This window comes from Dromiciops gliroides, chromosome 4 (genome assembly GCF_019393635.1).
Source record: "Dromiciops gliroides isolate mDroGli1 chromosome 4, mDroGli1.pri, whole genome shotgun sequence".
NCBI classification, from domain to species: Eukaryota; Metazoa; Chordata; class Mammalia; order Microbiotheria; family Microbiotheriidae; genus Dromiciops; species Dromiciops gliroides.
The window spans coordinates 226,754,998-226,899,176 of NC_057864.1; the positions used below are offsets into that span (position 1 = coordinate 226,754,998).

General features: G+C 36.7%; 2 protein-coding genes across 2 annotated transcripts; both read left to right on the plus strand.

The window, feature by feature from the left end:
* The first annotated feature begins 22,974 nt into the window (after window positions 1-22,974).
* On the plus strand, window positions 22,975-104,864 carry LOC122725854 (protoheme IX farnesyltransferase, mitochondrial). Its single transcript, XM_043963201.1, has 7 exons — window positions 22,975-23,099; window positions 28,616-28,749; window positions 32,926-33,247; window positions 57,576-57,700; window positions 81,269-81,339; window positions 88,508-88,740; window positions 101,327-104,864. Exons 1-7 carry the CDS (start codon window positions 23,057-23,059, stop codon window positions 101,734-101,736), a joined length of 1,338 nt encoding a protein of 445 aa, XP_043819136.1. The 5' UTR covers window positions 22,975-23,056; the 3' UTR covers window positions 101,737-104,864.
* A 6,160-nt stretch (window positions 104,865-111,024) lies between these two features.
* LOC122754872 (heterogeneous nuclear ribonucleoprotein H2-like) lies at window positions 111,025-119,942 on the plus strand. The gene is given in 3 exon segments (XM_044003312.1): window positions 111,025-111,093; window positions 119,120-119,786; window positions 119,836-119,942. Coding segments are annotated over 3 exon segments (843 nt in total).
* Window positions 119,943-144,179: the final 24,237 nt, after the last annotated feature.

Consider the following 144,179-nt stretch of genomic DNA (forward strand, 5'->3'; position numbering starts at 1 on the left):
AGTGAGGCAATTGGGGTTAAATGACTTGCCCAGGGTCACACAGTTAGTAAGTGTGAAGTGTCTGAGGCCAGATTTGAACTCAGGTACTCCTGACTCCAGGGCCAGTGCTCTATCCACTGTGCCACCTAGCTGCCCCAGTGTGCATATTTAATAGCCAATGGGCCCATCACAGGCCCCATACCTACTGCAAAATATTGTTTTGCTATTTCCTCTTGTAACTCATTTAACTTCTCTTCTAAGAATCTGGATCTTATACCACTTGGTGAATATATGTTTAGTATTGCTATTACTTCATTTCTATGGTATCTTTTAGCAAGATATAGTTTCCTTCCTTATCTCTTTTAATTAGTTCAATTTTTTATTTTGCTTTGTCTGAGATAAGGATTGCTACACCTGCTTTTTTTTACTTCAGCTGAAGCCTTTTGCCTTTACTCTGTGTGTATCTCTCTGCTTCAGATGTGTTTCTTGTAAACAACACATTGTAGGATTCTTGTTTTTAATCCACTCTGCTTTATAGGAGAGTTCATCCCATTCACATGCACAGTTATGATTACTAAATGTGTATTTCCCTGAATCCTATTTTTCCTTTTTTTGTATTTTTTCTCTTTCCTTTTTTCCTGTCCCATTTCACTAGTGTTTTGTTTCTGGCCCCCTCAGCCTACCGTCTCTTCTATCAGCTCCACCTCCTTTTGTCCTTTCCCCTTTCAGTTCCTAGTTTTGCCCTCCCTTCTATCAACCCCACACACACACACCTTTTTTGTCCTCTCTCTTTTCCTCTCCTAGTTTTCCCCTCCCTTCTATCAGTATCCCACCCTTTTCTTTCCTCTTTCCCCTTTTACTTTCCTGTAGGATAAGATAGAATTCTATACCCAATTAAGTGTCTTTGAGCCAAATCATATGACTGTAAGAGCAAAACAATGCTCATGTTGATAAAGCACTGGTCCTAGATTCAGAAGAACCTGAGTTCAAATCTGGCCTCAGACACTTGACACTTACTTTGAGACTCTGGGCAAGTCACTTAACCCTTATTGCCCTCCAAAAGAAAAAAAGAAGAAAGAAAAAATAATGCTTGCCCCTACCTTCTTTCCCTCTATTGTAATAGATCTTTTGTGCCTCTTCACTTGATATGATTTACTCCATTCTGCCTCTCCTTTCTCCTTCTCTCAGTATATTCCTTTTTGTTTTCCCTTAAGTTTTTTTTAAATAACTTCACATCAGAATCCACTTATACCCACACCTTCTGTCTGTCTTTACTCCTCCTATCTGCCTTAATAAGGATACAGTTCTCAAGAGTTACAAGTATCTTCTTCCCTTGTAGGGATGCAAACATTAACCTTATTGAATAACAGGGTTTCTCCACCCTCCCCCTTTTTTACCTTTTCATGTGTCTCTTGAGTTTTGTATTTGTAGATTGAATCTGTTCAGTTCTGGACTTTTCATTAGGAAAGTTTTAAATCTCCAATTTCATTGAATGTCCATCTTTTTCCCTGAAAGAGTATGATTAATTTTGCTGGATAGTACATTCTTGGTTGTAATCCCAGTTCCTTTGCCTTCCAGAATATCATAAATAATTTAATGTTCAAGCTTCCAGGTCCTGTGTAATTCTGATAGCTGTTCCTCGGTATTTAAATTGTTTCTTTCTGGCTGCTTACAGTATTTTCTCCTTCACCTGATGATTCTTGAGTTTGGCTACAATATTCTTTGGAGTTTTCCCTTGGGGGTCTCTTTCAGGAGGTGATCAGTGGATTCTTTCAATCACTATTTTATCCTCTGATTCTACAATATCAGGGCAGTTCTTCTTGATAATTTCCTGCAATATGGTATCTAGACTCTTTTTCTGATCATGGCTTTCAGGTAGTCCAATTATTCTCAAATTATCTCTCCTGGATCTATTTTCCAGGTCAGTTGTCCTTCTGATGAAGTATTCACATTTTCTTCTATTTTTTTCAGTCTTTAGATTCTGTTTGACTGATTTCTGGTGTCTCATGGATTCATTAGCTTCCATCTGCCCAATTCAAATTTTTAAGGCATTATTTTCTTAGGTAAACTTTTGCACCTCCTTTTCCATTTGACCAATTTTCCCCATTTGGCCAACTGTATTTTCTAGGGAATTTTTATCTTTGGTTAATTTTTGTGCTTCTTTCTCCAAGCTGTTGATTCTTTTTTCATAGTTTTCTTACATAATTCTCATTTTTCTCATTTATTTTCCCATTTTTTTCTTCTACCTCTCTCATTTGATTTTTTAAATCCTTTTTGAGCTCTTCCAGGAAGGCTTTTTCATCTTGAGGCCAATTCATCTTCCCCCTTGAGGCTTCACATGTAGTTATTTTGAGGGTATTGTCCTTATCTGAATTTGTGTTTTGGTCTTCCCTGTTGACACAGAAGCTCTCAATGGTAAGGGCCCTTTTCTGTTTCTTACTCATGTTGTGGCTTATTTTTTTTTTTACTTTTTTTTTTGGATGGTTAAGTGACTTGTCCAGGGTCACACAGCTAGTATCTATCAAGTGTCTGATGCTAGATTTGAACTCAGGTCCTCCTGAATCTAGGGCTGGTGCTTTATCCAATGAACTACCTAGCTGCACCCTATTTTTTTTTTTTTTACTTTTAAAGTAGAGGTCTGCTCCTGGGGCACAGGGGCCACTGTTGCAAGGTTCTTGTGCTGGTGGATAGGGGCCTGTTAACTGGCTTTCTGTTCTGATATCTCTGTGGCTTACAAATCCCTCACCACCCTAGATCTGCTCCCTGTGTTGGGATGGCTTGACCTAGTCGTGCCTGTCTTGTGGGTGGTTCTCTATCTGGCTGTTTGCCCTCTCAGCCAGTGCTAGCAGTTTTCCCAACTAGCCTGCTGTGCCACTAGCCTGCTGAGCCAGGGCCAAGGGGCCTCAGTTGCTGGTTTTTGCTGTGGCCAAGAGCCTCCAGCTGAATTGCCCAGACCTCCTACACACTGAGCTCCCCTTTTGCCCAAGTGAGACTGACCTTTCCTGATGTCTTCTAAATTATCTCAAGTTAGAAGATTGTGTCTCTCTGTGTTTTTGTAGGTTTTTTAGTTTCAGAATCCATTTAGAGGCTTGATTTAATGTTGTTTTGAGGGAAGCTCGGGAGAGCTCAGGCAACTTCCTGGATTCTCTCTGCCATCTTGGTTCCAGCCCCAAGCTCTCTCAAAGTTTTAAAAACAAGCATTAATAATTGTTTTCACATGTATTTGTGGAAAAATAAAACACTGAATAAATTCAAAAATAGCATCATAATGGGAAAACATTTCTTTCTCTTTCTCTTCTTTCCACTGGAGTACTTCTTTCTTTCCCTTAATCTCAAGATTCTCCAAATTTCTCCTTCCCTCTTTAGCCTTCTTCACAATTCCAAACCCTCCAGACCTCATTCAGAATTCCTTCTCCTTCATCAATTCCAATCCTGCTTCTTAAATTCCAAAACATTCTAACTTTTCTCCTTAAATTTGCTCCTCTGTTAGACTTCAGTTTTCATGTTAGTGTCATCACTATTCACCAAGTGTCCATAGTGTCTTGTTCTCAGTGCTTTTCTTATATCTAATAAATTACTAAGTATTATTAAGTATTGTTATTCTACCTCCAAAATACAACTCATATATCTTCCCTAATTTTTATCATCAGTACTACAAACTTCATGAAGAAGTGTGCATATTATAAGACAAATTATAATTTATACATCATTTAGCTTTCTGATGGCAGTGCTCACAATGCTATTGGCAATAAGCTTACTCACAACATCTAAATTTGACCAGATGAAATTGGATGGAGCTGATTTCCTCACATGTATTGAGTTCTCTGTTAGTGCTGAATTCCATATACAAGTTTTTCATTCTGTCTTCTGTTTTGTTTTTCAGTCTATGATTTTAAGACTGGATATTATTCCAAAGAAACACATAATACTTGTAGCTGTTAATTTTTACTGCCATTGGGCCCCAAAATCTTATTCCCATTAAGGGAATGATGAACTCTGAAAATACATTAACATGATAGCATAAAAGCCTAAAATATCTAACTCTGATGTTTAAAATCTAATGTGTGGTTGCCTGACCTGACCCCAGTGTGGGGAAGAAAGACTTTTTTTTTTTTTTAGTGAGGCAGTTGGGGTTAAGTGACTTGCCTAGGGTCACACAGCTAGTAAGTGTTAAGTGTCTGAGGCTGTATTTGAATTCAGGTACTCCTAACTCCAGGGCCGGTGCTCTATCTACTGCACCACCTAGCTGCCTCTGCTAGCTAAGATTTACTGATCAATTCAGCAAGAATTGCTATGGAAATGTAGTAATCCCTAAGGAAGAATACTCCAATATGGCCTTACACTATGCCATATGTCACAAAAATTGAGAACTATATATAAAAGATGGAGATAAATATGTTTGTTTGTTTGTTTTTCAGGGCAATGAGGGTTAAATGACTTGCCCAGGGTCACACAGCTAGTAAGTGTCAAGTGTCAGAGGTCGGATTTGAACTCAGGTCCTCCTGAATCCAGGGCCAGTGCTTTATCCACTGCGCCACTTAGCTCCACACCCCCACCCCCCACCCCCACCATAAATGTTTTAATGGCTTGAGAAATCACCTAATTCAAAGCCCATTAAAATGTGTGGTTTAAAATTAAGACTAGAATTTAATAAATTGACTGTTTATCAATTGGTATTTTTTTATTGGCACTAACATTTTTATTTTTCTTAATTTTTATTTTTAGTTCTGAATTTCCTTCCTCCTTCCCACTTACAGTGGGCTAAAATTCTAGCTATGATGTCCAAAATCTAATGAGTGGTCGCCCCAAATTAGAAGCTTTAGCAAGAGTTTAGACTTTTAAGAATTTATTAAAGAGCAATCAGAGGTAGGTAAGGAGAGCGGTAATAGATCTAACTATTTCTAAGAGACCCCATCATCCAACCCCAGGAAAACAAAAGACCCCAATACTTCCTTCCTCCTCCCAGAAACCTCCTCTCCAACAGGAAACAGGGCCATACACACACACACACACACACACACACACACACACCACTCCAAGATAATTGATTGGCAGCCCTGATTGACAGAACTAACAGGCAGCTCTACAGATGCCAAGTTCTGGACACTGGCCAGCTTCCAGACACTAAAGTCACATGGCTTGTCCTCACATGCCTTCTCCTCATGGCAGAGCTTCCCTAAAGTATCTCTCCAGCAGGGGTGCCATTCCAATTCTCACACCACCCCATTCACTACACATTGAGAAGGCAAGACATACAATATCCATTATACATATGAAGTCATGTAAAACATATTTTCATATTAGCCATGTTTTAAAAGGAGAGAAAAAGCAAGAAAATGAGGAAAGTGAAAAATAATATGCTTCAATCTGGACTCAGACATTTTCAATTCTCTCTCTCTGGAGGTGGATATATTTTTTGTCATGAGTCCTTTGCAATTGTCTTGTATCATTGTCATGATCAGAGTGGCTAAGTCTTAGACAATTGATCATTGTTTCAATATTGCTGTTCTCCTAGTTTTGCTCACTTTACTTTGCTCATGTAAGTCATCCCAGGTTTTTCTGAAACCATCCACTTTAACATTTCTTATATAACAATAGTATTCCATCACAAATATACAATTTATTCAGCCACCAGAAAAAAAGAACCACAATAAATATCTGTGGGTGCGTGTATAGTCTTTTCCCTACAACTTTGCTGAAGTTTTTTATTGCCTATAGTTAGGTCTTCAATTTCTTTTTCTTATTGTTATATTTCTAGTATAATACAAAATAGTAATGGGGATTATGAACATCCTTTCTTTACCTCTGATCTTCTAGGAAAAGCTTCTCATTTATCCCTTTACCAATAATGTTTGCTCTTGGTTTGAGATAGAAATTACTTATAATTTAAGAAAAGCTCCATTTATTCCTATGCTTTCTAGTGAGACTAGATGGAGAGACCAGATAGAGCTTCTCCTGCTCTCCCTCCCAGCTCTGAGAAATGAGCACGGGGTGGGGAGGGGAGGGGGAGCAAAGATGTATTGTTCTGTATTCTTTGTTCTTTTCAGTTTCAGGTGTTAGCTATTATTCTCAAAAGAACTGGTAATTTGAGCCTTGACAATCTTGGCGCAGGATTCCAGGTGGGGAAATGGTGCAGCCAGCCGGCATGACATGGAATCCAGGGCATCTGGGACTTGAGCTCTAGGTGGGTTTTAGACATGGAACTGGGGCTGTGCTTTATAGAAACTGAGCTAAACTATGAACCTAATCTCCTTCACATTCCCAGAAACTAAGTGATCTAAGGGGGTTAGGGATGGATTAAGTCTCCCAATGTGTTGGGGGAGTAAATTTGTATATTTGTGATTACACCTTTTGAAATAAATATTCCTTGTAAAAGCTAATCTGATTGTTAATGGCTAAATGCAACTGGAGTTCAGGGTTCCACCCCCTCTAAATGTAGTGTAAATCCTTGGTAGGGGATATAGAAATTTGTTGAGAGTCTAAGTACCCTCAATACATATTCTTTAAGGCACTGGAGAACCCTTGGACTTCTATGCAGGAGAGGGCCAAGGTAGGCAGTGCTACCCATATTATTCACTTGTATGCTTTGTATATTTATTTACGTTCATACATATAAAAATACATACATACATGTATGTATACAGTAGAATGTAAGCTCCTTGAGAGATTTTAATTTTTATTCATGTATCACCAACACTTGGAATAATGCCTTGAATAAAGGAAGTCTTTAATACTGTTTGAATTTAATTGAATATTCAAACAATGGAACAGATTTTAAACCTTAATAGTGCAGTCTTCTCATTCTTTTCAGAGTCTAAGTGCTTACACAGGAAAAAAGGTCTTCCCTTGTGCTTATTAGAGCTTACATTTCGAACCTCAGATGCACAATATAAATTTTTATTGACTAATGGCAGCACAAAAGGTCCTGTGCTTGTAATGATTCTTTCACTACCTGAGAACCTGTTGCTACAAGGCAAGGCAGCAGGATTTGATCTGGAATGGAGTATCTTACCAGCCTACTATTCTAGTTTAACAGTCATGAAGGTGTGAAATACTGATACAACAGCTGCCAGAAGCACTCACATCTGTTATTATAATGGTCTCTGAGGGCAATAATGGATATAGGAAAAATGAAGGTGTGGACATAAAGTGCTATTATTCATTACTGAAACTTTGCCTAACTTTCAGAGTAGTGCTAAGATGATAAAACCAGCCTCTTATGGACAACCCCTGTAACCTCTGTCACTGAAATAAAAGCTTTCTGAAGGTGAACAAAAGTGCAATAAATCTCAGAAGTGACCTTAAATATTTATCACTGAAAGATTTGAATTTTATTTTAATCCATTCTTAAAATTTATGATAAATAACTGTATGACTTAATCTCCACAAAAGAATTTCTTTTTTCACTGCAGATGGAAACAATAAATGATCTATAAAAAGTCATGGTCCTGATGATTGATAACTCTCAGCTGGGATGTAGTCTCTCCATCCAGTCTCAATGGGTGTGTTGTCCCTTTGCTTGGATATACTGATTATTACCTCAGTGACACTAAGTCCTGTAAATATTTTAGCATGATATTTTAAACTGTTCATTAATCTTCACCCACTATAGGTGAGGGAAGTAAATAATTTATTCTTATATTTCTCAGGGAATTATCCTTTTTGTAAGGTTTCATTTTTCAGGTTAAATATGCCTTTCATAAATAACTAGGCACTGGCATGACAGGGTAGAGATGAAACTCAAATGATGTTATAGCCAGACTGATTTGCTGATATACATATACATATGAAGAGCTCTTAGACCTCTCTAAGATATTAACAACAACATCATAATAACAGCTTGCATTTATATAGCACTTTAAGGCTTATAAAGCACTTTATATACACTATCTTATTTGATCATCAACATAACTCTGGCTTAGATTCTATAAGTATTATGATCTTATACAGCCCATTCAAATCCAGGTCTCTACTGGCATCAATTCAACTATGCATGCTGCTTACTATCCCTGGAATGTCTTTCATATATTTTCCAATTAGATTCCAAGCCTTTCTTCAAGTCTAACTCAAACACCACCTCCAAGAAACCTCTCCTACTTCTCTTATGATGTCATCTCCTTGGTTATGACCTTTTCATACTTGGTTTTGAATAACACTTTGGTTGAACACCTCTATATACTTATTTTGTATTATGTTATATAATATACCTTGTCTAGACTGCAAACTCCTTGAGGGTAGGGACCAGATCTCATTTAATCTTTTTTTTTTTTAAGTGAGGCAATTGGGGTTAAGTGACTTGCCCAGGGTCACACAGCTAGTAAGTGTTAAGTGTCTGAGGCCAGATTTGAACTCAGGTACTCCTGACTCCAGGGCTGGTGCTCTATCCACTGTGCCACCTAGCCACCCCTCATTTAATCTTTATATCTCTCCAGGACACAACATGGTTCTCTGAACATATTGGAGCTTAATTGTTTATTGAACTAAATTCCAAGGCTGAGATTTGAATCTAGGCCTCCTGACTCAGGTCCAGTGCCTATTCCAATACACTGTTCTACATGTATCCTTTATCCTTTATTCTAAATGACATTAAATTCTACACTATACAGAAGATGATTTTCACTCAAGTAAACTCGAAAAGTATGTCCAATGTCCCAAGGGGAAAATAGGGATCCTAGCCTTTTCAAAAGCTCTGTTTTATAGCTTATAAAAATTCAGGGCAAAAATTTGGTTGAATAATATAAACTGTTATCAACCCATCATTCTAGGATAAGCTTTTCTAGTAGGCTTACTAAGAAATACAAAGCAAAAGATTCATTTTCAAGGTCATCCTTGTTGCCAGAAATTCTGTACTTCAGGATTCAATCTTTTAGTTTAAAGCTAAAACTTTTCATTAAAATCCAAATACTATAGAGGAAATATTCCAAATGTTATTATCATATATACTTGAACGTGATAAATATTTATCAAGCATAGCATTATGGGAATGGGTGAAATTGTGACATGGAAGATGTTTGTGGGAAGATGGATACAGAACCTGGCCACTTCCCTGTCAGATTCTTTCTTTAAGAGCAAAGGGAAGGTGGAGAGAATATGAGGTATATGGGAGAATAAGGGAATGAAGTGCAATGGAGAAGGTAAAGCAATAAAGTATAGAGGCTGCCTGGGGATACTAAAAACCAACCCCTTTCATATAACAATTTTTTTAAGGGGCCAGTGCTGTCTACCTCAAGTACTGTCCCCACTGAACTCTAGTACTGTTTAGAAGTTTTTAAAATGTGCTTTAAAGGCAAGTAGATATTCAGCATACCACTATATCAATTATAGAATGACTAGCTTAGGCAACGTTGGAGTCTATATTGAGTACCTGCCAGCTCTAAATCTATAATCTATAAGATTCCCGAAGCTTATCACTCCAATTCTGTTATCTATACCATTCCCTCAAGGCCCTTATTTCATTGCTTATATCTTCAATCTCTCTTTCCTTGTTACTTACAAGTATATGCAAATGTCCCTCATAACACAATCTTTTCTCAGTACTATTAACCCCTGTAGCCACTGTCCTTTCTCTTCCTTCTTTTCACTACTAAAATATTAGAAAATCTACACTTACTGCATCCACTTGGGCACTTACTTTTCCTTACCTGCTTTGTAAGATAGATCCTACCACTACTACTTTATTGAAACTGATTTCTCAAATGATTTACTACTTTTATTTTCTCAGTCCTCATTTTTGTTTACCTGTCTTCTGCATTTCACAATGTTGAGTGCTTCCCTCCTTAAAATTTTAATCCCTTGGCTTCTATACAAAAATACTATACATTCCATCTTGGTTCTCTTATTACCAAGTCATTTTTTTTCTGTCTCTTTCAGAGGTTCCTTTCTTTCCTCCCTAGATTTAGATAGGTCTCAAGGTTTTGTTCTCTTTCTTTTCCTCTCTATACTTTCTTCCTTAGCAATTAACTTTATTTTCACAATTTCAATCATCACCTCTATAAAGATGACTCCCAATTCTATTTCTCTGGTGCCAAATTCTCTCCAGAGTTTCTGCACAGCAAGGGGTGAGGATGAAGGGAGATGAGGGATGAATGGAGTGGTAAAGGAGAGAAAAGCTCCAGGAGTTAGTATATCAAAGGAAAGGTTTCTCTTCTTCCAAAGAGATGGCAAATCTAAGTAAAAATAGAGAAGCTAGGAAGAAAGGCGATGATTAAGGTCTTAAAGAGGTGGCAATGGATGAGATCAAAGACACAAGTGGAGATGAATCAAAAAGTTTATTCAATATAATTGGATAAATTAGTACATTCATTAATTTTAATAGGTAAACTATACCACACCAAGTAGAAAAAAGCAAAGTTTTTCCTAAAGTACAAATGGCACATATTGATCCTTTTTTAAATAGCCACTGATTTCTCTTTGCTATTATATTGCATTGGCCTTCTACATTTAAACTTATGTTCATTTGATAAGTAGTTCAAGTCCAAGTGTTTAAATATGGAATTAAAACTACTCTGCTAGGAGTCACAATGTCTCACTCATCTGTCTAATACTTAACCCGTCTGGTAACCATACCTCAGTTCTACTCTTATGTTCCTTTTATCTTCTGGAAAAACTCATCCACAACTTTTCCTCAGTTTTTTTTTTTTTAAGTTAAGGCATGTGTGAGCACTATGTCTGCCCCAGCTGTTTTAAATTAACCCACTCAAGGCTCTCTGTAGATGAATGACTCAGCAACCTAACTTTTTAAAGGAGCCCGACTTTTATGGCACAATATTTATTAAAGATAATCCATCTTATTAAAAAAGAGAGAAATAAATTGCTACACAGTATGAATTCAGTTTTTAGGCCATAGTGATAATATACCGTCTTTCACAACAGAAGCAGTATGTAAAAAATAAAGGGAAGATGATGGTTAGTGTAATGTAGTCTCCAGGTCTAGTTAACCATACAGTGTGGTTTCAGTGTGAACTTACTGAAACCATTTAACTTCTATGTATCTCATTTAATACAGCTAATGATCATCTTTTCATTTAAAGAAAACTCATTTTTATTTGAAGTTAGTTTCATGGTATGGATCTATATCCATAGATCTCTATAAGTGAAAAGTATTTGCATTTAAAACATCCCTTTCCCCTACTGTAAATAAATGTACAGGAAATAAGATATTTCCTAAAAACAAATGTTTAAAAGAGTAATTTTACATTTGTATTTTTAATATCGCAGAAGGAGTCCTATAGAATGGATTGACTGGGCTACAAAGTTTTTATACCACAGATTGAAAGAACTTTGAAATTCAAGTCATTTCAGCGGGCTGAAGCAAGACAGTAAGTCTATTAATGGAAATATTGTCTCAGAGAAGTAGGGCTACCAAAAAGCTACACATGTGGTGCTGACTTTATTGATAAATAAGATTAAATGCAAGCTTTCTGTCAAGTGAATCCCTTGATGCCATTTAACTAACACAGCAGCTGCTTTTGGAAGATTACTTTCAGGCAAAGTAATCTGCCCAAGCAGAACAACATGAAATATTTTCCCATTCACCAGGGGATTCAACTAAATCTTATTTTGTTTGAACTCATTATGTTTTTGCAATGATTCTCTTATACAAACTTCCATTTATAGGGCCAAAACCCATAACCTGAGTTCAAGTCCTATTATGTAATACCTACATTATTCCAAGTCTCTTCATTAGTTTTTGTTGCCTGTCTGTCCCCTTCGTAATCCATACTTCACAATGTTACTCAAGGTAATCCTCCAAATTCTACTTGTGTTATTCTCCTGCTCAAAAACATTCAGTGACTCTCCAATGACCATAATAATCCTACTGATCTTCTGACACAGCTAAAAGGATACCTTCTTAATGATACCTTCCCTTATTCCCACCACTAAAATTGTCATATAAATGAAATGAAAGTGATATAAGAAAGCACTGGAAAAGATATGAAAGCCATGGAAGAGATATTTGGAAAGACATTTTACATCATGGAATAAAAGGAACAAACCATACCCATGTAAAGATTCAATGAAAATTAGAAAGGACCAAACAGAAGTTAATGACTCAATTAGACAAAAAGGAATATCAAACCAAGACAAAATATTGAAAAATCAGGACACAGAATAATAAAAACTAAACAGAAGGTAAAAATATAAAAACAAAATAAATATAGAATAGCAAAACAATGGACCTGGAAAAAGATTAAGGAGAAATAATTTGAGAATTGTTTAACTACCTGAAAGCTATCACTAAAAAACAAAAACAGGCCTAGATATTATATTTCAAGAAAACTCCCAATATCTTAGAACCAGAGGTCAAAGTAAAAATAGGAAGAATCAGTCTCCTGGGAGTCAGTGAGGTGGCACAGTGAATAATGCATTGGCCTTGTATTCAGGAGGACCTGAGTTCAAATCCAGCCTCAGACACTTGACACCTACTAGCTGTGTGACCCTGGGCAAGTCATTGTCCTGCAAAAATAAATAAATAAATAGATCTCCTGAAAGAGATTTGAAAATGAAAATTCCTAGGAATGTGATAGCTAAAATCTAGAGGCTCCAGATCAAAGAAATAATATTTCAAAAAGCCAGGAAAAAAAAAAGTACTGAGGAGCTACAGTTAGGATCACACAAGAATTAGTAATTACCACTAAAAAAGTATGATATGGAAACCAGAAGGCAAAAAATCTAAGCTTACAACCAAGAATAACTTATCCAACAAAAATGAGTATAATTGAAGAGGATGGAAAATGTATTTTTAATGATATAAAGGACTTGCAACAAAAAGGCCATCATAGTTTAGTAGAAACTTTGAAATACAAACACAGGAATAAAAAGAAACATAAAAGGGTAAATGCAAGCAATTAGGAATGATTTTATAAAGATTAAGTGTTTGTCTTCTAATAAGGGGGGGTAGGGAATGATACAAGCATCCCCTAAGAATTGTAATGTCAGCAGGAGTTACAGAGGGAATCAAATAAGATGGAGTTATTTTTGTTATGTTTAAATAATCATAAAAAGAGAAAGGAAAAGAAGGGAAAATGTTAGGAAAAAGAGGAATGGAGGAAGAACTCTAATTTGGAACACAAGTAGAAGTCTAAACAAAAAAGAAAGGGGTGGATAAGAAAGTATCACCTGAACATCACTTTGATATAATGCAGAGTGAAATGCGCAGAACCAAGAGATTAATTTATTATTTAACAACATTGTAAAGAAGAACATTTTGAAAGACTTAAGAACTCTGCTCAATACAATATTCAATGATGATTTCAGAGGACTGATAATTTACAATATTGCTTACCACTTGACACAGATGAACTAGATATGCACTGTGAGACATATTTTGGACATGACTAATGCCAGAATGTGTTTTACTTGACTATATATATTTGTTGTAGGTTTTTTTTCTTTTATTCCCAAGGAAGGGGGAGGGACTAAAAGCAGGTGCTTATTAATTGAAAAAATAAAATTGTGTATAAATGTGTAGAATGGATGAGTAGGGCATGGGAATAGGTTATGGGCTGGGAGGTTAGAGTATTTGAGAGTATCAACATATATGCTGGGGCAGCTAGGTGGCACAGTGGATAGAGCACCCACCCTGGAGTCAGGTGTACCTGAGTTCAAATCCAGCCTCAGACACTTAACACATACTTATTAGCTGTGTGACCCTGGGCAAGTCACTTAACCCCAATTGCCTCACTAAAAAATTTTTTTTAATTTTTAAATGAAAAAAAAAACCATATATGTTGAAGTCATCTTGTATGAAGGCAGGAATTGGGGAGGTAAGGAAACCCTTAAGCCAGGCACAGAACTCAGTGAGGAAGGAAGAAGGGTATCCTTGAGGTCAATAGACAACAGTTGCCAAAATCTTGAGTGACATGTATGGATTGAATGAACTTCAAAGGGTAAGAATTTATTAAATGATTGTGGTAGATGGATGCTGATATGACAGAAACTACAAAAAGACTGAGAGACATAATTTTCCAATTTAGAAGACTTCAGGAATGGTCAGTCTCACTTGGGCAAAGGGGGAGAGCAACACAGCTCAGAACAGCATAGCATGGAGTGGGTTAGGGCAAGTCAACAGGAGGCTCTTGGATATCACACAGCAATTGAGGTCCCTTGGTCCTAGCTCAGCAAGATGGTGGTGCAACAGGCCAGTTTTGAGACCCACCATCACCAGCTGAGAAGGCAAACTGTCAGTTAGAGAAACACCCACAGGACAGGCTCAACTAGGCCAAGCCATCCCAGCACAGGGAGCAAGTCTAGGGCTGTGAGGAATCTCCAAGCCACAGAAGCCTCAGAGCAAAACTCCAGTGACCTAGCTCCTAGCCCCCAGCACAAGAAGCTTGCAACAGTGGCCCTTGTGCCCCAGGAGCAGACCTCTACTTTAAAGATAAAAAATATAAGCAACAATATGAGTAAGAAATAGAAAAGGGCCCTTACCATTGAGACTTTCTGTGTCAACAGGGAAGACCAAAACACAAATTCAGATAAGGATAATGCCCTCAAAATAACTACATGTGAAGCCTCAAGGGGGGGAGATGAATTGGCCTCAAGATGAAAAAGCCTTCCTGGAAGAGCTCAAAAAGGATTTTAAAAAATCAAATGAGAGAGGTAGAAGAAAAAAATTGGAAGATAAATGAGAAAAACCAAAGTTACACAAGAAAATTATGAAAAAAGAATCAATAGCTTAGAAAAGGAAGCAGAAAAATGGACAGAAGAAAACAATTCCTTAAAAAATACAATTGGCCAAATGGAGAAAACAATTGGTCAAAGGGAAAAAGGAGATATAAAAGTTTACTGAAGAAAATAATGCCTTAAAAATTTTAATTGGGCAGATGGAAGCTAATGACTCCATGAGACACCAGGAATCAGTCAAACAGAATACAAAGAATGAAAAAATAGAAGAAAATGTGAATACCTCATCAGAAAGACAACTGACCTGAAAAATAGATCCAGGAGAGATAATTTGAGAATTATTGGACTACCTGAAAGCCATGATCAGAAAAAGAGTCTAGATATTGCATATTGCAGGAAATTATCAAGGAGAACTGCCTTGATATTGTAGAATCAGAGTATAAAATAGTGATTGAAAGAATCCACTGATCACCTCCTGAAAGAGACCCCCCAAGAGAAAACTCCAAGGAATATTGTAGCCAAATTCAAGAATCATCAGGTGAAGGAGAAAATACTGCAAGCAGCCAGAAAGAAACAATTTAAATATCATGGAGCCACAGTCAGGATTGAACAGGACCTGGCAGCTTCAACATCAAAGGATCACAAGGCTTGGAATATGATATTCTGGGGGCAGCTAGGTGGCACAGTGGATAGAGCACCGGCCCTGGAGTCAGGAGGACCTGAGTTCAAATCCTGCCTCAGACACTTAACACTTACTACTTGTGTGACCCTGGGCAAGTCACTTAACCCCAATTGCCTCACTAAAAAAAAATTTTTTTTTAAATTTTAAAAAAAGGAATATGATATTCTGGAAAGCAAAGGAGTTTGGATTACAACTAAGAATGAACTACCCACCAATGACCATTCTCTTTCAGGGGAAAAGATGGATATTCAATTAAATAGGGGAATTACAAGGTTTACTAAAGAAAAAAACAGAACTAAACAGAAAATTTGATCTTCAAATATGAGACAAGAGATGGCTAAAAAGGTAAACAAGGGGAAAAAATTATTCAATAAGGTTAAACTGTTTACATCCCTATGAGGGAAGATAATACTTTTAACACTTGAGATCTGCATCTCTATAAGGGTATGGTTACTAAATAGACTTTGATGTGGCAATATAAAGAAACTTAAGGGGCAGAATAAAAGGAGAATGGATGAGGAGAAGGAAGAGGAGATGGAATGGGGTTAATTACATCATATGAAGAGGCCCAAAAATCTATTACAATACAGAGAAAGAATGGAGGGGTGAGCAGTGTTTCAAACTTAATCTCATCAGATTTGGTTCAAAGAGGGAATAACATATACCCCATTTGGATAAAGAAACTTAGCTTATTCTTTTGTTTTGTTTTGTTTTTTGTTTTTGTTTTTGTTTTTGTTTTAACAACAAACATTTATTTTATTTTTTCCAGTTACATATAAGGGTAGTTTTCAACATTCATTTTCATAAGATTTAGAGTTCCAAATTTTTCTCCCTCCCTCCCTCCCTTTCCTCCCCCCTCCACAAGACAGCAACCAGGTTATATATGTACAATCCACAAGTGTTCTTTTTATCAGTTCTTTCTATGGGAATGGATAGTAAGCTTCCTTATTAGACCCTTGGGATTGTCTAGGATCGTTGCATTGCTGAGAGCAGTTAAGTCATTCATAATTGCTCATTGAATAATACTGCTGTCACTATGCACAATGTCCTCCCAGCTCTTCTCACTTCACTACACATCAGTTCATGAGTCTTTCCAGGTTTTTCTGGGATCATCCTGTTTGTCATTTCCTATAGTACAAGACCATTCCACCACAATCATATACCATAGCTTCTTCTGTCATTCCTCAATTTATGGACATTCCCTTGATTCCCAATTCTTAGCCTCCACCAAGAGTTGCTATAAATATTTTTTGTACAGTTTTCCCCCTTTTTCATGATTACTGTTGTTAACTGTTTCCCTTCCATCCTATTTCCTTCCCCATGATATTTATTCTATTATCCATCTTCTTTCATCCTATCACTCTTCAAAAGGGATTTGCTTCTGTCTGTCCCCTCCCCCACTCTGCCCTTCCTTCTTTTGCCCCTCTCTCTTTATCCCCTTCCCTTCCTATTTTCCTTCAGGGTTAGAGAGATTACTCCACCCCATTGAGTGTGTATGTTATTCCCTCCTTGAGAAAATTGTAATGAGATTGAGATGTTTGAGCCAATTCTGATGAGTGTTAGGTTCATTTACTGCCCAGATTAAGTAGATTACTCCACCCAGTTGTGTGTGTGTGTGTGTGTGTGTGTGTGTGTGTGTGTGTTAATTCCCTCCTTGAGGCAACTCTGATGAGTTTAAGGTCTTTGAGCCTTTTCTGATGAGTGTAAAATTCATTTACTGCCCTGCTCCTCTTCTATCTCTTCCCCCACTCCATAAGCCTTTTCCTATTTCTTTCATGTAGGATTTCACTTCTGCCCTTCACCCTCCCCCAGTGCATTCCCTTCACCCCTCAATTTAACCCTAAAGATGTCATCATGGGAAAGGTGGCTAGGTGGCGCAGTGGATAAAGCACTGGCCCTGGATTCAGGAGTACCTGAGTTCAAATCCAGCCTCAGACACTTGACACTAGATGTGTGACCCTGGGCAAGTCACTTAACCCTCATTGCCCCTCCCCCCAAAAACAAACAAACAAAAAAACCCCTCAAATAACAATTAATTCTTTACAGCAAGATGTAGTTTCCTAGGGGGCAGCTAGGTGGCACAGTGTATAAAGCACTGACCCTGGATTCAGGAGGGCCTGAGTTCAAATCCGGCCTCAGACACTTGACACAAGCTGTGAGAGCCTGGGCAAGTCAATTAACCCTTATTACTCTGCCCCACCTCCAAAAATGATGCAGTTTCCTTCCTCATCTCTTTTATTTAGTTCAATTTTTTATTTTTATTTTTCTGAGATAAGGATTGCTACCCCTGCTTTTTTTTACTTCAGCTGAAGCATAATATATTCTGCTCCAGCCTTTTACCTTTACTCTGTGTGTATCTCTCTGCTTCACATGTGTTTCTTGTAAACAACATATTGTAGGATTTTGGTTTTTTAATCCACTTGCTATTCTAATTGAATGGGAGAATTCATCCCATTCACATTCACAGTTATGATTACTGTCTATTTTCCTCCATCTTATTTTCCTCCTTTGTACTTTTGTTTTCTTCTTTCACCCCATTCATCCTCACCAGTGTTTTGCTTCTGACCCCTGCTTCCCCCAATCTGCCCTCCCTTTTATCAATGCCTCCCTTTTCTTTCCCCCTTTCCTTCCCTGCTTCTTCCCTCCTTTCTGTCAGTACCACACTTTTCCCCTTGCCCTTTTACTTCTTTAAAGAATAAGCTGAGAAGGAAGGAGGTGCTGTGCTGATACAGAAGTGGAGCCCAACCCCACAGTCACCCTGACACAGATCCAGTCCCAGGAAGGCCTCACCAGAGAAGGAGACCCTCAGAGCCTCTGAATCAGCTGAAGCACCAGTGTCATCTGGAACTAAGCTCACAGTCTGGTGAGTGGGCTGAGCCCTGGTCAGGGGGGAGATTACAGGGGTCTATGCTGGTGCTGAGACAGAACTTGGGTTTTTCACCTCTGCTGGGAACCAGGAGATAGGCTTGAGTAGCAGTGGCCCAGGTTGGGGAGGGGCACAGGCTCATCAGAACTGACAACCACAACATACAAAGCTGGTTGATTAGCAAGTTGGCCTGGGGTAATCTATGGACCAGGGAACAGGCCAGGTGAGTCAAGAACCTGATTCTCCTTTAATCATGCCACCTGGGACTTCTGAAGCTTGGGATACTGCAGCCTAGAAACAGTGCCCCACTTTAAGGAGCTAAAAGTCAAGTAAAAGAAAGGAAAGATGAGCAGACAAAGAAAGATGTGGACTATAGAAAGTTTCTTTAGTGACAAGGAAGATCAAGGAGCACCCTAAGAGGAAGATGTCAACATCAGGGCTCCTATATCTAAAGCTTCCAAGAAAAACATGAATTGGTCTCAGGCCATAGAGGCACTCAAAAAGGACTTTGAAGATAAAGTTAGAGAGGTAGAGGAAAAAATGGAAAGAGAAATGAGGGTGATGCAGGAATGACATGAGAAAAAAGTCAACAGCTTGAAAAGCCAAATGGAAAAGCTCTCTGATGAAAATAATTGCCTAAGAATTAGGATTGAACAAATGGAAGCCACTGACTTTATGAAACACCAAGACACAATAAAGCAAATCCAAATGAATAAAAACATAGAGGGCAATGTGAAATATCTTCTGGGAAAAACTGTTGACCTGGAAAATAGGTCCAGGAGAGATAATTTAAAATTATTGGTCTACCTGAAAACCATGATCAAGGAAAGAGCTTAAACACCATCTTCCAAGATATTCTCAGGGAAAATTGCCCTGAAATTCTATAAGAAGAAGCTAAAATAGAAATTGAAAGAATCCACCAATCACCTCCAGAAAGAGATCCCAAAAAGAAAACACCTAGGCATATTATAGTCAAATTCCAGAGCTCTCAGGTCAAGGAGAAAATATTGCAAGCTGCCAAAAAGAAACACCTTTTGATTTCCAGCTTTTGGAAAACCAAGCTGGAACTTTAAATTTGTGACCTTGGTGAATTGCATTTTCTGGAGAACTGCTGTATATAGCAGTATTCACCTTTACTGATTAAAACTAGGAGAGGAAATTCATTTAGAAAGATATTGGTGTCTGACTTACCTAATGTTATTATTTTTTGTTTGTTTGTTTTTTAGTGAGGCAATTGGGGTTAAGTGACTTGCCCAGTGTCACACAGCCAGTAAGTGTTAAGTGTCTGAGGCAGGATTTGAACTCAGGTACTCCTGACTCCAGGGCCCGTGCTCTACCCACTGTGCCACCTGACTGCCCCTATTTTTATTTCTTTTCCCAATTTTTCTTCTACTTCTCTAATTGATGTTTTTTGGGGGTGGGGCAAATTGGAGTTATGTGATAGTGTCAAGTGTCTGAGGCTGGATTTGAACTCAGGTCCTCCTGAATCCAGGACCAGTGCTCTATCCACTGCGCCACCTAGCTGCCCCACTAATGCTATTATTAACTTTGATCCCAGAGAAAACTTCATTTAGTTAAGCAAGAAGTAGTTTCCAAGTGCACATCTGATTAAAAGCACATAATGGTCAATTTTAAAATACAGATGTTTGTTTGCAATAAAATGAATTCATTTTACTTTTGTTTAGGAATTAAAGTGTGTATGCTTTCTGGACAATTCATTTATCTGCAAATAGAATATTTATGTGTAGTGGCAACTGATTTATATAGAAATATTGATGTATGTTATATACCCACCCTACCCCCTGAAAACTTTAAAGTGTTAGGAGGGGAAAGAGTATTACTATCTGGGAGAAGTTAATACTGTTTTATAATTCTATATTAAAATATGTTAAAATTGCTGTCCACAGTGCCATAAAAGGCATTTTTCACATATGTATCATAAAATCATCAAAATATAATAGTCATTTGAGGTTCATTCTCCAGGACAGCAGTACAGTTCATGTTCTCAATTTTCACCATTCCTTCTGTGAAAAGAACTATGAGTCCAAGTGGAATAGACCCAGTTCTCATAAAGAACTGATGTTGAGGCAATTCTTATTGTTTGGGGATGTCCAGGGTATAATCTTTTTCCTAATGCTCTATTACTTTTTTCCAATGCAATTCTTAGAATTCAACCTCTTCCACATCAGTTCTTTTATTTTTTATGTGTCCATGTAGACCAGTTGAAGCAAAGGATAGTTCTACTTCCCTAAATGTGTCTAGATAATATTGTTTTATATTTCTAGGTGTAATGGTTTTGTCTGAGATTCTATCAACAGATTTGGCAAGGGCTCCTGCTATCAAATCTGCACCTGTGGGGGAATCTCTTGCTTTCCTTTTACTTTGCTTGTCGAGGTTTTATCTTTCCAAGTTGAATTCCTTTTTGTAGGTGTACAGTTGCCCTCCATTATAAGTATTCTTTTCACCACCAGTGTGGACTGTGAGCAGCCTAGTGAAATTGAATTTCAAGAAATCAAGAAAAAGATATTGGAAAACAACAAATTTAGAAACTTGTTTTGCTTAGTCCTTGCTGGAACTGCATATCTTTCTATTACCAATAATAGTCATTATTACTGAATGGCCTCAGGGAAGGACCTTCTAGAATGAAGGAAAAGAAGCTTTAAGAGAGACATAGTTGTGTAACATGTTTGAAATTTCCAATAGGCAGTAGGTGCATATTGGAGCAGCTAGGTGGCGCAGTGGATAAAGCACTGGCCCTGGATTCAGGAGTACCTGAGTTCAAATCCGGCCTCAGACACTTGACACTTACTGGCTGTGTGACCCTGGGCAAGTCACTTAACCCCCCATAACCCTGCCAAAAAAAGAAGAAGAAGAAGATGCATATCATCTACAAAGAAATAATAGTTAAATTCTTGTGAGTTGATGAGATCTTCAAGAGAAAGAGTGTAGAAAGAGAAGACCGGAGGACCTAAGACAAAGAACCCAGGAAGTGGGGCATAGATGATGATCCTGAAAGAGTCTAAGTAGGAGCAATCAGTCAGATGCTAATTCACATATTATATTCCAAGCCCTTACTACCTCTCTCCCAACCTCCAGTGTTGCATCTCCAACTGTCTGTTGGATAGCTTGAACTGGATGTCAAGTAGATATTTTAAACCGTCCCAAACTGAACTTATTATCTTTCACCTCAAACCCTTCCCTCTTCTGGCTCTTCTACATAACTGTTAAGGTCCGCACCATCCTTCCAGGCATTTAGATGCAATATAATAAGATGTTCATCAACTGACTAAAATTCAGAGAGGAGAGTGTTCATGGGGAGGCAGTGTTTAACAGTGTCAAATGCTTTATTAGTCAAGTGGGTGATGATTAAGAAAAGGTCATTGGATTTGGCAATGAAGAGTTCATTGATGACTTTACAGGGGTCAGCTTTAGTGAAATGATGGGGGCAGAAGTCACATTGCAAGGAGTTAAGGAGTGGGAGGTGAGAAAGTGGAGGCAAAGAATGGAGACAGCTCCCTCCACTCCCAGAGTATGGCTTGAAAAAGATAAGTAATGTAGTTTGAAGGGATGGGTTAAACATGTGAAGGTTTTTTGAGGATAGGAGAAATCTATCTATTGGAGGAGACAACCCATAAAATGAAAGTTCAGCTTTAGGGGAGGAAGTACTAAGGGTGCATTTGTAGATAAGAAGATCCTGAAAATTAGGGAGAGGGGATGATCAAAGTACCAAGCTTCTGGAGATGGATAGGGATGGGATCAAGGGTACAAACAGAGGGGTTGGCATTGCCAAAAAGAGAAGAGCTGAAGCAAAAGAAGAGAATCTGGAGGATGATGCTAGTGGATGTGATTTCTGAAATTCAGGAGGAAGGATAGTTCCTTACAAATGGCCTCAATTTTATCATTTAAGTATGGGGCAAAGTCCTCTGTTGAAAGAGTTTGGGGAAGTGGTGTTGTAGACAACTTGAGAAGACTCAGAATAGCCATTTTAGGTAGTATGTTAAAGAGTTTATAAGAAAATGAGTGAAAGGATTAGCATGCAGCAGTGAGGATCCAATTGGGGCTGTTGGCTTTTTCTGGAAGTATAAAAGTAAGAGGAAAAGATGATGCGGTAAGCCAGGTTTGGGGTTTGGAGGATGACACATTACACAGCGGTTCAAAGGTTGAGTACAGAAACACGATCAGAAACAAGAGTGGGATAATCATAAAACTGATTAGATAAACTGATTAGATACCCAGTATTAACTGGACTGCTCACGCACTCTACTGGTATCTGTCCTATGTCAAGATATTCAGAAAAATTCAGAAATTCAGAAAAAGACCCCAGCATTGTGGGGTTTATGAAAAGAAATAGATATGAGACTTCACTTCTGCATCAGAGTGGGGAATGCCCATACTAATGAGATCTCAGATTAACCAATCAACAAACCGGTATCTTATCTAATGGGTTTACAAAGACAAGAATAAAACAATTCCCACCCTGGAGGAGTATACGTTTTATGGGGGAGCAGAAACTAAATAGTGAAAAGTGTAGGTAATAGTATTAGGCTCTGTTATTATGATCATTTCCTACATTTCTCTTTCATATGTTCCCAAGTGTAAGTGAATCGCAGGCTGCACAGGAAGCTGAGCCGCGCCACACCCCGCCTGCCCCACAGGGCGAGGACGAGTCCTCCTCCCAGGTGTCTGCCTGCGGCCACTTCCTATCTCGGAAACTGATCAGATTTGCTTCAGCCTGGCTCGGTCGGGTGTCACCCAAAACATGCTTTCGGAACAGAAGACCGGCTCCGGATGTGACGTAAAGGGCTGCTCACAGAGTGGGAGGGACAAGATGGCGGCGCCCAGCAGTTGGTGAGGGACGAGGAAGTCTAACTGACCCCGGCAAGTGGTCGGCAGCTTTTCGCGTTATGAATGTCGGCCCCCACACACGTTCCTCACTAGCCTTGACAGGTATCGAGTCGTTTAGGTCCCTATCACCCGAACCGTGCGGTCCCTAGTTCTGTTCGGAGACAACCTTGGTAGCCCTTGAGGGACTTGTTACCGGACAGGGGAGGAAAGATCCCGGGTGTGATTGGGGAGTGTCTCTGGTTATCGCCTTTCAGCCTCCTGAGTTCCCTTGTTATCTCGTCCTTAGGACTTCAGGTGCTGGGCTGTACGTAAGAATCCACCACTGCAGCTGTCCTGGTGCTGAGGGGCTGCATCTTTGGGTTTTGTGGGGATGGAATGTATGGAGCCGAGGGGTGCTTGTCCCGGGTGCTGTTGTGTTGCACCGATCTCCGCTTAGCCCTAACTGAGCAGCAGTTCTTAGTTCAGATAGCTTTCTTAGAGTTTATAGAATGTTAGAGCTGGAAGGGACTTAATTGATCATTTAGTTCTGTAGCCTCATTTTGCCAGAGGAGGAAACAAGTACAAAGGAGTTAACGTCTTGGCATGAGATCTTAAGTTTGGAACCAGAAGGGACAATCTAACACAACCCCCTCGTTTTATATATGAAGAAACTGAGTGCAGAGGAAAGCAAGTGATTTGCCAAGCTCGTCAAATTCTTATTCCAAGGTTCATTCCATTGTACTGTTAACCTCATTTGACAGATTGGGAAATTTAGTCCTAGACATGATTCGTTGACCCCACAAAGCAGTTTACTGCTAAATGCAAAAGATCGTCCTTAATTCCTTTATTTTGATCCAGTACCTACTATATACAAGGCACTGGGGATACAAAGACAAAAATGAAACAGTCCTTGTCCTAAAACTGATTTTCTAATAAGGCGATGTAACACACACACACACACACACACACCACAAGCGATTTGTGACAGGGAAGTGGAAGAGCACTAACAATTGGGTGGATCGGAAAAAAGGGTTCAGGACCTGTACTTGAGGCTGCCAGTTGAAAGGCTATAGGGATTCCAATAGGTGGTTTCACATTTTTTAAAAAATCTCTTAACTGTCCATTCATATCATGACCAGCCTAATTTAGGCTGTTATCACTTCTTTCTTAGACTATTGCAGTAGCCTCCTAATTGTTCTCTTTATATCCAGACTTTCCTCTTGCCTTTATATCTATCATAGGGCTGCCAAATTGTCTCTAGGATAAAATGCAGAATCTTTCACTTAAAGTGCCATATTTAGGGTTGATTACTCAATGATCTCTAGAGCAACTACCTCTTGATGTATGCCATGCATGGCATTCCATCTCCTGATTCCCTGCCTTTGTAAAGGCCCCAAACCTGTAATCTCCGTTCTCATCTTCTTTTGGATCCCCATCTTCCTTCAAGACTTAGCTCAAGTACCAGAGTTGCCTTATTTTTTGTCTTTTTTCACTTATCTTTTAAGGGCACTGCCATTCTAGGCACCCAGAATCATAGCCTTGGTGCTGTCCTTGACTCTGCATTCTCTCTAAGCATATATATCTAATCAGTAACTAAACCTTGTCATTTCTAACTGTACAATATTTTTTGCATCTGTTCACTTCTTATGGCCACCACCCAAGTTTGGGTCCTCATTGCCTCCTGCCTGGACTACTGAAAAAACCTAGCGGGTTGCATTGCCTCAAGTGCCTCTGATTTTCAGTCTATCTATATACCAGCCAGAGTGATCTTACTAAAGTGTATGTTTGACCATGTTGCTCTTCCTATTCAATAATTCCAATGAATAAACTCTTCTGTTTAGCCTTCAAGTGCTTCATAACATATCCCCAACATCTGTTTTCAACCTCATTAAACATTACTCGTATTCCTGCATTCTCTGGTTCAGTCAAACTGGTGTTCTTGCTATTCCTCACTCACAACAGTCTATTATCCCATCTTTGTACCCTTGCCACTGGCTGTTCCTCATGCCTTGAATGCACTCCTGCCTCACCTCTGTCACATAGAATCCCTTGCTTCCTTCAGAAATTTTCTCAAGTGATGATTTCTATATGAAGTCATTTCTGTTTCCCTAACTACTATTCCCCTTTAACCTGTGTAAAATTTTGCATATACTTATAAGTACATGTTGTTTCTCTTTATGGAATATAAGCTCCTGGAGGGTAAGAACTGCTCATTTTTTTTTTCTTATTTTCAGTCTCTAGCACAGTGCCTGAACAGAGTGAATGCTGTATAAATGCTAAGTGAATTGAACTGAGGTGAGAAAGGAGAATATTCCAGGCTTAGGAGAGAGAGCCTATGCAAAGCATGTAAGATGCCTAGTTTCTGCCTGACTACTTTCCAATTTCCCTAGCAGGTTTTGTCAAATAGTGAATTCTCTCCCAATAGCAATGTTAGGGGGTTTGTCAAATACTAGGTTACTGTGTTCATTTACTTCTATAAATTGTGTATCCAATCTGTGCCACTGATCAACCACTCTAGTATCTAGTATCTATTACCAAATTCTTTTGATGACTGTAGCTTTCATACTATCATTTTATGATCTTATGATTCCTTATGATCTTTATTATTTTAATATCATTTTAGATCTGGTACTTACAGGCTTTCTTACTTCTTTCCCCCCTTTCCCCTGATATTCTTTACCTTTTGTGCTTTTTTTAAAATGGAAATTAAATAGTATTAGCCTAAAGAATAAGTATGTCAAAGAACATATAAGAACAATAAATTAGCATATTAAAGAAAATTATGACAGTATAACCGACTGCATGGCATGTAGCATTCCTTAGGTGAAAATTAATATTCTTAAAGACTTATATTAATACATTTGAGAAAAAGGCCATCGAATTGTATTTGATCTTTTGTTCTTACAGATTCTCTAACCCATTCTCTAGTGTCAGCCAACCTCCCTTGTGTTTGCCTATGCTGACCTCTGCCAAGAAAGGTCTTTTTCTGAGAAAGAGACTTTTGGTGTTTTTTTTCAAGAAAGAGACTTCTGGGTTTCCCCCATCAAGATTCAGTCTAGTGCATTTTCTAGATGTAGTTAGAAAAGTTTTGTGGATAGGAGCTTGGCTACCTATTTTTCTTTTACTCTCTTGGCTCTGAAAACCCATAGTTCTTTTCATCTTATTTCTCCAATTAGACTGTTTACTCCTTGAGAACAGGGACTTTCTCTTGCCTTTCTTTGTATCCTCATCACTTAGCATAGTGCCTAGCACATGGTAGGCACTTAATAAATGCCAATTGACTTATTGACTTGACTGAATAATCCTATAAATTGTGACTAAAATGATTCATGACACAGTGGTATCCCAGGGCACAAGGAAACTTTGTTTGGACACTTTTTTATCTAAACAGAATGCGCTTAAGATCATAAATTAATAAAAATTGTTTGTCAAGTTTGTATCTGTGATGCAAAATACAGAATTTCTTTGACACCAGCAAATGTCTTTTCTTGAAGGCCTCTAATGAAGGGGAATCCAGTCCCACTTGGGGAAGCTGATTATATTTTTGTACAACCTTAATGGTTAGGTGGTGAAGTGGATAGAGTGTCACCTTCTTGAGTTCATATCTAGCCTCAGATACGTATTAGTTGTATGACCTTGGGCAAGTCACTTAACCCAGTGTGCCTAAGTTTCCTCATTTATAAAATGATTGGGAGAAGGAAATAGCAAACCACTCCAGTATCTCTGCCGAGAAAAGCCCAAATGGGGTCATGACTAAAAACGACTGAACAACAGAAAAATATTTAGGAAATTTTTCCTTATAGTAAGCACAAATTTGCTTCTCTTTAACTTCTGTCCTCTGCTTTTTGTTCTGGCCTATTGCCTCTCTAGACTAAATAGCCATTCTCACATGGCGTAATCTGAAAGCCTTTTACTATTCATACTGTCCTCCTTTATACAATCTCCTGCTCCTCAATATCTCTTCTGAAATGTGGTACCCAAAACTGAATTCTTTTTCAGACTTAGAGGGCAGGACTATCACCTCATTTAATCTTAAACTTGCTTCTTTTAATACATCTTAAAATCACATTTACTTTTTTGGCTGCCATATCACACTGTTGACTCATATTGGTCTTATCCATTAATACCCCAGATCTCTTTTCAGATAAACTTCTAAGGATATCTTCCCCATATTATACTTGTGAAGTTCATGTTTTTGTATTTGATTTTCCTTTGCTTTTATTTGTACGGTTTCCTCATCATCTAAATTTGTTTCCTGTGCACCTACACTAGTCTTTTTTAGGCAACTTTCCCTTGTCCTCTCCATTAGAATTTGTGCCCATCATTTATTCAAAATTCTATAATGCTTCCTTTCTTTCCTGGGTTAACTTTCCCTTTAGAATTTTAATTTTGGGAATCTTTGATTTCTCTGAAATCTTTTAAATATGTATTCCTAGACTCTAGGATGCATGTCAGATTATACTTTGCTTTCCGCATTAAAAATTCTAAGATGGGGCAACTAGGTGGTGCAGTGGATAAAGCATCAGTCCTGGATTCAGGAAAACCTGAGTTCAAATCTGGCCTCAGATACTTGACACTTACTAGCTGTGTGACCCTGGGTAAGTCACTTAACCTTCATTGCTCGGCCCAAAACCAAAACTAAACAAACAAAACAAAAAAATTCTAAGATAGAATAGTTATTTCCTGGGGGCAGTTAGGTGGAGCAGTAGATAGAGCTCCAGCCCTGGATTCCAGAGGACCTGAGTTCAAATGTGGCCTCAGGCACTTGATGCTTACTAGCTGTGTGACCCTGAGCAAGTCACTTATTTGCCCTGCAAAAAAAAAGAAGAAGAAGATTTATTTATTTATTTCCCTTTAGATATTCATGATTTCTATCTCATCAGGAAGTGATTATTTCTATCTCATCAGGAATGATATGATTACCACTTGGATCTGATGATCCAAAATAGTTTTTCTCCTGTTTAGTTCCTCTATATCTTGAAGGTTGAAATTAATATCAAGGCAAGTTGGAAAATTATTATATGTTCTACTTTTAATAAAGATAAATATTCAGCAGATATATAGATTATTGAAGTCCCCCTTTACTACTTTTTGTGTGTGTTTGTGTGAGACAGTTGGGGTTATGTGACTTGCTCAGGGTCACTTAGCTAGTAAGTATTAAGTGTCTGAGGCCACATTTGAACTCAGGTCCTCCTGAATCCAGGACCGGTGCTTTATCCACGGTGCCACCTAGCTGCCCCCCATTACTACTAACAGTATACTGACTGTCAAATGCTTTTCTAAAATCTAGGTAGACTCTCTCTCTCTCCTCTATATATCAAAAGCATTTTATTCTAGTAACTTTAATAAAATAGAAAATGAGGATAGTCTACCACAACATGATAATAATTTCAAATAATGGTTCTTTGTGGTGTTTGCCTTTTAATCTGCCTTAAAAGTTGGCACTGACTAAAACATTGATTGGGTTGATACCTTTTAGGGGAGGTAATTATTCAAAGCTATAAATTTTAAGTAGCTTTGAGGTCCTTATCAGCTCCATAATTCAGTATTAAGTGTTGTGATTAATTTTGATTACTGATTAGATTTAATCTTTCTTGTGGTGAATTGAACTATCCTTTTTTTTTTCCTTTACAATGTAGGCCAGGTAGGAGCATGTATCTGTCACCTAAAAAGAAGAAACATGCAGCAGACACCTCATAGACTTACGCATCTTTTAAAGAATGTTAATAAACGGTGGATTACATTTCAGCACCTTAATTTCCTCAAGCACATGGTAAGTTTAGAAGAATATCCCAATTCTGATTTATAGACTATGGAAAAGTCTTGTTAAGCTTTGTTATTTATTATTTCTTCAGTTTAGAAACTTTGATGTTATTGCTTTGGTGGTTTTTCCTGAAGTCTGAATCATAGAATTAAAAAGTATGGTCCTGGGGACAGCTAGGTGGTAAAGTGGATAAAGCATCAGCCTTGGATTCAGGAAGACCCGAGTTCAAATGCGACCTCAGACACTTGACACTTACTAGCTGTGTGACCCTGGGCAAGTCACTTAACCCTCATTGCCCTGCAAAAAAAAAAAAGAAAGAAAGAAAAAGAAAAAGAATGGTCCTGAATTTGCTAATTCATTTTGAAGAAATGTTAAACTGTCATAATTAGACTAAGCTAAAATAAGGAAAACCTGAGTTTGCTATTACATGAGACCTTAAGGAAATCACTAAGCCTCTTTGAACCCCAATTTCTATAGTTATTTAAATAACTATAATATAATAATATAACAATATAAATATAATAAAATAGTAATACTGGCACTATCTACTTTAAAGGTTTTTCTTTCTTTCTTTCTTTTATTACATTCATTTTTTTTTTTTTTAGTGAGGCAATTGGGGTTAAGTGACTTGCCCAGGGTCACACAGCTAGTAAGTGTTAAGTGTCTGAGGCCGGATTTGAACTCAGGTCCTCCTGAATCCAGGGCCGGTGCTCTATCCACTGCACCACCTAGCTGCCCCTACATTCATTTTTAAAATGTTGAATTCCATATTCTCTCCATGTCTGTAATCCCTCCTCTACCTATTGATAAGTCAAGCAATATGATACCCATTATACCTGTGAAGGCATGCAAAACATATTTCCTTATTATGCCCCCAACCACCAAAACCCAAGAAAAATTATACATCAATCTGCATTTAGAGTTCTTAAGTTCTCTCTCTGGAGGTGGATGTCATTTTTCATCATGAGTTCTCTAAAGTTGTTGTAGATCATTATATTGATCAGAGTAGCAAAATCTTTCACAGCTGGTCATGGTTACAATATTGCTGTTACTGTGTACAATGTTTTTCTGGTTCTGCTCATTTCACTTTGTATTAGTTCATGTAAATCTTCCCAGGTTTCTCTGAAGCTATCCATTCCCTTCATCATTTCTTATAGCACAATAGTATTCTGTCACATGGGGGCAGCAAGGTGGTACAGTGGATAGAGTACTGGGCCTTTAGTCAGGAAGACCTAAATTCATATGTGACCTCAGACAGTTACTAGCTGTGTGACCCTGGGCAAGTCACATAACCCTGTTTGCCTCAGTTTCTTCATCTTTAAAATGAATTAGGGAAGGAAATGGCAAATCACTCCAGTGTCTTTGCTAAGAAAACCTCAAATACAGTCATGAAGAGTCAAATGACTGATCAACAACAGATTCTATCATAATCATAAACCACAACTTATTCTGTCATTTCCCATCTTAGTTTCCAATTCTTTGCTACCACAAAAAGGGCTGCTGTAAATATTTGTGTACATATAGATCCTTTCCCTTGGGATCCTGTTTTTCTTTTCTTTTCTTTTCTTTTTTTAGTGAGGCAATTGGGGTTAAGTGACTTGCCCAGGGTCACACAGCTAGTAAGTGTTAAGTGTCTGAGGCCGGATTTGAACTCAAGTACTCCTGACTCCAGGGCCAGCGCTCCTGTTTTTCTTAAAGTGATAAGGTAGACCTTCTTAAAGCCTGTTGTTGGGAACATTTCTAAGTCTGATGAAGAACAAGAAACAGCGAAGTCTCCAAGCCATAGGGAAATAGGTTTATTGAGAGAGGGATCCTGTCTCACAATAAAGCCAATCTCAAGTCTAGGATCCAAAGACACCGAGTAGTGTCACTCAGCTGCTTTTTTTATACCCAGATTTTAGACAGACTCCTCCCAGAAATACCATTTAGACTACATGATTCAAGTGATATATGTACAACAAATCCTCATTGAATATTGGAAACCTCAGTCTTATGCAAAATTATGTAATCCAATTAGTGCATTCACTATAGTGGATTCTATATACAGTGCTGAAAACCACAGTTGAAAGAATTAGATAGTGAAATCCATCAACTCCATCCACTTCCAAAAGTAATTTTTCTCAAGTTCTGATTGGTCCAGAGTAACTATTTTTAGTAACCACATTGGATTAAACTAATGGTTTCAATTATGTGGTTTCTGCATCAATTTACCATATGGCATATACATAAACTCTACTAATATCTGCTTATTCTATTATCATTTGCTTAAACTACTAAAGAATATCTAAACATACTAAATCACAATTTGTAGTCTAAGTACTGATTATTACCATGGTTAAATCTCTTATATTTAAGGGTTGGGTAAAATCTCACACTGTCTTATTAGTTCTATTACATTTTCATAACTGTATGGGGGGTCGGAATTAAGGGGAAAAGAGGTATTTTTTTAGTTAAAAAATATGAGTATTCCCATTTTCTAAATGAGGAAATGCCTCAAGCTCAGTGAGACCAAATAATTTGCTCAAAGCCAAAAAGCCAGTAAGTCATGAACCTAAGATCTTTTACTCCCAAGGCCATTCATTGCTCTTTCCATTCTGTCTCATCCAGAGCTTTATTTCCCAGATTATAATGAGAACCTTCTTTATTACCTCTTTTCTTCCCATATCAATTTATACTATCCAAAATTGTTGGAATATTATTTTTCCAACACTTTTCATTGTGTCAATCACCTGTTTTAGAACCCATGGGGTCTCCTTTTGTGTCAGAGCCACACTAGATTCAGTCTAGCATTTGTTATAGGAGTTCAGTTCCTTCTTGCTGAACTGATATGTTTAGGTAAATACAATCTTAGCCTCTATTAAGAGAGACATACTGTACAGAATGAAGGACATAATAGTTCAACTGTTTTCTGTCCTGGTCAGAGCACATTTGGAGTATTTTCTTCAGTTCTCAGTGCTATGTTTCAGGAAAAACATTGATTGATAAACTGCATCACATCTGGAGACCAGGAGCTTCATGAGATTCTAGAGTTGAAAAGAAACTGAGAGGTCATTTTATCCATTTCTACATCATTTTATATAGTTGATGGCCACAAATAAAATTTTTTTGGAAGATCAGTTGGAAGAATTTTTCCTTGGGGGGGAGAGGATGTAGGGGAGCTATGATAGCTTTAAGTGTTTTGTAGAAATATATAAAACAGGGATTAGTTTTTTTGTTTGTTTGGTGGGGTTTTTTTTGCTTAACTGAGAAGACAAAACCCAAAGTAATATGTGAAAGTTGTGGAGAGGCAGATTTCAGATCAGTGTATAAAATTAAATTTTAAAACCCTTCCTAACAATTAGACCTATCCAAAAATTGTTTTGGAAGATACTGAGTTGTCCTTCCCCTACTACCCCCTCTACTACCCCCCATGGAAGTCTTCAAGCATAGCCTGGATGACTTTTTCTGGGATATTGTAGGGAAAACCTTTCTTTTCTCCCTTCCTTCCTTCCTTCCTTTCTTTTTTCCAGTTATATGTAAAGTTAGTTTTCAACATTCATTCTTTTTTTTTTTTTTTTTAGTGAGGCAATTGGGGTTAAGTGACTTGCCCAGAGTCACACAGCTAGTAAGTTCAGTTAAGTGTCTGAGGCCGGATTTGAACTCAGGTACTCCTGAATCCAGGGCCGGTGCTCTATCCACTGCGCCACCTAGCTGCCCCTTCAACATTCATTCTTATAAGATTTGGAGTTCTAAATTTTTCTTCCTCCCTCCCTTGCCTCCCCCCTCCCCAATACAGTAAGCAATCTGATACAGGTTATATATGTACAATCACATGAAAGTTATTTATAGGGAGAATTTCTAATCACAAATGGATTGAACTGTATGTCCTCCAAGACCCCTTTCAACTTTGAAGTCCTGTCTGATTGTGTGTCAGTGGGCCAAGAATTAAAAAACCAAGCCATTCAACAAATGGAATAGGCAGAAGCCAAATTACTAAATTGGAATTTGGATTAGGATCTGGGGTGAAATAATAGCCATACAAAAATGCATATTAAATGAATGAATTAAAATAGTTGTTATTGAAAGTAAAAGGAAATGCTCTTCATTGTTTGTTCTAATTAAAGATGTAATTTTGATTGCCTCAAATAACTTTACTTGAAAGTATTTTATGTATTAGTTTTATAGTAAAATATCTTTTTCATTCAGTATGTAATGCAGTTGAACAGAAACCTCAACCAGCAAATAAAACCCAAACCGGAGCCAAGGACACCTCTGTTCCTTGAGAAAACATCTTCAAGTCAAGCCAAAACAGTTGTTCATGAGATCAGATCAATTTCACTTCCCAACCTACCTTTGTCTGAAATTTCAAATCAGAAGGAGTTGAAGAAATTAGAAACTACATCAATAGTTGAAAGCCTAGGAGGAATGGGGAGAGAGTCCAAAGATGAAAAGCAGTGGAAAGAGATGAAACTACAGTTGGATGACTTACCAGGAATTTTGGCCCGGCTATCCAAAATCAAACTTACAGGTACATTTCTTATTTTTACTCTACTAGGTCACTTCTTTATTTTCATGTTCATCCCCAGTTATATAAAGAGATAATTTTGCTTAGTATATAGCAAAATAGTTCATTAAAATTGGTACTCTTTTAATAGTTTTTGTTTTTCATAGAACTTTGATATAAATCTGAATATGTCTTGAATTTTTTGATAGATTTCAAGGCCACTACCTAAAACTATATTCTCTTTTTTTTTTTTTTTTTTTTGGTGAGGCAATTGGGGTTAAGTGACTTGCCCAGGGTCACACAGCTAGTAAGTGTTAAGTGTCTGAGGCCAGATTTGAACTCAGGTACTCCTGAATCCAGGGCCGATGCTCTATCCACTACGCCACCTAGCTGCCCCTATTCTCTTCTATTTAATATAAAAATGTCAGCATGTTAATTCTTATCTCGGTTATATTTCTAGTTCAACTTTACATTAAGGAAGCATTTGAGATAGAGGCCTCTTATATTTGAGTTTCTGTATAATAATGGGAAAATAGTAAATTGTTGTAAATAGCACTTGCTACCCTCAATCCATATATCTGGTTCACTAAGTGTAGTTCTAGGTATGACAACTCGTTAAGAGACCTGTCTGTCTTGTTCTTGATATACCCTGAGGGGTCTTTTCTGCATTAACTTATAGCCTAAATGTCTATTTATTGTCCCCTTTTTGGATTCTAGTCCAAAACAGATTGAGAAGAGGGGAAGAATAAAATGGGAGAAAGACAAGTTTGAATCTAGGTATTCTTGGGGACAGAATGGTAGATAATGAGAACATCTGAGTCAGTATTTCACAGTTGTGAAGCTTCCTAGAGCTTCTTCAAGTACAATTGGCCTGAATGCAAGGCAATATCTAATGAACCAACCAAACAGATCTTGTTTCCTCTGTGTACTTAGAATGGATTCTGGCTTATTTTGAATAGAGCCCTTGACCTGAGAGGTTAACAGAAAGCCAAACTTGCTGAGTGGTGTAAGGGCTATGAGCATCAAGGATCCAGTCAAGGCGGTCATGGATGACAAAAAAATGTGAGGAGAAACCTCTCAGTTAGATTCAGAAAGCCAGTTAAAAGAGGAATAAGGAAATGATCTCTTTGCAAGGGGATTTTCTGAGTTCAGGGAATAAGCAATCAAGTTTGGAATTTAATTAATGCTATAGATCAATAGCATCAGATACTAGAATGAGGATAGATACTAGAATGAGGATAGATCAGATACTAAAATGAGGAGAAAAAAGAAATATAAGGGATGCCAGTCCTGAGAAGCAAGGAGTTAGGTAAAGAAAGATGTCAAATTAACTACAAAGGACTTATGAAGGAAGATACTATCTGTACCCACCCAGAGAATCTTTTTTTTTCCTATTCTGTGTTAAGGAAATGCTTGTTTTATTTCTTAAGTTCAGAATAAAATAAATATAAAAAAGAAAACAATAAAATAATAAAAAAGGAAGATGAGTAACAAGTTATATACAATCTTTGAGCAGAAAGATTAGTCACACAGCTGGCTAGGGACCTTTAAGAGGTTTGGCCTGAAAGTGATGATGTTGATGACTCACTGTTGAGAAGACAGGCCATCATATCAAAAATTTCACCCCACAAAAAGGTGTCCCAAACCCTGGACTTAAGAAATATCCAAAATAGTGCCCCTTCAGTTTTCCCACCTTTCTTTCAGTGTCCTGAAATGGAAACTTTGGAATCATACTTGACTTAACTCTTCCCTTTTCTTATCTCTTTCATTAGAAAGAGCATAGATAGAATCTCATGGGCTAAAATTTTGTTGGGGATATAGAAGTATGGGTAACTATCAAAAAATGAAATTCTGAAAGAATTTTGAGGAAGAAGAAAGGCTGTCTAAGAAGAGGCTGAAGCAGATGCATAGGAAGCTCACCAAACAGCTTAAATTTTTAAAAGGCAGGTAAAGGTGGGTATAGAGTTAGGTGAAAGAATGAATCCAAAGTGTTTTGTATGTACCTCTAAGAATAACCTCAGGAGGATGAAACTTCAGAATGAGCTGAAGGTGATAAGGAAAACTAAGGACAACAGAAGGCAGAGCTATTGTACTCTTATTTTGCTACTCTTCCAAGGAAAATAATTTTTAAGACTAAAAGAACAGAAGAAAGAGGGCAAATAGGGAGCTGAGACCTAACATAAGTAAGGAAATAGTAAGAGAGCACCTATTCAAGTCACCTGGTCCAGGTGAATTACTTCATTGGATACTGAAATAATTGGTAGATAATGACTCCATAGTGATCTTCAAAGATCATGGAGGATTGGAGAACTAATGACCTGATTTTTGAAAATGGAAAGAGAATAACATCTGCAAACTATAAGCCATAGAGCTTGATCAATTCAATTTTAGAGTATATTAGTAAAACTATGATTAGTAAATATCTTGAAAAGGAGACTGTTTACAAAGAACCAGCATGTAAAATCAATAACAATCATTGGCAGACTAATTACATTTCTTTTTTTAATGGGGTTACTGTTCTAGATACTGTTACTCTAGATTTTAACGAAGCATTTGATAAAGTCACTCACAAGGTTCTTGAGGACAAAATGAAAAGATATTATTTAAATTATAATACATTTAGATACATTCAGAACGGGTTGACTGGCCAGACCTAATGAGTCATTATAGTTGAGTCAGTTTTTAAGGTGTTCTTCATTAGAATTGTCTAGGGTTCTATGCTTGGTCTTGTGTTGTTTGACGTTTTGATAAATGATTTGGACAAAGATGTAAATGGTATACTTATTATTTTTATTTTTTTATTTTTTTTTTTAGGCAATGGGGGTTAAGTGACTTGCCCATGGTCACACAGCTAGTAAGTGTCAAGTGTCTGAGGCCAGATTTGAACTCAGGTCCTCCTGAATCCAGGGCCGGTGCTTTAACCACTGCACCATCTAGCTGCCCCCTTATTATTTTTATAAATGACAAAAATTTAGACACACTGGACAAAGTTAGAATTTTAAAAGATCTTTATAGGTTAGACTATTGGTGTGGATCTAATAAAGTAAAACTTAATAGGGACAAGTATAAGTTTTATACTTGGGTTCAAAACATCTACATCACAAGAATAAGATTGGCAAGGCAAAACTACATAGAATTTTCTCTGTAAAAGATTTGGAGATGTTAGTGGACCATAAGAGCTATGTGAGTCATTAGGGTGATATGGCTGTCAAAAAAAGGATTATAGAAGTATTAAGTCAGACATGTCATCCAAGAATTAAAGAGGTAATAGCCCTGCTGAACTCTGCCCTACTGAGACTATATATGCCCTAGTAAAACCAATTGATTCTCTCTTCAGCCACTGAAGTAATTTTTCCAAAGTATGGGTTTGCCCAATCATGTAATCTCCCTATTCAGTAGACTTCATTGTCTCCCCATTGTCTAAAATGTTCTGTTTGACCTTCAAAGTCCTTCATAACCTAGCTTCCTCCTACCTTACCCCCCACCATATACTCTTCAATCCAGTGACAATGGCCTCTTAGCTATTCCATGAACAATACACTCTGTCTCTTAGCTCTGAGCATTTTTTCTGGCCATCTCCCATTCCTGGAGCTTTCTCCCTCCTCCACTCTGACAACTAAAGTTTCTGTCTCCCTTTAAGTTACTGGATGCCTTCCTTGTTAGTTTTTTCCTATTCTGAATAAAAGACTGCTAGCTGGTAGAGTGCCTGACCTGGGGTGAAGAAGACTTATCTTCCTGAGTTCAAATCCTACTGGTTTGTATAATGATGGGCAAGTCACTTCATCCTGTTTGCCTTACTTTACTCATCTGTAAAATTAGCTGCAAAAGGAGATGTCCAACCACTCTAGTATCTTAAGAAAACCCCAAATGGGGTCACGAAGAATTGGACAAAACTGAAAAATGACTGAACGACAACAAAAAATATATAGCTTGCTATGTGTATACTTGTTTGCATATTGTCTCCCTCACTAGATTATAAGCTCCTTGAGGGCAGGGACTGTCTTTTGCCTCTTTTGCATCCCATTTAGCACAATGTCTGGCACATAGTAGGTACTTATTAAGTGTTTATGAAATTGAGAGTTTTCAGAGGATGGCAGCCATGATATTGAAGAGTTGAGATTATGCCATGTGAAGACCATTCCAAAGAACTGGGGATAGTTAGGCTGGAGAAGAGAAGATTTTATAGAGCACATGATGATTGTTTTTCAGCATATGAAGGCCTTTTGGGTAAAAGGGAGATTTGACTTTTTCTACCCTGCTTAAGAATGTAGAACTAAGAGCACAGTACATTGAAGTGTTAAAGAGATTTGTCAATTTAGATTTGATTTAAGGAAAGTCTTCCAAGTAAGGAAAGTTATCCAAAAATGAAACTACCTGCCATTGAAGGATACAGCTTCACTCTCATTAGAAGTCCTTGTATTTTAGTTTTTTCAATTTATATACATTTATTTCCTTCTCTTCCCCCTCACCTTCCTCACTGTACAAAAGAAAAAAGAAAAAAAAAAGCAAACTGTTATAATAAGTATGCACGGTCAGACAAAAAAATTTCTACCTTGGCAGTGTCCAAAAATATGCCCCGTTCTGCTCCTTGAGTCCATCACCTCTCAGGCAGTAAATAGGGAGCCTGCATCATCATTGGTTCCTTGGAATCATGGTTGGTCATTGCATTGAATAGGGTTCTTAAGTCTTTTAAAGAAATTGTTCTCTTGGTTTTGATCACTTCATTCTGAATCATTTCATATAAATATTCCCAGGTTTCCCTACAACTGTCCATTTTATCATTTCTTATAATATAATAGTATTCCATTACATTCACATGCAATAATTTATTCACTTACCACATAAAGAGATGCTATAAATATTTTTTATACATATGGGCCCTTCTTTCTTTGATTTCTAGAGTATAGGCCTAGTAGTGAGTGTTATTATTGGGTCAAAGGGTATGCACAGTTTAATAGCTTTTTGAGTCTTTTTCATATTTATATATGCACATGTATATACATACGTAAATATTTCATATAAATGTAAAAAAGTTCAAATTATGTTAAAGAGTCTTAATTATTAATACCCCATTGACCCAGCAATCACACATAAGTGGCAAGAATATCAGTAACAGAAGTTTTATAACTTTTTTTATAACAAATTCAGATCTTCACCAATAATTCATTTATATTCCTAACTTCCTACAGCCCTTGCAACATAATTTATTTCCATTTTTACCGTCTTTACTAATTTGATTGATGAGATGAAATCTCTGAGTTGATTTAGTGATTTGGAACAGTCTTTCATATGAAAATTGATAGTTTCCAATTATTCTAAAAACTGCTTATAAAGGCAACAAAGTAATGTTATCTCTGCTGTGAAATGAATGAGAACCTGAGAGACAGAGTTTCTTGGCAATTAATAATCAATTTATTAATGAATCTAGCCAACAATCAATAAATTGGTAGTTAGTAGTTTCTTTCAGTAACCAAAGACACCAAGGGAGACCTGAAACACCTTAAATCCCTTCTGAAAGGGAACTTGCCTGACATGTGAAAATCAACCCTGATTGGTGGACATTTAAATGAGGAAGTGGGCTAAAAGTCTTCAGCTCCTTCTGCTGAAAATATGTCTTGGTCATGAGACTTATTTGCCTCAAAGCAAAGGGCAAAGGGAGCCATCTCCATCCAAACCACTCTAGCTAGTTTTCTCCTTCATGAGCTGGGTTGCCCTGAACTCTAATGGAGGGGACTAAAAATTGGGGGTTCCTATTCCACACAAAGGCTTGATCAGACTGGATTCTGTTTATACTCTAAATAGACATTGTTCTGGCAGTTGGGAGGAGTCCTGCACAATTTCTAAGCATGTGCCTTGAGGGGTAGGAGCAAATTGCATCATTCAGCCATGCCCTTCAGAGGCTGACTGACCTTTTCAGGGGATGGGTTTTAATAGGAATAAGAGGAAAAAGGGTGTAATCCAAATTAATAATTAGTTATTAATATCATAGTGTAATAGTAATTTCTCTAATTATAATGAATAATAAATAATGAATTTATAATGAATGAATGCTCAATTGAGCACTTACTTTGTACAAAGTCCTATGGAAAAGCTGAGGATACAAGTAGAAAGTAAAGCAGTCCGTGCTTTCAAGAAACTCACATTTTAATGGGTGAGAAAACACATGGAAAGTTTCAGTTAGAAACTGTCAGAGTAAAAAGGTGCAGTTGTTTTTAGGCTGTATCAAGCATATGTTAAAACCTCTCCTTTAATGTCTTTGCCACTGAAAAAATTATATCAATTTCTGATATTGAACCATTTGGCAATGCCAAGGATTATGGTAATAATTTTCTTTTCTGGGTCTTCAATAGTTTGGCTATAGCACCTATAGGAGCTGTTGCTAGGCTGCATCTCCAAAGGACTTCCTTTCTAGGATGAAGGCTGAGCTAGAAACATAATCATTCCCAAGGTTCTTGGGCTCAGGGACATGGGAGCCATTAGGATCTGAGGGAGGGATGATACTTGTCAGGGTATTAGTGGCAGCACATGCTGTTGTCCTGTCTCTCTTTGAGGATGCCTTACTACTTGAGGTAAGTTGGCTTGCCTACCCTTTGTGTGGCAGTTGACTGGCAGCTAGTTGGGAAGGCTGCCCCCTTCTCCATCAGAAGCTGCTTCCAGAGAAGAGAATAAAGAGATCTGGGCTGGAAGAAGTACTAGTAGCCTGCAGTGGGCTCCTTTTTTTATCTGACTATTGGTGGCATCTGGTCAATAGTTGTTAATGAGCATGGTGGGTATTCTCTCAGCCTCTGGGAGGCTAAGCTAGAAGCAGGTCTGTTGGCTTTGGGAGATGCTTATACTCCCACAAGCTCTTGGGCTTAGGTTCCTGAGCCATCTCCATCTGGGTCTGAGGGGAGACAGTGTTCAAGGTAGTGGGGGTGGCCTGATAGTCCCTACATATGTTGCCACCTGTCTCCCTTGCCTTGCTGCTTTTGCTAAGCTGGCTTGCCTGCCCTGTGTGTGGCAGTTGATGGGGATGACTGGCCTCATTTCCACAGGAAGAGTTTCCTTGAATGATGGCTATGAAGATTTAGCTGAAAGCAGGACTGGTGGCCTAGAGCATGGCTTCTTAAACTTTTTCTACTCACACCCCTTTTTGCCCAAGAAATTTTTATGCAACCCTGGGTTTGGTTTATACATAGGGTTGCATAATTTTTATGTGACCTATAAAATAGGCATATGTTACCTTTTACTGTTGCCAGTTTTTTTGCAACTTCCACATTCAGTTACGTGACCCTTTATGGGGTCACAACCCACAGTTTAAGAAGATAAGGTCTTGCTGCCACTCTTGAAAAACTAAGTTCAAATCTCACTTATGATAATTATAACCTCCTTGATCTCACAAGGCATTTAGCCTACTGGGGTCTATGTTTCCTCATTTATAAAATGAGATAAATCACTTTTAAGGTCCTTTGTGACTCTGGATCTATAATGCTGTGTTCTAAATAATATGGCTATTATTGGGGAAGAGTGGATCTTCATCCTATATATATCCTATATATCTGGGTAAGTTCTCATTAGATCATGTCATATATCTCTTTGTAAGATTTTTTTAGAGAACTTTGATGCCAAGATTCTTTCCTCCTTAGATAGGTTCTCTTATTCTAGTATTATTAATTTTTTTGTGCAAAAGGTTTTAAAGGAGGAGGCAGAGTCAAGATGGTGGAGTGAGAGGTCACAATTTCCCAAACTCCCCCCAAATCTCTTCCACAACAACCACAGAAAATGCAACAAACTGAATTCTGGTCTGGAAATCCAAGAAAAAGTCACAGTGAGTCATTTTTGTAGCACAGGGTAGCTTAGGAAAATAGACAGGTCTAAGGAAACTGAGGTGGGGCCTGTCCAGGAGCACACCATAGAGGAAGGAGCGCTGGGTGATGGTGTTGGCATTACTGGAAGGGAGCACAGCAGAATTGCTCAAATGGTAAAAAGGGATATAAAACCTCATTAAGGAACTCCTTAAAACTTAGAATTGTTCAAGCAGAAACTAATGATTTCATGGTTCATCAAGAAATAATGAAACAAAGGAGAAAATGTGAAATATCTCAAAAGAAAAACAACTGACCTAGAACATAGATCAACAAGAGATAATTTAAGAATTATCAGACTACCTGAAAGCCACAAGCAAAAAAAAAGTCTTGACATCATATTTCAAGAAATTATAATGGAACACTGCAGATATCTTAGAACCAGAGGGCAAAGAAGAAATTGAAAGATTCCACTGGTTACCTCTTAAAAGAAATTCAAAAATGAAAACTCCTAGGAATATTATAGCTAAAATCCAGAACTTTCAGGTCAAGGAGAAAAGACTGCAAACATCCAGAAAGAAATAATTCAAATACCATGAAGGCTTATAATTTGATATTCTGGAAGGCAAAAGAGTTAGGATTACAAAAGAACTTACCCAGCAAAACTGAGTGTAATCCTATGGGGGGGAATGTGGACCTTTAATGAAATGAGGACTTCCAAGAGGGCTTTTCCTGATGAAAATAGCAGAGCTCAATAGAAAAACTGACATTCAAACACAAGACACAAGAGAAGCAGGTTAAATTGTTTATATTTTTTTTTTTTTTTTTTTTTTTTTTTTTTACGGGGCAATGGGGTTAAGTGACTTGCCCAGGGTCACACAGCCAGTAAGTGTCAAGTGTCTGAGGCCGGATTTGAACTCAGGAACTCCTGAATCCAGGGCCGGTGCTTTATCCACTGCGCCATCTAGCCGCCCCTGTTTATATTTCTATATGCAAAGATATAATATAACATATAATCCCTAAGAACTGTATCATCATTAGGGCAGTTAGGAGTCTACTTAGAAGTCATGGATGTGATTCTGTTATGTTGGGATGATCTCAAAAGAAGAATTGTAGGATAAGAAAGAGGGATGTATTGGGAGAAGGGGGAAGGGAGAGAACAAATGGAGAAAATTATCTCACAGATGGCTGTTTGTTCTTCGTTTTCAAAGAGGACCAATGATGTCACAGGTGGTGTCTTGACATGCATGTGAATTGGATTTAAGTGAGGCAGAGTTGCACACTCTTTCTGAGTCATCAAAGTCCAGTGGCAAGACAAAAGTCAAGACAACTGGCAATGGCCCAAGATTCAGTGAATGATCCTGGCATTTTTGATCCTGACCAAGCACCTGCTTTAGCTACCTTCATGGCCTTTATAACTAATTGTTCTCATCATTGTTCCATTAGAAAAAGTCTTCACAAGCTTGGGGTAGACATCCCCTAACTCATCAACAGGTTAAAGGACTGTCAGTTACACTCAACCTGGGTTAGCCTGTCTTGCCAAGACGGTTTACCAGGTTGTGACCACTGTGCAAGCCACAGCTTCTTAGAGGTAAGAGTTGGGTGAAGGTGGATACCAAAAGTGGATGAGCAACCCTGAAAAGGACTCAGCAAACCCTCAAACTAGAGATACAACTCTTCCCTGAATACTCCATATACCCCTATCTCACATGAAAGAAAAGAACAAGGAAGAGTTTATATAATGAAGGGGGAAATGTACGGAAGAGTGGTTATTGCTTGAACTTCACTCTCATCTGAACTGGTTCAAAAAATGAAGAATATGTATGTGCATATGTATATTATGTATGTATTATAGATATAGGTATAGATTTAGATCTAGATATACATACAAAGTTGGGTACAGAAATTCATCTTATCCAACAGGGAAGTAGGAAGAGAAGTAGGAAGAAAAAGGGATGGGGATAACATGGAGGATGGATTAAGGGAAGGCAGTGGTCAGAACCAAAACAGGTTTTTGAGGACATAGGGTGAAACAGAGAAAAATAACTAAAATAAAATAGAATGGAGGGAAAACACACAGCAAACATAACTGTAAATTTGAATGGGATGGACTTACCTTGAAAACTGAAGAGGACAGCAGAATGGATTAGAGCTCCAAATCCAGCAATATGTTGTCTACAGGAAATGTACTTGAAGAAGAAAGTTGCAAACAGAAATTAAAATAAGGATCTGGGACAATCTATTATGCTTTTGCTGAAGTGAAAAAGGTAGGGGTAGCAATTATGAAAGAAAACAGACAAAAAAAGGTGTTTTGTTTCTGACTGCCCCCTCCCTGAATCTGTCCTCCCTTCTATCACCTCCTCCTCTCCCTTTTGCTCTTCCCCTCCTACTTTCCTGCAGGGTAAGATAGATTACTATACACAATTGAGTGTGTATGTTATTCCCTCTTTGAGCTAATTGTGGTGAGAGTAAGGTTCACTCATTCCCCAGCACTCATTTCCCCCCCACTGTATAAGCTTTTTCTTGCTTCTTTTATGTGAGATATTTTACCCCATTGTACTTCTCTCTTTCCCTTTCTCCCTTAATTTTATTTTATTTCTTAAAATTTTATTTAATTTTAATTTTATTAAAGATATCATCCCTTTACATTCAACTCATATCTGTGTCCTCTGTCTAAATATACTCCATCCACCTGCCCTAATAATGAGAAAATTCTTATGAGTTACAACTATCATCCACCCATGTAGGAATATAAACAGTTTAACCTTTTTTTTTTTTTTGGTGAGGCAATTGGGATTACGTGACTTGCCCAGGGTCACACAGCTAGTAATTGTTAAGTGTCTGAGGCTGGATTTGAACTCAGGTCCTCCTGAATCCAGGGCTGGTGCTCTATCCACTATGCCACCTAGCTGCCCCAGTTTAACCTTTTAATAGCATTTATTATTTCTTTTTCTGTTTACTTTTTTATACTTCTCTAGAGTCTTGTATTTGAAAGTCAAATTTTCTATTCAGCTCAGGTCTTTTCATCAAGAATGCCTGAATGTCCTCTCTTTCATTGAAATCCCATCTTTTTCCCTGAAGGATTATGATCACTTTAGCTTGGTAGGTGATTCTTGGTTGTAATCCCAGTTCCTTTGCCCTCCAGAATATCATATTCCAAGCCCTTCAATCCTTTAATGTAGAAACTGCTAAATCTTGTGTTATCCTGACTGTGGCTCCACAATACTTTGTTTCTTTCTGGCTGTTTGCAATATTTTCTCCTTGACCTGGGAGCTCTGGAATTTGGCTATAATATTCTTGGGAGTTTTCATTTGGGGATCTCTTTCAGGAGCTGATCAGTGGATTCTTTCAATTTCTATTTTAGCTTCTGGTTCTAGAATATCAGGGAAATTTTCCCTGACAATTTCTTGGAAGATGATGTCTGGGCCCTTTTTTTTTATCATGGATTTCAGGTAGTCTATTTTCCAGTGAGATATTTCACATTGCCTTCTAGGCCTCCAATTTTTATATCAACACTGACTTATGAGGTTTGCCTCATGGTTTCTCTTTTTCATTATGCCTCAGTCCCAAACAATGCAAATTATTGCAGGTATAAGAGAGACTAGAATATTAGGGAAACTGATGGTCCTTAAGAAATTGGATCCAATTGTACTATATCAGATTGCTTTCTGTCAGGGAGGGAGAAAATTTTGGAACTAAAAATCTTATGAAAACAGATGTTGAAAACTATCTTTACATATAACTGGAAAATAATAAAATACTTTTATTATTTAAAAAAAAGAAATTGGATCTAGGACTCACATTTGTAATCATGGATCCCTTCTACCCAAGGACTGCAAATATTTATAGAAAATGAGAGAGCATTAAAAACAGAACGAGGTAGTACAGTTCTTGATTGGTCAATTCCCAAAGTGGGAAATGCACATGATTGGCCAAAGGGAAATGTCTATCAATCACCCAAGTTTAGTCATCAGGCTTTCTACATGCCTTCAGTTATGAGTGTTTAGTCAGTGGTTAGTCAACAGGATTCTGGGACTTTCTACCAGCATGTTATTAATATTAGGCACAAAAGAACAAAGTAAAACAGGAAACTTTTTCTGGAATACAGTAGCTCTCTGAGTATAACAAATCTCCATGTCTATCCTTAACACACATTAATACTGTCCTATAAAGTTATATAGTATAAATATATTTTATAAGTAATTTAAAAGCAATATAATCATCAATACATGGATTCTCATCAATACATAATAGGTTAAAGAATTCTGACGTACATAATTCTTATTCTAACAATGAAACTTAATTGTATCCTATTTATATAACTGATAGACAATCACTGATACCTGTCAGTAACAATGAACTAAATCTATACTGATCAGATTGAGTAGGGGTATCAAAATTATTCTCAAAAAATAGGTACTACTTATATTTCTAAAATGAATCTAAAAAATTGGAAAAGAAATAACCCTACCAGAATTCTTTTATGAGACAAATATAATTCCCAATTCCTAAAGCTGGGCCGGTGGGGGGGTGGGGTAGGCAAAGAAAGAAAACTATCAGCCAGAGTCACTAACGAATAATGAATAATTTTAACAAAATTCTATCAAACAGGCTAAAGTAACTTGTCCAAAAAAATCATTCATTATGATCAACTGGGATTTGTACCAGGGATGCGAGAATGGTTCAACATGAGTCAATCAATAATCATAATTAATCATTAAGAAAAATCCTAGGGGCAGCTAGGTGGCGCAGTGGATGGAGCACAGGCCCTGGAGTCAGGAGTACCTGAGTTCAAATCCAGCCTCAGACACTTAACACTTACTAGCTGTGTGACCCTGGGCAAGTCACTTAACCCCAATTGCCTCACCAAAAAAAAAAGAAAGAAAGAAAGAAAGAAAAATCCTAAAACACAAGATCATCTCAGTAGTTTCAGAAAAAGCCTCTCTATCTGAAATCAAAAGCAAGTGTGATAAGCAGTATGGATATTCTAGAAACTTTTCTGATGAATACAAGAATGAAGTAAGCATGCCCAATCTCTCCACTATTATTTCATATAGTTTTACAAATATTAGCAATAAGACGACAAAGAAATCAAAGGAATAAAGATAGGAAAAGAGGAAATAAAACTATCCTTTTTTCTGTTGATATTATGATTTACTTAGAAAGACCTAGAGAATCAGCAGGTATGCTAATTGAGACAGTCAATACATTCAGCAAAGTTGCAGGTTACAAAATAAATCTTCAAAACTTTATAGCATTTCTGAATAATAACAAAACCTAGTAAGAAATAATAGAAAAGGAAATCCCATTCTAAATAACTGCAAAATGCATAAAGTATCTGGAAATTTACCTCTCAAACACACACAAAAACTTCTATAAATTTGATTAAAAAGTGCTTCTTAGGGGCAGCTAGGTGGTGCAGTGAATAAAGCACCGGCCCTGAATTCAGGAGGACCTGAGTTCAAATCTGGTCTCAGACACTTGACACTTACTAGCTGTGTGACCCTGGGCAAGTCACTTAACCTTCATTGCCCTGCACCCACCCACCCCCCCCCAAAAAAAAAAAAGATTTTGGGGCGGCTAGGTGGTACAGTGGATAGAGCACCAGCCCTGGAGTCAGGAGTACCTGAGTTCAAATCCAGCCTCAGACACTTAACACTTACTAGTTGTGTGACCCTAGGCAAGTCACTTAACCCCAATTGCCTCACTAAAAAAAAAAAGTGCTTCTTAATGAAATAAAGAAAAATCTAAATAACTGGAGGAATATTTAATGCTCATGGCTAGGTAATATCAATATTATAAAAATAATATTACTATCAATATTAATTTATACTTTTAATGCTCTGCCAATCAAATTACCAAGGAGATACTTTACAAAACTCAAAATATAAAATTCATTTGGAAAAACAAAAAAATCTAGAATATCAAGGGAAATGATGAAAAGAATTAGAGACAAAGGGGGACATAACACTTTGAGCCCTTTAAGTATTATAAAACAACAGCCATCAAAACCATCCAGTGCTGATTAAAGAACAGAGAGATATATCAATACAATAAACTAGATGAGAGATTCTGAAACAATGGAACTCATTTGGCCAGTATTAGATAAAGTGAAAAATAAATTACCTAGGAAAAACCTCACTATTTGATAAAAATTTCTGGGAAAATGGGAAAGCAGTCTGGCAGAAATAAAGCTTATAACAAAACCTTATACTATATTCCATAATACATCTTAAATAGATACACTGATTAAAGATCATACTATAAAAAATTATAAGGCAAACAGATCATAGCTATGGAAAAGTGTTCTCTTCCTAACAAAGAGGTAGAGCAATTGCAAATGATAAAATAGATCACTTTAATTGAAACTGAAAAACTTTTACATCGTCAAAATTAATACATTTAGAATGAGGAGAGACAAAAAGCCAAGAAGGCAAAGGCAGGGACTCACATGAGCTCTCCCAAATTCCCCTCCATATAACATTAACATAATGCATACAAATTGAATTCTTGAGCAGAAGAACCATAAGAAGTTGGAACAAAACAATTTTCTAGCCTAGGACAACTTAGGTAGGAAAAATCTTTTTCATCAAGGTTGTGATCTGACTTGAAACTCAGCACAGGCTATACTGGGGTGCCAGGAGCAGGCCATGGAAGCAGTTTATCAGTGACAGAAACTTTGGGAGCTCTCATTGGTAAGAAGGGTCATTCACGGACCAGAACACAGTGCCAGGAAAGCAGTGACCAAAGCTCTCCTTAAAGTACTTCAGAAGAACCAAAAACCTACACCCCCCCCACCCCCCGAGCTACCTCTGAAAACAACAGCAAGAAAGGGTCCCTCCACCCCAGGAGTAGAGCCCAACTTTAACAAAGTTGTAAGTTAAGAAATAGGCTAGAAAAATGAGCAAGACATAAACTTAGAATACAACAAAGCCAAAGTACATGAAAAGCTTCAAATTAAAGTATGAATTGATTACAGCCCCCCCCCCCCAAAGTTCCTGGAAAAGCTCAAAAAGCATTTTAAAAATCAAATAAGAGAGAGAAAAGAAGAATTGGGAAAAGAAATGAGTGATGCAAGAAAATTAAGAAAAGATTCAATGGTGTGATAAAAGAGGCACAACAAAAACTGAAGAAAATAATTCCTTAAAAATTAGAATTAAACAAGTGAAAGCTTCATGAAACATCAAGAAACAATAAAACAAAATCAAATGGAAGAAATAGAAGAAACTGTGAAATACCTCATTAAAAAAGCAACTGACTTAGCAAATAGATCAAGGAGAGATAATTTAAGAATTATTGGATTACCTGAAAACCATGATTAAAAAAAAAAAAAGGCCTAGACATCATCTTTCAACACATTATCAAGGACAACTGCCTGGATATCTTTGAACCAGAGGGTAAAATAGATATCAAAATAACCCATTGATAAGCTTCTGAAAGAGATCCCAAAGTGAAAACTCCCAGAAATATTAGAGCCAAATCACAAAGCTCTCAGATTAAGGAGAATATATTGCAAACAGCCAGAAAGAAAGAGTTCAAAGATCATGGAGCCACAGTCGGGATAACAAACAACTTCTACATTAAAGGATCACAGGGCTTGGAATATGATTTTTCCCCAGGGCAAAGGAGCTAGGATTAAAACCAAGAATCACCTGCCCAACAACATTGAGTATAATCTTTATGGGGGGAAAGTGGATATTCAATGAAATAGAGGACTTTCAAGCTTTCCTGATGAAAAAACCAAAGCTGACTAGAAAAATGGAAATAAAAGACTCAAGAGAATTATGGAAAGACCAACAGGAAAGAGAAATCATAAAGAATTCTATAAGATTAAACTATTCTGACATGGGAAGATACTTGTAAATCCTAAGAACTTTCCCATGATTAGGGTAGTTAGACATATACATAGGCAGGGGGCAGAGGTTTGAGTTGATTATGATGGGATGATTTTTTAAAAATAAAATTAAGGGATGGCAAAGAGGAATGCACTGGGAGAAGGGGAAAATGAGAGGTAGAATGAGGTAAGTTATTTCACATAAGAGTCATGAAAGAAAGAACTTAAAGTGGAGGGAAAGTTAGGAGGATGGTGGATATTGCTTGAACCTTACTCTTACCAGAATTGGCTCAGAGTGGGAATAACATACTGAGTGTGGTTATAGTGAGTGAGTATAATGGGTATAGAAATTTATCTTGAACTACAGGAGAGTAAGAGGAAAGGGAAAAAAAGGAAGGGGGTGGCTAATAGAAAGGAGAGTGAGGGAAGGCAAAAAGCCAGACTTTTGAGGAATGACAGGGTAAAAGAAGTGGGAGGGAGGGGGGAAGTAAGGGGGAGGGGAGAGAGAAAGAGAGAGAGAGAGAAGGATAAATGGGGGCGGGGAGAGGAGGAGATAGGATGAAGTTAGTGATCACAACTATGAATGTGATTGGGATGAACTAACCCATAAAACAGAAGTGGATAGCAGAGTGGATTAAAAGCCAGAATCCAACAATATGTTGCTTAAAAGAAATACACTTGAAGCAGATCAGCACACACACAGTAGAAATAAGGGGCTGCAGCAGAATCTATAATGAGGTAAAAACAAACCAAAAAATGGGTAGCAGCCATGATCTCAGACAAAACAAAGGCAAAACCATATCTAAAGAGATAAAGCAAAGAAATTACATTGTGCTAAAGGGTACCATAGAAAGTTAAGCAATACCAAAATAAACATTCCCCAAATGCCATAGCATCCAGATTCTTAAAGGAAAAGTTAAAGGAGTAATTAGTAAAATTAAACTACTGGAGGACCTCAACTTTCACCTAGAATTAGATAAATCTAATCAAAAAATTAAAAAAGAAAGAAATTGAGATGAATAGAATTTTATAAAAGTTAGATATGATAGACATTTTATGAAAATCTAATGAGAGTAAAAAGGAATATACATTTTTCTCAGTGGTACATGGCACCTAAACAAAGACTGACCATGTATTCAGGCATAAAAACCTCACAACCAAATTCAGAAAAGCAAAAATGTCAAATGCATCTTTTTCGGATCATAATGCAATAAAAATTACATTCAATAAAGGGCTGTAAACATAGATTAATGATTCACCTGAAAATAAATAATCAATTCCTAAAGAATGAGTGGGTCAAAGAACAAATCATAGAAACAATTGATAATTTCATTCAAGAGAGTGACAACAATGAGACATCTAACAAAATTTATGGGATGCAGCCAAAGAAGTTGGGTAAAATTTTTATCTCTAAACTCTAAATCTCTAAACACCAATAAAATAGAGAAAAAGCAGATCAATAATTTGGACATGCAATTAAAAACAAAGCTAAAAAAAGAACAAATTAAAAATCCTCAAACACCAAATTAGAAATCCTGAAACTCAACCATTGAACAAATAAAAGTAGGAGATGGTTTTATGAAAAAGACAATAAAATAGAAAATCCAGTAGTTAATTTGATTGTAAAAGCAGGACTGAGGGAACCAAATTATCAATATAAAAAATGAAAAGGGTGAATTCACCACCAATGATAATGAATTTAAAGCAATTATTTGGAGCTATTTTGCTGAATTATATCCTAATCTAACAACCTAAGTGAAATGGATGAATATTTACAAACAATATAAGTTGCCCAGAATAACAGAAGAGGAAGTTGAATGTTTCAATAACCCTGTTTTAGAAGAAATATAACAAACCATCAATAAACTCCCTAAGAAAAAAATCCACAAGACCAAAGAGATTCACAAATGAATGATACCAAGCATTAAAAAAAAAATTCATTCCAATGTTATATAAACTATTGAGGAAAACAGGCAAAGAAGGATTCCTACCAAATTCTTTAATGACACAAATATGGTGCTGATCCCTAAATTAGGAAGAACAAAAAGAAAAAGAGATCTCTAGACCAATTTCCCTAATGAATATTGATAAATATTTAAGTAAAATACTAGCAAGGCAATTACAACAATATATCACAAGGATCATACACTATGACCAGGTGGGCTTTATACCAGGAATGCAGAACTGGTTTAATATTAGGAAAATGATCAGCATAATTGACCATATCAGTAACAAAAACAACAAAAATCATATCTCAATGGATGCAAAAAAAGCTTTTGATAAAATACAATATTAATTTTTATTAGAGATGCCAGAAAACAAATAAATAAATGGAGCTTTCCTTAAAATAAGTAGTATCTATCTACTGGACAAGCCAGAAGCATTCCCAGTAAGATGAAGAGTGAAACAAGGATATCCATTACCACCACTATTATTCAATATTGCATTTGTAATGTTAGCTATAACAATTAAAGTGGAAAAAGTATTTTGAGGAAACAAAATTATCACTCTTTGCAAGTGATATGATGGTATATTTAGAGAATCAACTATAAAACTAATTGAAATAATTACCATCAGCAAAATTGCAGAATATAAAATATATTCACATAAATCATCAGCATTTCTGTGTATTCCCAATAAATTCCAGCTAAGAGAGATAGAGAAATTCCATTTAAAATAACTGTAGATATTATAAAATACTTGGAAGTCTATCTTCCATGACAAACCGAGGAACAATATGAACTCAATTACAAAATACTTTTTACCCAAATAAAATCAGATCTAAACAATTAGAGAAATATTGTTTTTGGGTGAGCTGAGCCAATATAATAAAAATGGCAATTCTGTCTAAATTAATTTACTTATTCAGTGCAATGAAACTCTGAAACATATTTTATAAAGCTAGAAAAAAATACAAAATTCATCTGTAAGAAAAAAAAGAAAGATCAAGAATATCAAGGGAATCACTGGCTTTGCAATACCAGATCTCAGACTATATTACAAAATAGTAATCATGTAAATAATTAGTTACTGGCTAAGAAATAGAGTGATGGACTAGTGGAATAGATTAGATACAAAATACTCAGTAGTAAATTCCTATTTGACAAAAATTGCAGGAAAAACTTGAAAACAATTTATCAGAAAATAGGTATAGACCAACATCTCACTGTGTGCCAAGATCAAAATGGGTATATGATGTAGACATAAAATATGATATAAGTAAATTGGGGGAGCATGGAATATTTTGCCCATCAAATATACGGATAAGGGAAGAATTTGTGACAAAACAAGAGATAACATAATGGAAAGTAAAAATGGATAATTTGGATTTCATTAAGTTGAAATCAAATATAGCCAACATTAGAAAAAAAGCAAAAAAACTGGGGGAAAATTCATAGCAAGTTTCTCTGATAAAGACCTTGTTTCTCATATATGTAGATAACCAAGTGAGATTTATAAGAATATGAATTATTTCAGAATTGATAAATGGTCAAAGGATATGAAAATGTAGTTTGCAGATGAGGAAATCAAAGCTATCTAGTCATGAAAAATACTGTAAATCACTATTGATTAGAGAAACGCAAATTAAAATAACTGAGGTACAACTTCACATCTATCAAATTGGCTAATATGAGAGAAAATGTTGGAGGGGATGTAGAAGAATTGGGATACTAATATGTTGGTAGAGTTGTGACCTGATCCAGCCATTCTGGAGAGCAATTTGGAACTGTGCCCAAAGGGCTATAAAATTGTACATACCTGAGCGGGACTTCTGGGGTGGAGCCAAGATGGCAGAGGAAAGGCAGTGAGCTTCCGAATTCATGACACAATCACTCCAAAAAACATCCAAATAAGGCCATAGGAAAATGCCCGGAGCAGCAAAACTCACAGAAGAATGTACTGAAATCATCTTCTAACCAAGAATAGCTTGGAAGGTCAGAAGGAGGGAGCTGCTGTGCTGATACCGGAGTCGGACCCAACCCCACAGTCACCCTGACACAGATCCAGTCTCAGGAAGTCCTCACCAGAGAAGGAGACCCCCAGAGCCTCTGAATCAACTGAAGCACCAGTATTGTCCGGAACTAAGCTCACAGTCTGGTGAGTGGGCTGAGCCCTGAGCAGGGGAGAGACTATAGGGGTCTATGCTGGTGCTAAGGCAGAACTTAGATTTTATACCCCTACTGAGAACCAGGAGGTAGGCTTGAGTAGAAGTGGCCCAGGTGGGGGAGGGGCACAGGCTCATCAGAACTGACAACCACAACACACAAAGCTGGTTGATTAGCAAGTTGGCCTGGGGTAATCTATGGACCAGGGAACAGGCCAGGTGAGTCAAGAACCTGATCCTTCACAAATGAATGATACCAAGCATTAAAAAAAAATTTCATTCCAATGTTATATAAACTATATAATGGTAATGGATATTCTGAAGCTTGGGATACTGCAGCCTGGAAACAGTGCCGCACTTTAAGGGGCTAAAAGTCTAGTAAAAGAAAGGCAAGATGAGCAGACAGAGAAAGGTGAGGACCATAGAAAGTTTCTTCAGTAACAAGGAAGACCAAGGGGCAGCCTCAGAGGAAGATGTCAACATCAGGGCCCCTATATCTAAAGCTTCCAAGAAAAATATGAATTGGTCTCAGGCCATAGAGTTGCTCAAAAAGGACTTTGAGGATAAAATTAGAGAAGTAGAGGAAAAAATGGAAAGAGAAATGAGGGTGATACAGGAAAGACATGAGAAAAAAGTCAACAGCTTGAAAAGTCAAATGGAAAAGGAAGTACAAAAGCTCTCTGATGAAAATAATTGCCTAAGAATTAGGATTGAACAAATGGAAGCCAGTGACTTTATGAAAAACCAAGACACAATAAAGCAAATCCAAATGAATAAAAACATAGAGGGCAATGTGAAATATCTTCTGGGAAAAACTGCTGACCTGGAAAATAGGTCCAGGAGAGATAATTTGAAAATTATTGGTCTACCTGAAAACCTTGATCAAGGAAAGAGCTTAAACACCATCTTCCACGATATTCTTAGGGAAAATTGCCCTGAAATTCTAGAAGCAGAAGGTAAAATAGAAATGGAAAGAATCCACCAATCACCTCCAGAAAGAGATCTCAAAAAGAAACTCCTAGGTATATTATAGCCAAATTCCAGAGCTCTCAGGTCAAGGAGAAAATATTGCAAGCTGCCAAAAAGAAAGAATTCAAGTACTGTGGAGCCCCAGTCAGGATAGCACAAGATCTAGCAGCTTCTACATTAAAGGACTGGAGGGCATGGAATATGATATTCCAAAGGGCGAAGGAAATGGAATTACAACCAAGAATCACCTACCCTGCAAAACTCAGCATTATCTTTCAGGGGAAAAAATGGGACTTTAATGAAAAAGAAGACTTTCAGATATTTGTGATGAAAAGACCTGAACTGAATGGCAAATTTGACTTTCAAATACAAGACCCTAGAGAACCATAAAAAAAATTGGAGCTGGGGGACATACCTGGGGTCGTACAATGGGTCTTGTGTCTGAGGCCAGGTTTTGGCTGGGATCCCCCTGGGTCCAGGGGTGATGATTTGTCCACTGTGTCACTTAGCTAGATGATAACATCTTTAGGGTTAAATTGAGGGGTGAAGGGAATTCACTTGGGGAGGGGGAAGGGCAGAAGTGAAATCCTACATGAAAGTAACAGGAAAAGGCTTATGGAGTGGGGGAAGAGATGGGAGAGGAGCAGGGCAGTAAATGAATTTTATACTCATCAGAAAAGGCTCAAAGATCTTAAACTCATCAAAGCTGCCTCAAGGAGGGACTAGCAGACACACCCAACTGGGTGGAGTAATCTATTTGATCTGGGCAGTAAATGAGCCTAACACTCATCAAAATTGGCTCAAAGACCTCAATCTCATTAGAATTGGCTCAAGGAGGGAATAATGTACACACTCAATTGGGTGGAGTAATCTCTCTAACCCTGCAATAAAATAGGAGGGGAAGGGGATAAAGAGAGAGGGGCAAAAGAAGGAAGGGCAGAGTGGGGGAGGGGACAGACAGAAGCAAATCCCTTTTGAAGAGTGATAGGATGAAAGAGGATGGATAATAGAATAAATATCATGGGGAAGGAAATAGGATGGAAGGGAAACAGATAACAACAGTAATCATGAAAAAGAGAGAAGGGGGAAAAATTGTACAAAAAATATTTATAGCAACTCTTGGTGGAGGCTAAGAATTGAGAATCAAGGGAATGTCCATCAATTGAGGAACGATGGAAAAAGCTGTGTTATATGATTGTAGTGGAATGGACTTGTGCTACAGGAAATGACAAACAAGATGATCCCCAAAAAACCTGGAAAGCCTAATGAACATCTATGTATACTGAAGTGAGCAGAGCTGAGAGGACCTTGTGCATAGTGACAGCAGTATTGTTCAATGAGTAATTGTGAATGACTTAACTACTCTCAGCAGTGCAATGATCCAAGACAATCCCAAGGAACTAATGAGGAAGCTTACTATGCACCCCTATAGAAAGAACTGATAAAAAGAACACTTGTGGATTGTACATATATAACCTGATTGTGATCTTGTGGAGGGGGGAGGAAAAGGAGGGAGGGAGGGAGAAAAATTTGGAACTCTAAATCTTATGAAAATGAATGTTGAAAACTACCCTTACATGTAAATGGAAAATAAAATAAATGTTTGTTGAAAAAAAAAGTTGTGCATACCCTTTGAACCAGCAATACCACTACTAGGTCTGTATCCCAAAGAGATTAAAAAAGAAAAAGTACCTATATATACAAAAATATTTATAGCAGCTCTTTTTTTTATCTTTGGTGGTGGCAAAGAATTGGAAATTGAAAGGATGCCCAGCAACTGGGAAATGGATAAACAAGTTGGGCTATATGACTAATGGAATATTATTGTGCTATATACATAACCAGCAGGAGGGTTTTTAGAAAAACCTGGAAAGAAAGTGAAACGACCATAATCAGCAGAACATTGTACACAGTAAGCTCTTAATGATTTAGTTTATTCTTAGCAATACTACGATCCAACATAATTTCAAAGGACTTATGATGAAAACTGCTATCCACCTCCAGAGAATGAATTGACAGAGTCTGAATGAGATCTAGGCATACTTTTTTAGACTTTTATATTTTGGTCTGTTTATAACATTTGAAACGTAGCTAATATGGAAATTTTTTCATGACAGCATATGTATAATCTATATTAACTTGTTTGCCTTTTCAAGGAGGTGATAGAGAAGAGAGGGAAAAAGATAATTTGGAAGTCAAAATTTTAAAAAATGAATGTTAAAATTGTTTTTATATGTAATTGGAGAAATAAAATACCAAAATATTTTTTAAAAGAAAAAAATAGGGGGCAGCTAGATGGCGCAGTGGTTAAAGCACCGGCCCTGGATTCAGGAGTACCTGAGTTCAAATCCGGCCTCAGACACTTGACACTTACTAGCTGTGTGACTGTGGGCAAGTCACTTAACCCCCATTGCCTAAAAAAAAAAAAAGAAAAAAATAAATACAAGGGAAACTTTTTTAGAGATGTTGGCATTTATAGCTTGCAGAGAGCAAGCTAGTAGATATGGAGAAATCAAAGATTAGATAGACAGTGGAGACAAATAGGAGGAGCAATTTGCTGGAAAAGATGGGATTGGATTAAGGTTGCAGTTAGATTTAGTCACCTTGATAAGGAGAAGTGCTCTTTCTTTGTCAGAGAAAGGGGTTAAGGAGAGATAGTGGGGCAGGATGTCTGAGTATTGTGAGAAGAGAGAGTTTTCATCCAATGGCTTCCATTTTCTTCAGTCAAATATTAGATGTTTCTCAACTGAGACTGTAGTAGGATGGATATGTCCTGGAAGGTTTGAGGAGGGATAAAAATGTTTAGAACAACTGCTGTGGTGAGTGGAATAGTGACTAAGGGGGTATATAAAAGGACTACTTTGCTCCAGAGAAGGCCCAGTTGAGATCATGTAACAATTGTGTAGTGCACCCATTCAGCACTGTTCTATGATTTTCTCCAATACTATTCAGCATTGCAGGTATAGGAGTAAAGGCATCTAATAATGGGAATAATCCAGAGTTGGGGTTGGGCCAGGTATGATCAGCCAAAAGAGAACATGTCAAGGGAATTTGAGCATAGACAGCTGTGTAGAGTTGAATTGATTGACCAGGCAATCTGGATTGGGAAGAAAAGAAAGTTTAGCTGGTGTAGGGTTGGTACCTTGGAAAAGAACTGGGAAGTAGGTCAATTGGATGAACACAGTAGGGCTTGGCTTATAAGGTAGAGTGAAATTTGAAATGATTAAAGGCTAAGACCAGATGAAGGCATTTCAGAGTAAATGAACATAGAAGTTAAACATTTGTTGTAATAGTAGGTCATGGGGGTTAAATAGATTGAGGAACTGAGATATTTAGGTGTTTGAGCCAATATGTATGTTTAAAGGCCACAACCTGCAGCTTGAAGCTAGGGCTAGGTAGTGTGGAAGTCTTGGGTTGTGGGGAATTTTGTGACACACTTAGGGAAGCATACCCTTTGAGAGCCACTGTATAAATGTTTGTTAGCAGAATAAACTCAAACCTCCAACCTTTCTATGCACTTAAAAAATTAACATGTAATAACAATATATAGATATAACAGAATTTTAAGAATTGAATTTTTACTCCTAGTGTTGGTCCTTTTAGGTTTGGGAAGTTGCTTTAGTAATCATACTAGGTCTTCTTTCTGTTTTTCTGTTGCAGCATTAGTTGTAAGTACAGCTTCAGCTGGATTTGTGTTGGCTCCAGTACCTTTTGACTTAAACTGTTTCCTGCTTGCCTCTGTTGGAACAGGCCTTGCATCTTGTGCGGCTAACTCCATTAATCAGGTTAGTTTCTTATCTTTTTTTTGGTTTGTAAAAAGTTTCTCTTCTTGGCTATACTAGTGTTTTTTAACTTATAGCTAGAGGTGTTGATATAGAAACAGGTGTTTTCTGAAAGAATAGGGAGGAGATTTATTTTTAGTAATAAATATGCATAAGTATATGTGTGAGAAAAATATCAGTTTGGCTTTTTTATATAGGTTATAATCACAATTATAGTACAAATGGCATTTACTGACTTGTGTAAACTTAAACACTTAAACCCTAACCTTAAATTTCATCTTCTTGATTTGTATTTGGTGTTTTGTGTCATACCTACTTAATTCATAAAAATAGTGTTAAGCTTGCTGAGAAAGTATTTTGTGGTCACCTAAGAAATACAGAGTTAGCAACTGTATAGTTTAATAGGCAGTGTTAGAATTGTGTGGAAGCTAGAAACAGGTATAATCATTTAAAGGCCTGATCTTAGGACTTGTTAATTAATTCAGTTTTAAATCAGAAAACTTTATGTCTAGACCCTTTCTTTCAGCTTTGAAACACAAAGATTACCTTATGTGTTTTTTTAATTTTTTAAAATAAAAAATAAGAAAATCCTGTATGTGAAACCATTCTAATGGGGAAAGTTTATCATAGATTAGATCTAAACATGTGACTCTGGGCTTTACCCCTACATTATTTACCTTAAATGACCTAGAACCTATGGGTGAAAAATCAGTTGTGTGACCTAACTTTCTACTCCAAGAATATTTTGGTTTTTGTTTCTCACTTTCTTTTCTCTTGCAAAGTCATTTTGAACCAGAATTCAGTCTTCTACGTTTCTTTCCTTGTGTATTTATGTCCTCAACAAACATTGAGTTCACTCTCTCTTTTATTATCCATGCCATTAATATTAAATCTAAATTCTAGGTTCTTAAGGAATGTGGTTCTCTATTTAATATTTCAATCCTCTAGCCAAGTGTAGAAGCACTACTAAACTGTGTTGCATAGAGTCAAAACACAAAATTTATAAAAATGATCCAGGACAGCTAGGTGGCGCAGTAGATAAAGCACCAGCCCTGGATTCAGGAGGACCTGAGTTCAAATGTGGCCTTAGACACTTGACACTTAATAGCTGTGTGACCCTGGGCAAGTCACTTAACCCTCATTGCCCTGCAATAACAAAAACAAACAAACAAACAAAAAGAATGATATACAAAAGAGAATTTAAAACTTTACTGCAAATAAAACAAGTTCTGGCTTTGAATTAGAAATTTTTTTTATTATAATGGAAATCAATCTCATCACTTTAAAAGTTCAATAGATATATGTTATCTACCATCCTTCTACATATGGTCAGAGCACATTAAATTAATATATTAAGACTTGGTTTTATGAACTAGTTTAACTGGTGGTTAGCTAATATCTGGTTCTTATCAGGGTATATAAATAGAATCCCATTTTAGTGACCAAAATTTTTTAAAAGAGACAGAAATTACAAGAAGTTGTCAAGTTCTTTAAGTTACATAATACAAAAATTAAGTTTGCACTGTTAGCAAACAACAAATTTGGTTAGTAGGTGGTAATAAACCAAAGGAAGTATTTTGCATACCCAGTTTTCACCAAATGCTCAATCTCTTGTCTTAGTCGTTGTATGGGACATCTGGGTCCTTAGTCTCTTTCTCTACAACAGGATAACTAAACAATGTAGATAAAAGAATAAAAATTTTGTAGACTCAGACGTCTGTGACATCTTACAGGGAGACAGTAATGATTGGCTAGCAAGGCATCGGTCATGCAAACATTGGATGTGGAAGTTTCCCCCAAAAAAAGGAGGAGCTTGTAGCTGCAAAGAAAGAACAGACTCCTTCCTATCTTTTTTGTTTTTTAATATATTATTCTCCTCATGTTTTGTACAATCTAAAACTGTACTGATCTACTTACTGTTCTGCATATTCAACTTCTCTGTTCTACATGTATCTGTCCTGGCTGTTTCTCATGCCTAGAATGCACTGCCTTCTCAGCTCCACCTCTCAAAATCTCTAGTTTCCTTCAATATGAAGCCCTTTCTCATCACCCCAGGAGCAAATACGCTTCCTTCAAAAACTGCCCTGCATTGATTTTTTAAAAAATAAAAGTATTTTATTATTTTCCAGTTATATGTAGAGATAGTTTTCAACATTTGTTTTCATAAGATTTCTAATTTCAAATTTTTCTCCCTCCCCAAGACAGCAGGTAATCTGATATAGGTTATATATGTATAATAACATTAAACATATTTCTGCATTAGTCATGTTACAAGAGAAGAATCAGAGCAAAAAGGAAAAACCTCAAAAAAGAAAAACAACAGCACCAAAACCAAAAGAAACAGTATAGTTCAGTCTGCATCCATATTCCACATTTCTTTTTTTTTCTGGATTTGGAGAGCACTTTCCATCATGAGTCCTCTGGAACTTTCTTGTACCATTGTATTAGTGAGAAGAATCTAGTCTATCACAATTGATCAACACATAATGTTGATGATACTATGTACAATGTTCTGCTGGTTCTGCTCATCTCACTCATCATTAGTTCATGCAAGTCCTTCCAGGTTTTTCTGAACTCCTCCTGCTCATCGTTTCTTACAGCACAGTAGAATTCCATTACATTCATATACCACAACCTGCTCAGCCATTCCCCAATTGATGGGCAGCCCCTCAACTTCCAATTCCCTGCCACCACAAAAAAGAGCAGCTATAAATATTTTTGTACATGTGGGTCCTTTTCCCTTTTTTATGATCTCTTTGGGAAAAAGACCCAAAAGTGGTACTGCTGGGTCCCCTTGGGCATAATTCCAAACTGCTCTCCAGAATGGCTGGATCAGTTCACAGCTCCACCAACAACCTTGCATTGATTTTTATATATTCTCTATGCATAGACACAAAATTTGTATATACATGTCATATGAAAAGTTTATCATAACATGTAACAGCATGTGCATATGCACACATATCTCATGCATGTGTGCCTAGGTACACCTGCATGTGTGTAATCTATTAGTAAATGTTATTCATTTATGTTATCATGCATATTAAAGTTGTACAAAATATTTCAGCTAGTGATCATCCAACATTTTCTTGATGGGAATACACTATGGATTCTTAAGGTAATCCACTCCACTTTTGAAGAGTTCTGATTGTTAAGAAGTTTGTTCTTATTTCTTGTTTAAATCTGCCTCTTTGCAATTTCCACCCATGCTCCTGGTTCTGCCCTTGTTCTAATCTCTTATATGTGACTGCCCTTGAAAACAGCCATTATGTTTGTTCCCCTTTTCCCCCAACACCTCAGGTTTAAATTCCTAGTTCCTTTAATCAATCATCATGCAACATGAATTCAGTCAAGGTCTTTTGCTAATGGGGCTTTCCCTCTTCTGATTACCTTCCCAAATGGCCTTCCTAAAATTATATCCCAGAACTAAACACAACATTTTATATGTGATCTGACCAGGGCAGATCCTACCAAGAGTTTATGCAAAGCAACCTTTTAATTCATGGTGATAATTTAGTCAAATTTTCTCATTTTTTAGATGAGGAAACTGATTATAGCATTAGTAATCAGAAGGAGACTAAATATAAAGTACCCTTCTCCACATCCAATGTTTATATACCACAACTAACAAGTAATGAAATTGAGTCTTTTTGACTGATATTTTAAATGCACTCTTCTTAGTTAATTTTAATTATTTAAATCAGGATGATTTAAATATAGTTTAAATTACATGTTAAATGCAATTTAGTTACACATTGGTAATGCATTTAAGCAAGCCATAATTTGTTTTGCTCCTTTTATCAAGTTGTTGATCTCTTTTTATTATTTTCATTCATCATTCTTATTTTTCTTCTACCACTCTTTTTTGTTTTTTAAAACCTTTTTTTTTTTTGCTTCTTTGTTAGCCCTTTTTATTTTATTTTATTTTTTAGCTCTTCTTGGAATTCTTCTTCCTCTTTTTTTCCAATCTGCATTTTTCTCTGAGGTTTTTCTTGTTGCTGTTTTCATGTCTTCTTCTGAGTTTGTGTCTTTAGCTTCCTTAACAGCATAGGAGCTTTTTATGTTCAGGTTTTTGTTGTCTGCTCATTTTTCCAGCCCATTCCTTAACTTTGTAGTTTTTCATAGAAATTGGCTCTGCTTACTTGTAAGAGTTTAGGGATGGGTATTAAATCCCTTTACTATCTGTGGCTACTGAATTGTCCCAGTACCACTGTTGCTACTGTTATTGCTAGTGCTTCTGCTGCTACAGCTGCTTCTGTTGCCTCTGAGGCTGACAGCTGGTGTCATTTCCACTGAAGGTACCTGTCTAGCTCTCATCCTAGTGTCTGCTAACTTCTCTGCTTTTCTAAGCTGCCCTTGGCTAGAAAAATCACTCACTGTGAGGGTTTTTGTTGTTGTTGTTGTTGTTGTTTTTTGGTGAGGCACTTGGGGTTAAGTGACTTGCCCAGGGTCACACAGCTAGTAAGTGTCAAGTGTCTGAGTCCAGATTTGAACTCAGGTCCTCCTGAATCCAGGGCCTGTGCTCTATCCACTGTGCCACCTAGCTGCCGCTACTGTGAGGTTTTTGTTGGTTATCTGGCTTAAAATTTGATTCAGCATGCTTTTTAAAAGTTGTCTAGAAGAGAATATTGGCTAAGCTCAGCAAAAATGCTTACTCTGTTATCTTGGCTCACACTTCCCTCCTTAACCCCACCTATTTTTTAAAATTATATTTAATTTATAAATCTATAGCAGTGGGGCAGCTAAGTGGCGCAGTAGATAAAGCACTGTCCCTGGATTCAGGAGGACCTGAGTTCAAATCCGACCTCAGACACTTGATACTTACTTAGCTGTGTGACCCTGGACAAGTCACTTAACCCTCATTGTCCTGCAAAAAATAAAATAAAATAAAATAAATAAATCTATAGCAGTAAAAAGCTGTTCTGCTTATCTGTTCTCTTTTCTGACTTTTTTCCATCTTTTCTGTAACTAAAACAAATTCTTCAATGATCCTTTTTCCTTTCTCCCTTCTTTCTTTTCTTCCATTGTCCTTTTCTCTCGCCTTTCATCTTTCCATCTTCCCATTGAGGACACAAGAAACAAATAAACCATATGACCAGTATGCATAATTTTTTTTTTTTAATTCTCACTTTGTATCAGAAAATATATCTCATTCTGCATTTTGAATCTATCAACACTCATTCAAGTGCTGGCTAGCATGTTATGCCATCAATCTTCTCAAATTATAGTTGTTCATCGCATTGATCAGAGTCTTTCAAAGTTGCAAAATAGTGTTCTATTATGATTTTTTACAATTCTTTGACAACTTTACATTGTTTATTGTCCCTTTTTTATTTTTATTATTAGATCCCCTTGTGATGACTTTATTTAGATATTTTAACAAGCTTCCTTTCAAGTGGGGTTTACTCTCTATTACTTCTCTATGTTTTATGAGATGATACTGCTCATAATTTGGCTTTTTTGTAAGATTTTGCAAATGAAATTATATTCTATTTGGTTATTTTGCCTTGGCAGCCAAAACTCTGCATGACAAGTCAGGTTTTTGCTTATTAAGGTACTTTCTGTGTTCCTTTGGTTTTCTTAAGGTATTTAATTAAAGTTAGTGTTAATGTTATTTCTGTTAATTTTCCATGTTTTAAAATCTTACAAAATTTTCACATTTTATTTTCCTATCTTAAAAATAAGGACATATAAATAATGTTATATTTATATTTTGGAACTTTAATTTTTTTTTCAACTTTATTTTTTTCAATATCCATTTTCAGTGATCTTTTTAAACCAGTAGGTTCTGAATTAAGTATGGAATTTTATAAAAAGGGAATTGTATTTACGATACATTCTTTCAAGGTGTCTCATTGAAAGTATATTTTTCTAAGTTTTTCACCTCTGCAAGAAATGTATAAAATTGTCTTAAGATTATAGTTAGAATTAATACCAATCACATGATACTTTGATTTTTAGCCTCATGTTGCTATACACATCCCTAAGGAGAAGCAACTGGAACATTTATACCAGTTTAGGGCAGAGAAAAATGTAGTTGATATATGTAAGGGACAGTAGACAACACTGTTTAAATTCAAGGAATAGCAGATGTCACTTCCTTGTGTTCAATAGATTTTGTCTGCGCTTTCTCTCATTCTCCTTCCCATTGTATCATGCTCATGTAAAATCCCCTGGCCCCAAAGTGCTTTTAAAAAGTCCTCATTTGAATCTCTCATCCAAACACTAGACTCTCCTGGTTTTCTTCCTACCCGTGTGACCAACTCCTCAGTCTTTTTTGCTTGGTCTTCATCCAGGTTACTACCACTAACCATGAGTGTGCCATATGGCTCTGTCTTGCTCCTTTTTTTTTTTTTTTTTTTTGGTGGGGCAATGAGGTTTAAGTGACTTGCCCAGGGTCACATAGCTATGTAAGGGTCAAGCATCTGAGGCCGGATTTGAACTCAGGTCTGTCTTGCTCCTTTTATTCTGCCCCTGTAGTATGTCATTTGGTGATCTCAGTACCCTTAATGAATTCAATTATCTTCTTCATACTCATGATTCTTAAATCTTCTTACTCAGCCCTAACATCTCTGCTGACCTCTAAATTCATATCTCTGATTGCTTATTAGAAAGCTTAAACTATATATTTAAACAACATGCTCAAAACTGAACTCATTATCTTTCCCCACCAAAGCCTCCTCCTTTCCAGACTTTGCTATTATTGTCGATGGCACCACTATCCTACCAGTCACCTATGCTTTTCACCTATATATCATCCTTGACTCTTTACAATCTCTCCCCCTCCCCACCTCCACATTTAATCTATTGCCAAGGCCTGTCAGTTTCATCTTTGGAACATCTCATCTCTCATATATGCCCTTTTTTTCCCCATCCCTGGCATCTATTCCCCCATTGTGTTGCAGACCCCCATTAACTTCAGATTGGATTATTACAATAGCGTTCTGGTTGGGCTCCCTGCTACAAGCCTCCCCATTCCAGTCCTTCCTCCATTCATCCATCAAAGTGTTCTTCCTAAAGGGCATATCTTAACTATGTCATCCCCTTACTCAATACACTTCAAGGATCAAAACTAAAATCCTCTCTTTGGCATCCAAAGCTCTTTATAATCTTCACCCCTCCCCCACCTTGGTGAAGAGAAAGCACCATTTTCATCACTATAAAATTAAAATCAACAGTAGCAAACTGATGAAAATGCATAACAATAGATTGTATGTTCCTTCAATGCAGGGATTGTTTTGTTTTTGTCTTTGAATTCCCCATTTATACCAGGTGCATATTAGGTACTTAATAATAAATATTTTTTATGTAATTAATGAAGTTCTCTTTCTGTTTAAAGTGGGTTGCATGTTTTTACTTAGAACTTTTATTTATTCTATACATACACACACACACACACACACACACACACACACATATTTAACTAAATTGAGGTAAACTTAATCTGATCCAGTAAGGCATAAAAATGTAGGTTCCATGTTTAAATTTTTTGTTATTTGCCTATTCCCTTAATTACTTTATTATATCTTATATTTCTGGAAATATATAAAATAATACTTTACCTTTATCTTATTAGGAAAGCCTCCTTCTGTTTGTATTGCTAATGATGCTAGGTCTTGATCTTGGGGAGATATTATTTATCAGATTTAGGAAAGGCCTATTTATACTTTTGCTTTTCTTTTATCATAAATGGGTGGTTTTTTTAATCAAAAACTTTATCTGTGTCCATTGAGATGTTGTGATTTTGTTTTGTTATAAATATGATCTAATATTGTTTTGCCCTTGCATTTCTGATATAAATCCAATTAGATCATAATGTTTGATATTTGTACTATGTTACTGTGGCCTCATTGTTCATTTTTTACATCAGTATTCATTAGAGCCATTGTTCTGTCTATAATTTTCTTTATATTTTACTTTACCTTTTTTTTTTTTTTGCGGGACAATGAGGGTTAAGTAACTTGCCCAAAGTCACACAGCTGGTAAGTGTCAAGTGTCTGAGGCCAGATTTGAACTCAGGTCCTCCTGAATCAGTGCTTTATCCACTGCACCACCTAGCTGCCCTGAATATCAGGATTTTTGTCTCACAGTAAGGAGTTTCTTAGAATGTTTTCTTTCTCATTTATTGCTACACATTTATGTAGTATTGGAGTTAATTATTTTTTGAATGTTTAATAAAATTCATTTATAAATCCATTTGGGACTAGGGCCCTACCCCTGCCTACTTTGGGAGTTCATTTCTACCTTATTCAGTTTCTTTTTCTGTTATTGGGATATTTATTTAAATTTTCTCTTGTTCTCTTAATCTATGTATTTTAAGGTTTTTGTACATTTTCTTCTACTTCATTTAAATAAACAATTTTGTCATATAATTGGAAAAACAAATTCTAATAATTTACTTTATTTGCATATGGCAAGTTTTCCCTCTTTTTTTAGGTCCTATTTATCTACTTCTTTATCTGTTTTATTAGTTTCTTCCCCTAATTCAACCTCTAGTATTATCAGTTTAATGCTTTTATTTTTCATTTTTTATTTTGTTTATTTCTTCTTTGATTTTCAGAATTTCTACTTTGGTGGTTACTTTTCAGGTTGTTTTGGGGGTTTTTTTAGTTACATGTCTAATCTGTTTCTTTAGTTGATGAAAGTGTTTAGAAAGATAAATTTTCTCCTGTAGACTTTGAGGGGCAGCATTGTATATTTGAGTGATAGATTTAGGGTCAAGAAGACCTAGGTTTGAATTCTGCCTTAGATACTTAATAGCCCTGAGACTGTAGGCAAGTAATTTATCCTCTTTGCACTTCAGTTCTTAAAGGTAATTTCAAGAAACACTTGAAAGTTATAAATGTATTTTCAACTATTTCTCTTTACTATTGGCATTATATTTTAGGCTATTAACTTCAATAAAGTAACATATGACAGTGAAATTTAAATCCATTTAACATCAGCACCTTCAAAGACAATAAAAATTCCATTTTTCATTTAACTATTCCCTTGTGAAGAGTTACTACAAGTGTATATTGTATCATGTGAAAATCTTGAGCTTAATAATATCATTTATACACTGTTGCCTGAGATTAGTTTTCCATTTTGCAGTTGTCAAACATCTGTGAACTTAAAAGACCAGATCAAAGTTAATTTACATTTTATACCATTCTATATTGGTCTTTTTCATATCTAAATATATTTAATAATTTCCCTACATAGCTTAATTCTCTTTCTTCCCCTCTCTAATCATCATTCTTCCTTAACTACATACTCTGAAATTATTTCATTTAAATTATATACAAATAAATTCTAGTGTGGTTTTATTAAAGTGAATTAAAACACAAAAAATAATTTATATCTTAGGTCTTTTTGCAGAGATGGGGAAATAAGTCACATTCCCCCAAAGTATTTTTTAATTTACTCAAATAAGATATTCAGTAGAGTAGTTTTTAGTTTTGTTCTGGAGTGAGTATGTGTGTATAAAATATATATAAGTGAATATGCTAGGTAATTAATGAATTTTCATTTTCAAAGTTTAATGGTCCAAAGGAATGTTTCTGGATTTGCTATTGATGTTATACTAAAAAAACAGTTCACATTGCTTCATAGTTACTATAATATTGAAAGAATTTCTGTGTGGTTGGTAGGACCTTTAGGTGTGGAATGTATCCTTTTTAACATAGTCATTGAAGTATAATTTAATAGATAACATTTACTTAATGCTTTAAGTGTTTGTAGGATTGCACAGAAAATGACAACTATTATTACAAACACTAACAATTCTTGGTAATATTGCAGGCAATATTATATCAGAAAGGACAGAGGATTTGTTATCAAATCCATGTTGCATAAGTTCCTTAACCTCTCTAAAGCTCAATTTTTTCACCTGTAAAATGAGAGGTTGATTGAGGTTTGCTCTCTAAAGTCCTTTCCAATTCTAAGTCTTCTTATTCTATGAAATACAAAACAATTTGAAATACTACCTTTTTTCTGTGAATATATGATCTCATCAATGTTGTTACTCCTTCCTGTGCTGCAGGTTCAAACCTTATTATATGGCTAGACCATGTCCTGCAAATTCTCCACAAGCACTCTACCAAATGTGTTTGGTGGTCTCTTGATATTGAGTATACATAGAACCTACTATGTGCCAGGCAGTGTGCCGAGTATTTTATAAATATTATTTCATTTTATCTTCACAACAACCCTGTGAGGTAAATATTATTATCCCCACTTTATGTATAAGGAAACTGAGGCAAACAGATATTAAGTGATTTGCCTAAGGACACTCAGCTAGTCCCTGTCTGAACTCAACTCCTGGCCTGGTACTCCTGTCCAATGCACCACCTAGCTGCCCCCTAAGTAAGGTAATAGACCACATTGGAAGAAAATACTTCCAATAGCTAGAAAGAATAATTAGGCAAGATACAACTTCATTGTGTTCTGGGGCGGCTGCCCTCACTTCTCAGTATCATAGGATTTAGATCTTGAAAAATCCTTAGAGATTTTCTCCAATTCCTAGATAAGGAAAGGTTAAATAAACTGTCTAAACATATTAAAATTGATTTTTCTCTTTCTCCTTTTTCTCCCTCTCCTTTCTCTCCATCTCTTCCCTCTTCCCTCTAACATTGTCCTTATTCTCAGAATATGGATATTACTCCCACCAGGACTTGCTTGCAAAGCTATGCCTTGACTACTGCTTTTACTACCCTGTCCTGGGACTCACCAAAGGTGTCAAACTCATGGCAGAGAGCCCCCAAAACTAAGTACAGCCTGAACCAGATTAAAATGTAATAGAGAAATGTTTAACAAAATAGGTAAAAATACAATAGAACATAGATAATGTTAACATATGGTTTTCCAAGTCATCTTACAGCTGGCAATGATCCTTTCTATTTCATTTTGATACCACCTATTGAGACCATTCCTTTACTCTAGCCTTTATTCTCAACCTTGCCTTTAATTCTGCTTGTTGCTGATACTATTGATGATAGTTGTCAGCTCCAAAAAATTCTCAAAAGCAGTTAATGCCTGCTCTAATTTCTCTTTAAGTAGTTGTCTACGATTTTGAAATATACAACAATCTTTTATTGGTCATTCATGTACTTCCGTTACTGAAAAAAAAATATTTGATTATATAAAATTACGTAAAAATATTTTAATGCTTTCCATCACTGAAAAATAAGAGACCAGAAAAAACAAATTTAAGACCAAAAGGAGAATATACATTCTTTTTGTTGTTGTTGTTGTTTTTTGTGGGGGTTTTGAACTCAGGTACTCCTGAATCCTGGGCCAATGCTTTATCCACTGCACCACCTAGCTGCCCCAAATATACATTCTTTTAACATCCCCATTTTAATAATATTTATTTGGTGCTTTGTTTAAAGAGTCCTTTCTTTTCAATAAATATGTAAGATAAATAGAACAAGTACTATTGTGAAGCAATATGGTCTTATAAGTATGAGGTGTTGTAGTTGAGGTTTGAGTACAAGCCTTGTAGCCTCTACGTGTCTCTTAATCTTCTAATGAACAAACCTTAATTTTGACCTTGTTGCAAACTTCTTTCGTGCATGCAGTCTACCCAAGTCAGGAAAGAAGTTGGCAGACAGACCTGTAACAAACCAATTTAAAGACAGAGCATATGAGAGTGAGTGGAGGAAATATGAAATTTTTACAAAAGATTACAAACATTTTTGAAGTGATCTTTTTTTCTCCAGAAAGTTACTTTTAAAAACTTCAGGTAAACAATCCACTTGAAAACATGAATGTTATAGTATATTTTTAAGTAACATTAATGCCTTAGTCTTAAAACTTGAATGAAATTGAATTGCCCAGATTACATTATTAAGGTTTAATCATAGATATACAGTAATTAAAATTTTATTTTTGCAGGGCATGAGTAATTAATTTTGCCTTCAAAAAGATTTGAAAATAATTTTAATGATTAAAAGGGAAATTTTCCCTTGTCATAAGATTACTAAAGTTAGTTTGTAATCAAATCACAGAAATAATGTAACATTTCTGTGATCTCTGGTAGTAGTATTACAATATAACTAATATATTCTCCACCACCACCCCCACCCCCCCAAAACTGAAATTGATGAATAAATCCACACTATTCAGAACAAAGTGTGTGAAATGTAGTCAGCATGGTTTTATATATATAGTGTAACATTCTCATGCTTTTCAGAGGAGTATAGGTGCTACTAATGGGGGCACAACAGGTGCCTGCAATTTAAGTTCAAGACTTACATCTTTAATCGGTCAATTTTAAGTCAAACCATATGATGTTCTGATTTAGATGTTTTCCCTTTTTCTTGGTATGCTTATCTCAGTAGTAATATCCAGTTGTGAAACTAGTTCATTCCTCTTCATTTGAATTTTTCTTTAAAATAACAGCTGTAAGTGGTTACATAATGGTCTATTTCTTCACATCCCTTTTCTACTAACATTTTAGTAAACCCCTAATTCATGAAATTTTGTAACTTCAGCCCTGGTTCTTTACTGAATTCAAAAACTGATAGTCTGTTACTTCAAAACATTAAAAATACCTTAGAGGGGGCAGCTAGGTGGTACTTTAGATAGAGCACCGACCCTGGAGTCAGGAGGACCTGAGTTCAAATCCGGTCTCAGACACTTGACATTTACTAGCTGTGTGACCTGGGTAAGTCACTTAACCCCAACTGCCTCACACACACACACACACACAAAATGTCTTAGAATTAAAATTCACAAAACCCTCCTGAGGTTACAAAAAACTCCTTTGTTTTTTAATTTTACTAAATCTGACAAAACAGTATGAATTATGAGTTTCACAGACAATACTATGAAACAACATTTGTAACCATACTGTTAAGGGCTAAAATTCTAGCTAGTCTGTCTAAAATATCTAATGAGTGTTCGCCAATAAATTATAAGCTTTAGCAAGAGTTAGGCTTTTAAGCATTTATTAAGGAGAATAAGAATTTGGTAAAGAGAGAGAGTAAGGCCTACATTCATCTGTCTATTAAAGGGAGAGAGCATTCCTAGCTCCGCTCTCCACCAGAGTCCAAAGGAAAGAGCAAGAGACAGAGCGCCCGGCTCCCCCTTCTTCCTCCCACAAGCAAACATCACTTCCTGATGCCAAAGAAAAGACTCCTGGTCTTGCCCTCAAAGACCTTCACTTCATGGCAGAACTTTCCTATAGTAAGTCTCCAGTAGGTGGCATCATTCCAATCATTACAATACTAAGTTTCTGCACATCACTTGATATTGTAACAGAACAACTAAATACAATCATTTTGGTGTTAACCTTGTAGATACCATTCACAACTCTGGGAGGTAGGGTTCATTATTATGCATATACTAGAGATTAAATGATTTATCCAGGGCACACATGCAGGCAAGAGTCTGGGATAGTTTTGAACTCAGTTCTTCCTGACTCCAGGAACAGCACCACTTAGCTGCCTCCTGGCAGTATATGCATACATAAATACATAATGCAAACACACAATGTAAAGTACATGCATAGATACCCACATATATAGTGCATACATTTTTATATATTATATTTAGAGAAAAGATGTGAGCACCATCTCTCTATATAAGATGCTCTCGTTTCTCACCTAAACTAGGCTGCCTCCTATATAATATATAAAGATATATAGAGAGATATACATACATACAAAGGGCATTATATCGATAAAGTGACTTGCACAAAAATCATCTAGGTAATAAATGGTAATGGCCAAGGATTTAAATTCAGATCCTCTGACTTCAAAATTCCAGAGCACGTTTTTATCTGAGGGAAGATTTTTTTTTTTTAGTTACAGCAGAGACAGTCTCCCACAAAGTATATTTCCCCAAAACACTTAAGCAGAACCACCCTTGTTGTCCTGATTGAGTGCCTCACATAGCCCATTTTGTCTGGCTGAGTCTAGCTATGCTTTATACCATGGTCATCTTCTTGCCTGTTGCCTACCCTCCTTAGCCTCCTTTCTATATTTGGAAACCATAATGAAATCAGTCATGCCCTTGCTACTAGAAAGGGTATGCCAATCTACTTTTCTTTGGCTACACTCCCGATCCATGTCACTTTCCATACCAAAATTCTCTTCCCCAAACTCCAGTATACACAGTGTAAGATCTTTGAAGTCCAGGATTATCTTGCTCTTATATTTAAATCCCTATTGCTGGACACAGTGCTTGGTGCATAGTACATGCTTAATAAATGTGTTTATATTCCTTCATAATACATGCTTCCATTGTTCTATCACTCCAGCATGTTGCTTCCATGTTTTGTTTTGTAAGAATTTTCTGCATCAATACTATATGAACTATATTTAGAACCAAATATAGAAACAAAAGGAAAAAATACAAAAGAAGTATTCTTTCCTTTTTGTAACCACAACTTTAATATTTTGTTTTTGTTTTTTGCCACTGGCTTGCTCATTTTTTATGGCCAGAAAAAAAAATAGCAAATCAATGTCATAAAATACTTGGTGAAATTCTTTGAGGGTAGAGAGTGGAATGAGATCCTAGAAAGTCAAGAATAAATGTAAAACAATCTAGGGAAAGGCTAGGGAAAGGGAAAGTATGTGTTCAAGTTATCACAAATATGTTACTTACACATATTAGGTGCTTAATAAATTCTGTTGAAAATTGTCTCAGCCTTTTGTTATCATGCCACTACTGGAAGAAAAGTTATTAGGACAATAGTTCTTAAAAATTAGAAGATCTCAGCATCATTATGTACAGAAAGTACCATAGTGATTTGGGACATTATTATAATATATTAATAAAAATGTAATAGAAGATCTTAAGACTACCATGAATGACTTTAATGGAATTTTGCACATATAGTACAGTAGAAACAGTACATGTAAAATGTGCTGTGTGTGGTGCTGTGCCTGGAGTCTGGAAGACCCAAATTCAAACTGGCCTCACATGTACTAGCTGTGTCACCCTGCATAAGTCACTTAATCCTGTTTGCCTCTGTTTCCTTATCTGTAAAATGACCAGGTAAAGGAAATGACAAACTACTCCAGTATCTTTGCTAATAACAACAACAACAATAATCCTTTTTTGCCATAGAGAAATGTCAGCATTTAGATCATGCATTTGAAGCTACTGAAATGATGGCAGTCTTTACTAGAAATTTTTTTAACCAGTTTTTACTAGAAATATCTTTAACCAGTTTTTACTATCACCAAATTGCATTTTTAAAGTATAATGTGGTTGGTTTTCTTTTTTGAGGTTTTTCCTTTTTGCTCTGATTCTTCTCTTATAACATGACTAATGCAGAAATATGTTTAATGTTATATATATGTGTGTGTGTGTGTGTGTATATATATATATATATATACACATATACATATACACACATACACACACACACACATAACCTATATCAAATTGCCTGCTGTCTGGGGGAGGGAGGGGAGGGAGGGAGAAAAATTTGAAATTGGAAATCTTATATAAACAAATGTTGAAAACTATCTCTACATGTAACTGGAAAATAATAAAATACTTTTATTTTTTTAAAAAAGTAGAATGTGGAGGAAAAAAAATAATGAAATACCCTCATATAGGGAAGCCATAAAAATGAAGGTAGCTTTTTGAAAACTTACATATGAGATTTTTTTGTTTTGTTTTTTGCAGGGCAGTGAGGGTTAAGTGACTTGCCCAGGGTCACACAGCTAGTAAGTGTCAAGTGTCTGAGGCTGGATTTGAACTCAGGTCTTCCTGATAGACTGGTGCTCTATCCACTATGCCACCTAGCTGCCTCTACTTTACTTTTTAATCTTTATTTTAAAGTGTACATAATGTTTGCTTCTTCACTTAATTTTTACTTATATGAGTCCCATTCATTTGAATTTAAGGCAAACAATTGAATAAAAGGTTCACTATAAATTATTGGAAGTAGTATTCAAACATGCTTTGTAATTTTTTTGTTCCATATCTTTTACAGCTTCCAACATTTAAAATGTAGTATGTTTTAAAAATACATCCAGTATGCCATTATAATGCACCCATTATTTTTTTATATAACAATTTAAGTAATTTTCTTATATCTTTAAGACTTTTATAAGCTGTATCTAAATTTAATATTGTGTTAGAAGTCTTTACTTGCATTATTTTAATTTAAAATTTGGGTCATTCTGGTTCTTTTGGTGATAAAGCAGACTCCATAGTTAAATGAAGTATACAAGCATCTATTAAGTACTTACAATTCCAGGCACTGTGCTAAGCACTGGGAATAAAGAAAAATAAAAATAAAAACAAGCAGAAAGACAGTCCTTGCTCTCATGGAACTTTCTAATGGAGGGACAGACATATAAAAAGATGATGAAAAGCAGGGATGGAGAAGGTACCTGCACAGGCATGGTCAAGAAATTCCAGAGAGTCAGGAGAGGAACAGGAAGAAGAATGAAAACATGGCAGGCCTGCACAATTACCTTAAAGTGAAGTCCCTTTTAGAAAAATACCCAAATGTACAAAGTAGGTCAGGTATTGGATAATTATTTATACCCACCCCTATGAAAAAAAAAAGTTAAAACATGACTCCTAAGTATACATTTAAAATATGAAAAACTGTCTATAAGTTTTATCATACTTTCCCAGGAAATCGATGTTTAAAACATTATAATGTGAAATACATTATGGGATTCATGAGCAGGGATTTCACTTTCACCTCAGATCTCCAGTCTTTCTTACTTATTCCACTCAATCAAGGTCTTTATCTGGTGGGAAACTTAGGGTCAATACTCATTCTGGTGATCATCTCTAGAATCCATTATAGTAGCTTCGGGGAGCACCTTGCACTTCTGTTACCCATTTCATTTTCATTTCAGACTTCTCAGTGACATGGAGCAGCTACTAACAATGGAAAAGCCCATTTCACTACTTCTATAGGGATTTTTTCACTTATTGTGTTTGTATCCCCAGCCCCCAGGACAATGTTTGGAAAAAATACAAAGCTGGAAGGAGCTTCAGAGATCATCATTATCATCATAGCTAGCATTTATTTATATAGTACTATAAGTACTAGTGGTATTTATTAGAATTATTTTCTCTATGTTATTTAAAACCAAAGTACACGAATCTCTAGAGATTCTGTAAATGTGTAATTGTTGGTAAATAGACAAAAAAGAAAAGAAAAATTTCCCTTCACACTTGAAAATCAATCCCCTCTTCTTTTCTTTGCCATATAAAGAAGTAATACATTTGCAGATGATTAAGCCAACAGGTGCCTGGGGTGCAGAAGAAGCAAATTCTTTCTGCCTCTGTGCTTACAGTGGATATATTATGTCACTCTGTGTTTTGTTGTGGTTTTGAGCCCTTAAGAGGGGAGGGATAACCCAATTGAAATGCATACTGAAACTCCTCTGGGATTAAGTGTATTTCCTGGGGGTTCTCAGATTGCTTAATGATTTTCCCTGTTTTGCTTAAATATGAATAATAGAGACTTTTATTTGTTTCATTGCCTGCTTTAAATGTTGATTTTTGAAACACTGTAGACTTAGACATTTAATTTTTACATAATGCAAGGCAACAAGCTTTAAATTTTAAACTACTGTCTAATTTTTTAATATTGTTACTGTTATTAATAAGCATTGTGTTAATAGTTGCCTAGATTGTAATCATATTAATCTATAATAATTTCTCATTGTTAACTAGAATTGTATTAGTGTAGGGTTATTCTGAGCTTGTAGTATAGTACCACTTGCTCCAGAGCCCCCTTTCTTCTTCTGGTGTGACTGGAAGATAGATGGTGGAGAGCTCCCAAATCCTTCATTTAAGGAGGGAATTCAGGATAGCCATCTCTTCATTTCCCACCCTGCTGCACTTCTCTGGGCTTCTTCATGCCTGGCAAGTTCCCTCCTTTCATCTTTTTTTCTTTAATGTTTTGTCTTTATTAGATTGTGAGCTCTTAGGGGGGCAAGGATTGTCTTTTGCCTTTCTTTGTATCCCCAGCATTTAGCATGGTGCCTAGAATATAAATATAAAGTAATATATCCCTTTTCAGTATTAGATAAATTTTTATACCTGAATCTAAAAAAGTTGTTTTATTGTTTTATATGGAATGTAGAAAAGAATTAGGTTATGCTGTTTGTCCCTATTCACATTAATTTAATGGAAGCATGAGACCTTTGTTTTCACCACTCAGTATTTTGAGGGTTCTGTAGTTCCATTGATATAGTTACTACCTACTGTGTAGATTTCAATCACTTTATGCTTTCTTATCTATGTATTTCTTGACTGTGTTTTGCACAGACCTTCAACAGAGATGTTCAGCATGTTGAAGATCTTTAATCATTCTATCCAATTTTATATCTGTTGTCTAACATGGCTGGCCAGCCTCCTTTTTCAGTCATCTATCACCTCAAAAACATCTTTATGTCACTCATTACACACAAAGTTGTAACATTCTGCAAACTTATTTCCTTGTATATAAATTGAGTACATTGTGCTACATAATCTCTCTTGTCCCATCTATATCACTTGTCCTTATATTTTGGGTTTTTTTATAAATCTTTATTCATCTGAGCTCATGTCATTGATTCTCAGCCACATAAAATGAATCACCTGGAAGAAATTGGTATTAAAATATTGGACTTTTGTCATGTCAGGAAATTTAGGGTTCCTGAAGGGACTCTAAGATTTCCTAAGTGTAATATGGTAAGATTCTATCCTCCTACTCAGTTCTGGGCCATATTTATTATTCATCTGTTGCAATTGTCCAAGAGTCACATATTGATGTGACCATGGGCAAGTCTCTTAATCTCTCTGGTCCTTTCATCTATAAGATGAAGGGGTTAGACTAGGTAAATACCTAACACCTCTTCCAGCTGTAGACCTATCATTCTGTGATGTACTGATCTGATAGACTGCTTAGTTAAAATGTTGTATTTGTTTATGTTTGCTTATACATCGATAACTTTCAGAGGAATTAAAATTTAATGCACAAATAAACAGCTACTTTATTTCAGTTTTTTATTCGTTTGGCTTTTGGTGGTTAATTTCTAAAACTGATGGCCATATTGAAGGATACATTTTAATAGGTAACATTGAAATTTGTCAAGTCAGTAGATAAGTATAAAGACATATGATTATATAGAATAAGAGCTACAGTTAACATACTACTACTTTACAAATGTTCTTTAAAGTAGTGTTTTAATTTGTAGCCAACATGAAATTGACCATAATTGTAGAAATAAGGAATGTCGTAAATTCAGTACTACACTGTTCAAACAGTGACAAAAATCTATATGGTTGTTTTAAGGTTATGATTTTCAGTTTAGTCAGAGTTGTCTTTTTACTGCCATTGTCTTACTCCTAGATGGTACTTTTTAAAAAAGTGTTTAAATGTTTATGAAAAGTTAAAATGGTAATATCTCAATACCAGTAGCTGAATATTCATGGCATGACATTGGTTTACAAAAAAAAAATTTCTATAATATACTGGACAACGTTCATCTAACCTTTCTTTAAATAAAAATGGGGAACCCACCATATCCTAGGAAGACCATTATGACAATAGACAAAATCTGCCTCTTAGCAACTACCATCTACTGCTCCTACTTTTGCTTTCTAGATCCAAGAAGAACAAGTCTAATCAAGAGAATTGGGCTCAAATCTTATCTCTAACACTTATTTTGTGATTATGAGCAAGTCAGTTAACCTCTCTGGCCTCAGTTTCCTAATATGGCAAAACTTGTATTACCTATTACATATGTAGATTGTGGGAAAAGGGTTTTGTAAAACTCATAGTGTCTATAGAACTGTGTTATTATTAATTTACCTCGAATGTCTTGTTAAACATGCAACATAAATAGTAGGTGCCATGGAAGCTGATGAAAGCAGTTTAAAGGCAGAAGATGGTTCAGAACAGAGGCCTACGGGACACCTGCAGTTAAAAGGCATGATCTAGATGAAGATCCAGTAAATAAAACTGAGAAGTAGTCTGATAAGTGGGAGGAGAACCAGGAGAGAGTTATATCCTGAAAATCTAGAGAGAAAAGAGTATCAAGGAGAAGAGAGTAACAAACAGTGTCAAAGGCTGCAGAGAGGTTGAGAAGAACGAGAACTGAAACAAGACCATTAGATTTGGCAATTTTAAGAGATTGTTTGTAACTTTGGAGAGAACAGTTTCAGTGGTATGGTAAGGTATGCAGCCAGATTATAGAGGATTAAGAAGAGAGTGAGAGCAGAGAAAGTGGAGACACTTATTATAGATGATCTTCTCAAGGAGTTTAGCTACAAAGAAGAGGAGAGATTTAAGATGATACTTAGCTGGAATGGAAGGAGAATTTTTTAAGGATGGTGGAGACATAGGCATGTTTGAAGATGGTAGTGAAAGAGCCAGTAGACAGGGGAAAACTAAAGATAAGTGATAGAGTGAGGAGGATAGAGGAAGCAATCTGATGGAGGAGATGGGGTAGAATGGGGTCATTTATTTAGGTAGAGGAGTTTGCCCTAGTACTACTTCTTTGTGTGAAACAGGCATGAAGGAAGGGAGATAGTGGCAGAAGACATCTGAGTGATACAAGATGAGAGAGCACACATTGCAAATGGCCTTTAAGTTTTTCCGTAAATATATAAGGGACAAGAGAGTGGGGGAAAGGGGATCCATGAGAGACTTGAAAGGGTTGAAAAGGTTTGGAATAGGGTTAGGAAGAAAGGGGAGTGACCTGGAGGTCTGTAGACAATAGCTACCAAGATTTTGATTATGAGATGAATAGCATGAACTTCACAGGAGAAGTTACTGAGTATTGTGGGTATTAGGAGATCCTAGAAGTAACAGAGGGAACAAGGGATAGCAGATGGTGTACTGGTAATTTAAAGATCAGAAATGACAGGTCACAAAGGTTCTTGTAGTTTAATTCTAGTCCCAAACCCCTAATAGAAGGAAAGCTCTTCTTAGTTCCTTCATGTCTCAACTTTTTGGTCTTGTCCTTATAGCTGTTTCATCCTATGAATTTGGCTGGTTATAGTGACTGTACGTCACCCCTCTAATCTTTTACTTCATCTCTAGGGCCAAGGTAGTATGTTTCTTCTAAGTCCAAGAAAACCCACAATTCCCAAAGACATTTTCCTTCACATAAGAGACCTTGATACTCCCTCACTCTCAACAGGGAATATTTATGTGTTAGTCCTTAGAAGCAGTTTTTTTCACTTCAGCCTACTTTTCAATGATGAAACACTCTTTCAGTGAATTTTATCTTTATCTCTTCTGTTTCTACATCCAAAAAACAAACACCAAGGTTTGGTTTTTTTCCTCCATCATAGTCTCAGCATATTCTATCATTTGCTTTCTAATTTTGAACCTTATCCCCTTGGGGTCTTTTTCTACCTCCCCACAATTGCCTGAGACAAATTTTAGGGACATTTGAAAAATGAATATTTTCATTACATAGGTGCTAACAACTTCTCTGCCTTAGGTTTATGTTAGCCAATGCTTGTATCTAGCCCTCCTCGGAACCATTCCCCCAAAGACTTCATGTTTTTTCCTCAGTTATATATCAATAAAATACCTGAATCCATCACATACTAATGAATAGAATTGAAACAATCACAAAGCTAACTGTTTAGTTTTTTGTTGTTTGTTTAGTTATTTTCAGTTATGTCCAATTCTTCCCAAGGCCAACCCTTCCACATTCACCCTTGATTCATTGTCATTCACTCTCGATCTCATTTTCCAATAGATAGATTGTCCCCACTGTAACTCCCACTTTCTATCTTCATCTCTCTGCCTACTGACCCCTTACCACCTACCTCTAACTAGTTACATTTCCTCCATCCTTTAAAAATAAAACTGAACTTACAGTCCTTCCATCCCCACTGCTAATCATTCCGTTATCTCTCCCTAACTCAAAAGTCTAAAAGTCCCACTTGGAGCCTTTATTCTCATTGCTTATTATTATTATTATTATTATTTTTTGGTGAGGCAATTGGGGTTAAGTGGCTTGCCCAGGGTCACACAGCTAGTAACTATTAAGTGTCTGAGACCAGATTTTAACTCAGGTCCTCCTGACTCCAGAGCTGGTGCTCTATTCACTGTGCCACCTAGCTGCCCCACTTATTCTTTTTTAAATCCTCTGCAATCTACCCTTTGACCTCATCATTCTTCTTTTAAGGAATGCCAGTTGTCAGCATCTTGTAGTTGATAGAGTGCTGGAGATGGAGATGGAGTGCCTAGATTCAAATCCCAGCCTCCTATAGGCTAGGTGTGTGACCATGGGCAAAATAACTTTAATTTTTTTAGCCCCAGTTTCCTGACTTCAAAAACAGGGATAACAGGACCTGTAGTGTCTACCTAACATATTTGTTGTGAGGTTCAAATGATAGATAGAAAGTACATTGCAGATGTTAAAGTGCTATTAAAATGTCAGTTGTTTTTATTTAGTTTATCAAATTTAAACTGAAATGAAATTTATTATGCAATATTTTGATGTTTCAGGGACTTGTAACTTCATCATTGTGAGTATTCATAGAATTTAAGAGTTAGAGGGACCTTTAGTATCCTTCAGGTCTAACACATGCACAAAGAGGATCCGTACTATAACACAAGTATTTATCCAGCTTCTTAAACTATGATGCCCAAAACTGAACATAATACTCCAGATACAATCTGACATAGGTAGAGCACAGTGGTATAGCTACCTCACTGTTCTGAGGAACCACATCTTTTTTGGGGGTGGCCAATGAGGGTTAAGTGACTTGCCCAGGGTCACACAGCTAGTAAGTGTCAAGTGTCTGAGGCTGGATTTGAACTCAGGTCCTCCTGAATCCAGGGATCCTGAATCCTGAATCCACTGCACCACCTAGCTGCCCCCTGGAACCACATCTCTTAATGTAACCTCAGTTACCTGTAGCTAAAATATTCACTCTACTATATGAACCTCTACCCTTCTATGAATAGTAGACATTCTTTGAGAGTTGCCATAGCCAAAAATGTCATTACCCTTTAGCCAGTCTGGTGATGGGGCCCTTATATAGTTTGGTCCTCAAATGACAATCCTCTATTAAAGCCTTTTGGGCTTGAATTTGCCATGAAGAGTCACTTCTATGGCATAATGAAGCATCAGAGTAGTATTTCAATAAAAGTTACTTTCCAAAGTCTATAATATTAAGAGAAAAGTAATTCTTCTCAGCAACACAGTGATCCAAGAAAATACCAAAATACTTATGATGGAAAATGCTCTCCATATCCAGAAAAAGAACTATGGAATCAGAACGCAGATTGAAACATACTATTTTCACTTATGTCGTTGTTTCTTCTTTCTTGTGGTTTTTTTTTCCTTTTTTGATTCTTCTCTCACAACATGATTAATGTGGAAATATGTTTAACATACATATAATATATAACTTGTATCAGATTGCTTGCTGGCTTCGGGAGAGGGAAGGGAAGGGAGGGTAGGGAAAAAATTAGGAACTTGAAATCTTACTAAAACGAATGTTGAAAACTATCTTTACATGTAACTGGAAAAAACAAAATAAAGTATGAAGAAGAAAAAAGAATAAAGTAACTAGAAAGATAATCATTCTTGTAAAAATAATTTTAATACTTTTTTGTCTCATCTATCATTTTATTCTTCACTGCAGTTCTTTGAGGTTCCATTTGATTCAAATATGAGCAGAACAAAGAACAGACCTCTGGTTCGAGGACAGATCAGGTAAGGTAATACATATCCCATGGGAGTAATACATTAATCCTATTCTCTTTATGCCCTGTCTTTTCCGTTGATTTTGAGGTAACTAGGTGGTACAGTGGATAGAATGCTGGGCCTGGAGTCAGGAAGGTCTGAATTCAAATACAGTCTCAGACACTTAATAGCTTTGTATCCCTGAGCAAGTCACTTAACCTCTGCTGCCTCAGTTTTTTCAACCATAAAATAGTGATATTAGTAGCACCTACCTTACAAGGTTGTTGTGAAAATTAAGTGTGATAATATTTATAAAGCACTTAACACAGTGCCTAGTATGTAGTAGGTACTATATAAATGCTTATACCCATTTCATTTCCCTATACAGTTAGACTAGCATTCCCATGAGAGACTAAAAGTAGACACACCACTAAAAAGTCATATGACTAATAAAATACTCTTCACTAGAAACCAAAATACCACACAATGCATTTAAATTCTCATGATGTTTATCATGTGTTGGGGAGACAAAGTGATATGATACGATGTAGTTTCTTCTTGAATACAATATTGAGCATAGTGGTAGAAATCCAGGAGCAGCGCTCTTAGTATAAATGACTTTCAAAAAAATCCATACTTCAATTAGAAGAAACATTTAAGTGTTAAGGAATCTGACAGCTGATAAGGCCATGTATTCAGAATTAAACTGCTGCTACCTCTCTACTTCTTTCTCGCAAATTCAATACATTAGAATTTAAAAGGCATACCAAAATTTATGAAATGCAGCTAAGGAAGTACTAAGGGTATATTTATACTTCTAAACTATTACATCAATAAAAAAGAGAAAGAGCAGATCAATGAATTGGGCATGCAATTTTTTTTAAAAACCTAGAAAAGGAACAAATTTAAAATCCCCAATTCAATAACAAATTGAAAACTCTGAAAATCAAAGGAGAAATGAATAAAACTGAAAGAAACCATTGAACTAATTAAAAAACAACAACCTAGAAACTGGTTTTATTTGGGGGAGGGGGATAAAGTAGATGAGCCCTTGGTTAAAAGAAGAAAACCAAATTACCAGCATCAAAAATCAAATAGGTAAATTCACCACTAGTAAAGAAGAAAGTAAAGCAATTAATTATTAGTAACTATGTTGCCCAATTATGTGTCAATAAATCTGACAATTTGAGTGAAATGAATGAATCTTTACCAAAAATATAAATTGCCCAGAATAATGGAAGAGGAACAAGAATCCTTGAGCAAGGCTATCTTACAAAAAAGAAATTGAACAAGCCATCAATCAGCACAGTTTTATTTCTATGAAGGATTTTTTGTAATTGTATTCATATAGTTCCTGTGTGTGTCTGGGCAGGGAGACTCCCAAGTATTTTATGCTGTCTTCAGTTACTTTTATTTTACTTTATTTTTTTTTATTTTATTTTTTTTAGTGAGGCAGTAGGGGTTAAGTGACTTGCCCAGGGTCACACAGCTAGTAAGTGTTAAGTGTCTGAGGCCGGATTTGAACTCAGGTACTCCTGACTCCAGGGCCGGTGCTCTATCCACTGTACCACCTAGCTGCCTCCTTCAGTTACTTTTAAGTGGAATTTCTCCTTCTATCTCTTCCTACTGGGTTTTGTTGATAACATACAGTCATCCTTTCCGCATCATGGGAGTTAGAGGTACAGTGCCCCTACAGTTTGGAAAATCTATAAAAAATTTTGGCCATCACTTCATACCACAGAAAGAGTTCGAATTATCATGGTATTAAAAATAAAATATGTTGATATTATACATATATATGCATTTCTGAGTTTCTAAACTTTTTCTATCATCTTCTGGCCTCCGCATGTCATGTGTGTCTTCTGCAAAACTCCCCAAAAATTCCCATTTAATTTCTTTCATTGACCCACAATATATTGAAACCATAATGGGGAAAGTTGTGATGTATAGAAATGCCGATGATTTATATGTGTTTATTTTGCTAAAGTTCTTTTCAGTTCATTCTCTAGGATTCTCTAATTATATCATCATATCATATGGAAAAAGTGATATTTTATTTCCTTATTGCCTATTCTTATTCTTTCCATATCTTTTTCTTATCTATACTATAGCTGGCATTTCTTTCTTTTTTTTTATTTTGTCAATCATTTCTTCCATTACATTTTATTTTCTCAAATTACGTGTAAATACAAATTTTGACATCAAATTTCTTTTTAAAACTTTGTGTTCCAAATTCTCTTCCTCTCTCCTTCCCCGCCCCCGCCCCCAAATAGCTAGCATTTCTAGTACAACACTGAGTAATAATAGACATCTTTGCTTCAACCTTGATCTTATTGGAAAGGCTTCTAGTTTATTCCCATTACAGATCATGCTTATTTTTGGTTTTAAATAAATATTACTTACATTTTAAGAAAAGCTTCATTTATTCCTGTGCTTTTTTAGTGCTTTTAATGAGTGGATGTTTTATTTTTGTCGAAAGCTTTTTCTGTATCTATTGATACAATCTTTTGTTTTATTTGTTGATATGGTCAGTATTGAACCAGCCCTGCATTTCTGGTATAAATCTAGCCTGATCAGTGTGATCTTTGTGATATATTTTTATAATCTCCTTGCTAGTATTTCATTTAAAAATGTTTGTATTCAATATTCATTATGGAAATTTATCTATAATTTTTTTCTCCTTTTTTGCTCTTTCTGATTTACTTATCATAATCACATTCATGTCACAAAAGAATTTGGTAGAACGCCTCCTTACCTCTTTTTTGAGACAATTTATGTAATATTGGAATTAATAATTCTTCAATTGTTTGGTAAAATTAGCTTGTAAATCTATCTGGTCCTGGCAGTTTTTTTATAGGGAAGTTATTGATCACTTGTTTGATTTTTTTTATACTTTATTGTTAAAGGGTTACCAAGAAAAAAATAACTTCTAATTATTGCTTCAAATCATCTTTATTGATTGTGCATTTACCCTTTTCATTTTTGATATTTGATTTTCTTCCATTTTAAATGAAATTAGTATGTGGTTTATCTTTTTTCATAAAACCATCTTAGTTTATACATCAATTAAATGTTTTGATTTTTTGAACTTCAAATTTCATTAATTTCTTCTTTAATTTCCAGGGTTTCTATTTTGGTGTTTAATTGGGTATTTTTAATTTGTTCTTTTTCTACTTTTTTAGGTGCATTCCCAATTCTTTGATCTGCTCTTTCTCTAAGAATCGCTTAGGCTGCATCCCACAAATTGTGATATGTTGTCTCATTGTTCTCATTATCTTCAATGAAATTATGAGGGTTTTTTCCTTTGATTTCTTCTTTGACCCACTCATTCTTTTAGATTAGATTATTTAGTTTCTAGTTAATTTTTAATCTATGTTTCCAAGGCTCTTTATTGAATATAATTTTTATTGCATTATGGTCTGTGCAAAGGGTACATTTTATAGTTCTGATTTTCTGCATTTGTGAAATTTTTTTGCCCTAATAAATGGTCATTTTTGGTGAAGGTGCCATGTACATGTATATCTGAGAAACAGCTATACTCCTTTCTATTCCCAGTCAGTTTTCTATAACTCTTCTAAAATTCTGCTCATCTCCTTAACTTCTTTCTTGGATTTTTTTATAGTTAAATTTTTTTTTCTTATTTATTTATTTAAAACATTCATTACATTTTTTTTGAATTCTGAATTCTCTTCTTCCCTCTTTCCCTTTCCCCAACCATTGAGAAAGCAAGAAATATGATACCGATTATACATATGAAATAATGCAGAACATATTTCTAGTTAAATTTATTTATGCCTAAGAGCGGGTAAATTGAGGTCCCTTATTAGTATAGTTTCTACTATTTTTTCCTATAACTTGTTTATTAACTTATCCTTCAAGAATTTGGGTGCTATGCCATTTGGTGCCTATATGTTTAGTATTGATTGATATTATTTCATTGTCTGTGGTACCTTTTAACAAAATGTAGTTTCTTTAATCATCTCTTATCAGTAGGTCTGTTTTTGTTTCTACTTTGTCTGATATTGTTATTGCTAATCTTGCCTTTTAAACTTGTGCTAATAAATAAGAGATTCTGCTCTAGCCCCTTTAACTCAGTGTGTCTCTGTTTCAAGTGTGTCTCTTGTAAATCATTTGAGGGGTAGCTAGGTGGTGCAGTGGATAGAGCACTGGCCCAGAAGTTGGGAGAACCTGAGTTCAAATCTTACCTTAGACACTTATTAGCTGTGTAACCCTGGGCAAGTCACTTAACCCCAATTACATTAAAACACCTGGGGCTTCAATCATCCGGATATATATCTTGCCACTGGACCCAGATGGCTCTGGAGGAGAGAGTGAGGTTGGTGACTTTTCACAGCCCTCCCTCACTTAAATCTACTTCACTACAAGTCATGACATCATGCTGATGTCATGGTCCTCTTTGAGAACAAAGGACAAACAACAATAGTGTAAAAACCCTAGGCAAGTCACTCAACCCCAATTGCCTCGCCAAAAAAACCCCATTGTTTGATCCTGGTTTCTGATCCATTGTGTTATCCTCTTCTGTTTTATTAGTGAGTTCATCCCATTCACATTCACAATTATAATTGCATGTACATATACATATATTTCCCTCCGCCCTGTTCTTGTCTATTTATCCTTCTCTTTTTTGCTGGGACCCTTCCTCAAAAATCTGTTTTGCTTCCAGCCCCTTCTTTTAATCTACCTTCTTTTTTCCTCTCCTACTTCCCTGTTAAGTAAGATTATACCCAACCCTGTGTGTGTGCGTGTGTGTGTGTGTGTGTGTGTGTGTGTGTGTGTGTGTACACATTCTTCCTTTTTGAACCAGTTCACATGAGAGTAAGGTTCAAGAGTTCTACCCTCCCCCCCAACCCTGTTTTCCCTTCCATTGTAAAAACTCTTCTTTGTATCCCTCATTTCTGTGAGATAATTTCCCCATTCTTTCTTTCTTTTCCTCCTCCCCTTGCATCCTTCTTTCTCACCATCCCATTCTTCTATGGAGATTGTCCCAGTATAATAGACTCACACTCATGTATTCTAAGTAGACATCTTCTAATTTTCCTAATGATAATGATGTTCTTAGCGGTTACATGTATCATATTCTCATATTGGAGTATAAACAGTTTAACCTTGTTAAGTCCTTTATGATTTCTCAGTCATATTTACCTTTTTTTTTTTCTTTCTTTTTTTTAGTGAGGCAATTGGGGTTAAGTGACTTGCCCAGGGTCACACAGCTAGTAAGTGTTAAGTGTCTGAGGCCGGATTTGAACTCAGGTCCTCCTGACTCCAGGGCTGGTGCTCTATCCACTGCGCCACATAGCTGCCCCATATTTACCTTTTTATGCTTCTTTTGAATATTATGTTTAGATGTCAGATTTTGCATTCACGTTTGCATACATGTCCTCTAATTCATGAAATATCCAATTTCTTTTTCCCTAGTAGGATTGTGCTCAATTTTACTGGGTAGGTTATTCCTGGTTGTGATCTTAGCAACATGATCTTTACAAAACATAATGTGTCAAGCCCTCCATTCCTTTGTCATTGTAGCTGCTAAATCTTGAATGATCTTGGCTGTGGCTCCATAGTTTTAGAATTCTTTTTTTTTTTTTTTTTGGCTGCTCACAGTATTTTCTCCTTTACCTGGAAGTGACTTTGGGATATCTTTTAAGAGGTGACTTTCAGGAAGTGGATTCTTTCCATTTTTTTTTACCTTCTGGTTCTTGAAATATGTTGTCTAGGCTATTGTTGTTGTTGCTTCTTTCAGGTAGTCTAATACTTCTTAAATGATCTCTTCTCTATCCAGTTTCCAGGTCAGTTGTTTTTCTGTGAGATATTTCACATTTATTCTATTTTTTCATTCTTTTGACTTTGTCTTATTGTTTCTTCTTCTTTTTTTTTTTTCTTTTTTTTTTTTAGTGAGGCAATTGGGGTTAAGTGCCCAGGGTCACACAGCTAGTAAGTGTTAAGTGTCTGAGGATTTGAATTCAGGTACTCCTGACTCCAGGGCCTGTGCTCTATCCATTGCACCATCTAGCTGCCCCTTTGTCTTATTGTTTCTTGAGTCTCATGGAATCATTAGCTTCTATTTGATCAATTATAATTTTTATGCAGCTGTTTTCTTCAGTGAGATTTTGTACCTTTTTGCATTTGCCAATTCTGATTTTTAAGGAGTAATTTTCTTTAGTATTTTTTTAATCTCTTGTCAGACTATTAATTCTCTCTTCATTCTTTCTTTACATTATACTCATTTTTATCTATTTTTCCTCAACTGCTCTCATTTGATTTTTTTTTTTTACTTTTTTATATTTTTTCTTTAGTTTTTCTAAAAATTCTTATTGGGCTTCTGTCCAAACTGTATTTTACTTTGAGGCTTTGCTTGTAGATGTTTTTAAGTTATTGTCTTCTTCTAAGTTTGTGTTTTATAGTTCCCTATCACCAGAGTAACTTTATGGTTAGGTTCTTTTTTTTTTATTTGCTCTTTTTTCCTAGCCTATTTCTCAACTTTGTACCTTTTTTAGAGTTGGTTTCTGCTTACGTCTGGGGATTAGAAGGAATGTCTGGCCTGAGCTTCTATCTTTTATGAGCTTTTATTGCTTTTACAACAAAGTGGATGCCTGTAAGTTTTGTGGTACTTCCAGAGTAGTGTGATATCAGCAAATTCTTTCCACCCTGGAACTACAACCCTATTCTGAGTAATGGGTGACAGAGTTGCTAAATGGCTCCAAATCCTACTCCCAATGCTAGAACAAAGATCCCCTGGGATCTCTTAACAGACATGCAGTCCCCTTACCCTTCCAAGGCACTTGGCTGCTGATGCTACTGCTACCCCAGAACTGGTGCCACTTATGCCATACCATACTTCTACCTCAGTTGTCCATAGGCCTCTCTTTCTAAGTTTCCCTGGCCTGGACAAATGATTCAATATGACTAAATGTTCTTTTTTCCACCTAGAATTTGGTTTAACACATTTCTTTAAGTTGTTATAGAGGTATGTTGAGAGAACTCAGTAAAAATGCTGAGTTCACTTTACCATCTTCACTCTGCCCCCAAGGTGTCTATTTCCTATAATATATAAGAAATCAAATTAATATCTCTAGTGTAGAGAAAGGATTATTTTAAATACAAGGATAGATTATTCCCTGCTTATAAAATTTTAAGTTCTAAGCAATAATTAATATTTCTGTTCTTTGCTCTCTTACAGTCCTCTGCTAGCTGTTTCTTTTGCTACATGCTGTGCTATTCCAGGAATTGCACTCCTGACATGGGGGGTAAATCCACTCACAGGAGTTCTGGGTGCTTTCAACATTTTCCTGTACACCTGCTGTTATACACCTATGAAAAGAATTAGTATTGCCAACACGTGGGTGGGAGCCCTTGTTGGAGCCATCCCACCAGTCATGGGCTGGACTGCAGCTACTGGTAGCCTTGATGCTGGTGAGTAGCTAAGTGATATAAAATCTTCTTTCTATCAATGGATAACTGAAACAGATGCCAAGAAACTATGCTTCTCTTCTGTGCTCATATTAGTACATACTAATAAAATGGATATTTTTTCCCTAGCACTGAAAACTTGTTTTACATTCTTCCATATTCATTACCAATGTTATTAACAGATGTACTGCTGACACTTTAAATTACTGAGAATTTGGAACCATGAAGAAATTGTATATTTTCTAGTTCGATCCTATGCTATCAGAGCAAATATGACATACATTTCCATTTTGGAGGAATATGAAAGGAAAGGGGAAGTAAGAAAGAGTACTACATTAGTACACTAACAATATAACAAAAAGAAGTGAATGTAAAATTCCTAATACAAACACAATCACAAACGCATTTGTGCTGACAAATTGGTGGTCAGAGCCCACTGCTTAAAGAGAGAAGTTAGCCAGTAGGTATCCTTCATTTAACATTACAATATGGTTTTACTTTATTAACAGATCACCTAATTGTCTTTTGTAATGTAAAGTTTGTTTTTCTTCCATACAGATAAAAGAGCCTTTTGTTGTTATTGTTGTTAGCAACTGGATTATTTTGATATTTCTATTTAAAATATTGATACAATGGGCACCTAAAGCACTGAGAAATTAGGAGATCTTGGTCTTCCAGAGTTTAAATTTTACACATCAAAATATAATTTTTAGGAAATATTCATAATTCATAAAGTGGTTGCCATGTGTAACTTAGGAGAAGGAAAGGAACTGTTAGACAACAGTTTTGCAAAGTTTTTAAGATGTTTGCATCTTCTATAATACATGCAAGTATATGTTTTTTACATGGAAGATCAAAAAAGCTTGCCATTTTGTATCTCTCTACCTGCCACATTTCTGAAGCTTTTCATAAAATCACTAGCAATAAGAAAAAGGATTGATCCACCTTGAAAAATCATAGTATCATAGATCTATACCTGGAATGGTCTTCAAAGGCCCCCTCATCCAACCTTTTTATTCTACAGATGAGGAAACTGAGGCCCAGGGAATTTAAGGTCACCTAGGTTGCAAGTATCAGAGGAATTACTTCTACCCTCATTTTTCTTCCCTGATATGACTATTAATATCTTTGTTGAACAACAATATGACTTGTCCACACATACACACAGTATTTTTGGCAATATTCTTTCTTATTTGAATTTTCATTTTTTAATATATTTTTCTCCACAGATGAGTATCTGTCTTTTTCTGTGAGCTCCCTATGAAACCTTTTCTCATTGCCTCATCTAAAAGTCTTCATTTCCTCCTTGAAATTTGCTTAGACACATTGACTGGACCTCTCTTGGGTTCCCTTCACACTCTTCCTTGTATGAGTATGTCAGTATATGTGTATGCATGTATGGACCACAAAGTGAAAAAACTAACAAAAATGGCATCTGATTTATTACTATACTATTTATTCTTTCTCTTATTTTTTTCTTTCTCTTATCTTTCAAGATGTTGTTCCTTAATCTTTTCCTTTAAATGCTTAAATGCTGTGTCATTTGGGATGTGTGTATTTGTGGATACACACACACACACACACACACACACACACACATGCATATACACATGGTACTTTTCACTGCGATGTAGTTTTTCTCTTTATCTTTCTTTTCTTATATTCCCTGTATTAATTACTAGTTTCACTGTTTTTGTTTATAAATGTTTAATATTTTTACCTTTTTACATTTATTTTTTTATTTATTTCTGCCCAAACATGACCAATTTTATAATTTTGTAAAGATACCATGTGATACTGAGAAACATATACATTCTTCAGTATCCCCATTCAGAAGTTTCTGTAAGTCTTTCTTTAAAAATGGAATTTTTTCATCATTCTGTTTAGCTTGTTTATCTTTTCTGTGGGGTTTTTTTTGGTTATGTTTTGTTAACTATGAAAAAGGAACATTAAAGTCTCCTGCAATTATTGTCTTACTATCTGTATTTTTTTCAATTCAGTTAGCTTTTCCTCTAAAAACTCAGATATCATGGCCTTTATTACATATATATTTAATGATATTATATTTAACCACAGTGTAGTTCCCCCTCTTTGTTTCTCTGAACATTCTTAATTTTTATTATTGCCTTTTTTGAGACTATAAGTTTAGCTCCTGCCAAAAACATAAAAATTTTATTCTAGCCCTCACCTTTGTCTGTTATTTTCTGTCTATTCTACCATATCCTTTCATTTTATTGTTGTGTTAAACACATTCACATTTAAGGTTATAATAGTCCTGAGTTTTCTAAAGCTAATTTTTTGGGGGTGGGGGAGCAGGGCAATGAGGGTTAAGTGACATGCCCAGGGTCACACAGCTAATAAGTGTCAAGTGTCTGAGGCCAGATTTGAACTCAGGTCCTCCTGAATCCAGGGCCAGTGCTTTATCCACTGTGCCACCTAGCTGCACCCCCTAAAGCTAATTTAATATTTATCTACCTCCTCCTTTCTTCTTCCATTTGAAAACCAGAACTTGGCCCCTAAGGTGAGTTTTGCTTATACTAATTGGATTCCAGTAATTTCACACAGACTCCCTATCCCTTCTCAATAGTGAAGCCCTTTCTTGATCTGAAACAGAGTGCTGGGAAGCTCAACTACTGCTCAGAAAAGGGGTGCCCACTTCTTCCAAAGGAAAGCTGTTACAAGGTCCCCTTTCCTCCCTCCTTTGCCTCCAAGAGAATATCCCTTGATATCCCCACTTTACTTCCTCTGATAGGACTAAATTCTGACTTCTCCTTTACAGACTCCCTCCCATAAGCATCACTACTCTTTCCATACCTCCAGCTTGGTCCCAAGCAAAGCTAGAGATTTTTTTAAAAACCCTACTTCCTTTATTTTCTCTCTGAGGCCAAGCACCAACATCTATGGCTTCATTCTGTCTCTTATCTCACTTTTCCCTACCTAAGAGATCTCCTCTATGTCTCTCTGTCTTTTTGTCTCTCGTCTTTTGTTTCTCTTTCTAATTTCTCTTTCTTTTTATTTTTCTGATAATGTTTAAATATTAAATACCCTTTTTAGCCTTGGTTTCTTTTGGAGGGTAATTCATTTCTACATTTTATTGAAAAGCCAATTTTTGCTTTGGTCTCAACTTTGTGATATGTATTATGTATGAAGCCATGTCTCCTTTGCTTTTTGGAACATCATATTTCAATCTCTTCTTTGATTTCTCCTAGATAAAGTTATTCTCTTGCTATTCAAATTTGTTTTTCTTGACAGTTGAATCTTTTTCTTGGCTGCCTTCCAACACTTGTTGTTTGACAGAAATTTTGAAGCTTAAAACTTAGAATTTCTCTCTTTTTTTTTTTTGGCAACCTTTGTTGCCAATGTGCCTAAGCTAGTATGCATTAATTCTTGTAGCATGGTCTTTTAATTCATCATGTTTCACTGGGACACGTGTGTTCCATTACTATCTCAAAAATCAACTATGTTCTCACATGGTAGGGGCAAGGAGTTGAGGCAGGGAGTTTGTTATTTCGTTGCCATGTGAAAACTTCAGAAAAAGACGACCACAACTTGGTTTACCCTCTCTTTTCCTTAGAGTAGTCCTCCCTATTCAATATGGCTTAATACTCCTGGATCTCTTCTCTCTCTCACCTCATTCCCACTTTTATCTCTTTCTTTAAATCTTCTAGCAATTCTTAATTTTTTTTTTTTTGGCAGGGCAATGAGGGTTAAGTGACTTGCCCAGAGTCACACAGCTAGTTAAGTGCCAAGTTTCTGAGGCTGGATTTGAACTCAGGTCCTCCTGAATCCAAGGCCAGTGCTTTATCCACTGCGCCACCTAGCTGCCCCCTTCTAGCAATTCTTGTTGGGCTTGTATCCAATTTGTATATTTTCTTCGAGGTTTTGCTTGTAACTGTTTTTTACATCATTGTCTTCTGGGTTTGTCTTGATCTTTCCTATCACCAAAATCTTTGTGGTCAGGTTCCTTTTTTCTTTTTTACTTATTTTTCCAGACTATTTCCTGACTTTGAACTTTATGTTAAAGTTAAGCTCAGCTCACTCTGAGGGAGTGGGTTGGGAGAGAGGCATTTTGCCAAGCTTCAGGCTTTTTTCGAATTAATGTTTTCACAGTAAGTTTTCATTGCTTCCAAGGTGGTGTTTTTCAGTGAGAAGTGTAATCACCACTCTCCTGGAGTGTGCTCTGGTCCTTACCCAGGAAGGGCCCCAGCTTCCTTGTAACAAGCATTCCTCTTGGCAGTGCAGTTGCCAAACAGTGCCCAACCTTGTGCCAGTTGCCAGCACAGGGGGATACCCTGTAATCTCTTTCTGATCAATTGTCAATTCCCCTTACCATTTCTGGGCTTAGTTCCCAAAGCTTGCTGCTACTGCTGCTGCTGTCATAGCTGCTTCAAGTCCAAAGCTGATGAAGTTTTCCTGTGTACTCTGGGCCAGCCCCTACCTCATTATCACAGACCCCTCCTTCAAACTTCCTGTCTTAGGCTGGTATAATAGCTCACTTTGACCTCTTATTGGCTATGTCGCCCCAGAATTTGATTTCAGGTGTTATTTTTAAGTTGTTTGGGGGACAGTGTTGAAAGAGATCAGTTGTAATGCTTCCTCTATGCCACCATCTTGGCATCTCCAATTATCTATTAGACATTTTTCAATTTCAAAATCAGTCAGTAAACATTTAGTAAGTGTCTTCCATGTGCTTAGCACTGTTTACAAAATAAAAGAAAGATATATAAAAGATAAATAAAAATAAAATATTATCCTTATCCTCAAGGAGTTCACAATCTAATGGGGGAGAAAAAATGAAGGTAAGCTATAAGTTTTGTTTGTACATAGTTTCATGTTGTCTCACCCATGAGACAGTGAGCTCCTTGAGAGGAGGGACTATTTTTTGCCTTCCTTTGTATCCCTGGGACTTGGCACAGAGCCTGGAACATAGTAGATGCTTTATAAATACTTATTGACTGACTGATTGGTATATGACTAACAAGAGGTCTTTGGAAAACCTTGATTCTTAGAACTAATTGATGACTAACAGACAAGCATATATTGCCCAGTTATGGTATAGATAGCAGAAATATGGGTTTGAAGTAGAGATTATTCATCTCACCAAAAGACCCTTAAATGGAACAGAACTGAGCTGAACTGAACTTAAAATTTAAGAGAAATTCCCTTTGAATCTTACCTCAGCCTGCACTACCACATGCTGCTTAGAAGAACTGACTAAAGGAAAAATATGTAATCTGTTTATTCTTTGGAAGAGCTGAGCAGGATGAATTAGACAGGAGTGAAATCTGAGGCAAGGAGACCAGTTAGTAAACTATCATAATCATCCAATATAAAGCTGCCAAGGGCAGCTAAGTAAAGTGTTAAGAAGAGAACTAACAGAAACAGGAATTTCTGTCAAATATGGTTAAACCATGTTTGTACAATATATGGGATAGGGAAGGGAGAGTTGTAGAGATAAGAAAAACACTTTTAAAAAAGCAGAAAATATAGGATTCCTGTTGGTGAATTTAAAAACAAACAATACAGTATTGAGCTTAGAAATTAAAATTGATTAGATTAAGTTGTTTTGTTTTGTTTTGTTTTTCTGAAGGAAAGGTGAAACATTTGCAATAGAATTGAATGCTCTGTGCTTATCCCTAAAGCAGGTGGATACAGCTGTACACATTCAAGTCTTCCTAACTTACCATATCAGGATTAAAGGAGTAATTTGTTCTACTTCTTTTTATCTAAGGAGAGTCAGTTGTAACAGGATATCACATAGAATTGTATGTGTTGATTTTCTGATTACTGCTCATGAAAGGCAAAGGTATGACTTCCAAAACTTTTCATTTCAAACATGAGCCAAACTTATACCTACTTTTCTCTGAAGGAAAAAAAAGAATAGTTCTTTCCTCCAAAGGGAGAATGTATTTATTTTATTGCATCATTTCAGGCAAAATAATGGAAATTGTACATTAGGAAAAATAGCAACATCTTTGCAAGGTACAAGAAGATTTAACATCTATTTTGGAACTGATATTTTAACCATTCCATATTTGTTGTTGTTGTTTTAACCCAGCCATTGGGCAGCTAGGTGGCACAGTGGATAGAGCACTGGCCCTGAAGTTGCGAAGACCTGAGTTCAAATCTCACCTCAGATACTTACTAGCTGTGTGATCCTGGGCAAGTCATTTAACCCCAGTTGCCTTAAACATCCAGGGCCATCTCCAGTCATCCTAATGTATATCTTGTCACTGAACCGAGATGGCTCTGGAGGAGAGAGTGAGGTTGGTGACCTTGGACAGCTCTCCCTCATTTAAATCCAATTCACTGCAAGTCATGACATCACCCTAATGTCATGGTCCTCTTCGAGAACAATGAACAAACAACAGCCCAGCCATTAATATAGTAGTTGTGAATGTTGAGCTGTAATCATAAACTATCTTTCCTGTCCCTCTCTCTCCATTTCATTGTGAATGATAGTGTTTTTCCCAGCATGTCTGCAGATGTCACAATTCTGCAAATGCCAAACTGTTAATCCTATTTAGTAGTAAAACCTCCTAAGACATAACTGAGTTAAGATGCGCATCACTGGGGCGGCTAGGTGGCGCAGTGGATAGATCACCAGCCCTGGAGTCAGGAGGACCTGAGTTCAAATCCAGCCTCAGACACTTGACACTTACTAGCTGTGTGACCCTGGGCAAGTCATTTAACCCTCATTGCCCAACCAAAAAACAAAAAAACCAAAACAAAACAAAAAGAAGATGGGCATTACTGCTCCACAGACTTGTCTCATTGAAAGGCCTTTGATATGATCATTGTGCCTTCTGAGTATTTATATATTTTTCTGTTTACTTAAAAGTTCACAGATTCCTTCCATAACATACTTAAGTGACCAACTTTTGTTCACCACTTACTGAGTCAGCTTATTCTCCTTTGGAATAGCTCTAATCGTCAGTATATTTTTCCTCACATAAAAGTTAAATTTACTTCTTTGCAGTTTCCATCTTTTGTTCCTTGTACCTGGTCCTCTTAGGTGAAGCACAAGTCTAATTCCTCTTCTTTATGGGCCTTCAGATACATTATAAAAGCTGTTGTATCCCCATAAATTTTCTCTTCTTCAGATATCTCAGCTGCTTCAGCTGGTCTTCACATAGCAAAGTTTCAAAACCTTTCACTATCCTGATGATTCTCTACATCAAAGCTTCTTCAACTGGGGGTCACAACCTAATATGGGGTCGCATAACTGAATGTGAGGGTCACATAAAATTGGCAACAGTAAAAAGTTATCTATACCTATATGCCCAGGGTCATATAAAAATTTCTTGGGTAAAAAGTGGTATGAAATTCAGGGATCCTTGTGGGCTACGTATTGACTTAGAAAACCACACATTAACATTACCTATGTTGTTTTGTGTTTTTATTTAGTTTGTTAAAAATTTCCCAATTACATTTTTATCTGATTTCTCTGCATTGCTGTGGCCAGCAGCTTGTGAGTTTGATACCTCTATTCTAGATGATCTCAAGTTTATGGAGGCCTTTTCTAAAATGTTGTCCACAGGAGTGAACACAATATTCCTATAGTAGTCTGACTAAGGCAGAATATATAGTGAGACTATCACCTCTTTAGTCCTAGACCCCGTACTTCTCTTACTGTGGCTCACAATCATAAGTTAACATAAAATACTCTTTGAGTGTGCAGTCCTCAAAAACACCAAGATATTTCTTAGCTAAACTTGTATATAACCATACCTCCCCCACCTTGTGATTCCTTGAACCCTTTTAAAACTTTATTTTTTTTTTCTCTTTTAAATTTTATCTCTTTAGATTCATTATAACATTTTAGGATGATTTTGGATCCTTATTCTGTCATTTAAAATATTAACTCTCCTTCTTAGCTTCACTATTCCTTACATATGACACTCCATCTCCTCCTATGCCTCCTTCCCCGCCTTCCTGCCTGAGGCAGTAAGCAAGCAGATATATGTTATACATGTGCAATTATATTAGGATATTCTTCCACCTACCCTCCCCTCCTGACTTCCTTTAAGACTCGGCTCAGATCCCACCTTGTATTTGAAGCCTTTTCCAGTTCCTCCTATGAGTAGACTTAATTCAAGCTAGTTTCCTGTTAGTTTAGGTTCAAGGTTGTAATGAAATGAGATTCTCTTTGATCATTCAACAGTTAATGAAAGGCAACTGTTAGCAAAGTTGTTACTTAGCCATTGCAAAGAAATAATATTCAGTGAGAATACTGTGGCAACCTTCATATGGAAACAGGTCTGATTAGGAGGGTGACTCAAGCAGTCTAGGCATATCCTTCAAATGGAAAAGGCCTCAACTGCACATGGTTAGGCCTTCTTATGCCCTAAGGTTACCATGTCAATACATTCAGAGGTCACCCTGAAATTGTGTCAAGGGAGAAGCAATTAGTTTTAGCCCCCTTGGCTAATCAAGTCCCAGAGACAACCTTGTCACCTTTCAAGAAAAAACTAGACTAACTAGATAGTCATCCTATCAAACCCTCAATGATAATGTCTTCCCTCTTAGATTATCTTCCATTTGCAGTATATATAACTTGTATGATCATTTGCCTTTTTCCTCCATTAGAATGTGAACTCCTTGAGGGCAGGGACTTTGTTTCTCTCTTTCCTTGTGTCCCCAGCTCTTAGCACAATGCCTTACACATAGTAAGCACTTAAATGTTTTTTGACTAACTGTCATCTTCAAAAAGAGAAATATGCCTTCTATCACTTGACACAAGTCAGTGATAACAATTTTAAATGGCACAGAGCCAAGGACAAGTCTGTGCGGACACTCCACTAAGAGCCTAATGACTAATCTTTGGGTCCAGCTATTCAGCCATTTGCAAATGTACAGAACTATATAGTTCTGTCTATCCCATTTATTTCCATATTATTCATGAGAATAACATGAAGAATTTTTTGGCAGATTCTTTGCTAAAATCTAGGTAAACTCTATAACATACCCTTAACCTGTCAGTTGAGTAACCCTGTCACAAATGAAGGTATTTGAACAAATAGGACCTGACCTGTTCATGGGGAAGCCATGCTGGTCCTATGCGATCACTGCTTCCTTTTCTATATATTCATACCTTTAATGATATGTTCTATAATTTTGCAAGAAATTGAAACCATCTTTACTGTATTATAGTTCTTAGATTTTACTCTCTTCCTCCCCCTTTTTTTCTTTCCTTTCTTTCTTTCTTTCTTTCTTTCTTTCTTTCTTTCTTTCTTTCTTTCTTTCTTTCTTTCTCTCTCTCTTTTTTTTTGGTGGTCAGGACATTTGTCCTTCTCTGGTCCTGTGCCACTTCTCCTACCTTCAATATCCCAACAGTGGCTCAGTAATAACTTAGCCAGTTCTTTTATTTCTCAGGGATATGGTTCATCCGGACCTGGTAACCTGAATTTATAAAGATTATTTAGGTTCCCCAGAGTTCCTGGGATCTTGAGGTTATTTAGTTCAAATCTTTATTTCACTGATGAAGAAATTCAGGCCTAGATAAGTGAAGTCACTTTCCTGAGATCATGCCGCTATGGCAAGAATCCAACTTTCCTGACCCCAAGTTCCCTGGCTCCACTTCTAAAAGCCCTTTCTCTCATTGGTGAGTTCTTTCTAGAAGTTGTATTTTAGGGAAGGTCTCCAGACCAGGCATCCCTCATTTTCCAACTATGCCATCATGGCCCCTTTCAGGCATCTTCCCTCCATCAGCTTTACAACTCCCCTTTGTGTGTTGCCTTCCCCCATTCAAATGTAAGCTCCAGGGACTGTTTGTCTTTTTGTTTGTTTTTATATACCCACCACTTTGCACAGTGCCTGGCACACAGTAAGTGTTTAATCAATTTTTGACTAATCTTTTCACCCTTTATAATCAACCATTCATTGTAAAGTCTCTTTTATTCATATAACTTTAGATGTCTTTACTGGCTCCAAAGGTGCCTTTGAAATCAAACAGAAATTCTCATTCATGTGTTTCAAACATTTCTCCTTCTAACTGCCCCTTTTCTCTAACATAGAATACTATTTCATAAGGAAAAAATGTATTGCTTACAATCTAATCTTCATGGAAAACTGCCTTCATTATGTCACCCTTAGATAAAAGTTTATAGTAGCTCCTGTTTTCCTGTAGAATAAAATACAAATTTCTGAGCCTAACTTTTAAGACCCTCTATCTAATCCTTCCTAAATCTACCACCTTTCTTTTCTTCTGCCCTATTGCTGGTTAAGCAGATCCCTCTACACTCACACACCCACCATGCTTCCTTCATGCTGTTGCTCATCTTGTTCACCTGACCTTTTTCTTTTCTGTAAATCTGTAAATCTTGCTGAATATGCAACTCGAGTCCAACTCTTCCATAAAGCCTTCTCCAACCATGCTAAGCTATACTGGCTTCCATTTGCCTATTATACTTGTTATTCCTAGTAAAGTGAAATACTTTATTTTCTCATAGTTTTTGTATTTGTATTGGTCCCTCTAACTAGGTACTCAGCTCCCTGAACCAGGTGTTCAGGAAATACTTAATGATTGATTAACCTATTTTTACCTAGATCCCTTATATATGGCCTCCTTAGGCCTCTGTGCATGATACAGCTTTTAGACTTTACCCCAACTCACTCGACCTTGACCCTGTTTTCCCCAGCACAACTCCTATGTACAATTAAATATAGCATTGGTCCCTCAAGTTTGAATGTGGCCTCAGACACTAGCTGTGTGACTCTGGGCAAGTCACTTTTTTTTTTTTAAGTGAGGCAATTGGGGTTAAGTGACTTGCCCAGGGTCACACAGCTAATAAGTGTTAAGTGTCTGAGGCCGGATTTGAACTCAGGTACTCCTGACTCCAGGGCCGGTGCTCTATCCACTACACCATCTAGCTGCCCCTTTGGGCAAGTCACTTAACCTTGTTTGCTTCAGTTTCTTCATTTATAAAATGAGGATAATAACACTAACCTCACAGAGTTGTTGTGAGGATCAGCTGAGATAATATTTGTAAAGTCCTTTGAAAATCTTAAAGCATTCTACAAATACTGGCCACTAATATTGTTATTGTTACTGCTAAGATCTCTCTGAAGAGCCATCTAGCTGGCCAGAGGGCACACAAATCAAAAGTAAAAGGTGTTCTGTTAACTTCTGTATGAAGCCAAAAGTCTCTGTCTCTCTGTCTCTCTCTCTTTGTAGGGCAATCAGGGTTAAGTAACTTGCCCAGGGTCACACAGCTACTAAGTGTCAAGTGTCTGAGGCCATATTTGAATTCAGGTCCTCTGGTGCTTTATCCACTGTGCCACCTAGCTGCTCCCCAAAGGTCTCTCTTTTTTTTTTTTTTTTTGAGAACCATATCTGTAGAATGCATTTGGCTTACTCAGTAAAATTTATTACGTGCCTACTATTTGCAAGGCATTCTTTGCTGTTATGATGATTCAAAGATAAAACAAAAAAATCTCTCCCTTAAGGAGCTTACTTCCTATTGCTGGATGTGGAAAGTGGGGAACGTACATGTACATGGTAACTACAGTATAATTTTGAGGAGAACGCACTAAAAATACAGATGTCAAGAAAGTATAAGAATTACAGAAAAAGTGGTTTCTGAGGTGATCTCTGAAAGAAGCTAAAGTTCCAAGAGGCGGAAGTGAAGAGGGACCCATTCAAGTCAAAGATGTAGAAGCAGGAGGTGAAATAGATTTCAGCATACAGCAAATAGCCCAGCATGATTTAAGTATAGAGTATATAAAAGATTGTCGTATGAAACAGTTCTGAAAAGTTAGTCTGGAACCAGACTAAACATTTAAATGCCAAGCAGATTGTTATATTTTGTCCTGAAAGTAATGAAATTCTTGAGAAGGAGTGGCATGGTGAGACCTATGTTTTAGAAATGTTACTTTGGCAGTTGTGTAAAGGATGACTAGAGAGAAGAGAAACCAGAAACAGAAATGAAGAATGACAAATGAACAAAATAAAAAGATATGATAATAATAATAGCATTTATATAGCATCTCCTATGTCAGACCCTGTGCTAAACAAAAGTTATCTTATTTGATCTTCACAATTTTGCTGGAAGGCAGGTTCTATTATTATCCCCATTATACATTTGAGAAAACTAAGGCAAAAATTAAGTGACTTGCTCAAGGACACATAACTAGTGTTTGAGGGCAGATTTGAACTCAGGTCTTCCTGACACATGTATCAGCTCAGCATACCATCCACCATAAAATTTAGCTGCCTCACATAAAAAGACATGAAATATGTGAAGAAAGCAGAACGAAATAAAAATATATTTAAAAGATTAAAAATATATAATGCATATTAAGAAAAGCAGAAACACAAGATCCATACATATGTGTATAAAATATATCTGGGTATGTATATATACATACATATGTATGTGTGTATGATATACAGATACAGGAGTGAATGGACAAGAAGAAACAATGAATGGAAGGTGAAAGAAACAGGAAATGACGGATCAAAGTTGAAATGAGTATCATGTTGATAAGGTTGTTTTTAATTTATTATAAGTTTAAGTTAAATGTTTTGTGAGGTTTGTGCTCATATACATGAATGTTTTTATTTCTTATCCTTTAAACTTTTCTACAGGAGCATTACTACTGGGTGGAATCCTCTATTCCTGGCAATTTCCTCACTTCAATGCTCTAAGTTGGAACCTTCGAGAAGATTATTCCCGGGGAGGCTACTGTATGATGTCTGTCACTCATCCTGCCATGTGCAAGCGAGTGGCCTTCCGCCATTGCCTGGCTTTAATTGGACTGTCAGTGATGGCTCCCATGTTGAAAGTCACCACATGGACCTTTCCCATCATCTCTTTCCCAATCAACTTGTATATTTCCTACCTTGGTTTTCGGTTCTACAAGGATTCAGACCGCATCAGCTCTAGGAAACTGTTTTTCTGTAGCCTCTGGCATTTACCATTACTCTTGCTCCTTATGCTCACTTGTAAGCAATCATTTGTTGGGGAAAATGGAAACTTCAAAGCTGAAATCAAATAACTTTTCTAGAAAACTAAAACTATGGAGTAACAATGCATTTTTTATATCGGTCAATATTGAGTCATTGAAAGCATAGTACAGGGGCAGCTAGGTGGCACAGTGGATAGAGCACCAGCCTTGGATTCAGGAGGACCTGAGTTCAAATTCGGCCTCAGGCACTTAACACTTACTAGCTGTGTGACCCTGGGCAAGTCACTTAACCCCAATTGCCTCACCAAAAAAAAAGAAAGTGTAGTACAGGGATTAACTGTTTTTAGTGAGTTGATATTCTAAAATAATCTTCCATGCTTATAAATAATGCTATAGTAATGAATACATGTGTATGTGTATATTTGTTTATATATACATATATCCTGAAATATAGGCAACTGATATACGCATGGCATATGCACATATATTTGTGTAGATATTGATCAAAAAATTCTCTCTGGGGAAATTGGTCAGCTTGAAGAATTAGTATTTTCAAAGAATGTCTTTCTTTTACCCAGTGTAACAGGCTACCTTTGGTAATAATAAGAGATGGCATATCTCTCTTTCCCCATCCCTTTTACATTTCCTTCTCTAAAAGAATATGTATGTAGGTTTTTCCTTTCCCCTTCCAGCCCATTTTGTCCCCCCCCCCCTTTTTTTTAAACTAACAATACCAACCTGGCTGATGAATGGCGAACACTAGTAATCTAATACTGCTAGTTCTGTTTCTCAGGCTTCAAATGCCTAACAGATTTCAATAACTTTGCCCTGTGGCAGAGCAGAAGATATTCAGTCCCATTATTGTCCTATGAACAAACCAAAGGCATTATTCTTTGTTCCCTATTTGATAAAAACCATCTCCCTTCAAACAATAATGGGGGGGGGATGGATGGGTTGATCTACAACATACAGAGCTAATCCCGTTTTACTTGGCCATTTCACATAGAACTGCCTCACTTCTTCCCACAGCCCCACAAAATGCACATTAGCATTTCAGAAATTCTGCTGAAGACAAAGGCATAAGATAGTAACTTTGAAAATGCAGTTATTTTCCAGGGCAATTCTTGAGTGAGATCTTGCTGTGGACCTTCAGTGTAAGAAATCCCTCATCCTTTGATCTTATCCAAGTAAAGTTTTCCTTATTGTATCAGTCCTACTCTGTGGAAAAGGTTCTTTCACATTATTGTAAAAATATTTGGTTATTGGAAAGAAGTTCCCATTCTTGTTCCCAAGTTTATACACACCTACATGCACATACATGCACTTCTGTGAGTTAGTACATTGTTGTCCTGCTGAGACTAAGTATTTATCAGTTGCTTTTATTTCATTATGGCTTTTTAAGACACTACTTCAGATCTGCTATGGAGTCCCATCTGCCATAAGCTATAGAAATTTGGAGTCCAGCATGGTGGTGCATGCCTGTAATCCCTGCCATTGGGGGAGGCTGAAGCTCGTAGATCCTTTGAGTTCAGAAGTTCTGAACTACAGTAGGATTGATCAATACCAATCTTGTGAGCCCCTTGTAGGGGGAAGACCATTACACTGCCCAAGGATCGGGAAGCAGGACACAACCCCAAAATAATAACAAAAACAGCCAGTTAAAGCTTCTATGCCAATCAGTATCAGGATCAGACCTGTACGTGTTTACTACATTTCTAGCCTGGATGACATAGTGAGACCCATTCTCCAAAAAATAAAAAATAAATGGTAAGATTTTTTAATTATTTAGTCTTTAGTGTCATTGTCACTCAAAGGAATATATTTTGGAGCCTTAAGTAAGTAACATTTAGACAATCATTGTAAATATGCCAGTTTTCTCAGAATTTTCTGAAGTGGTTGCAGATAATATCTGAACCCTGTTAATATTTATTTGAAATGTTACCTCTCAGCTATACTTGGGCCATTTACAAGGAAAAACATGAACATAGGAATTTCTGGAAAGGAAATCTACAACTTGTTGCAGCTTTCAAATATGTTAAAAAAAAAAACCCAAACCTGATTTTATTTCTCTTCTGCAGTAAAATACTAAATCAGAATTGTGGTATATGTAATGTAAAATTAAGTAAAATATTTTATAATGTGTTTGTACAATTCCTGGTAAAATTGGTAACAATTGATCCCATCCTTCATGAACTAGGAGACAATTAAAGTATACTTGTTTTTTTCAAACTAGTCAAAATGAGTTGGTTGGATTTTTTAATAACTGTGCAGAAAAGAAAATATGCAAGCATTGCCTGCTTACTTAAAACTCCTTTTTTTTTTAATTTAAAACTCCTTTTTTTTTTAACTTAAAACTCCTTTAATCAATCCTGCAAATTTATGCTAACTTAATCTTCTTAACGTACTTCTTTAATTTTGTCACTCACCACTTCCCTCTGAAGTCTTCAGCAACTCCCCATTGCCTGCCAGGCTTCTTAAGGCCCACCACAGTATGACTTCATGCTTCCTTTTCAGCTTTTTCCCACATCCCTAGCCTCTGTGCATACCACACCATAGCCAAACTGGAGTATTCTTTGTTGCCCAAAACAATCCTACTTTTTTCTACCCTTCTACCTTTGTTTGTATCATTTCCTCTACCTAGATTGTACTTCCCTCCAACTCTGCCTCAAATTCTTAATGATCTTTCAAGACTCTAGTTAAACCCTGCTTTCTTCATAGTTTCCTCTCTAATTGCTCCAACTGGAAATTAATTATCTGTACTTCCTATTAACTCCAGTAGTTTTTGGTGCCATTTTTATATCCCTTATATGCATTATATACATTGTCACCATCTTATCTCCCTTCCTAGACAATACATTTTTCAGGGGGAGGAACCCTATGTGTCTAGCACAGTACCTTTTAAATGGTAGACATTCAGTAAATATATGTTGAAAGAATTAGAAATTGTTAAATGTAACTTCCCTTATCAGAAGGAAAAGATGTGGGTGGTACCTGATCCCTATATTCTTCTTACCTGATTTCTAATACTGGGCCTAAGCCTTCAGGGAAAACTAAAAATTTAGATAATTTTGACTACTTTACCTTAGATGCATTCAATGTGACAAAGCAATGCTTTTGTTGTTATTCAGTTGTCTCAGTTATAGCCAACTCTTCATGATCCCATTTGGGTTGTCTTGGCAAAGATACTGGAGTGGCTTCCCATTTCCTTCTCCATTTCATTTTACAGATGAGGGAACTGAGGCAAACAGAGTTAAGTGACTTGTCCAAGGTCATACAGCTTGTAAACATGCGAGGTCAGATTTGAGCTCAGAAAGATGAGTTTTCCTGATTCCAAGCTCAGTGCTCTATCCCTTGCACCACCTAGATGCCTTTTACAATTCCCTACTTAATTCACTATCCTACTCACTTGTTGTGGTGGCTTTTCCAAACACTTTCATCTTTCTTCAAACCTCCCCTTCTCCCTTCCCCCCTCCCCATTGATAACTTTGCCTCATATTTAACTGAACAACTTGAGGCCATTTGCTCCCTATTATCCACTTTTCATCTCACATCACTCAGATGCCTATAGTTTCTATTTCCTCCACTCCATCTAACATGAAGAAGTGGCTCTTCTTCTTGCCAAGGGAAGTCCTTTATATGCAGAAATGATCCCATTCTATCCCATGTGTTTTCTTCAGCAGATTGTCCCCTATGTCATCTCTGCTACCCATTTATGTTTAATCTTTCTCTGTCTATTGGATGCTTCCTTCTTTTATCCAAACATGCCGTGTCTCCTCTTTCCTCAAAAACTCTTACTTGACCCATCTATCCATGCTAGCTAATGCCCTATATTTCTTCTCCCTTTTTGACTAAATGCCTTGATAGAGCTTACCACAGTGCCTAGATTACGGTAGCTACTTAGTAATGCTTGTTGCCTGACTGAGAAAGCCATCTGCAATCAGTAGCTCCACTTTCTTTTAACTCTGCAGTCTGGCTTCCAACCTCATTATTCAACTGATATTGTTCTAATGGCCTTAGCCCTTATCCTTTTTCAACTTTGCAGCCTTTAACAATATCAATTACCCTCCTCTCCTTAATGCTTTTCTCTCGGGGCGGCTAGGTGGTGCAGTGGATAAATCACTGGCTCTGGATTCAGGAGTACCTGAGTTCAAATCCAGCCTCAGACACTTGACACTTACTAGCTGTGTGACCCTGAGCAAGTCACTTAACCCCCATTGCCCTGCAAAAAAACAAAAAAAACCCAACTCCTCTCTCTAGGTTTTTGTATGATTTTTTTTCCTTTCCTGCTCCTAGATTGCTTCTATTTCTTGTGCAGAATCTTTATCCATTTCTAGTACAATATTGAATAATATAGGTGATAATGGGTATCCTTTCTTTCACCTCTGTATTGGGAAGGCATCTTCTAGCTTATCTCCATTACAGATAATGCTTGCTGATGGTTTTAGATAAATATTACTTATCATTTTAAGGTAAGCCCTATTTATTCCTAGAACATGATTCTCACATCTATTTATCTATCCCTAAATTCTCCATTGCTAGCCTTATAGTATAGGTCAGCCTAGCTAAATTTGGAGAGGCTCCACACCAGAAGGTTGTTCATCAGGAGGTTCAATGTTTTTGTCTATATGAATAAAATGTTTTCCCAAGGCCTGGAGGGGATCATAATCTGCTTTGTTTTATTCCAGAATGTGGGACTTTGAATCTAAAAATCTGATTTCATACCCCAGTGGGAATGGAATTTTTTTCAGAGTATGGCATAATACCAAGATGTCAGAACCCTAGGAAAAAAAATACTTGTAAGGATCAAAAGGTAACAAAATGCTCTAGGAAGTTTTAACCTACATTAACCATTTCCCCTTAATAAAATATTTTGACTGGAGTTAATAAATAGTAATTTCCTTTCTTTTAAGTGTTAACTCAGGTGGCAGGTAGTCCTATCTTATAGAGTCTGACTTTCATTTAAAGTTCAAAATCAAGAAACAGGCTGGCAAAATGAGCAAACAACAAAAAAGAACATGATTTTTAAAAGGCAACATTGTAAAAAGGTGACAAGGAAGATCAAGACCCAAACTCAGAAGAAGACAATGATATCAAAACAGCTGCAAGCAAAGCGTCAAAATAAAAAATGGTGAATTGGACACAAGCCCAACAAGCACTTCTGGAACAACTAAAAAAAAAAAAAAGATTTTCAAAATCAAATAAGATGATAAATGAAATGGGAGTGATGCAAGAAAATTATGAAAAACAAGAGCTTGGTAAAAAAAAAAAGTAATGAAAATAACTTAAAAACCAGAATTATCCAAATGGAAAAAAAAGGTACAAAAACTTTCTGAAGAAAACAATTCCTTAAAAATTAGAATTGGGCAAGTGGAAACTAATGGCTCCATGAGACATCAAGAAACAATTTTTAAAAATCAAAAGTTTGGAAAAAAAAGGAAAAAAAAGTGAAATATCTCATTGGAAAAACAACTGACTTGGAAAATAGATTGAGAACAGATAATTTAAGAATTATTAGACTACCTGAAAGCCATAATCAAGCCTATACATCATATTTCAAGAAATCATCAAGGAAAATCTCCCTGATATCTTAGAACCAGAGGGCAAAAATAAAAATTACAAGAATCCACCAATTACCATGTGAAAGATATCTTAAAATAAATATTATGGGGATGTTATAGCCAAAACCCAGAGTTCCCAGGTCAAAAAGAAAATATTGTAAACAGTGAGAAAGAAATGATTCAGATATCATGGAGCCAACATCAGGACCACATAAGATTTAGCAGATTCCATTTTAAAGGACTAAAGGGCTTGGAATATGATATTCTGGAATGCAAAGGTGCTAGGATTAAAATAATCATCTATCCAGAAAAACTAAGTATAATCTTTCAGGGTGGGAAATGGATATTTAATTAAATAAAGGACTTTCAAGCATCTTTGTTTTTTTAAAAAAAAAAGCCCAGAGATGAATAGAAAATTTGACATTCAAATACATTATTCAAGAGAAGCATAAAAAAGTAAATGTGAAAGAGGACTGACTCAAGAAGAACTCAATAAGGTTAAACTAGTTGCATTCCTTTATAGGAAGATTTAACTTTATCATTATTAGGCAGTTAAAAAGACTATACATAGACAGAAAGTGTGAGAGTGAGTTAATTATGTTGGCATGATCTAAAAAAAAGAAGTAGCAGGGCAGTATAATAACAGGGAGAGTTGACAAAACAGGTTGAGTGTTATGCTATTTACAAAAACTTGAAAGAAGCAGAGAAAGATGTCTAAAAGATCATCTATGGAGGAGGCTTTATCAAAAGACACGGACAAGGCTTACATAGGATGAGAATTGGAAGGAATGTAATATGCCTCAATGCTGAGTTTAGTGAAAATCATACTCCACTAAAGAAAGATTTACATTAAATGTATTAAATGAAAATTGTCTAAAATGAATTTTGATTGTTTTGTATCATAACTTTGTTGTATTTTCATTGATAAAGCTATAGCTAAAGCTTTTCTAAATGATTTAAAATAAATTCTTATGTTTTTACATTGCCTAGGGAGGAAAAGAAAGTAATCTGGAATTATGCAAATAAAATAAAATGTTCCTACCCCTTGAACCAGAGACTCCATTATACCCCCAAGAAAACCACTGACAAAGGGGGGACGTGAAGTCCTCAAGTCCAAAATATTTATAGCAGCACTTTTTGTGATAGCTGAGAACTGGAAACAAAGTAAATATTATCAATTGGAAAATGGCTAAACAAATTGTATTATGTGAATATTACTGTGTTGTAAAAAAATTATGTGAATGTAATGGAATATTACTGTGTTGTAAAAAAATTACATGTGCAATGAATACATAGATGCATGGCAAGATCTATATGAATGATTCAAAGTGCAGTAGAGCCAAGAAAATGATTTATATTTATATATTTATATAGTAAAATGATTTCTATAGTACAACAATATAAATAGAACAATGACACACTAAAAAATCAAAAGTAAATGTAATCAAATTATAAAGATCGAGTGAGACTCAAATGAAGAGATAGGAGAAGACATTCCAAACTACTCTTTTGTGGAGCTGGAAGATCTACAGGTATTATACATTGCGCATGTTTTCAAACTTTTTCAATAGAACAGTCAGTTGTGCTGACTCTTCCCCTTCCTCCAAAAATACCATTTATCATATGGGATGGTTCTGTGGAGGAGGAGGAGGAATAGGGGAAAATGTGATACCATGGTGACATAAGAAACAGAAAATATTGATTATAAACTTTTTAAAATGAGAAGACTTGAAATTAATTTTAATATAATCAAAATTGGTTGGATGACCACACCTAAAAAGTAGTTTTTAATGGTTCAATGTTAACATTAAACAACATCTGCACTGGGGTAGTCAAGAGATCTGTGCCTTGCCTTGCACTATCTACCATTTTTATCAATGATTTAGATAAAAACAAAAATGTTATGCTCACCAAATTTAAAAATTTTAATTTACAAATTTAAAGTTAGAATAGATATCTAACACATTGGGCAAAAGTGTCAGGGTCCAGACAGTCTAGAATATTAGGCTGAATCTAAGATAAAATTCAAAATTGATGAATGTAAAGAATATATGTAATGTAAAAATTATATACTTGGATACAAAAAATCAGCTTCCCCAGTATAAGATGGGGGAAGCATGAATATATAGTAGTTGTTCAGAAAAAGATAAATGGTTTTTAGTTAAATGTAAACTCAATGTGAGTCAGCAGTGTGATCTGGCAGCCAAAAAACACAAACCAAACCAAAAAAACCCTAATATGATCTTGGACTGCATTTAAAGCATAGCTTCCAGGAATATGGAAGAGATAGTCCCACTTTATTCTGCCCTTGTCAGATCTCATCTGGAGTATTGTATTTGGTTAGAGGATACCTCACCTTATTAATAAATTGGAGAGTGTATCCAGAAGAGGAAAACCACAATGGTGAAGGGCCTTGAGACCATATCCTAGCATCACTAGAAGGAATTGGGAATGTTTAAACAGTTGTCAAAAGAAGAAATCCAAGCTATCAACAAACATGGGGGGGGGGTGGGGGGGAGCTAAAACTCATTAATATTGGAGAAATGGAAATGAAAGAAACAATGTAGCTTCAACTCATACCCATCAGATTGACAAAGATGACCACAAAAAAAGGAAAATTGTTGGAGGAGTCTGAGGAGAAAGGAGCTGTGAATTAGTTCTGCCATTCTCAACAGAAATTTGAAACTATGCCTCCAAAAGTCACAAAATTCTAGCCCTTTGACCCAATTATACCACTAGTAGGCCTATATCTCAAAGAGATCAAAGTAAAAGGCAAAGGATTCATATGTACAAAATACCTCTATCAGCCCTTCTTACACTTTTAATGAAATGGAAGCTAAATAGTTGACTTATGAATGAATTGTAATATTTTTGTGTCATAAGAAATTATGAAAATACAGTTTCAGAGCAGACTGGAAAGACCTGCATGAACAGATACATAGTGAAGTGAGTGAAGCCAAAAGAAAATTATATACAGTGACAACATTATCAAGAAAAACAACTCTGAAAGACTTAAGAACTCTGATTAATGTACAGGATATTCTAAGATAAAGTCAGAGCTATTTACTAAGCTTCTTATAGCTTCTTTCTCAGCTGAGAGATGGACTAGTTGTGAGTATTTACAATTTTTCTATCCTTTGATATTCCAAAGCACAAGTCAGTGGGTATAATTCTCACCCAAACTTCAGCAGGTAGAACGTAAAGTTCACAGCATATTTCTTAGTAGAGTTGCATACATGCATGAAGTCACATATTTTGAGATTTTTGTTCTAGTCTCAGTGTTCCTAACATATTCAGCTGGGTGCAATTGGAATGCTCAGACTGTGAGCATTGGGTATGTTAAAGTATAGTTTTAGTTTTCTTAATGCCAGAAAGAGTTAACATCTTCTTGAGTAGCATCTTTCAAAGTCTTTGCCTTGGTCAAAATGTTTCCTTTCAGTAAGTCCAAATGTTGAGAGATACTTCTTCCATAAGACATTAACAACTGCAGAAGCTTTCTATCTCTTGGTTTTATATGTAAATATCTTTGGAAGTACACGTAAATACTTTGTGAAATGGTATGTTACAAACAAAAACATGGTATCTCCTTCCAGAGACAGAAAGTCAATGAAGGAAGAGACAGAATGAAAGCTGACACCTGGCAAATATCCTCCAAAATCATCTCTTCTACAAAATAGCCACACACATGCACACACATGCATACACACACACATATCCCAAACTGAAATCTGACTGGAAAAAACAATTTAAAGTTACAGTGATTCATTTCGCTAGCCCAAGGTAGCTTAGGAAGACAGAAAGAGTGGTCCATGGACAGTAGATGGGGCCTGGCAAGGGAGTGCAGCTTAAAGAAGTGGCAGTGGTAGCGGTGGCAGCGCTGGTGGCAACGGTAACACCAGTGCAAAGGGACAGTAAGGGGATGGAATACTTGACCAGAAAGAGATCCTAGGAAACCCCTGCATTAGCACTGGGCACAGGATTGAGTGCCTTTTGGCAGCTCTCTCACTCTGGTCATGGATCCAGATCAGAAAGGAGCACTGGTGGTTATGAGAGAGCAGGGTGACCAGACCTCTCCCTAGATCATATGACCTTGTAAGCACCAAAAACTTACAGGCACCCACTAGCCTGCCAAAGCAGCAGAAGCTCATAAAAGACAGAAGATGGGACCAGGCCTACCCAGCCCCAGAACTGAACAAAGCCCAATTCTAACATAAAGTTCAAAGTCAAGAAGCAGGCTAGACAAATGGGCCAACAACAAAAAACAGAACCTGATTATAAAAAGCTACTATGGTGACAGAGAAGCTCAAGACTAAAACTCAAAAGAAGGCAATGACTTGTAAACATGCACAAAGCTTCAAATAAAAATGCAAATTAGATACAAGCACAACAAAAATTCCTGAAAGAGCTAAAGATAGAGATTTTTTAAAGAAAGCAAAAAAAGAGAAAGACTTTAAAGATCAAATAAGGGTGACAGAGGAAAAATGGTGGGAGAGAAGAAAAGGTAGGGAAAAAATATGAAAAGAGAATTAACAATTTGGTAAGAGGCAAAAAATAAAATAAAATACTAAACAAAATAACTCCTTAAATATAAATATTGTTCAAGTGGAACATAATGACTTTATGAGATATCAAGAACAATTTTTAAACGTCAAAAGACCAAAAAAATGAAAAACATTTCATAGGAAAAACAACTGACCTAGAAAATAGATCAGGGAGAGGTAATTTTAAAATTCTTGGACTATCTGAAAGCCATAGTTTAAAAAGAAAGATCTTAGACATCATATTTCAAGAAATCATAAAGGAAATCTGTCTAGATATCTTAGAACCAGGGGGCAAAGAAGAAATTAAAAGAATACCTCTCACTTCCTGAAAGAAATCCCAAATTAAAAACTCCCGTGAATATTGTAGCCAAAATTCAGAGCTCCCAGGACAAGGAGAAAATACTGGAAGCAGCCAGAATGAAACAATTTAAATGTCATGGAGCTACAAAATTTTTTAAAATAAAATACTCACTACCTAGGAGATTACAGAAATGTATCACAAAAATCATAATTATGATAGGTTTATATAATGGTTTATACAAGGAATGCAGGGCTAGACAATATTAAGAAAACTATATAATATTTAATCATATCAATTAAAAATAAAATCATATATTAATAGATCTAGAAAAAATCTTGACAAATATAATACCAATTTGTACTTTAAAACACTAGGAATAAATGGGAATAAATGGAGCTTATCTATCCCTATTGAGGGAATCAATAAAAAAAGAAATATGAAGGAAGGGGAAATGGCAGTACAAGATCTCAAACTATATTATAAAGAGGTAGTCATCAAAACAATTTGGCAATGGATAAGAAATTGGCTGATCAATGTAATGGATTAGGTACATAATATACAGAAGCAAATGAGCATAGTAAACTACGCGTTCAATAAAGCCAAAGATCCAAGCTTTGGAGGCAAGAACTAACTATTTGACAAAAACTACTGACAAAACTAGAAAGTGATTTGGCAGAAACCAGATCCAGACCAACATCTCACACCATATACTAAGCTAAGTTCAAAATGGGTACATAATTTAGACATAAAGAGTATTATCATAAACAAATTAGGACAGCAGGAAAGAAATTACCTGTCAGATCCATGAATTTCAGAAGAGTTCATGGCCAAACAAGAGATAGAAAGGTTCACAGGAAGTAAAAAAAGGGTAATTTTAATTACATTAAATCTAAAAGGGTTTTGTACAAACAAAACCAATACAGCTGAAATTAGAAGAAAAACAGGAAACAAGGAAAGCCATTTTGTAGCAAATGTCTCTGATAAAGGCCTCATTTCTCAAATATATGGAGAACTGGACCATATTTATTTAAAAAAAAAAAAAGAACCATTCCTCAATTGATAAATGTCTAAGGAAATGAACAGGTTATTTTCAAAGGCAGAAATCAAAGCTATCAATATTAATATGAAAATTGTCTAAATCACTAATAATCAAAGAAATGCAACTTAATACAACTCATGTACTACCTCACACATATGAGGTAGAAGACACAAAAAGAAATGACAAATATTGGAGGGGAAAAATACACTAATGCACTCTAGGTGAAGCTGTGAAATGTTTTGCATGACTTCACAGGTATAATGGGTATAGTAGGTCTTGCCTTCTCATCGGGTATGGGAGTCTTGAAGGGAAAAAGAAAAAAGAAGAAAATTTGGAAAAGAAAAAAATTTTAAAAGAAAGGCAAATTTTTTTGGTTCTTCTATTTGTGGTTCTCTTAAATAAACATAAATGAAGTTATTCAGGGCTTTTAGGATACTTATTTATAAATTTTCAATAAGAACTACCAAATCCTAGAAAAACTTTTAATTTTCAAAGATTGAATGGATGTGGCCAAGTCAGGATCAATCCTTTTTTTCTCTGGATCAATGCTTATATTATTTTGAAGTAATACCTAACACACATACTTGACACAAGCTCTGCAAAACTTAAATTTGTCAACCACAAGCTTCAGATGAGCTTTCTTTAATCCAACATTTCCATTAGTCTCTCCTCTTGTACTTTAAGGTCTTTCAAATGATATCAAGGTACATCAACACTTGCAAATATTCTGTGTCTCCAACTACTTTCTCCATTACCTATTGGTGTATGGCAGAGGTCTCTCCTCAAAAATGTCAGCACGAATGGAAGCAGAATTGCCCTACTCTGGCAAGGATTGAAAAAAAAAGAGTACGTATTTGAGAAATGATCAAGAAATGCAAAGATAAACAATGAGTAAAAAGAGGCTGGGGGAAAAGAGTAAAAAGAAGAAAGCATCAAGTTTAAAGAAATGTTATAGAACCAGGATACAAACTCAGAATAGAACAATTCTACCTCATCTATTAAAGCAAAGCCTCAAAGAAATTATAGATTTGACATAAGCTTTATTCTAATAACAGGAATAAAAGAAAGAAATGTTCAAAAAGATTAATGTACGTAGATTGAGAGTTCTAGCAGAGAGATTTGGAAGGAGAATAAAGATATTAATTTTAGAGAGCAATCTGGAATTATGCCCAAAGAGTTATAAAACTCTGTATACCCTTTGACCCAGCAATACCATTATTATGCCTGTTTCCCAAGGTAATCAGGGAAAAGGGGGGGGGGACTTATATGTCCTGAGATATTTGTAACAGCTCTCTTTGTGGTGGCAAAGAAGTAGAAATTGAGGGGATGACTATCAATTGGGGAGTGGCTAAAAAAGTTGTGGTATATGATTGTGATGGAATACTATTGTGCTATTATAAGAAATGATGAACTGGTTGATTTTAGAAAAACATGGAAAGACTTGAATGGAATAATGAAGAGTGAAATCATCAGAACCAAGAGAATATTGTACACAGTAAAAGCAATATTGTTTGAAGAACAAATGTGAATGACTAGGTTATTCTGAGTATTAGAAATAGTCAAGTACAAAGGACCTATGAAGAAAGATACTATCCACCTCCAAAGAAAGAACTGAGAAATAGACATATGCATATGTACATATGTATACACACATACATATCTGTGTCCAATAGTGACCTTATCTATTGTGGGGTAAGGAGAGAGAGAGAGAAAAAAAATAGTGCATAGCAAAGAAGAAAAGGAAACTCAGAAGGAAGCACAGAAAAGAAGGGTAGTTTTGAAAATGATGTGTAGTATTTATTACATAGTGGGTGTTGTTAAAGTAAATAGTATGAAATGGAGATTCATTGTCATATTGAATTCTTTTCTTGTGCTGTGCTGTATATGTGGATTTTTTTGTCTTTTCATATTTAAGATAAAAATGAATAATTTTTAAAAGAAAAAAAGAGTTTGATATAGGAGGTTAAAATCTTACTCAAATAATAGACACCTTAAAATTAGATCAATCATTCAGGAAACAATTTAAAAAGTTAAAAAGAAATTGTAGGAATGAAAAAGCATCATAAAATCCAAGATATTATTAGATATAGATCTAATGCCTGTTAGTTACAGAATGCTATTAATTCAAGTTCAATATTGGGATAAAATGGCACTCACAAACACCAAACAGTTAACAAGAGTAGCTTATACAGTATTCAGTCTCCCATAATCCTCATAGAATTAAAACTTCTAAGGCACTTATTTTAAGTTCCATTTTCTAAACTTTTTTAATGTGATTGCACTGAAGATCTTGCCTCTTGCCCCACTTTTTAAATTGTGCCTGTCTTAGAAATACCAATTCCAGCAGATGGTAGGTCCAACAGATACTCCATGGTGGGAATCATCTTATGTCTGTGTTTGGACAGTTCATTATTACCCTGTGCCCCTCCCATGATCATTTTCCCCCATTTGTCATGAAATCTCCTTTCCTTTCCATTTTTTTTTTCCTGAGCAATAAGGGTTAAGTGACTTGCCCTGGGTCACACAGCTAGTAAGTGTCAAGTGTCTGAGGCCAGATTTGAGTTCAGGTTCTTCTGAATCCCGGGTGAGTTCTGTATCCACTGCACCACCTAGCTACCCTGAAGTTATCAGTTGCTCCCAGCTGTTTACAAAGTTCTCACCTGTTATTTCAGTATGAAATTTAACCTGTAGGCAAGGAGGAAAGGAGGAGAAGAAAGTTGAGAAGATTCCCCTGGAAGGGACCTTGGAAATTATCTAGTGGTTGAAGACTAGAACTAGAACCTGAATGTTGCAGATCCTTCCTGAGTCTTTTTTCCCCCTTTACCCCTGCTCCATAGATTTCTTCTCTTCCTTCAAAATTCAGCTCAAGCCTTTCTCTGATGCACTCAACAACTAGTGGCTTCCTTTTCAAACTACCTTGTATTTCACTGCTTGTATTTCTTTTTATTCTTTTGAACAGGCAAAATGAGGCCATCTTTTGCTTCATTTCTTACCTAACCCTAATAACTGAATGGGTGTTGCCTCAGACAAACTGAGACCTGGGAAAGACCTTGGGCTGAAAAAGGCCAAGGTCTCCCACTGCATCTGGGGCCATCTCCAGTCATCCTCATCTATGTCTTTCCACTGAACCCAGATGACTCTGGAGCTGGTGACTTTGCACAGCCCTGCCTCACTTAAATCCAGTTTACTTACAAATCAAGACATCATCTTCCTTATGCCATTGGTCTTTGAGAATGAAGGACAAACAACAAGAGCCCCCAAGAATTCTGGTTCCTCTTCTTCTGAGGGAAGATAAGTGGTCTCTCTAAGTATCAAATCCATGTGTACTATGCCTACTGAAAGTTCTCTATTCTCCATTATAGACTATCTCTCTTCCCCTACAGGAATGTTCTTTCAAAGGATCCCCTCACACCATTGAAACATTTCCTCCTTTTATTTTATTTTTTCTCTTTGTTTCCTCACTCATTCTCCCATAGACCCTCTTCTTTCCAAGAGATTGACCTGATTAGGATGATGTATCACATTATCTTCTCTTTCTTATTCTTCCCCTTTCTCCTTTTATACACTCTTCTGTTCTATAATTTAGGCACACAATAAACATTAATTCACCTGTAGCTGAATTGTTGTGAGGTTTAAGTCCTTGATTTCAAGTTTCTTTCTCCATTATGTCTTCTATTTGACTTCTATTTTCACCTATGTCCCATGTATTTTTAAAAAGAAATTTCTTAATCGTCTCTGTGAGGGAAAAATTCATCCTCTTCTCAATAATTCTCAGGAACTCAGCAGCAAAGTGACAAAAGCTCTTTTATTCCCTTCTCTCGAAGAGGCCCTAGACCCTAGTGCAAATGGGCCCTCCCCTTTTTCATCATTGGTCCGATTACTCAAGGGTTACAATCTACACACAAAAAGTAGCTAATCGGAACGCAGTATTCCCATCCCTCTTCTTCATATAGGCATGACTCAGGAATGGACCTTATTTTCCTTATATGGATACAACTCGGGAGGACCTTGTTGAGAACAGGGCTCTTTGAACCATGTGACTTTAGCCTGAAGGGGCAGAGGGGATCTGAGACCTTTGTCCTACCAGCAGGTCAGGATTGTTGTATCCACATTGAGAGGAGGTAACTACCCATTTTCTCACAGTCTCTCTATTGTTCTGTTGTTGATGTTGTCCTTGGTCGCTGCATTTGTTTACTTCCTTATACTTCTATTGTCTGTGGTGTTTGAGAAACAAATAGTTTGTTCAAGATTTATGTACATTCTTTTCTAATCCCTTTCTCATCAAAAAAACTAATTTGATACTGATTTTCATAGTTATGAGTATACCCCAACTGAAATGAATTTGCATTCATTCTGTATATATAGATATAGATAGTGTGTGTATACATTTTTGTATGTATTTTGTATTATATATCTGTGTAAATGTTGTTTTTCCCTAGCAAGCTTCTTGAGGATGAGAACTGTTTTAGCTTTATCTTCGTATCCCCAGCACCTAGGGATTCCAGGGATATAGTAGTCACTGAATTTTGTATATATACATATACACATACATATATATATACATATATATAGGAATAAGGCAGGGTTCTCTATTCCAATATCATGAATTATGTTATATGCAGCAAAGAGCTAAGGATGTCTTATTTTCATGAAGGCTTTCCCAATGCACACAGATAATATACTAATTGCATTGATTCTGGAAGCTTTACAAAACCTTCTCAATAAAATTCTCATTTGAAAGAGAACAACTTAAATATTTTCCTGCCATAAAAAGGGGCGGGGGATGAAAAAGACATGCTGCCCACATTACAACATTCAATTGAACAGACAACCCATTGAGTTATTCAATCAGGTTATAATCTAATTGGATTATACTTTGGAGAGGTACTGAAGAAAGACAATGAGTTGGTCACAGAATGGGACAGAGGAAGGAAATTTGCCTGAATCAAATGCAGGGGAAATTCAATGGTCCAAAGACTTAAATGGTCTCATTGCTACAAAATCCTGCCTTTTAAAAATTAATATTCTCCTAATGATGCTCTATGTTTGCAAATCATGGAACACTATGATCTCAGAATGATTAAAATTCAGGTGATCCTGAAAACAGTGGAAAGATTGATTGTTTTCTTGAAGGTAATCAGAATTAAGTGACTTGTCCAGGTTACACAGCTACTAAGTGTCTGAGTCCAGATTTGAATTTAGGTCCTTCTGACTCCAAGGCCAGTACTCTACCCACTGTACCATCTAGCTGCCCTAGAAAGTTTGATTTTAAGAATACTACCTCATATTAACTACATATGACTTTCATGAGAATCATGTCATGAGAAACACCAGGGATATATATGACCAGAAAAAAGGTGACCTTGTCATTTAGTGAGAATAAGGAATAAAATAGATAACCTGAGTGTTATACTAGTACTCAAGGATTAAACATACACAAATACTCACCTACATACCACTTAAAAGCATTGGTCAGATCCTTTAAGGAGAATTAATGGAAGAACATGAATAAGAATCATATAAGATGAAAAAAATATGAAAAGATTTCCATTTTTGTACCTCTTTGGAGAATATCTAGTTAATGTCAGGATTCATCTAAGAATATGGGAAATTAAGATCTAATAAGGATATGAAACTTATATATTAATAGCTACAACTTAGCAAGTAATGAGTCCTTTAAGAAGGCTAAATGCGTGTTTCTTCATAGCCACACTGAAGTCAAGTATTGAGTGGCTGCCACTGACTGAACAAGATGACACTGAATACCAAATGTAGAGAAGACTTCATGATGAAGGTGTCCAGGGCTTGTCCTGGCCCTGCTCAGCTGACATTCAAGTCTTCTCTCAAAATGCAAAATGCAAAATTTCAAGTATTCATTTCATCTATACTTGAGAAGGCAGACCAAACGGAGAAGCATTTTTTGTATTTGAATCAGAAGATTAAGTAAAATGGCACTGAAAAAAAAGAAGAGAAACACAAATATGTCAAAGTTTTCAAATCAAAAAATTATGAAATGGATTGTGTATTTAAACAGACTGGTCCAAATAGCCGTGGCACTGCCAATGATGACTTTGTGCATCTAGGAGGCTGTAGTAAGGAAGAAATTGCTCAGTTTCTTTCAGAGATGGAAATCATGCCAAATGGAGTAACACTGCTAGTTGGAAGTCCAGAGGAAGAATATGGTGTCTATGGTGGAGGGCAAGGAGGCTGTGATGACTACAATGGATATAATGATGGATATGACTTTGGGTCAGATAGAGACTCTCAATTACTATTTTTTCAGGAATGTCTGTCTGATCATAGATATGGAGATGGTGGGTCCACTTTCCAGAGTATAACAGGCCATTGTGTGCACATGAAAGGATTACCTTACAGAGCTACTGAAAATGATATTTACAATTTTATCTCACCACTCAACCCTGTGCAAGTACACATTGAAATTGGACCCGATAGCAGAGTGACTGGAAAAGCAGATGTTGAATTTGCTACACTTGAAGTTGCTGTGGCAGCTATGTCAAAAGATAAAACAAATATGCAGCAAAGATATGTAGATTGCTTCTCAAATTCTACAGCAGGAACAAGCAGTGGTCCTTATGGTTTGTTAAATTAGTTAAGGTAAGGTGGTCCAGCTAGCTAGCAGCTGGCTGGTGTTTATGGAGAAGACTTTGGTGATCAAAGCATCATGAGCAGATATGACCAAAGTTTACAGGAAAACTCTAAGTGTTTTTTTTTCAATCAAACATTGCATAGGAAGGCAAAGAGCAGTGAATAGTATCTACTACAGTAGTGGGAGTTGTGTATCTATGGGAATAAATGGAATGGGAGGGAAGCGCAACATGTCCAATATGAATTGGTAGATGGATAATGTAATCCTGATCATTGACTCTCGGTCAACTTTTTAAAAAACAAGCAAAAGGGGCAGCTAGGTGGCACAGTGGATAAAGCATTGGCCCTGGAGTCAGGAGGACCTGAGTTTAAATCTGGCCTCAGACACTTGACACTTACTAGCTGTGTGACCCTGGGCAAGTCACTTAACCCCCATTGCCCTGCAAACCAACCACCCCCCCAAAAAAAAAGCAAAAATGAAGTTAACAGTTTTGCAGTACAAACTTCTGATTTATGCTTATTGTCAATGAAATCAATTACCTTTAAAACTTTAGTTTCAATACCTTTAAATACAAAAAAAAAACCCCATTCATCTAGGATGTCACATCAAGTTACGTAAAGACTATAACTTAAATGATTTTAGCTTTCCTCAAGATAGTTATGTCATAGGAGTGTACCTAAGCAGTAAACATGCTTAGCTTAAAGCAGTTTCAATTATGTTAAATATTGCTCCTATACCATATTACATGGAACACTAAGATGTATGTTGGGAGACATGGGTTTTTTTGTAAAACCAAATTTAAGAGCTTTGTCTGTGATTGAAAACTGAAATTTAAAAAAAATATTTTGATAACTGTTCAATATAATTGGCTTCCTTAGTAATCCTTTGTAGTTTATGCATTTAAAACAATATCCTGAAAAAAGATCCATGGGCTTCAGTAGACTGCCAAGGGAATCCATTACAGAAAAGATGTTAGAAACTGCTGTCCCACAAATTCAGAGGAAGTTGAGATTTCATTATGCTTGAGGGTTGAAGAAAGGCTCTGTGGAGGAGCACTGATTTATAAGTTAGGCATTGAAAAATAAGTAGAATGTTGTTAGGTAGAAAAGCAAACTGGAAAGCATTCTAGGAGATAGGAATAGCATGAGAAATGATTTAGCTTGTTAAGGGCACAGGATTTTGGAGGATTTATTGTAGTCCAATTTGGCTGAAGGTTAAGGAGAAGACTGGAAAGGTATGTTAGATGCAAATCATGGAAGGCCTTGAATGCTAGATTAAAGAGTTTGGATTTTAATTGGTAGACATTGAAGAATCATTAAAGGAATTCAATGTGAAACTTCCTAAGACTCAGGAAATGAAAATGGTTGATGATCCACAGAAATCCACAATCCAGTAAAGAGGTGGTAATTTAACATAATTCAACAAACATACATTAAGTTCTTATTACATGAAAGGCTCAGTGCTAGGTGCTGGGATACAAAGATTTTTTTAATGATCTAGTTCATGTCCTCAAGGAGTTTGTAGTCTAGTAGAAGAATAAAATACATATAAAGATAATTATAATACAAGTTAGAATGAGATACATTTTAAAAATTGAATTAAGAGGTCTGAGAAATAAATTATTAAATCAGAGATGGATCATCTTTTGAGGAGTAGGAAGGGCAGGAATCATAAAAAACTAGAAAGATGACACAGAAAGAGAAAGGTTCTGGATGGAAATGAGGAGGGAGTGTGTCACAGGCATGAGAGAAGGCATTCAAAATGTAGAACAATGGGAGAAAATAGGGAGAGATCAGAGAATGGCAAATAGTTCGGTTTCCTAGAAAATAGAATGCATATAGGAGCAAAGGACTGACAATGTAAATTGGAGCCAGGTTGTTGAGTGATTTGAATTACAAACTAAAATATGTAATTTATCCTTTTGACATGGAGGAACCATTGGGCAGGGGAGTAATGAGACCTATGCATTAAGAAGATTACTTTGGCAGCTGTGTGGTATATTGATTAGAGATTGGAAATAACTGGAATCAATGAAACCAGAGAGGGATGGAAGGGAAGAGTATGCTAACAAGGAAACAGGGGCTATTACAATATCCATGTTAGACTCAATGAGAAATTGCATAAGGTAAAAGGAAATATATTTCAAAGAATTTAAATTCTCTTTCTGGTAAAAAGGCAAGGAAAAATCTTAAGGTAACTAGATCTTTTTAGACTAAAAAGAAATTGTGTGGCCTTTGTGAATAGCCATGGCAGCATCCTAAGTCCCCAGATGCCACCCTTTTCAGACTTAGTCACCCAGGTATTCAAATGACAGAAATGACTCTTGTAACAGATAAGTTTTTTCTGGGTTTGGTATGATTACTCAGGAGGAAAACTAACTACTGTGGGAGTGTCGGCTACTAGGGCCTTACATACATTTACTTGCACCTGATTCAATCCATTTACATAAGTTAAGAAACTAGGAGGTTAAGATGTTTGAGGGAATATCAATATGTATGTTGAAATCTCCTAGTATGAGGACAAGAATTTAGAAGGCAGAAGCAATTATGATCCAGGTCACAGAGCAAGGGTCTGAGGCCAGACTTGAACTCATCTTCCTGACTTCAGGCCAACACCCAGCCACCTCTGTTTAAGGAGAGGGGAAAGGAAAGAGAATGTCTGGTAGGTATGTAGCCAAAAGCCACCAAGATTTTGTTTGGGTAGTAGATGTGGATTGTATGAACCTCAAAGAAGAAGTTAAAATATAGTGATGGTGGAAGGGGGAGAACCTAGAAATAACAAGGGGGAGCAAGGAGTATGCCAACTCCCCTACCTTGACCAGTCAGCTTGGGAAATTAAGTGAAAATGCAGCCAGTGTTGAAAGGGGTGGTCAGAGAGGTTTTGTCATCAGGAGGGAGACAAGTCTCAATGCGAGCAAGAAGATGGAAGGAAAGGGGGTAGGGAGCAAGCATTTATTAAGCACTATGTTCCAGGCAGGATACTAAATGCTTTGCACTTGTCTCATTTGACCCTCACCACGACCCTGGGAGGTAGATGCTATTATTATCCCCAGTTTACATTTAATGAAATTAAGGTGGACAAAATCTACCCGGTGGCAATGACTTGCCCAGGGTCACACAGCAAATAAGTGACTGGGCCCAAATTTGAACTCAAATCTTCCTGACTTCAAGCCTTACTCACTATTCACTGCACTGACTAGCTGCCACTATGAAATGAATGGGGAAGGAAAAGATTTTAGATGAAACCAAGCTTGTTGTCTATGGAGCAGACATGCCAGAAAACACAGTGGAAGAGGTAGATAGCTTTTGCTTGGGACATGGGAGTGGGGAACTTGAGGGGAATAAGAATAAGGAATCAGACAGTGAGGACGGGCAGAAATAGATGAAGATCTATGGGATTTCAGAACCACTCGGATGTGTAACATTTTATATGGAGGAGTTTGTTAGACATTAAGTGAAAACTTTAGGGAGATTTGCACTCAGTAACATTAAGAACTCAGGGTGGAATCCTTTTAGAACTTGGGCAGTTCAAGTGAATGAGTAAGAACTTGGAACAAAAGAACTTGTGGTTTTCTCCTTCCCCCAAGACAGGAGACCAGTCCAGAAAGTTGATGGAATGGTGCCTCTTCCCTTCCCACAAGAGGTAGAGACCATGAAGAAAATGCATGGGCCATGATGGTAAAATGTCCTCTTCTACAGTTCCTACTGCCACCCCCATCAGAAAAATCAGGAAGGAAATTATGGCACAGAAAGTTAAAGCATCCTATTCTCTTCTTTCTTCCTCTCTTCCTTCCTCTTCTCTCCTCTCCTCTTCCCTCTGGAGGCTGGAAATAAGGGAGGAGACATACCAAGCATTCTGATAAGTTGCTCACCTTTCCTCTTCCCACTCCCACTGGAAATCAGAGACCAAGCAGAATACTAATGGAGATAAAGCAGGAGAGGCATAGAACATATGATAAATCTCTACCATGTATATTCATAATGTATGTGGGAGAGAGAAGAGTCCACATGCACAGGCTCTATATTTGTTTGATAGTACATCCATGGTTTGTATATTTGCAGAAAAAATATGCCCTTGAATTGTGAAGAAATGCTCTAGTATAAATCTTCTTCTTACAATATTCCAGTAAACACCTTTGGACCAAGGTAATTATATCCTCTGGCTGACAGTTGAAGGGTAGACCCATCAGTCCCACAGAATATCTTGAACACAGGGATAGAGATCTTTGGGAGAATCCAACTAGTAAGTACAAGCTTTGAGTATACCCCCAAGGAGTGCCACGTGTAAAATGAAGGGGTTACTTCTGGAGTCCCTTCTACCTCGATCTATCATACAATGATCCTAATAATCAATAATTAAGTATCCACAGTATGCCAGGAACTGTGCTTGACAAGAAAAAGAAATAGTCCCTACTTTTAAGGTGCTTACATAGTGTCAGAGAAGACAGAATTTACAAATAAAAGTATAAAGCTCCCTCAGAGCTCACTTTCCCAAATCACACCACTACTGACTAGTTGAGTCCTTAGAGAAGTATCTATAAGTACTCTGAGTATTCTTGGGGCAACTTTGTAGTTGACTATTCTGAACACACTCATGAGTCCTAAATGGTATATTTCTCTTTATCAGTCAGTAGACTCAATTCTTTAATGAAGGCATTTATTTAAATGGTATAACAATAGATATAAAGCATTTCTCTCAACACCATGGATACATTTTCCCACAAATATACTCAGAGTCCAGGAATGGGGAGGGGTGTGCTGGTAGTGAGACACATGTAGGAAATAAATGTGTTTGAGGCAACTCATATGTCCAGAACTAAAGGGCCTTAATGTCATTTCTCTTTCCAGAGGGTCTTCATGAAGTTCCTCTTCAGAAGGCATTGTGTTTCTGATGGACTTGCAATTCAGATGAGATTCTCTTCCTAGGGTGGCCCTGGATTCTGCTGCTGTGATGGATGAAGTAGGTAACTTGATAGTTGTGCTGGTTCTGACTGGGCTCTGCTGCTACTGGTCTAGGTTGGGACTGGGTTGCACTAGGTCACACAGAGATTCCTGGATAGGGACAGGTTGGCTGATATGCCACTGGCAAGAGGCTGCCAGAGCAGTCTGGGGAAGTTGCTTCATCCCTCCCCAGGATGCACTACTGACTCATCTTCATAGGATTTTCTCTACTCTGTCATATAACATCTTCACCCTGGAAGCTCACCTTAACTCTAGATTACTTCTCTCTGCCCTGGAGATCCCACCTTTTGATGACTATTCCCTGAATCTCCAATTTAAGGAAAACCAGACCAAAGATTCTTCAGTTGTCTCCAGGTTGCACTGTTAACTCATATATACAGGACATTCCCTATCATACCCCCCCACTGGGTAATTTCTCCTCACCCCTTTTACTTCCTGTGATCCTTTATTTTTCTTTCTTGTTTTATTTGTGGTGCAGTGAGGGTTAAGTGACTTGGCCAGGGTCACACAGCTAGTGTCAAGTGTCTGCAGCCAGATTTGAACTCAGGTCCTCCTGAATCCAGGGCCAGTGCTTTATGCACTGTGCAACCTAGCTGCCTCCTCCTGTGATCCTTTCTATTCCTTGTTTGGTCATAAATTCTTCCCTTATCCATAAATCTGACAGGTAAACTATTCCATGATCCCTTAATTTGCTTGTTTGTTTTGGTTTTTGGTTTTTGGGTTTTTTTGCAGGGCAATGAGGGTTAAGTAACTTGCCCAGGGTCACACAGCTAGTAAGCGTCAAGTGTCTGAGGCCGGATTTGAACTCAGGTCCTCCTGAATCCAGGGCCGGCGCTTTACCACTGTGCCATCTAGCTGCCCCCTTAATTTGCTTGTGATATCACTCTTTATCTCTAAATCACATACCCATTTTGACCATATCTGGCATAGAGTGTAAGTGTTGGTCTAGGCCTAGTTTCTGCCATACTACTTTCAGTTTTCTGAACAATTTTTGTGAAATAATGAGTTTTTGCCCAAAACCTTGTCTCTTTGGGTTTATCAAACTTTAGAATATTTTGCAGATAACTACTTTGCAATAAACTTTGAAATCTGGTGTTGCGAGGCCACATGCCTTCACATTTTTTTTCATTAATCCCCTTGATATTCTTGATATTTTGTTTTCCCTGATGAATTTTATTATTTTTTCTAGGTGTATCAAATAATTTTTGATACTTTGATTAATATGGCACTGAATACATAAATTAATATAGGGAGTTGTCATTTTGATTATACTGGCTCAGCCTACCCATGAGCAATCAATATTTCTCCAGTTGTTTGTGTGAAAAGTATTTTGTAATTATGTTCATTTATTACTGGGTTTGTGTTGGCAGGTAGGCTCCCAAGTATTTTTATTTTCTGCAATTATTTTAAATAGAATTTATCTTTCTCTTCCTTCTATGTTTTGTTGGTAATATATAGAAATGTTGATCATTTGTGGATTTATTTTATATGTTGCAATTTTGCTAAAGTTGTTCATTGTTTTGACTAGCTTTTTAGTTGATTCTCAAGAGTTGCCTAAGTATATCATGATATCTGCAAAGAATGATAGTTTTGTTTGCTCATCACCTATTCTAATTCCTTCAATTTATTTTTTTCTTATTGCTATAGCTATAGCAAATATACCCCTCATTGCTATAGCTACTATGATATTGAATAATTGTGGTAATAATAGACTCCTTGCTTAACTCCTGATCTTATTGGAAAGGCTTCTAATTTGTCCTTATGCTCTTAGGTTTTTTTGTTTGTTTGTTTGTTTGTTTGTTTGTTTTTGTGAGGCAATGAGGGTTAAGTGACTTGCCCAGGGTCACACAGCTAGTGAGTGTCAAGTGTCTGAGATCAGATTTGAACTCAGGTCCTCCTGAATCCAGGGCTGGTGCTTTATCCACTAGGCCACCTAGCTGCCCATGCTCTTAGTTTTAAATAGATACTACTTATGATTTTAAGAAAAATTCCATTTATTTCTATGTTTTCTAGTGCTTTTAATAGGAAAGTACATTTTATTTTTAAAAACCTTTTTCTTCATTTAGAGTTATATGAATCTTGTTGTTTCTGTTATTGATATTGTCAATTATGCTTATAGTTTTTGAAATACTGAATCAAACCTGAATTCTTGGTATAAATCCCACCTGATCATAATGTATGATCTTTATGATATATTGTGATTTCCTTGCTAGTGTTTTATTTAAAGTTTTTGCATCAATATTCATTAAGTAAATTGGTTTATAGTTTTCTTTGTCAGATTTTGCTCTCCCTGGTATAAGAATCAAAATCATATTTATGTCACTGAAGGAAGTTGATAGCTCTCCTTCTTTACCTTTTTTTTAAAATAGATTATACAGTATTGGAATTAATAGCTCTTAAAATGTTTGATAGAATTCACCTGTAAATCCATCTGGTCCTGGGGATTTTTTTTCTTAGAGAGCTCATTGATGGCTTGTTCAATATCTTTTTCTGAGATGGAGTAATTTAAGTATTCCATTTCTTTTTCTGTTAATTCAGGCAATTTATAGGTTTTTTTTTTAAATATTCATCAATTTAATTTAAATAATCATTTTGGGCATATAATTGTGCAAAATAACTCCTAATAATTGCTTTAATTTCATCTTCATTGGCAGTGCATTCACCCGTTTCATTTTTGATACTGGTAATTTGGTTTTCTTCTTTCTTTTTTTTAAACTAAATTAACCAATGGTTTATGTATTTTAGTGTGTTTGGTTTTTTCCATAAAACCAACTGCTAATTTTATTAGTTAAGTTTTTTAAACTTTCAATTTCATTACTCCCTCTGATTTTCAGGATTTCTATTTTGGTGTTTAATTTGGAAATTTTTAATATGTTCTTTTTTTTTACTTGCATGCCCATTTCACTGATCTATTCTTTCTCTTTATTACTGATGTAGGTATTTGTAGATATAAATATCCCCCTATATACTGCTTTGTATGCATCCCACAAATTTTGGAACATTATCTCGTTACTTTATCATTACCGTTAGTGAAATTAACTGTTTCTGTGATTTGTTCTTTGATTTGATTCTTTAGGATTAGATTATTTAATTTCCAGTCAATTTTTGATTCATGCTTACAAGGCCCCTTGTTGATAGTAATTTTTATTACATTATCATATGAAAGGGATGCATTTAATACTTCTGCTTTTCTGCATTTGTTTGTAAGCTTTAGCCCTAATACTTGGTCATTTTTTTTGCCATGTACAGCTGAGAAAAAGATAGACTCTCTTCTATTCCCATTCAATATTCTACAGAAGCTAATCATACCTAACTTTCCTAAAATTCCATTCATCTCCTTAACTTCATTTTTAAAATTTATTTTACAAATAGGTTTATCTAGTTCTGAGAAGTCAAAGTTTTGGTCAACCACTAATATATTTTTACTATTTCCTTCTATAAATCATTCAACTTATCTTTTAAGAATGTGGATGCTCTGCCACTTTTTGCATATATGTTTAGTACTGGTATTACTTCATTGTCTATGGTACCTTTTAGCAAAATGTAGTTTCCTTGATTATCTCTTTTAATTAGATCTATTTCTGTTTCTGCTTTATCTAAGATCATGATTACTACCCCTGTCATTTTTACTTCAGCTGAAACATAGTAGATTCTGCTCTAGCCCCTTATCTTTGCTCTTTGTCTTTCTGTTTCAACTATGTTTCTTATAAACAAGGCATTATTAGATTCACATTCACAGTTATCATAACTAACTATATTTCCATTTACTTTATTTTCTTCTGTTTATTCTTTTCTTTTTACCATCACCATCCTCAAAAGTCTGTTTTCTTCTGACTATTGCATCCCTTAATCTGCTATCTTTTTCATCATTTCTTCTTTTATCTCCTTCCCCTCCTACTTCCCTGTTGGAGTGTGTGTGTGTGTGTGTGTGTGTGTGTGTGTGCATGTGTATAGGTATATTTATTTGTCCCTCTTTGATCTAATTGTGATGAGAGTGAGGTTCAAGCATTACCATCCACCTCCCCCATTTCCCATCTACTATAAAAGATTGTGCCCCTCTTCCACGTGAAATAATTTTATTATTATTCCTCTCCCTTTTTCCTCCCAGTACATCCCTCTTTCTTGTCCTTCCAGTTTTCTTGAGATCATACCAAACTAATCAACTCACACCAATGTCCTCTGTCTATTTAGACTCTTTCTAACTGTTCTAATAATGTTAAAAGTCTTAGGTGTTACATATATTACCTTCCCATAGAGGAATGTAAACTATTTAACCTTATTAAGTGCCTTATGGTTTATCTTTCTTTCTTACCTTTTTTATGCTTCTCTTGAGTCTTGTGTTTGTCAATTTTTTTTTATTCAGCTCTGTTTTCATCAGGAATTCTTGAAATTCCTCTATTTTATTAATTATCCATTATTCCCCTCAGAGGATTATACAAATTTTTGGTGGGTGGGTTATTCTTGGTTATAATCCTAGTTCCTTTGCCTTCAGAAATATCCTAATACAAGCCCTCTTCTCCTTTAATGTGGAAGTTGCTAAATCTTGTGATTTTGACTGTGGCACAATATTTTAATGTTTTGGGTTTTTTCTGGCTACTTGTGGTATTATCTCCTTGACCTGGAAGTTCTGGGATTTGACTATAATATTTCTGGTATTTTGGTGATTGGTGAATTCTTTGAATTTCTATTTTGCCAAGTTAGTTTTTTTTTTCTAATGAGAATAGTTCTCATTTTCTTTTATTTTTTCAGTATTTTGACTCTGTTTTATCATTTCTTGATATCTTATGAAGTCATTAGCTTCTGCTTACCCAATTCTAGTTTTTAAGGAAATTATTTCTTCAATGAGTTTTTGTACCTCTTTTCCCATCTGGCTTATTTGCTTTTTGAGGAGTTCTTTTCTTCTGTCAAGTTTTGTGCTTCTTTTGCCATTGAATAGTTGCTGTCTGTAAGGTGGCTAAGATTCTAGCTAGACTGTCTAAAAATCTAATGAGTGGTTGCCAATAAATTAGAAGCTTTAGCAAGAGTTTAGACTTTTAAGCATTTATTAAGGAGCATAAGAATTTGGTGAGGAGAGAGAAAGAGGCCAAAGTGCCTACATCTATCTATCTAAAGGAGCCTGCATTTCAGCTCCTGGGCAAAAGAGAGAGAGAGGGAGGGAGGGAGAGAGAGAGAGAGAGAGAGAGAGAGAGAGAGAGAGAGAGAGAGAGAGAGACTCGCCCCTTCTTTGTCTCACAAGCTTTCTGTGAAAACCAGAAACAACTTGTTCACCCACACACAGCTCCAAGCTAATTGGCTGGTAGCTTTGATCGACAGTACCCACGAGCAGGGCAGCTAGGTGGTGCAGTAACACTTACTAGCTGTGTGACCCTGGGCAAGTCACTTAACCCCAATTGCCTCGCTAAAAAACAAAACAAACAAACAAACAAAAAAAACAAAGACAGTACCCACAAGCAAACGTCATTTCCTGACATCAAGGAACTGACCTTCCAAGCCACATGGCTTGCCCTCAGATGCCTTCTCCTCATAGCAGAGATTTCCTACAATATCTCTCCAGCAGGGGGCGTCACTCCAATTTTCACACCATTAAACCAATTCTGGGTTTTAAGGTGTTATTTTCTTCAGTATTTTTGTGCTTCTTTTATTGGTGGTATTGGTGTTGAATCATTTTAGTCATTTAGTGACAAGATTTGGAGGGTTTTGGGCAAAGATACTGGAGTGGCTTGCTATTTCCTTCTCCAGCTCATTTTACAGATGAGGAATTGAGGCAAAAAGTGATAAGTAACTTGCCCAGGGTCACACAGCTAATAAGTGTCTGAAGCCAGATTTGAACTCAGGAAGATGAGTATTCCTAATTTCTTTTATCAACTATTCATTCCCCTTTGGGGCGGGGGCAATGGGGGTTAAATGACTTGCCCAGGGTCACACGGCTAGTGTCAAATGTCTGAGGCCGGATTTGAACTCAAGTACTCCTGAATCTAGAGCCAGTGCTTTATCTACTGCACCACCTAGCTGCCCCTCATTCCATTTTTATAATTTTCCTGTATCATTCTCATTTCTTTTCCCAATTTTTCCTCTATCACTATTAGCACTCTCTTTATCTCTTCTGGGAATTCTTATTGGGCTTGTCTCCAATTTGCATTTCTCTTTGAGGTTTTGTTTGTAACTATTTTTAATGTTATCATCTTCTGAGTTTGTGTCTTCATCTTTCCTGTCACCATAGAAGCTTTTTATGTTCATGTTCTTTTTGTTGTTTGCTCATTTTTCCAGCCTATTTCTTGACTTTGAACTTTATGTTAAAGTTGGGATCTGTTCACCTGGGGAGGAGGGAATGGTCCCAAGTTTCATACTTTTTCATGCTACTGGTCCCCTATAATACATTTCTGATCAGTTGTCCATTCTCCTTACTGTCTTTGGGCCAAAAACTCTGAAGCTGCTGCTGCTGTCTCTACCACCAAGGCCCACTGCTGGTGTTACTGCTATGTGAGCTCTGGGCCAACTCACCCACCCACCCAACCTGGAGTCATATATCTTTCCTTCTAAACTATCATATTCTAAGCCTTGCTTTCCTTTACCATGGAAGTCACTAAATTTTGTATGATTCTGACTATGACCCCATGGTATTTGAATGGTTTCTTTTTTAGGTACTTGAAATAGTTTCTTTTTGATCTGAGAGCTCTGAAAATTGACTACAAGAATACTGAGGGTTTTCATTTGGGTATCTCCTTCAGGATATTATCAGTGTATTCTGTTCATTTCTATTTTACCCTAGGGGTCTAAGATATTGGGGCAATTTTCCTTTAAAATTTCTTGAAATATGAAGTATAGGCTGTTTTTTGTCATGGCTTTTAGGCAGTCCAATAATTCTCAAATTATCTATCCTCGATATTTTTTCTAGGTCAGTTGTTTTTCTGATGAGATGTTTCACATTTTCTTTTATTTTTTCCATTATTTTTGTCTGTTTGTTTCTTGTTTTATTGTTTCTTGATCTTTTATGGAATCATTAGCTTCCAGTTGCCCAATTCTAATTTTTAAGGAATTGTTTTCTTCAATGAGATTTTCCATTTGGCTTGTTCAGCTTTTTAAAGAGTTCTTTTCTTCAGTAAACTTCTGTGCCTCCTCTACATTAATCCATTTCTGTTTTTTAAGGTGATATTTTCTTTAATAATATTGTGATGCTTTTACCAAGCTGTTCATTCTCTTTTCATAATTTTCTTGCATCACTCTCATATCTTTCCCCAATTTTTCTTCTACCTTTCTTGGTTTTTTCTTCATCTCTTCCAGGAATTCTTATTGGGTTTATGTCTGATTGGCATTTTTCTTTGTGGCATTGTGGATAATTGTCTTCACATTGTTTTCTTCTGAGTTTGTGTCTTGGTCTTTCTGCCACCATATTAGCATTTTATGGCTATGAGTTTTGTTGTTGTTGTTATCACGTGTTTTCTCATTTTTCTGGACTATTTCTAGACTTTTAACTTTATGTTAAAGTTGGATTTTGCTCATCTTCAGATGGGGAGGCACTGTCCCAAGCTTCAGACTTCTTCACAATTCTGTTTTCTGAGCTACTTCTGGAAATCTGAAAGTTTTCAGTAGGGTAGTGTGATCCTGGGAGAGGTATGGTCACTGCTCTCCTCATCTTACCCTGGTCCCCTGCAGCCATGAGCACTACCACTACTCTTTGCCTTGGAACTGAGACTAGAACCCTGATTTCTTGTGACTGATCCTCTCCACCCTAGAGCTGTGACCCAGAACTATTTATAGGCAATAAAGTTACCAATCAGCACCACCCATACCTGGTGTCAGCAAAGGATCCCCTGTAATCTCTTGACCTGTTGTCTGACCCCCTAACCATCTCTCACCTGAGAGCTCCCAAAGGTGCTGCTGCTGTCACTATTGCAGCCACCACTAATGTTCTCTCCAAGTGTGTGCTAGGCTGGCACCCATTTGAGTGTTTCAGACTTCTCCCATTGATTTTCTCAGTATTTTTTAGGCTGGAAAAATGTCTTACCTTACCCTTTGTTGGCTCTACAACTCCAAAATATATTTGAGTCATTATTTTAAAATTGTTTGGAGGGGAATGATGAGAGAACTCATCTGGGTTGCTGCCATCATGACCCTAACCCACCATCCATGATAAGCTCTTAATAAATGGTTGTCAACTTTAGCAAAGTAGCAGGATATAAAATAAATCCATATAAATCATCAGCATTTCTATACATGACCAACAAAGTCCAGCAGCAAGAGATAGAAAGAGAAATTCCATTTAAGGTAATGGTAGATAATATAAAATACTTGGGAGTCTACTTGCCAAGACAAACCCAGGAACTCTATGAACACAACTACCAAACACTCTTCACACACATCAAATCAGATCTAAATAATTGGAAAGAAATCAATTGCTCATGGATAGGCAGAGCTAATATAGTAAAAATGACAATACTACCTAAATCAATTTACTTATTTGGTGCCATAGCAATCAGACTACCTAAAAATTATTTTATAGAGCTAGAAAAAATAATAACAAAATTCATCTGGAAAAACAAAAAGTCAAGAATATCAAGGGAAATAATGAAAAAAAATGCACAGGAAGGTAGGTTAGCTGTACCAAACCTGGAGCTTTACTATAAAGCGGCAGTCATCAAAACTATCTGGTACTGGCTAAGAAATAGAGTGGAGGATCAATGGAATAGGCTAGGCATAGGAAATGCAGCAGTAAATGACACTAGTAATGTAGTGTTTGATAAACCCAAAGACTCCAGCTTCTGGGATAGGAACTCAGTATTTGACAAAAACTGCTGGGAAAACTGGAAGATAGTATGGCAGAAATTAGGCATAGACCAACATCTTACACCTTATACTAAAATAAGATCTAAATGGATACACAATTTAGACATAAGAGGTGATACCATAGGTAAACTAGGAGAGAAAGGAATAGTCTACCTTTCAGATCTTTGGAAAGGAGAACAGTTTATGACCAAACAAGAGATAGAGAATATTATAAAATGCAAAATGGATTATTTTGATTACATTAAATTAAAAAGGTTTTGTACAAACAGAAGCAATGCATCCAAAATTAGAAGGGAGGCAGAAACCTGGGAAACAATTTTTATGGCCAGTACTTCTGATAAAGGCCTCATTTTTAAAATATATAGGGAACTAAATCAAATTTATAAGAATCCAAGTCATTCCCCAATTGAGAAATAGTCAAAGGTTATGAACAGGCAGTTTTCTGATGAAGAAACCAAAGCTATCTATTCCCATATGAAAAAATGCTCTAAATCTCTAATGATGAGAGAGATGCAAATTAAAACAACTCTGAGGTACCACCTGACACCTATCAGATTGGCTAAAATGACAAAAAAGGAAAATAATAAATGTTGGAGAAGCTGTGGAAAAATTGGAACACTAATGCATTGTTGGTGGAGCTGTGAACTGATCCAACCATTCTGGAGAGCAATTTGGTATTATGCCCAAAGGGTGATAAAGCTGTGCATACCCTTTGACCCAGCAATACCACTTTTGTGTCTTTTGCCCAAAGAGATCATGGAAAGGGGAAAGGGGAAAGGGACCCACATGTGCAAAAATATTTATAGCTGCTCTTTATGTGGTGGCAAGGAATTGGAAGTTGAGGGGATGCCCATCAATTGGGGAATGGCTGGACAAGTTGTGATATATGAATACAATGGAATACTATTGTGCTGTAAAAAATGATGAGCAGGAGGAGTTCAGAGAAACCTGGAGGGTCTTGTGTGGGCTGATGATGAGTGAAATGAGCAGAACCAGAAGAACATTGTATGCAGTATCATCAACATTGTGTGTTGATCTATTGTGATGGACTATATTCTTCTCACCAATGCAATGGTCCAGAAGGGTTCCAGGTAACTCATGATTGAAGAGGATCTCCAAATCCAGGAAAAAAAAAAAGAATTGTGGAGTATAGATGCTGAATGAACAATACTATTTCTTTTGGTTTTGGTGCTGTTGTTTTTCTATTTTGAGGTTTTTTGTCATTGCTCTGATTTTTCTCTTATAACATGACTAATGCAGAAATATGTTTAATGTTATTATGTGTGTGTATATATATGTAACCTATATCAGATTACCTGCTGTCTAGGGGAGGGGGGAGGGAGGGGAGGGAGGGAGAAAAATCTGAAATTGGAAAGCTTGTATAAACAAAAGTTGAGAACTATCTTTACATGTAATGGGAAAAAAAATACTTTATTAATAAAAAAAAATGGTTGTCAGTTGGCTCACTCACACCTTAGCTCACCCACTAGACTCCTCTTAGCATTGTTAAGGGCTAAAATTCCAGCTAAACTGTCTAAAATATCTTATGAGTGGTTGCCAATAAATTATAAGCTTTAGCAAGAGTTAGGCTTTTAAGCATTTATTAAGGAGAATAAGAATTTGGTAAAGAGAGAGAGAAAGGCCTAGATTCCTATCTATTAAAGGGAGAGCACATTTCTAGCTCCGCTCTCCACCAGAGTCCAGAGGAAAGAAAGAGTGAGACCGAGCACCAGTCTCTTCCTTCCTCCTCCCACTCGCCCACGTCACTTCCTGATGCCAAAGAAAAGACTCCTGGTCTTGCCCTCAAAGACCTTTGCTTCATGGGCAGATCTCTTCTACAGTAAGTCTCCAGCAGGTGGCGTCATTCCAATCGTTACAGTTCCCCACTTTGTTTCCTCAAGAAACGGTGTTTCCTTGATGAAACAGTCAAAAATAACAGAATATAATAACCTATGCTTAACTAACAGTATGTTAATAACAATATAGAAAAGGGAGAGAGGAAAGTTTTGTCCAGAGGGGCAATTTTTTTTTTGTCCTCATGAACCGACGCTTTGACATTGGTCTTGCAAAGGGAGGGCCTCTGCAGGGGGTACATATTACAGATGGTGTATATTATAACAGAAAGAGGAAAAAAACAACAACAACAAAACAAAACTGTTCATTTAAAGTCTCTGAAAGTCTTTTCTCAGATGTCCTGTAGGTGTAATTGTGGAATGGAAGTCTTTTCAGGAGTTGATGTATGGATGCTGGTAATCAACCAGGAAAATTTCCTACAAAATTGAGCTTAACACAACTTTAAAATAGCTTTGTCAATAATCAAATCAAACAATGAAAGTTCTCAAAAACATGTCTAAGGGAATTCAGAATCTTAGTTGTTACACATGAAACATAATAAAACAAAAATTGAACCATTCTTTAAAATTATATTATTATTATTATAGTCCCCCCTTATGGAGAGTAATTGAGAAGACAATTGCTGCGATATTAATTTTTAAAAATAATTTTTATCTTTGTTTCATCACTTTTTGCATCATCTGCCTAATTATCCTCATGCCATTATGAGAAATTAGAAAATCTAATATAATTGGTAACAGGTGTCAAGGCCAAATTCAACACTGTATTTATCATGACACCTGAGATAATTATGGGGGTTACCATAAAAGAACAGAGAAATGATGGGATATGAGCATTCCCACACTTGAGCAAAATATACTGCCCATGCTGTATGCCAGGCTTAAAATAGGTGGATGGAATATATGTCCATGCCACCGAACATATTGGAGGAAACTGAGTCAGACTTAATCAGATGCATGGGATTGAGATGTCCATGGCATCAGGCACATAGGAGGGAGCATAGAAGCCAGGTGTAGAAGTGAGATGGGTGGGATATAGCATCTCTGCTAGATAGATCAAGCCATTGGCTATGGAAAGTGGTACTGCTGTCTCTCTAGTTGGAATGTTATTGTGCTCTCTTCACCTTTAAGGAAACAAAGCTTTTTCATCTAGGACAATAAACCCTTAGCTTAGTATCAATAGAAACTTGTTCACTTTGATTTTCTCTAGACAAAAGATAGGAGAAGGCTTGTCTCTCCTCCTTGTTTAAAATCTCCTTCACTCACCAAGTCTCATGTTTTTTTTGTGTTAGAGTAATTAGTTTGAGTTTAGTAATTTTCACTTTCCATAGTCCTTTTGGAATCTTATGTAGCTAGAGAGAAAGGTATGATTTAGCCTAAGCTGTGGGGACACATTGTCTTCATATACAATTAATATATTCAAGCATCCTACCATTTAAAGAAATGTCTGTTGTGTATCATAAAGCTTTCCCTTTCCCTTTTTTTAAAAAATAAATTTTATTAATTTTTTTGTTTTCATGTTACTAAAATATCTCCCAGTATCTCTCCTTCTCCCTCTCTTAGCCATTCCATATAAAATTAGTTTTAAGAGAAAAAGAAAAAGAGTAAGAAAATCAGCAAAACCAATCAATAAATCAAAGAAAAATTAGCATACATGCAATGTTCCACACCTGTCACCTCACACCTTTTTTCTGTTTAGAATTTTATTATCCAAATTATATGTAAAAACAAATTTTTACATCAATTTTTTAAAAACTTTGTGTTCCAACTTCTCTTCCTCCCTCCCTTCCCAACACCCACCCCCGAGAACTCAAGGAATTCAATATAAGTTATACATGAGTAATCATGGAAAACATCTGCACATTAGCCAGGTTGTGAGAGAAAACAGACAAAAACAAAACTTCAGATTAAGGAACTATCAAAAAAATTATGCTTCAATCTGGTTTTAGATACCATCAGTTCTTTCTCTGTAAATGGATTGTAATTTTCATAAGTCTTTTAGAGTTATATTGGTTCATTGCATTGCTGAAAATAACCACATCCTTCCCAACAAATTGCTGTTCTTTTGTATACAGTACATTTCACTCTGCTTCAGCTCTTGTAGGTCTTTCCATGTTTTTCTGATAGTATCCTGTTCATTATAACCTGTATATAGTACCTTAAGCTTGACAGAGAATTTTCTTCATAACAGCCCAGTAAAGTAGGTACTATATGTTTTGCCATTATAATCAATCATCATAACTATTTCCCTCCATCCTATTCCCTTCCCATGATATTTACTCTATTTTCTATCTTCTTTTTACCTATTCCTCCTCAAAAGTGTTTTAGTTCTGACTGTCCCCTCCCCCGCTCTGCACTCCCTTCTTTCACCCTTCCTTCCTTATCCTCTTCCCCTCCTACTTTCCTGCAGTGTTAGATAGATTACTCCTCCCAATTGGGTGTGTATATTACTCCCTCCTTGAGCCAACACTGATGAGATTAAGTGTGAGCTAATTCTGTGTTCTAAATTTTCTTCCTCCCTCCCTCCTCAACCCTCCCTATGAAATCAAGCAATTCAATATAAGTCATACATGTGCAGTTATGCAGAACATCTTTACCTTCCTCAAAAGTGTTTTGCTTTTTATTGCTCTTTACCAATCTGCCCTTCCTTCCTTCCCATCTCCCCCCCCATCTCCTTCCCCTCCCACTCTCCCATTTTCCCACTATATCCACTTGAGTATGTATGTTATGCCCTCTTTGAGCCAATTCTGATGATAGTAAGGTTCACTCACTCCCATGCTCCTTCCCCCTCTTCCCCTCCCCTCCATAAGCTTTTTCTTGTTTCTTTTATGTGAGCTACTTTTCCCCAGTCTACCTCTCCCTCTCCCTTTCTTCCAGTGCATTCCTCTTACCCCTTAACTTTATTTTAAAGATGTCATCATGGTGTGGTAAAAAGTGAAAGCTTTTAACTAAGATCTAAAAGTTGGTTATCGATAACTGAAGGATGCCAGTTTTTGAAGGACCACCCTTTCAGGGAGGAGACCATGACGAACAGCGGTGTGCCTGCTGATACTGAGCACGCCACTTCCGGAGTGCAAGCTTAAAGGCAAGGAGAGAACGGAAGTGGGGTCTTTTTTTTCTCTCGCTTGTTCGCTCTACACACACACACACACACACACACACACACACACGCTGACTCAGCTTTGACGCATGGTCCTTGGTGATCGGCCTGGTCCTCCGTAATAGCACGTGCTTGACGTGGTTCTCAGCCTCAGAGGTGGCCTTGGGATTTGGTGAGTTCTATACGGAATATAGACTAAGCTTAGATCTAAGACTATTTATTTGTATTTCTACTTTCCTATTTCTCTAATCAGCATCACCTTATTTGTTGTCTAATTAATTCCCAAACAATAAAAGCTAAGTAATCCATTTCTAACTAAAGCTCAGAGGTTTCTTTCTCTTACTGGTCTGGGAGATATATAAGGGAAAGGTTAAAGGGGAGTTTAATGCTCTTATATTCAATTTTAAACCTCACAGTTTGGCGACCTCGAAAGGGACCTTAAGGACCCTCCCATCCTCCCTAGTTTGGCCACAAGCCAGCTAATTTTATGGATTTTCCAAATAACCCCCCCCACCACCACCACAGACTTTCCCTTTCCCCCTTAAAGCCTTTAAGCCTCTAAAATCCTTGTTTTAAAGGGGAAAAGCCAGTCCAGTTTAAGGGCAAAAATGTTTGAATATCTTGCTTTCCCTTTGATTTTTTTTATTTTTCTCATTGGAACGTGTTGGGGTAGCATACTGTCCCAACTTAGACATCTAACTTACTCAATATTCCTTCATTGTGTTATCAGTTTCCTCCTCACTCACATAGCAAAAACTTTTTGGTATGATGGTATGGGTGTAACTGTCTCCACTGAAAATGTGTTTAATATTAGTAGAAATTTTATGCCTGCAGTTGAAATAAATTCTAATACCACACTCATGATAGTTCACATGACTATAACTCTCATTATTGTTACTATCATTGTTATAATGTGGAAAGAGATTAAAGGTAGACCACGTGGCGAGAGAGATGCTAAGATAGCTCCCTCTGCTGGAGGTAACCCAGTTTCAGAAACAGATGTTGGCCAGTCTTTAAAATCAGATCAGCAGAAACTACTCCCCCTGCAGGAAGCTATAGAACATAGTAAAAAAGGAGTGCCAATTCAGGTTAGAAAATATAACCCCTTTAAACCAATTGACTTGAGCGCATGGAAATCAATCATCCCTAGTTTTGAGAAACATCCAAACATTGTAATTTCACAGTTAAGGACTATATTTAATACATATCAACCCACTTGGGCTGATGTTACTTGCCTTATGGAAACTTTACTGTCCCCAACTGAGATTACAGATATTGTCTCAGCAGGAAATGCCCTTGTTGCGAAGGGTCAGGCCATTATGGCATGGCCTCTAAGGGATCCAGAGTGGAATTATAATAACGACAGGGGATTCCAAGAATTAAAAGACACTAGGGAAACACTTCTGAAGAGAATGGAATTATGTTCTAGAAAACCCAAAAACTGGACGAAATTTATAAGCACATTTCAGGAGGCTAATAAAAGACCAAGCAGATTTTATGATAGGCTTTGTGAGGCCACCAGGCAATATACCAGATTGGATCCAATTGATTTAAAAGATTCTTATATTGTCCTCAACACGTTTATTTGTAATTCACTGCCAGAAATACGCAAATATTTTCTGATGCAATGTCCATATTGGAGGACCTTCACAGCTGATAGAATTAAGGACCTTGCGAATTATGTCTTTGACTCACGTGAGGAAAGTCCAAATGGCCCTAAACAGAGCATTCTGGTGCCGGCAATTCCTAGTCAGCCATCTGAACACTGGAACAAGGGCACTAAGGTGTGTTATTACTGTGAAAAGGAGGGGCATACATTGAGGGAATGTAGGACTTTGAGACGATAATTTAATTACAAGCAAAATCAAAATAGAAATAGATCTTTTCGAAGGAATACAGAGGGAGAGTATCAGAATAACTATAGACCCTATCAGAGGAATACAGAAAGGCAGTACCAGAATAATGGTAACCAAGGTCTCCCTCAGAGGAGGGCACAGGAATGACAGGGTCATGGGGAGGAATGGAACATAGATAATGAAAGCCTTATATTCCCAGATCCAGATTTTTTGAATTTCCTTGTACCAGTCCATTCACCTCCCCAGAGTAAAGAACCACACGTCACCCTAAAAGTGGGGGGAGACTTATTACGATTGTCTGCTAGACACAGGAGCTTCTAAATCAGTATTAGTAAGCAAACCAGACTCTGGGTCTGTAGGATTTTTTAATGTAGTAGGAGTCTCAAGAAAAGCCCAGAGAGTGGCAAAATTGAACCCTTGCATGGTATCTATGGGGCCCTTAACAGTGGAACATTCATTCTTACTCATGCCTGATGCCCCTGTAAATTTATTAGGTTGTGATCTCCTTTGCAAGCTTAGAGCAACCATATCTTGTGCTACAGATGGGGCTGTCTCCCTACAATTGCCAGAGGATACTGTTCATTTATTACCAATTTTACTTACAGAAGCTCAAGGAACAGTAGGGGAGGTATCCAAAATTCCCTCAGACATTCCTGAGTCTTTATGGGCCTCGTCCCCTAATGAGGTGGGGCTCCTTAAGTCTGCCATGCCTGTTACCTTTAAAGTTAAGGGGGGACCACCCCCCTCCATTCCACAGTATCCATTGTCTAGGGAAGCAATAGAAGGGATCACCCCTATAATTGAGGCTTTGAAAAGCCAGGGTATTATTATTCCATGCCATCACTCTCCATGCAATACTCCCATTTTGCCAGTTAAAAAACCCAAGCCTGGGCCAGATGGTAAACCTGTTTATCGTTTTGTGCAAGATCTTAGAGCGATTAATAATTATGTTATCCCTAGACATGCTATATTGGCTTCCCCTTCTATGATAGTGTCTTCCATTCCCTGCCAGGCTACATGCTTCACAGTGGTAGACCTCTGCTCTGCCTTTTTTTCCATACCAGTACATGAGGACTTTCAATATTTATTTGCTTTTACCTGGAAAAATACACAGTGGACCTGGACTAGACTCCCACAGGGATTTGTAGACATTATTTTCCCAAATTTTACAGCAGGATCTGGCCTCCATTACCTTTAAAGGCTCCACACTAGTACAATATGTTGATGACTTACTTTTGGCCTCCCCTAATGCTGAAATTTGTCAGGAAGATAGCCACCACTTACCACTAGAGCTGCACAAGAGAGGGCACAAGGTAGCCAAGTCAAAGGTACAATGGTGTTTGCCCCAGGTAGAATACTTAGGATTTATTCTGGCTGCTGGAATTTGCTCTGTCTCTTCTAAGCGAGTCCAGGCTATTCAACAACTCTCTGCCCCCACTACTAAGAGGCATTTGAGAGCCATCCTGGGAGCAGCCGGGTATTGCAGACAATGGATACCCTCTTTTGGTGAAATTACTAAACCTCTCATAGCTCTAACAAAAAATTCTGTCCCAGACACTTTACAGTTGGGTCCCCAGCATCTCTCAGCCATAACAGAATTAAAACGGGCCTTGTTATCAGCACCTGCCCAAGGACTCCCAAATTATAGTAAGTCTTTCACTTTCTTTGTGCATGAACAAAGGGGGGTGGCTTCTGGAGTTCTGACTCAATCACTGGGGCCTAACCAACACCCCATAGCCTACTATTCAACCCAGCTGGACCCTGTAGTGTCTGGAGCGCCACCTTGCCTTAGAGCAGTGGCAGCCACAGCCCTTTTGGTATAAAAAGCCTCTGATTTGGTCCTAGGTAACCCTCTAACTGTGCATTGCCCTCACGAAGTAGAGGCTCTCTTATTATGTCACAGGACACAAGCCTTTTTAGATCAAAGGCTGGCTAAGTATGAAATAACCCTGTTAGGCAATGAGAATATCACTCTAAAATGCTGCACAGTCCTCAGCCCAGCAACGCTACTCCCTAACTTACCACTCTTGGGGGAACCATTGCATGACTGTGCTTCTTTAGTTGATATGGCTGAGAAACCCCGTGATGATCTTTTTGATACACCTTTAGAAAACCCTGATCTTGTCCTCTATACAGATGGTTCCTCATTTATGAGGGAGGGGACTCGTTTCACTGGAGCTGCTGTAGTTTCTAATTATGACACCCTCTGGGCAGCTTCTCTGCCTTCCCATTTTAGTGCGCAGACTGCTGAACTTGTGGCTCTTACACAAGCCTGTAATATAGCCAAAGGGAAGAGTGCCACCATTTTTACTGACTCGAAATATGGCTTTGGTATATGCCACTCTATTGGCATGATTTGGTTACAACGAGGCTTTTTAACATCCTCGGGCAAGGTTATTGCCAATGGGGACCTTATCAAGGACCTCTTAGATGCCCTGAAACTGCCCTCTTCCCTAGCCGTTGTACATTGCCCTGCCCACACAGGGAATAGTGATCCTCTTTCAAAGGGGAATGCACAAGCTGATTCTGCAGCCAAGCTCGCTGCATTAGAAGCTCCTGAATATATATTTAACCTTTCACCTTCTGAGGATATTCCTTCCAACCTAACCTATGATGATTCTGAAGTAGAAAAGTGGAAAAAGAGATTTAAGATGAAACAGATCAACGGCATCTGGGTGTCTCCGGAAGGTAAGCCACTTCTTCCCTGGAAATTCTACCACCAGGTATGCCTCTCTGTTCACAGAAAAGGACATTTTGCTACACAAGGCATTGTAGACTCTATTAAGAGAACCTGGATAGCACCAGGTGTGGCTAACACAGCATCTCGAATTTGCTTGGGCTGCTCCACATGTCAATCTTATAATCAGTATGCTTTTAAGGCCAAAGCTTATGGAGGACGCCCTCTAGCATATACACCCTTTGAGCACTTACAAATTGACTATATTACAATGCCAAAAGCAGGACATTATAAATTTTGCCTTGTTATAGTTGATCAACTCACTCGGTGGGTGGAGGCATTTCCCAGCCCCCGAGGCACAGCTGCCTTTGTTGCCAAAATTCTTCTTAAAGAGATAGTACTTCATTTTGGCCCACCAGCCCACATTGATTCTGACAAAGGCACACATTTTACTGATTCGATTTTATCCCAAATCTACTCTTTCTTGGGAGTAACTCCAAAATTCCACATGCCCTACCATCCACAAAGTTCAGGCCAAGTTGAATGTATGAATAAAGAGCTTAAGAGTATGATTGGCAAATTATGTACTGAAACCCATTTGAAATGGCCTGATGTTCTACCGTTGGCATTATTCTATCTATGCAGTAGACCAAGAGGAGAACTTCATATATCTCCTTATGAAATGCTTTTTGGTCACCCTCCTATCCAAGCTAAAACTTTTTCCCCAGTTTATACATCACTGGTGGGAGGTGATACTTCTGTTGCCTCCTATATACAGGAATTACAGACCAGGCTACATGAACTCCATGAGGCAGGAGCTGTGGTCCAGGCAGGACCATTAGACTTTTCATTGCATAATTTCAACCCAGGGGATAAAACAGAGAACCAGTAGAACCCAGTCCCCCTGGGAGGGACCTTTTCAGGTATTATTGACAACTCCTACTGCCATTAAAATTGGTGAAAAAGACTCATGGATTCATTGCTCTCATGTAAAGCCTGCACCATTCATAGGTAAAGAGATTTCAGATAAGCCTGAGGTAGACGCTAAAGAGCAAAAAACCCTAACAATAGCAACTGTTAAAGAGCAAAGGGAGCCCAGAGGAAATAGGCAGTTCCCATTTGATAATCCCACTGATCAGTTAAATGCTTTGGGACTCAGTCTTCGTAAAGTATCAGGAGATGGAAATTGCCTTTTTAGGGCCTTAGCAGACCAGCTAGAAGGTCACTGTAGGAATCATCTCAGACACAGACAAGAA

Bases quoted from the DNA above. Each gene is read 5' to 3' on its own strand.
- LOC122725854 (XM_043963201.1), top strand. From the start codon at position 23,057: ATGAATGTCGGCCCCCACACACGTTCCTCACTAGCCTTGACAG. The intron at 57,701-81,268 runs GTTAGTTTCTTA...TCTTCACTGCAG, and splicing joins CGGCTAACTCCATTAATCAG to TTCTTTGAGGTTCCATTTGA. The intron at 88,741-101,326 runs GTGAGTAGCTAA...ACTTTTCTACAG, and splicing joins TACTGGTAGCCTTGATGCTG to GAGCATTACTACTGGGTGGA.